The 123024-nt window shown below is 40.5% G+C and overlaps 1 protein-coding gene and 1 pseudogene across 1 annotated transcript; one reads left to right on the top strand and one right to left on the bottom strand.

Annotated features, from left to right (window-relative positions):
• Positions 1–9997: 9997 nt before the first annotated feature.
• On the top strand, positions 9998–76178 carry BEND2 (BEN domain containing 2). Its single transcript, XM_074392129.1, is given in 14 exon segments — positions 9998–10022; positions 18633–18824; positions 21980–22068; positions 22071–22115; positions 22387–22444; positions 23216–23343; positions 30608–30736; positions 32787–33177; positions 42614–42721; positions 66216–66356; positions 69079–69279; positions 71045–71166; positions 72900–73128; positions 75949–76178. Coding segments are annotated over 14 exon segments (2088 nt in total).
• Positions 76179–117959: 41781 nt separating this feature from the next.
• Positions 117960–118960, bottom strand: LOC101029107 (cysteine and histidine-rich domain-containing protein 1-like; annotated as a pseudogene).
• Positions 118961–123024: the final 4064 nt, after the last annotated feature.

The raw sequence follows: 123024 nt of genomic DNA, 5'->3' as shown, positions 1-123024 counted from the left end.
TCACTACCTGGGTGACAGGATCATTTGTACCCCAAACCTCAGTGTCACACAATATATATGCCCAGGTAACAAACCTGCATGTGTACTCCCTGAATCTAAAAGTTGAAACAAAATTTAGCAAAAGTCAAACCAATGTCAAATACTCATGCTATTGGTACGTGAATTTGGTGTAACATGTCCAGAAGGCAGTTAGGCATCACACAGAAAAAGCCTGAAAAAGACACATACCTATTGACTTAGTAATTTCTCTACTTCCAGTGTATCCTGCAGACGTAACCATGTGCTCAAAGAGTAAGGTATTAGCAAGCCTATTTATGACAACACTGTTAGAAATGATAGCTCATAGGCTGGGCGCGGTGGCTCACGCCTGTAATCTCAGCACTTTGGGAGGCTGAGGCGGGTGGATCATGAGGTCAAGAGATCGAGACCATCCTGGCCAACATGGTGGAACCCATCTCTACTAAAAATACTAAAATATTAGCTGGGCGTGGTGGCGTGTGCCTGTAGTCCCAGCTACTCGGGAGGCTGAGGCAGGAGAATTGCTTGAACCCGGAAGATGGAGGTTGCAGTGAGCCGAGGTCACGCCACTGCACTCCAGCCTGGTGCCTGGTGACTGAGTGAGACTGTGTCTCAAAAAAAAGAAATGACAGTTCATAAACCAGTCCACAACGGGGGAACTGTTGAAATTCTGTTGTACCCATGCAGTCATGAAAAAGTGACACAGGGGAAAGTTATTCACATGGAAAGATACACGATATGTTGATCAAAGCAGTTCACAGGCAGATTTGCAGCATTTCTTCTCTAGGGGATCTCACTGTGTGTTTATACCCAGATGTGTTTACACATTTAGAAGATGTTTGGAAGATACACATGAACCTGTTTATAGTGGGTGTGGAGGGGCAGCTGGGATTCTGGCCATGTTCTCTTCGTTTTGCTTACCTTCACTCTGATTTCTCTGCAGTATATTGCTGTTACAATAATTGTTCAATTTCAAGAACACAGGCTATATCATGTCCAAATCACTGTGGAAGACAAAAGGAAATAAAACATTGCCAGTTAGCAGGCATCAGAAACAGCCAAAACAAGGAAAAAACATATGTCAGAAGACCAACTTAATGTAATGACATTACATATGAACAGATTAAATGCCCATGTTAAAGATTCCAGGATTGATTTTTTTTTTTTTAACGATCATATGCTTTTACCTGCCTCATCATTTCCCTCAAACGTTAGAATAAAGGGGCGAGCTGGGCATGGTGGTGCCTGCTGTCGTCCCAGCTACTGGGCAGGCTGAGGTGGGAGGGTTGCTTGAGCTCAGGAGTTCAAGACCAGCCTGGGCAATATTGGGAGACCACCATCTCTTAAATAAATAAAGGACTGGACAGAAACTGATCAGCAAGGAAACAGGAAGTGCCACCGTAATAATACTGATCCAGGCGAGGGAGAATTAGAGGCAAAAAGCAGTCAATGCCTCAGGGCTGGCTACCTGGTAAGAGGTTCAAGTGCAGATCATGAACTTGTGTATGATCGATTACATGTAATCAAAAGTAGAAACCAGAACTGGATGGACCTTATGGATAATTTAATAGAAAGGCACAGGAATGAAAGACTTTGTTCTCAGTGTTTGATAGATGTATGCAAAATTAAATGGCAGATATTGATATCATTGTAAAGGTCTTATTAATAGACATCAAATTCAAACAGGGACATAGCCTTTTCAGGACTCCATAGAACGTTCACAAAATTGAGTACCTACTATGCTACCAAGAACCCTCTGGGTGACAGAAAGCGCAATACAGGCTATGGTCTGGGGAATAAAGTTGGAAGTTAGTGAGACCCTCTGAGGCACTAACAACAAAATCAATCACTGCCACCAACTTCCTAGGCAAAGCTTCTTTCTGGAACTTTCTTCTTTGTGTTCCTGGCCCGTATATCCAACCGTCAGCTAATGTCTTCACCTCCAAGCCACAGCCATCTCCTGCTCATTGTCCCTGAGTCTCTTCCTGTCCTCTTTTTGCCACTCTACTCCTCTCCAGTCCAACCTGTGTCAATAGCACCCTCAGGGAGGAGTCCTGAGTGTGGGTTTGCCATCTGCTGCTTCGCACATCCTTTTCACCTTACTTAAACCTTCAGTTTTGTCTTGTTACTCTTTTAGGTTTAGACAATCTTTAAAACCCTCTGAACTAGGCAAAATTACATTCCCTTTAACAAAAGCCATATTCCCACGCCACCTTCTAATCTTTTATCAAAGAAATATTATAGTTTGTTTACATACCTTATATGTAAAACTGTTTTTCCAGTAGTCTCAATTACATATTACAGTGTTAACTCTTAGTAACTTTTATTTTTTTTTTTATCTCAGCTCACTGCAACCTCCACCTCCTGTGTTCAAGCAGTCTTCCAGCCTCAGCCTCCTAAGTAGCTGAGATTACAGGGGTGCGCCACCACACCCAGCTAATTTTTTTCTATTTTTAGTAGAGATGAGGTTTTACCATATTGGTCAGGCTGGTCTTAAACTCCTGACCTCAAATGATCTGCCTGCCTCTGCCTCTCAAAGTGTTGAGATTACAGGCATGAGCCACCACACCTGGTTAACCAATAATTTTAAAAGCTGTCTTTATTTCCAAAAGATTGCTAAAGTCACGTGAACAAAAGGCATTGAAGTTTCTTTTTCTTTCAGTCAGAGTCTTGCTCTGTCACCCAGGCTGGAGTGCAGTGGTGGGATCTTGGCTCACTGCAACCTCTGCCTCCTGTGTTCAAGCAATTCTCCTGTCTCAGCCTCCTGAGTAGCTGGGACTACATGCGGGTGCCACCGCGCTCGGCTAATTTTTGTATTTTTAGCAGGGATGGGGTTTTGCCATGTTGCAGGCCGGTGTCAAACTCCTGACCTCAAGTGATCTGCCCTCCTCATCCTTCCGAAGTGCTGGGATTACAGGCATGAGCCACCGCACCCAGCCTATGCCTTAGTGTATTACTGATACTCACACCAACACAAGGTTTGTTCTGTTCATGTCTGTCTTCCTGACATTCATACCCACATATGATCTGCCTCTGCCCATAGCTTACTGTCTTTCTGTCATTCATACCCACATGTAATACGGCTCTGCCCATCTCTTCCTGTCTTCTTGCCATTGGTACCCACACAGGATCTGCCCTGGCTTGTCTCATCTTTCTGTGCTCCATCCTTACACCTCTTCTGCTCCTGCCTGTGTCTTTCTGTTTTACAAGGGTCCATATCTACCCATGATGTGTTTCCTTCACTTATCTCGTTGCCTTACTTGATTCTGACACTTACTGAATATTGGACCCATCCTTCTCCTCTCGGCCACTCTTGTGAATCTGCCCTGGCCATTTCTCGGAGCTTCTACATGTCCGGCTTCCTCCTGAATTCAGGTCCTGCCCTGGCAGTGCCTCTTCCTGGGTTTCTCTGTTCCCAGGGTTTGGGGCATCTTCTTCTTTGGACTTTTTGTGTCTCAGTTCCAATGTTGCCTCTCAGAGAAGTCTTCTGTGACCGTCCCTCTTGGCACATCCTCCTTCCTTGTCATCCCCTTTTACTTTTTTCACAGTGCTCTACACCTTCAGAAGGAATTTTGTTCATGTCTGTTTTCCTTCCCCTTGCTGATCCAGAAGGTTAAGGTCAAGGCCTGATGTGTGCAGTTGCCCTCTGTCCCCATCTCATGATTGTGCATGGTGCCCAGGAGGTGCTGGGTGAGGTCGTGCTCAATGAAGAAGTGAATTCTGAGAGAAGATCCAAGATGGCCAAATAGGAACAGCTCTGGAGTCCAGTTCCAGCAAGAACAAAGCAGAGAGTGAAAGATCCCAGCATTTCCAAACGAGTTTCACTGCCCACAGACCAGGAGATTCCCTGGGCCTAAAAGTGCCACGAGTTTCGAGCACAGCTGTTTCAGCTGGTGCAGTGGGTCTCCACACAAAAACTCAGACACAAATCTGGGCAGCCATTTCAACTGGTGCCTGGAACGCCTGGGAGACAGAGCCACCCATTCAACTGATAAAAAGAGGGCTGAAACTGGGAGCCAGGTGATCTGGCTCAGTGGGTTCCACCCCCACAAAGACCAGCAATCTGAAATGTTCAGGACTGAGAGTTTCGCAGCAAGCACTGCTGGACCCTGAACGGTCCAGCTCTGTGGGGGGAAGGGTGTCAGCCATTACCGAGGCAGTCCATGATTACCAAGGCAGTCTGCCATTACCAAGGCAATCTGCCGTTACGGAGGCAGTTCACCATTACCTAGGCAGTCCACCATTACCAAGGCAGTCCGCCATTACAGAGGCAGTCAGCCATTACTGAGGCAGACTGAGGCAGACTGCCATTACCAAGGCAGTTCTAAGTATACCTCTATAAACAAAACCACAAGGAAGTTCACACAGCAGCTGGGCAGAGCCCGCAGCAGCTCAGCAACGCCTCTGATGGTAGACGGTGACTAGACTACCTCCTTGCTGGGCAGGGCATCTCTGAAAAAAGGCAGCAGCACATCAGGAACTTATAAATAAAGCCCCACCTTCCCAGGATAGAGCACCTGGGGAAAAAAAGGCAGTTATGAGTTCTGCTGCAGCAGACTTAAACATACCTGCTCAGCAGTTCTGAATGGAACAACAGAGCTCTCAGCATAGCATTTGTGCTCCTATAAGGAACAGACTATCTCCTCAAGCAGCTCCCTGACTCCTGTATATCCAAAGAGACACCTCATAAAGGAGATATCACCACAGATTCCACAGAAATTCAAACCATCAACAGAGATTATTACAAACAACTCTATGCACATAAACTAGTAAACCTGGAAGAAATGGATAAATTCCTGCACACCTGCATCCTCCCAAGCCTAAACCAGGAAGAAGTCAAAACCCTGAATAGACTAATAACAAGGGCTGAAGTTGAGGCAGCAATTAATAGCCTACCAACCAAAAAAAGCCCAGGTCCAGATGAGTTCACAGCCGAATTCTACCAGATATACAAAGAGGAGCTGGTACCACTCCTTCTGAAACTATTCCAAACAATCCAAAAAGAAGGAATCCTTCCCAAATCATTTTATGAGACCAACATCATCCTGATACCAAAATCTGGCAGAGACTCAACAAAAAAAGAAAACTTCAGGCCAATATCCATGATGAACATAGATGCAAAAATGTTCAATAAAATACTGGCAAACCAATTGCAACAGCACATCAAAAAGCTTATCCATCATGATCAAGTAGGCTTCATCCTGGGGATGCAAGGCTGGTTCAACATTCACAAGTCTATAAACATAATCCACCACACAAACAGAACCAAAGACAAAAACCACATGATTATTTCAATCGATGCAGAGAAGGCCTTGGACAAAATTCAACAGTCTTTATGCTAAAAACCCTCAATAAACTAGGTATAGCTGGAATGTATCTCAAAATAATAAAAGCTATTTATGACAAACCCACAGCCAATATCATACTGAATGAGCAAAAACTGGAAGCATTCCCTTTGAAATTTAGTACTAGACAAGGATGTCCTCTCTCACCACTCCTATTCAATATAGTATTGGAAGTTCTAGCCAGAGCAATCAGGCAAGAAAAAGAAAGAAAGGGTATTCAATTAGGAAAGGAGGAAGTCAAATTGTCTCTATTTGCAGATGACATGATTGTATATTTAGAAGACTCCGTTGTCTCAGCCCAAAATCTCCTTAAACAGATAAGCAACTTCAGCAAAGTCTCAGGATACAAAATCAATGTGCAGAAATCACAAGCATTCCTATATACCAATAACAGACTAAAAGAGACCCAGATCAAGAACGAATTGCCATTCACAATTCGTTAGTTGAATTCACAATTAACAATTCAACTAACAAAGGATGTAAAGGACTTCTTCAAGGAGAACTACAAACCACTGCTCAAGGAAATGAGAGGACACAGATAGATGGAAAAACATTCCATGCTCATGGTTAGGAAGAATCAGTATTGTGAAAATGGTCATACTGCCCAAAGTAATTTATAGATTCATGCTATCCCCATCAAGCTACCTATGACACTCTTCAGAGAACTGGAAAAAACCACCTTACATTTCATATGGAACCAAAAGAGAGCCCACATAGCCAAGACAATCCTAAGCAAAAAGAACAAAGCTGGAGGCATCACACTACCTGACTTCAAACTATACTACAAGGCTACAGTAATCAAAACAGCATGGTACTGGTACCAAAACAGAGATACAGACCAATGGAACAGAACAGAGGCCTCGGAGGCAACACCACACATCTACAACCATCTGATCTTTGATAAACCTGACAAAAAGAAGCAATGAGGAAAGGATTCCCTGTTTAATAAATGGTGTTGGGAAAACTGGCTAGCCATGTGCAGAAAGCAGAAACTGGACCCCTTCTTGACACCCTATGCTAAAATTAACTCCAGCTGGATTAAAGACTTAAACATAAGACCTAACACCATAAAAACCCTAGAAGAAAGCCTAGGCAAAACCATTCAGGACATAGGCATAGGCAAGAACTTCATGACAAAAACACCAAAGGCACTGGGAACAAAAGCCAAAATCAACAAATGGAATCTAATTAAACTCCAGAGCTTCTGTACAGCAAAAGAAACAATCATTAGAGTTAACCTGCAACCAACAGAATGGGAAAAATTTTTCGTTTATTTTTTTAAGCATCTGACAAAGGGCTAATATCCAGAATCTACAAATAACTAAAACAGATTTACAAGAAAAAAACAAACAATCCCATTCAAAAGTGGGTGAAGGATATGAGTAGACACGTTTCAAAAGAAGACATTTATGAGGCCAAGAAATATATGAAAAATGCCATCACCACTGGTCATTAGAGAAATGCAAATCAAAACCACATTGAGATACTACCTCACGCCAGTTAGAATGGCAATCATTAAAAATTCTGGAGACAACAGATGCTGGAGAGGATGTGGAGAAATAGGAACACTTTTACACTGTTGATGGGAGTGTAAATTAGTTCAACCATTGTGGAAGACAGTGTGGTGATTCCTCAAGGACCTAGAAATAGAAATTCCATTTGACTCAGCAATCCCATTACTGGGTATATATCCAAAGGATTATAAATCGTTCTATTTTAAAGACACATGCATACATATGTTCACTGAAGCACTGTTTAAAATAGCAAATACCTGGAACCAACCCAGATGCCCATCGATGATAGGCTGAACAAGGAAAATGTGGCACACATACACCATGGAAGACTATGCAGCCTTAGAAAACGATGAGTTTGTGTCCTTTGTAGGGACATGGATGAAACTGGAAACCATTATTCTCAGCAAACTGACACAAGAATAGAAAATCAAACACCACATATTCTCACTCACAGGTGAGTGTTGAACAATAAGAACACATGGACACAGGGAGGGGAGCATCACACACTGGGGTCTGTTGTGGGGGAACAGGGGAGGGACAGCAGGGGACAGGGAGGCTGCGGAGGGACAACATGGGGAGAAATGCCAGATATAGGTGACGGGGGGATGGAGGCAGCAAACCACATTGCCATGTATGTACCTATGCAACAATCCTGCATGTTCTGCACATGTACCCCAGAACCTAAAGTGCAATAAAATATATATTTTTAAAAAATGGTAGAGGAAAGTACTTTCAAGCTTGCCTGAGGTCTGAGAAGCTGAGCTTTCTGCAGTGGTCTGGGGGGAAGCTTTGACTAGAGTGTTTGAAGGACGCCTTTCTTGTTTGCTTTCTCGGCATGGAAACGTCAAGATGCAGAATCCAGATAGGTCACTGTAGCTTGGGCCTCTGCGATCTGGATTTGAGGCTGCAGACTGTGTTGAACTGGGCGAGCGGGAGGGCAGAGTGCACTGGGGTCCAGCCTCCTGGGGTCCTGAAAGGGTGGGATGGTGTAGGCTGGTCCCCCACCCAGAATTAGGCACAGGAGGAAGCCACGTGGGATTTGCTTCCCCACCAGGATTGAGGTGAGTGAGAGGTGGGTCCCGGAGTAGTGCACCTGGTGGTGATCAGCATGGGCTGAAGTGTCAGAGGAGGTGACAGCCCAGGTCTCGTCTAATTAGTAGGTCTCCTCCAGCTGGAGATACTGCCATCTTCTACCCCCCCTGGGGCACACCTGAGACCCTGCTCCCCGGACCTCCCCCAGGAGGCTGAGTGCTAGACTCAGCCTGGGAGACAGGCTGAAGTTCTCAGGTAAATTTTACCCTACTAAGGCTGCGATTTTGTAGGTAACACAGAAATGGGGAGGTGCTAGCTTGTCACTCTGCCCCATGCTCAGTCTCTCTCCCCTTTTCATCACCATCTCAGTCCCATCCATCTTCCTCCCTCCCTTCCTCCTTCCCTCCCTCCTCTCTCTCTTTCTCTCTGACACATGCACACGTGCACACACACACACACACACACACAGATATGTGTCTGCCCATGAACACATGAGATCCAGTTTTCACAACTGATGGTGGGAGCTCAGTGCTGTTCTCCAGCTCCTCCGGGCCTTTCTCTGTGCTTACAAAGAAGATGCCCTGTGATGGTTAATATTGAGTGTCAACTTGATTGGACTGAAGGATGCAAAGTATTGTCCCTGTGTGTGTCTGTGAGGGTGTTGCCGAAGGAGATGAGCATTTGAGTCAGTGGATTTGGAGAGGCAGACCCACCCTTAATCTGGGTGGCCACCATCTGATCAGCTGCCAGTAAAAGCAGGAGGAAGAGCAAAAGCAGGTGGAAGAGCGTGGAAGGACTAACCTGGCTTAGTCTTCTGGCCTACATCTTTTTCCTGTGCTGGATGCTTCCTGTCCTCAAAGTGCTTCAGGTTTTGGACTCTTAGACCTTTAATCACAAACTGAAGGCTGCACTGCTGGCTTCTCTACTTTTGAGGTTTGGGACTCGGACTGGCTTCCTTGCTCCTCAGCTTGCAGATGGTCTATTGTGGGAATTTACCTTGTGAACCTGTGAGTCAATCGTCCTTAATAAACTCCCCTTTATATATACAACTATCCCATTAGTTCTGTTCCTCCGGAGAACCCTAACACACACTCCTTTGTCAAAACTGCACTTGGGGCCAAAAACCCACTGCAGACCCTGGGGTCGGCAAAACAGCAGGCTCTCAGGGCCTCCTGAAAGTGTGGCGTTGCACATCTCAGCCAGGCCACTGGAGCTGTGTGCAGGGCTCCAGGCCACAGGTGGTGAGCACTGTGCCTGGTGAGATGGACTGCCCCCCGCCGTGGCCATCAATGGTGGACTGAATAAAGAAAATGTGGTACAGATACACCATGGAATACTATGCAGCCATAACAAAGAACAAAACCATGTCCTTTGCAGCAGCATGTATACAGGCTGGAAGATTTTCTCCTAAGTGAATTAACACAGAAACAGAAAACCACATACCGAATATTTTCACTTGTAAGTAGGAGCTTAAATATCGGGTACATAGGGACACAAAGATGAGACTAGAGACTGCTGACTACTGGTGGGGGCAGGAAGGACGGGGCAGGGGTTGCTAGGTATTTATTAGGAACATATTTGCAAAGTTGGCTTGTTTTCGGTTTTGCTCCCAAAGCCGGCACCGGATGTGGGAAAACACTAGAAAGTCTGAACGCAATTCTGTGATGTTGGACTTTTTTTTAATGATACACATTTTGGGACGAGCAGAATGACAGTGTTGGCTACTAGTTCATATCTCTATATCTCTAGATTTGTATCTATATCTACATATATTCACACACACATATATAATGTACAACGATATAGACATACATATGTATACTTTTGTAAAAAGAACACTTTAAGAAAGTAGGTCGAAAGCGGGGGCGGGGGGGCGCGAGGCCCTTTGACGCCCCCCACCCCCGCGGAGTAACGCACGCATGCCCAGCGCTACTGCGCAGCCGCAGAGACGTTAGTCCAGCCTCCTTCCGCTCGCGCCTCAGTGTGCCAAGCGAGAGGGGAGACAGTTACCACGCAATTACCTCACAGCCGCGGCACAGACGTAGGCCTCCGGTCTCTGGCCTCAGAGCCAGACCCCGCCACCTCAGGATGTCCGACCAGATTGAGGAACAAGGTAAGGTGACCTCCTCTCAACTACCCCGCTAACTTGGGCCTCAAGTTCTGTCAGAGTCTGGGCCGCGCCCAGTTTGGTGACCATTCAGGGGGTGGCACGATTGGATGTTCATTGGCAGAGGCAAGTGAGGGGCGGCCTCTGGGTGTCGGCCATCTGTCAGGGCGCCCATGGGAAACTCGGCGTGGTGGACCAAGATGGCGCTTAGTTCACGGGGTCTCCGGGCTCAGTATGTCCTTGCGGCGTGAGGTGATCTTGAGGCTCGTGGCGTCCGTGTGGCGCTTGGTGGCTCGGGGTTGGGGTGACTCGGGCTTGTGCCCAGAGTGCGTCAAGATACTGGGCCTGGTTGCCCTACGGCGCGCGGTTCTTTCCCGAGCCTCGATTGGTTGTGAAACCATATTCTAGAGCAGGCGTCCCCAAACTACGGCCCGCGGGCCGCATGCGGCCCCCTGAGGCCGTTTATCCGGCCCCCCGGCGCACTTCAGGAAGCGGCCCCTCTTTCACTGGTGGTCAGTGAGAGGAGCACGGTGTGTGGCGGCCTCCAACGGTCTGAGGGACAGTGCACTGGCCGCCTGGCCTAGGCGCTCGAGCGGCGCGGCGCGCCCCCTCCGCAGTGTGCCGCAGAGCGCGCGGGCGGCGCGGCGGGGCCTAGCGCTACGGCCGGCCTATGCAGCCGCGCTTTTTCTTGAATTTGTTTTTGTTCCCGCCGGTGGGCAGCCGCGGGGCACAGCCCTGTTCGGTGTTTTGGCGTAGCGGCCCGGGTGCTCTGAGGGGGCGCTTTGGGGGGTGCCCGCCGCCTCTCCCCGGGCGCCTGAGCGGGAGACATTTTCTGATTTCGTACCTCATTCAATACTTGGTGCCGACTTTCTGGAACTAGCGGATCCTTTTCCAGCTGTTCTCTTTTTGGTGAGGGGCGGTACTGGGGGGCGAGGAATGCCTTTTTGTGCTTTTTGCTTTGGCTTTCAGATAGAGGCTGGAGGGCAGTGGCGCCATCTTGCCTCCGCCTCCTGGGTTCAAGCGCTTCTCCCTCCTCAGCCCCCTGAGGAGCTGACTACGGGCGCGCGCCACCACGCACGGCTAATGGTGGTATCTTTTGTTGAGACGGGATTGCGTCACGCTGCCCACGCTGGTCTGAACTCCTGGGCTCAGGCAGTCCTCCCGCCTGTCTCCCAAAGTGCTGGGATTACTGGCGTGAGCCACCACATCGGGTGAGAGCTTCGAGTTTAAAGAATCGACAAACGCCCGAGTTGATTTCCTGTCAGACTTTTCGCGGTGGAGGCAGAGAGTTGGGGTTTTGATGATAATCGCATTTCATTAGAGACAGACGGTGCAGCTTCGCTGTTTTACTGTAAATACGTTAATGAGGAGGAAGAGAAAGACAAGACGTAGGGTGTTGGGGGCAGAGGCGGGAGTCGGGACAGCCCGCGAAATCGGGGTCCCTGTGGAGCGGGGGAGCCGTCGAGGCCCTCCCGGGCCCTCTTGCGCCGCGTGGTCTTTGACGGGGAAGTCTGTGATTTGGTTGGTGGCGGACCGCGTCCCTCCCTCCTCCGGCTCTCCCCGAGTGCGGCAGGCTGGCTTCAGGTTGACTAAAAGACAGCGATTTTCCGAGCAGCTTTGCAGCGCGGCGTTTTCTAAAGCGCGGTGTGGGCTAGGTGCCCTTTTGAGCCTCGCTTCTCCCGCCTGCAGCAAGTGCCGGGCGATGGGATACGGTTTTGGCGACAGTGGAAGGGCTGCCTTTGAGAGTCCCGCCGAAGATTGAGAAAGTGATTGTTCTGAAAACAAACAGAGCGGTCTGGCTGTTGTAACCGCCCTGTTTTGCTGTGTGTTCCTCAAAGTGGTCCCCGCGTGAGTGGTCCCTTGTAGGGCTAAGGGCCCCACAGGGTCGTGTGCAGTAAGGGGTCCACCCCATTAGGTCACCGAGGCAGAGAGGTGGGCCGTGCGCAGTGAAGAGGGTGCAGTGTGCAATACCTCTATCTGTGGGCATGCTACTCCTCGGAGGATGCTTAATCACGCAGCAGTGACAGAGCTGTTAGGGTCTACCGCCACCTGCTGTCAGCTTCCAAGGAGTTCTATAGGAGGGTGCTTTTGACCTAGCACAGTAGCAAGAGCTGATAAAAGTTCACAGTCGCCAAGGTGCCATTATCCGGAGGGGTTTTGATGCTCGAGGGACTGCCAGTCTGAGGGCAGCCTTTCGCAAGAACTGGAGCAAGATCCTACAACTTCTTCAGGAGGAGTGGCTCTTGCCCCAAGCCTGCCACACAGCGGATATCTTTACGATACTGAACGCTGCCCTCTGGGCCATGGATTCTTGTCCTGGTATAACTGTTTTTCCCTTAAATCATGCTCTGCACTGTGTCTGCTCCAGACATTCCTCTGACTATAAGCTGCTTATTCCTTAATTCATGCTCTGTACCGTGTCTACTCTAGGCACTCCTCCCATTATGAACTAAGGTATAGTTACATATATATAGGGAAATAACTGAGTGGTAATATATTCTTTAGGCACTCATTCTATGAACTAATATATGATTATATAGAGAGAATTATATAAAGGGAAATAACTGAGTACTAACGCTATAAACTGAGATATTCTTCAGGCACTAATTGTGCCAGGATTCTGCTTAGCTCTCCTTCCTCGGTGCCTCTAGGGGGGTTACCCACAGTCCCTCATTGTGAGCTGTGCCTCATGTGATGAGTTGATGGCCTTGTACCTTGGGAGCATAATGTTCAAACAGTTTCTTGGTTTTTTGTTTTGTTTTGTTTTTTGAGAGGAGTCTCGCTCTGTCTCTCAGGCTGGAGTGCAGTGGCGTGATCTCGGCTCACTGCAACCTCTGCCTCCCAGGTTCAAGGGATTCTCCAGCCTCAGCCTCCAGAGTAGCTGGGACTACAGGTGTGTGCCACCATGCCCTGCTAATTTTTGTATTTTTTGATAGAGACAGGGTTTCACTGTGTTGGCCAGGTTAGTCTCGAACTCCTGACCTCAAGTGATCCGCCTGCCTTGGCCTTCCAAAGTGCGGGGATTACAGGTGAGAGCCACTGCGCCTGGCCATTTTAAAACAATTTCTAAAAGTTAAAATGTCTTTTGGCCGGGCATGGTGGCTCACACCTATAATCCCAGCATCCCAACACTTTGGGAGGTTGAGGTGGCTGGATCATGAGATCAGGAGATCTAGACCATCCTGGCCAACATGGTGAAATCCCGTCTCAGTGGTGGGTGCCTGTAGTCCCAGCTACTCGGGAGGCTGAGGCAGGAGAATCACTTGAATGTGGGAGACAGAAGTTACAGTGAGCTGAGATGGTGCCACTGCACTTCAGCCTGGCTACAGAGCAAGACTCCGTCTCAAAAAAAAAAAAAAAAGTCTTTTAAAACTGGGGGCCAGGCACAGTGGCTCACGCATGTAATCCCAGTATTTGGGAGGCTGAAGTGGGTGAATCATGAGGTCAGGAGATTGAGACCATCCTGGCCAACACGGTGAAACCTCATCTCTACTAAAAATACAAAAATTAGCCGAGCATGCTGGTGCATGCCTGTAACCCCAGCTACTCAGGAGGCTGAGGCAGGAGAATCGCTTGAACCCAAGAGGCAGAGGTTGCAGACAGCTGTGATCATGCCACTGCACTCCAGCCTGTGACAGAGCAAGACTCTGTCTCAAGCAAAACGAAACAAAAACAAAACAGAACCAGGAAAACCCCAAAATTTAATTGGGAAAGTTATGTGTACACTTAAAAGAACTGATCGGACTTTTACACATTTACTGAGAAACCTTAGTGACATTGTCAATAGCTTTACTAGCTCTAGTTTGAAATATCTGGTGATACAAAAAAGCTTTTCTTAAAAATATACTTTCAGGGGCCAGGCGTGGCGCCTCATGCCTGTAATCCCAGCACTTTGGGAGGCCAAGGCAGGCGGATCATGAGGTCAAGAGATGGAGACCATCCTGGCCAACATGGTGAAACCCTGTCTCTACTAAAAATACAAAAATTAGCTGGGCGTGCTGGTGCCTGCCTGTAGTCCCAGTCTCCTGCCTGCTATTCTCAGGCAGGAGAATTGCTTGAACCTGGGAGGCAGAGGTTGCAGTGAGTTGAGATCTCGCCATTGCACTCCAGTCTGGTGACAGAGCGAGACTCCATCTCAAAACAAACAAACAAACAAACAAAACAACAAAAAACAAATACACTTTCAATTGCCTTGGTTATTATCTTCTGGTGACACAACTGAAAGTTTATTGTAGAGAATTGACAGAGAAGTCTAATGATCATAATTTTGCTATTCAATGATAGCCACCTAGATAACAATTGGTATGTTCTTTTTTAGCTGTGTCTCTGCCAGGTTTTGGTGTCAGGATGATGTTGGCCTGATAAAATGAGTTAGGCAGAATTCCCTCTTTTTCTGTTTGGAATAGTTTCAGAAAGAATGGTACCAACTCTTCTTTGTACCTCTGATAGAATTCAGCTGGGAAACTGTCTGGTCTTGGACTTTTTTTGGTTGGTATGCTATTAATTGCTGCCTCAATTTCAAACCTTGTTATTGATCTATTCAGGGATTCAGCTTCTTCCTGGTTTAGTCTTGGGAGGGTGTAAGTGTCCAGGGTTAGGGTTAGGGTTAGAATTGGGGGTTAGGGTTAGGGTTTCTTCTAGATTTTCTGTTTTATTTGCGTAGAGATGTTTATAGTATTCTCTGATAGTAATTTGTATTTCTGTGGGCTCGGTGGTGATATTACCTTTATCATTTTTATTGCATCTATTTGATTATTGTCTCTTTTCTTCTTTATTAGTCTGGCTAGCAGTCTATCTATTTTGTTGATCTTTTAAAAAACCAGCTCCTGGATTCATTGATTTTTTTTGAAGGGTTTTTTATGTCTGTCTCTGTCTCCTTCAGTTCTGCTCTGATCTTAGTTGTTTCTTGTCTTTTGCTGGCTTTTGAATTTGTTTGTTCTTGCTTCTCTAGTTCTTTTAATTGTGACATTAGGGTATTGATTTTAGATCTTTCCTGCTTTCTCTGTTGGGCACCTAGTGCTATGAATTTCCCTCTATACACTGCTTTAAATGTGTCTCAGAGATTCTGGTACATTGTGTCTTCATTCCCATTGGTTTCAAAGAACACCTTTATTTCTTTCTGCATTTTGTTATTTATCCAGTAGTCATTTGGGAGCAAGTTGTTTAGTTTCCATGTAGTTGTGCGGTTTTGAGTGAATTTCTTAACCCTGAGTTCCAATTTGATTGCACTGTGGTCTGAGAGACTGTTATGATTTCCATTTTTTTTTTTTTTTTGCATTTGCTGAGGAGTGTTTTACTTCCAATTATGTGGTCAGTTTTAGAGTAAGTGTGATGCGGTGCTGAGAATAATGTATATTCTGTGGATTCGAGGTGGAGATTTCTGTAGATGTCTATTAGGTCCACTTGGTCCAGATCTGAGTTCAAGTCCTAGGTATCCTTGTTAATTTTCTGTTTTGTTGATCAGTCCAATATTGACAGTGGGGTGTTAAAATCTCCCACTATCATTGTGTGGGGGTCTAAGTCTCTTTGTAGGTCTCTATGAGCTTGCTTTATGAATCTGGGTGCTCCTGCATTGGGTCCGTATGTTTAGGATAGTTAGTTCTTCTTGTTGCATTGATCCTTTTACCATTATGTAATGCCCTTCTTTGTCTCTTTTGATCTTTGATGGTTTAAAGTCTGTTTTATCAGAGACTAGGATTGCACTTCTGCTTTTTTTTTTTTCTTTCCATTTGCTTGGTAAATAGTCCTCCATTCCTTTATTTTTTAGCCTATGTGTGTCTTTGCACTTGAGATGGGTCTCTTGAATACAGCACACCAATGGATCTTGACTCTTTAGCCAATTTGCCAGTCTGTCTTTTAATTGGGCATTTAACCCATTTACATTTAAGGTTAATATTGTTATGTATGAATTTGATCCTGTCATGATGCTAGCTGGTTATTTTTGCCCGTTAGTTGATGCAGTTTCTTCCTAGCATTGATGGTCTTTACGATTTGGTATGTTTTTGCAGTGGCTGGTACTGGTTGTTCCTTTCCATGTTTAGTGCTTCCTGCAGGAGCTCTTGTAGGGCAGGCCTGATGGTAACGAAATCTTTCAGCATTTGCTTGTCCGTAAAGGATTTTATTTCTCCTTTGCTTACGAAGCTTAGTTTGGCTGGATATGAAATTCTGGGTTGAAAAATCTTTTCTTTAAGAATGTTGAATATTGCCCCCCACTCTCCATGTCTCATTCTGGCTTGTAGGATTTCTGCTGAGAGATCTGCTGTTAGTCTGATGGACTTCCCTTTGTGGGTAACCCGAACTTTCTTTCTGGGTGCCCTTAGCATGTTTTCCTTCATTTCAACCTTGGTGAATCTAATAATTATGTGTCTTGGGGTTGCTCTTCTTGAGGAGTATCTTTGTGGTGTTCTCTGTATTTCCCGAATTTGAACGTTGGCCTGCCTTGCTAGATTGGGGAAGTTATCCTGGATAATATCCTGAAGAGTATTTTCCAACTTGGTTTCATTCTCCCCTTCACTTTCAGGTACACTGCTCAAATGTAGATTTGGTCTTTTCATGTAATCCCATGTTTCTTGGAGGCTTTGTTCATTTCTTTTCACTCTTGTTTCCCTAATCTTATCTTCTCACTTTATTTCATTGAGTTGATCTTCAATCTCTGATATCCTTTCTTCCACTTGATTGATTAGCTATTGAAACTTGTGTATGCTTCAGGAAGTTCTTGTGCTATGTTTTTCAGCTCTATCAGGTTGTTTATGTTCTTCTCTAAACTGGTTATTCTAGTTAGCATTTTGTCTAACATTTTTTCAAGGTTCCTAGCTTCTTTGCATTGGATTAGAACCTGCTTCTTTAGCTTGGAGGAGTTTGTTATTACCCACCTTCAGAAGCCTATTTCTGTCAATTCATCAAACTGATTCTCCATCCAGTTTCGTTCCCTTGCTGGCAAGGAGCTGTGATCCCTTGGAGAAGAGACGTTCTGGTTTTTTGGAGTTTCCAGCCTTTCTGCACTGGCTTCTTCCTATCTTTGTGGATTTATCTACCTTTGGTCTTTGAAGTTGGTGACCTTTAGATGAGGTCTCTGAGTGGATGTACTTTTTGTTGACATTGAAACTATTTATTTCTGTTTGTTAGTTTTCCTTCTAACAGTGAGGTTCCTCTGCTGCAGGTCTGCTGGAGTTTGCTGGAGGTCCAGACCCTGCTTGTCTGGGAGTTACCAGTGGAGGCCGCAGAACAGCAAAGATTGCTGCCTGTTGCTTCCTCTGGTAGCTTTGTCCCAGAGGGGTACTTGCCAGATGCCAGCCAGAGCTCTCCTGTATGAGGTGTCTGTCAACCCCTACTGGGAGGTGTCTCCCAGTCAGGATACATGAGGATCAGGGAGCCACTTGAGGAGGCAGTCTGTCCCTTATCAGAGTTCAAATGCTGTGTTGGGAAATCCGCTGCTCTCTTCAGAGCTGCCAGGCAGGGACATTTAGGTCTGCTGAAGCTGTACCCATTACCACCCCTTTTCCCAGGTGCTCTGTCTCAGGAAGGTGGGGACTTTATTTATAAATCCCTGATGCACTGCTGCCTTTTTTTCACAGATGCCCTTTCCAGTGAGGGCATCTAGTGAGACAGACTGCCTGCAGCTGCTGAGCTGTGTTGGGCTTGTCCCAGTTTGAACTTCCCCACAGCTTTGCTTACACTGTGGGGTTGAAACTGCCCACTTGAGCCTCAGCAATGGCAGACACCCCTTCCTTCACCAAGCTGTAACCTCCTAGATTGAGCTCAGACTGCTGTGTTGGCTGTGAGAATTTCAAGCCAGTGGATCTTAGCTTGCTGGTCTCTCTGGGGGTGGGAACTGCTGAGCCATACCACTTGGCTCCCTGGCTTCAGCCCTCTTTCCAGGGGAATGAACAGTTCTGCCCACTGGCATTCCAGGGGCCACTCAGTTGGAAATGTGACAATCACCCACCTTCTACGTGGATCTTGCTGGGAGCTGTGCACTGGAGCTGTTCTGTTCAGCCATCTTGCTTGGGGGAATCCAATAAAGCTCATTTTGATCTTAGACATTTTGCATAATGTGTTTTCATATTCTTTAGAATGGTTTACCTAGTTGATATTTCACATCTGGTTTATTTGTGGTTACTTATTTCACATTTTATGAGATTCAGTTTGAATTCATTTCATAATGACATTTACTTTTGTACTTTATTTCCACATTATCAGTCATCATAAACATTAATATTAGTTTTTAGAGAACAGTTTAGAACTTCATGGTCACCACAAGTGTGTCTACTTAACACCGATTGCATCATTTAAGTGAAAAGCATATAATTGAACACTGTGGCATGGGCCAGTTGGCCACATTTCTCAAATGAGAAGAAATTTATTGCTCTACAAAATTGGAAGTACTAGAGATAGTAGTCTATGTGTGTGTATGTATACATACATATGTACATACTTCAAAAATTCCTACTATTGGTTCATTAGCTAACTTGTAATGATTACAGATATAAAATATATAATACAAATTTTCAGCTAAAATATGTTTTTTAAACAATCTATAACTTTATAAGGTGGCTTCTTCAAGAAACTTTATTTAATGTGGTATTAAATCTAATCTTTCTGTTTGCTTATTCTTAGATTTTATTATTGTGACTGTTGACGATAGTGATGATAACAATGAAGATCGCAGTACTGAGACAGTGGAAGATTCTGAAAGAGCAGATAATTCCACCAATGGCACAGCAGATTATTCCACTGATGTCACAGCCATACAACCAAATTTTCCAGGCGCCAGTGGTGACCATCACCATCCACTCCAAATGTCATATGGTAATTTTGTTAAATTTCCTTTCTGGCAAAATTTTGCATTCTGGTCCCTGTTTCCAGTAAATTGCTTAAATATTCCCGTAACCTTTACAGTAATTAGTTATTACCAGAGGGCTTAGCTTCGTGCTAATACCACAAGGTTTACTTTTGCTTGCATTTTCCCTTTGCTTAAGCTTTGCCATGTCTCCTTTGTTCTGTGGGAGACAGAATGTTAAGAAGTGTTCTTTTATCTGATTTGTTGGAAGAGTTTGAGAAGGACTGGTGTTAAGTCTTATTTTTTGGAGGGGTGTCAGGGTGACAGGGTCTCGCTTTGTTGCCCAGGCTAGAGTGCAGTTGTGGCATCTCTGCTTATTGCAACCTCTACTTCCCAAGTTCAAGAGATTCTTTTGCCTCAGCCTCCCAAGTATCTGGGACTACAGGCGCATACCACCATGCCCAGCTAATTTTTGTATTTTTAGTAGAGACAGGGTTTTGCCATGTTGCCCATCCTGGTCTCGAACTCCTGAGTTCAAGCAGCCTGTCTGCCTCAGCCTCCCACAGTGCTAGGATTACAGGCATGAGCCACCGCACCCAGCCAGTGTTAATTCTTTAAATGTTTGGTAGAAATCAGTGGGGAAGCCATCTGGTCCTGGGCTTTTCTTTACTGCAGTTTGTGATTACTGCTTCAACCTCTCATTATAGGTCCATTAAGATTTTCTATTTCTTCTTGAGTTGGTTTAGTTAATTAGTTTTATTAAATTATAAGAACAAATAGTTTTTTGATATAGTAACATTAAGTAGTTAGAAAACATATAGGAAAAAGACCCAGTTGATAATGGCTATGAAATATATTTAAACACTCTGAGGAGTAAATAAATAAAAATATCAGAACCTTTATGAAAGGACCGCAAATACTGAGGATCATAAAATAAGGCCTGAGGAAGTGGAGAGACACAGATTATTCTTGGGTGTGAAAAAACACTCTAGTATAGGTGTGAAAAAAATCTTAGGAAAAAACTGTTTAAGGGACAGGTGGTGATTTACCATATCAAACACTAAAACATTTTAAAGATATAGTTATTAAAATATTATGTTATTAAAATACAGTTATAAAATAGGGAGCCAGACTTGACGTGATAGAAACTCACAAACAAAACAAAGGATTTAGAGTTAACATACTAGAGTACATTAATACGGGAATGATGGAAAGGAAATAACATACTGGGGAAAATGCTTAACTGTTGGGGGGAAAGCCCATTTCATTTCATCTCACATCATACACTTAAATAATTTTGAGATGGATTAAAGAGTTGAAGACCCAATAAGTGGAAGTATGGAAAAAACTAGAAGAAAATATAGTTGATTGTTTTCTCTAATCCTAGTGAAAGACTAAGTGTAAAAGCAGCTGAAGAAGTCACAAAAATGTTAATGAATTTGGCGTAATAAACAAATAAAGAAACCCCTCCCTAGCTCAAAAAAAGTCACTCTTCTAAATCACACCTCCACCTGAGAAGGGTGTTTGTTGCAATTATACACTTTCAAGGGTATTATCCTTAAGAGAGCAAGACCTCATACAAATCAGATAGGAAACAATGAGACCCTAATTGGGCAGTGAGCAGAACAATTCACAGAACAAGAAATACTAGTGGATAGAAAATGCAAACTTAAATGAGATACAAGCTTTAAACTTTTGTCTATCAAATTAACAGTTGGTAAAAGATAATTTACTCTAGTGATAATGGAGAAAAGCCATTGCATTGCAGTTATCTTGAAATGTAAATTAGTACAACCTTTTTGGATTTTTTGGCAGTACCTCACCTATCAAGAGTCCCCCAAATATTCATAGACTTTGCCCTAGTGATTCTTCTAGATATCCATTATAAGGAATTGTTCAGAGGTGTACAGAAATGTTTGCCTTTGAATGTATACACATCATTATACCAAAATAGTGAAAAATTAGAAGCCATATAAATGTCCCACAGTGGAAAACAGGTAGCAAAACCTCTGGACATCCGTAAAATGGAATATTATGCAGGCATTTAAAAATATTTTTAAAATTATAAATGACACACAAAATTGCTCAGAATATATATACACACACAATATGATTCAAAGTATATAAAATATATGAGAAAAATAAATATATTTAAAGGTTACAATATTTATTGCTGTGCATTGCTTTCTCTTTTTATTTAGATTCTGGATTGTTTATAATGAGCTGAATTTTTTAGGTGATATATTTTTTTTTTTTTTTTTTTTTTTTTTTGAGACAGAGTCTTGCTCTGTTACCCAGGCTGGGGTGCAGTGGTGTGATCTTGGCTCACTGCAACCTGTGCCTCCCAGGCTCAAGCGACTCTCCTGCCTCAGCCTCCCGAGTAGCTGGGATTACAGACGTACACTACCCCACCCAACTCATTTTTGTATTTTTAGGAGAGGGGATTTCATTTGGTTGGGCAGGCTGGTCTCAAACTCCTGGTCTCCAGTGATCCACCTGCCTCAGACTCCCAAAGTGCTGGGATTACAGGCATGAGCCACCACACCTGGCTATAGGTGAACTTTTTATGGAAATCTATGACATACAAAATATACACACATCGTAAATATACAGCTTAAATAATTTTCAAATTAATTCATGCATATAACCAGCACTCATAACCAAGAAATACAAGGTTATGAGCTCCCTAGAATCCTGTCCACCCCCTTTCAATCACTACTCTTCTTTGTAAGGTAACTACTATCCTGACTTCTACCATAGATTACTTTTGCCTGTTTCTGAGTTTTATACCAGTTGAACCATATGCTATACTGTCTTTTATATCTGGCATTTTTTCAGAGACAGGGTCCTGTTGTGTTGCTGAGGCTGGACTTGAACTCATGGGCTCAACCGATTCTCCTGCCTCAGCTTCTGTGTAGCTGGAACCATAGGCACGTGCCACCACATTTGGCTTGTGTTTGGCTTTTTTAAAAAAAATTCTTGCTGTGTGCTGCAATAGCTGGTTTATTCTCCTTGCTGTGTAGTTCCTTTGTTTGAATACATCAGAATTTAATTACTTATAGCTTGTATTATAGTCAGAAAAAATTCAGTTTAAAAGGTAAATTTTGGTTGAAGTTACAGCTCAATTTGGAGGTATCTTATTGTATCTTTCATTTTATTATTATTATTATTATTTTTGAGACAGGGTCTTACTTTGTCACTCAGGCTGGAGTGCAATGGCACAATCACAGCTCACTGTAGCCTCAACTTCCCGGGCTCAAGCAATTCTCCCACCCCATATCAGTCTTCCCAGTAGCTGGGATAACAGGCGCATGCCACCATGCCCAGCTAATTTTTAAAAATTTTTTAGTAGAGTTGATATCTTGCTATGTTACCCAGGCTAGTCTCCAACTCCTGAGCTCAAGTAATCCTCCTGCCTCAGCCTCCTAAAATGTTGGGATTACAGGTGTGAGCCACTGGGTCCAGCCTGGAGGTATTTTATAACTTGATATTTCTATATAGCATTTGTCTGCATTTATCTAACTTGAGAGTTAGTTCTCCCATTTTCTTTATCCCCTTTTGATTTCTCTCTTTTGGGCCCTTGGTCATTAGGATCTCCACTATAGAATGAAAGGAAACAGGAAAGAGATGAAACCTGCTTCCCTTAATTGTGCCTCTCATTACTGCCCTGGCTCAGGAAGGTTTAAGTGAAGTAGCTCTTTCATTAAAGTGTCCCTTGCAGTAACTGTGAGGCAGGCTTTCAGAGTGAATCTCTAGTACAAGATATAATCCAATACTATTGCAGCCTGTGTCTTCTTCCAGTTCCATAGTTAAGTGACTCAGAGCCATAACTGAACCTTCCTAATTCTAGATTTTTGGTTTACGTTTTGCATCCATTTATTTAGGCTTAATATAACATTTAATAAGGTAATCCTAACTTGAAAGCTGAAATGGACCTTAGAGATAATCTCAACTGGTGTTAACCTGGTAACCTGGCAGGTGAGGAGGTGATGTCTCTAGTGGTCTGCCCAGCCGACATAGCGGTGGGGGCCCAATCCAGAATAGATTCCTGGCTTATATTTTGGACACAATGCTGTCTTCTTTGTCAGGGGCCATTTGGAGCTCCTTTACAAAAGCAGTTAGCCCTTGTGTTCTCTTTTTTATTTGTTTCCAGCATTTACTTTGTAGGCTTTAAGTTACTAAGCAGTCACTTCACAGTTTATAATTACATTTGATTTGATTCTTATTCCTAGTCATGGGTAATGTAGCCCTTCAGTTTTAAGAGTTACTCTAAATTGGTCATGGAAGAATTCTTGTTTTGTCACTCTAAAATTCAACCCAAAGTCCAATTTAATTTGAGTTAGCATTCTGAGAGCATATCTGTATTAAGGTTATTAAGATGATAGTGTATGAAATAACATTTTTATGCATTGCTTCACAGTTGCCCATGGTGGCCAAACAGTTTCACAAATGCAACACCTAGTTGATTTAAGAAGACACAGCTACAACTTAGAGGAAGTGAATTTGCCCCAAAGAGGAAGATTGTCTACTCCAGAGGTAGATATTATGGTTTGTTTATTAAAGTGAAAATCTTTCTTTGTTCTTTTCATTCTGCTGTATTTCTTTTTAAAAAATGGAGTTGAATTTCATGCAGTAAAATGCACAAATTAGTGAGTTTTGATAAGTATGTGTATTTACATTCCATGAAGATAACGAACATTTTGGCCAGGTGTGATGGCTCATGCCTGCAATCCTAGCAATTTGGGAGGCCAAGGTGGGTGGATCACCTGAGGTCCGGAGTTTGAGACCAGCCTGGCCAACGTGGTGAAACCCCGTCTCTACTAAAAATACAAGAAAATGAGCTGGGCATGGTGGTGCATGCCTGTAATTCCAGCTACTCGGGAGGCTGAGGCAGGAGAATCACTTGAACCTAGGAGGTGGAGGTTGCAGTGAACTGATATCGAGCCCTGCACTCCAGCCTGGGTGACAGAGTGAGACTCTGTCTCAAAAAAAAAAAAAAAAAAAAAAAAAAGGACAATAATGAACATTTTCATCACCCCAGAAAGTGACCTCCGACCTCTTCCTGGTAAGTCCCCATCTTCCTTAACTTTGGGGGAAATACCATTTTGATGTTTTTTTCCATCCTAGATGAGTTTTTCCTGTTCTAGAACTTCACATAAATAGAATTGTACGGTATGTGCTGTTTTGGGTCATAGTCTTTTTTTTCCTTAGAAGAATGTTTTAGAGATTTGTTTCATAGTATTAATATTTTATTCCTCTTCATTGCTGAGTGGTATTCTGTCATTCTGTCATATGAATATTCATAATTTTCTTATCCATTTTTTTTTTGAGATGTAGTCTTGCTTTCTGTTGCCCAGGCTGGAGTGCAGTGGCGCTATCTCAGCTAACTGCAACCTCCACCTCCTGGGTTCAAGTGATTCTCCTACCTTAGCCTCCCGAGCAGTTGAGATTACAGGTGCCCACCACCAGATCAGCTAATTTTTGTATTTTTGGTAGAGACGATGTTTCACTATGTTGGCCAGGCTGGCCTCACACTCCTGACCTCAGGTTATCCGCCTGCCTTGGCCTCCCAAAGTTCTGGGATTACAGGCATGAGCCACTGCACCCGGCCTAACTATTCTTTTGATAGACATTTGGGCTCTTAGGAGTAAAGTGGCTATGAACATGCTCATGGCAGTCTCTTTGTGAACCTATGTTTACATTTAATTTGGGTAAATATCTGGGAGTGGAAATATTGGGTAATGGGCAGATGAAAGTTTATGAGAAATTGCCAGTTTTTCTAAGTGTTCGTACTGTTTTACAGTACCACTATATTCTCCTGTGCTTTTTGATCTCTGAAGTTGAATAAAATAGATTATTAAATTATATATAATTTGGCTTAACAGAAAATGGGTTTATTTACTTACATAAGGATGTGGATATCAGTGCCACATAAGTAGTATAGGCAATTCTTGACTTCTATCACCCTGAATATTTTAATTTTTTGGGATAATGCTAATTATCTGCCGAGTGTCATGGTTTTGCACATAATTATGTGAAAGCATTTTGGAAAGCATGAAGCACTATATAAGGGTAAGATGGTAATACTGTGTTTACAATTATTAATATCTATTATAATTCCGTACAATTTTGGCTGTCTAATAAGTTTGTAATGCTGGGCTAATTTGGTTAATTCTTTTTTAATTGTACTTTAGGTTCTGGGGTACATGTGCAGATCATGCAGGATTGTTGCATAGGTACATACATGGCAAGGTGGTTTGCTGCCTCTATCCCCCTGTCACCTACATCTGGCATTTCTCCCCATGTTATTCCTCCCCAACTTCCCCACCCCCTGCTGTTCCTCCTCTAGCCTCCTCCCAACAGACTCCAGTGTGTGATGCTCCCTTCCCTGTGCCCATGTGTTCTCATTGTTCAACACCCACCTATGAGTGAGAACATGTGGTGTTTGATTTTCTGTTCTTGTGTCAGTTTGCTGAGAATGATGGTTTCCAGATTCATCCATGTCCCTACAAAGGACATGAACTCATCATTTTTTATGCCTTCATAGTATTCCATGGTGTATATGTGCCACATTTTTCTTGTCCAGTCTATCATTGATGGGCATTTGGGTTGGTTCCAGGTCTTTGCTGTTGTAAACAGTGCTGCAATGAACATACGTGTGTATGTGTCTTTGTAATAGAACGATTTATAATCCTCTGGGTATATACCCACCCAGTAATGGGATTGCTGGGTCAAATGGAATTTCTATTTCTAGATTCTTGGGGAATCGCCATTATTATTACACGATAATTTTTTATCATGTATTTTGAAATAAAGAAGTAGATAACTACTTGGTATGTTTCTATTAAAATTATTCTTATGGCCCACAATTCATCCTTAGAATAATTATACAGAAATATAATGGTTATTTACTGTCTGTTTACTTATTTATACCCTGTCTTACTCCAAAAAGTATTTTAAGATGATTTACAGATTAATTTGTGAAGAAAAATAGGTGCTTAAATGTTTCCTGTCTTGTCCACTGAGTGTCACTGTTGGATTATTTGAAAATCAAAAACCATTTAACATTTGGTTCTTTGTTCATGGTTAGAAATATTTGCTTTTAAAGCAGTTCTGGTGCTAGAAGACTCGTGTATCTGCCATGAAGTATATAAATGGTTAAACTTGATGAAAATGGTGTCTTGAGTGTAGCTGGGTTAATGAGAACACAATTCAGCAAATATATCTTTTCCTGTAGTTGTACGATTTGCAATGGGCAAAGGTCCTTTGATATCACAAATAGGCCTTAGGTGCTTCTTGAAAATGAAATAGAAATCCTGAACTTTTCTTTCTTTCATATTTTCTTTTGGTTCATTAATACATTTTCCTTAGACAATAACATGAATACTTGATTGTGAAGAAGATGGAAGTATCATTAATGAATGTATACCAGACTTTGAATCTTTATATAATATTAAACACTAATTGCCAAATATATTCCAAGAAAGAAATTTGGATTCTTTTTCAGTCTTCATATATACTGTAGAATTACTCTGAACTCAGGCTTAAGGAAATATTTCTGTCTCTTGAATCTGTATGTTTCTTTTCATTAGACAATGAACTCTGAAGCGTTTTGTTTCCTTCTTTTCTTTAGTAGGAATTTCACAGCAGTTTTGTACCCAGTTTCATTAGCTTTTCTAATTTTTAAAATAATTAATAGATTTATAGAAGAGTTGCAAAAATATTACAGAGAATTCTCATACATATGCTTCACAAAGCTTCCCTTAATGTTAACTTACCTGTATAACTTAAAATTATGGTAATTGTAATAATCACAGCACAGTTATCAGAACCCGAAATGAACATTAGTGTAGTATTATTAGCTGAACCATGGTCCTTGTTTGAATTTTGCCATTTCTCCCAATTCCATGTCCTTTTTCTGTTCCAGAATAAAATTCAGTATCCCACATTGAATTTGGTTTTGTCTCCTTAGGCTCTTCTAGTCTGTGACAGCTCCTCATTCTTTCCTTGTCTTTCATGACTTTGACACTCTTGATGACTACTGGTCAATTATTTCATAAAATGTCTTGATCTTGTTGTGTCTGATTCTTTCTCTTGAATGGATTGAGATTATGCATTTTTGGCAAGAGTCCCACACGAGTGATGTTACTTCCTTATTGAATCATATTGGGGGGTACATGGTGTTGACATGTTTTTTTATTGGTGATATTAACATTGATCACTTGGTTAACGTGATGTTTTCCGTATTTTTTCCACCGTAAAGTTATTACTTTTCCCCATTGTCCATGATAAAGATTTTGGGTTGCAGGGAATTTTGAGACTGTGCTAATATCCTGTTTCTCTTCAATTCACTGAGATGAGTTAGCATCCATCCATGGATTTTACCTGCAGCAGCCATTATTGTGGCATGTGCCTTATATTGATTCTCTGTTTCCCTCATTCCTTCTGGATTTATTAATTGGAATGCATTTGCAAGGATGAGCTGCCCTTTATCTCCCACTTATCTATTTATTCAATTATATATATTCATATAAATATGGACTCATGGACTTTTATTGTATTATATGAGTATAATCCAGTATTATTATTTATTCATTAATCAAATTTTTCAGCTTTGGTTACTGGGAGCTCCTTCAGTTGACTCCTATGGCCTTTTGACTTGCCCCTACCTTTTTTTCTGCCACTTGTTTTCTGCCACCGCAAGATATTCTAGGCTCATCTGTACTTTCCCTGTTAGCCCTGGAATTCAACTTTTTTCTAAGGAGCCCTGGTTCCTTTAGTTGGAGACTGGTGTTTAGAAACCAAGATCTGGACACTAGGTGTGTTCATTGCTCCTCTTGTGTCATTGATCCTAGGCCTTCTCAGTGGACAGAGCTAGGAAATAAATGTAGGTATCCTAATCCATGCATACACATAAACTTATATTTCTATCTCTGTCTTTATATATATTAGAACTATATGTTCATACTGATATTCAGTAGCTTTTCTTAAACCTAGGTTTTTATATAATAACTTCTTTGCCTACCTCCTTTATTAATCAACTCTTTTATTCTCATATGAATGTGGGTTTTGGTTTTACTTTTTCTTGGCTTTATAAGACTCTGAAATCCTCTGGTACGTAGGGGAGAAACAAAAAGAATTAAAAATATAAATATTTAAAGTTTTTTTTTATAGTGCTTGCTTTAGCTTCTAGTGATATTAAACATTGACTACTTATTTTTATAATATTAGTAGAACAATGAAGTTTCCTGTGATGAAAATGATTGAAATCATCTTTCTGGATTGCAACACTGTTGTAAGGCATGAAGTTCTGTCTCTCAAATGTATTTTTCTGTAATACTGAGCTGAAATTTTCTTTATTGCATTTAATGCCATTGTAATATATATATATATATATATATTTTTTTTTTTTTTTTTTTTTTTTCCCCTGAGGTGGAATTTTGCTCTTGTTGCCCAGGCTGGAGTGCAATGGCACAATCTCGGCTCACTGCAAACTCTGCCTCCTGGGTTCAAGTGATTCTTTTGCTTCAGCCTCCCAGTAGCTGGGATTACAGGCATGTGCCACCATGCCTGGCTAATTTTTGTATTTTTAGTAGAGACAGGGTTTCACCATGTTGGCCAGGCTGGCCTCAAACTCCTGACTTCAGATGACATCCCCCCTCCCCGGCCTACCAAAATACTGGGATTACAGGCTTGAGCCACTGTGTTCTGCCGCATTGTACCATTAATAGAAATTTTTCTATGTCAAGTTCTTTATGATTATCATCTCATTGTGATACATTTTTCAAAAGATTTCTAGTTAGAACAGTATTCCAAAGTGAAAAAATTGAAGTAAAAATAATTTCTATAGCTCCTTCTTTTTTTTTTTTAAACAAAAAAAAGCCCATAACTGATCAAATGTAGTTAGGCCTCTTTCATCTAGATTGTTTCACATTTCATTTCTCCAAAATAAACCTTAAAGGAAATTGGCTGATTTGGATGAAATTTAGTATGTGCCTGAATGTGTATCAGGATATCTCAATGGAAATAAAATGGCAGCCCATCAAGGTTTTTTTTTTTGCAGAGTTTCGCTCTGTCTCTAGGCTGGTGTGCAGTGTCCCAATCTCAGCTCACTGCAACCTCCACTTCCTGGGTTCAAGGGATTCCCCTGCCTCAGCCTCTCGAGTAGCTGGGACTGCAGGTGCACACCACCATGCCTGGCTAATTTTTTATATTTTTTAGTAGAAACCATGTTGACTAGGATGGTCTCGATCTCCCAACCTTGTGATCCGCCCACCTCAGCCTCCTAAAGTGCTGGGATTACAGGTGTGAGCCACTGCACCTGGCCCCCATCAAGGTTTTGTAAAGAAATATACCTTAGGTGGTTTTAAGGGGGTGTTGTAAGAATCACCATGTTTGTAGAAATGTGATTACCAGGAATTTTGTGAGTTAGAAGCCAGAGGTAATGAAGGTTATAAAAAGATAATGTTTCTTGCTATATATAAGGTTTCCTGAATGGAATGAGCTGAAATACTTTGGAAAGTAAAATTGTTTGGGTGTTTATCATGATCATGGGTGAGAACAGAAGTGGAGTGCTTCCAAGAGACACATGCATGTGGTCTTGTGGGGAAGTGGGTGCAGAGGTGAGCTGGGGAGAGGGAGTGGGTTCTCCCCAGCCTGCCTCCCCATGCACCGCTAGGCCAGGGTACCCCTCAGCAAGCCTACACGCCGGGGTGGGAGGCAGCATCTGTGGGGGTAGGTGCCCAGGGCCACGGTCAGTCTGAAATGGCCCCAATGGTTCTTCTCCCAAGGAGCCATCTTTCCTCCCCTGCCCATTCTAGATCACAGGGGTGGTGCTGCAGCCTGCCTTGTTCTTTCATCCCAGTTCCCTCTTAAGTCCACCTCTGTCCTGCTTAGGCTGGGAGCACAGGAGGATGCCCTCTGCTGGCCGTCCCCTGCCTACCTCTGGCCCCTAGTCCTGCCTCTTCATTCCTGAAAACAGTGGAGCGCCTGGGGCAGTCCTCCCCTCCAAGTCCTCATATCTATACCCACAGCCAACCAACTGCCTCATCCTTGCTCTTCTTCTAACCCCTCCCTGACTATCCTAGTGGCCAGGGCTGACACCTTTGCTCTTTTCTGTGTCTGGTTCCCTTCCTGGAACTCAGAGCTGCCCCCTCATTGGTGTCCCTCTGGCTCCTCTGTCTTCAGCCCCTGTTTCTGTCCCCCTTTCCCCTCTATGAGTTCTCTCACAGCTTGGAGAAGCCACTTCTCTTGCCTCCCATCCCTCCTTTCCTGTCATCCTCACTCTCTGCTTCCCATGACAGCCCTGTTCCTGGAATGTCATTGATACTTACTGTCTCCACACCTGGCTTCCTGTTTTTCTCTGTGGGTATTTTTGAACCTGCTGTTCCTTCTGCCCTCTGTAAGCCCTTACATGCATCCTCACCTGGTGAGCACCTTCTCATGTTTTAATTCTCACCTCAGACCTCACCTCCTCTGAAAAGCTCTCCATGACTGCCAGCCTGGGTTAGGCCCACCCTTCTGTGCACGCTTAGCCTCCTGTTCCTGCCTGTGTCACAGTGCTGGTAATAACACTAGTAACATGAAGAGACCACTGAGCACTGTTGAACTGGGCATAGTGTAGTGTTGTTGCTGTTAGCGTTAACCTAATACTTTAGCAATGTTCTCATCCTCAAGAGAACCTTGAGAGATTTTCATCCTGATTCCCTACATGAGGACATTGAAGCACAGAGAGGTTAAGTAACTTGCCCAGGGTCACACAGTTGGTAAGTGGCAGGACTCTAGTATTTGACCCCAACCATGTTCCCCCTAGATCCTGCACTGTTTACCTCAGTGCCGCAGCCCAGTGGTTCTCACTGGTGGCATCAGAATCACCTGGGGGTCTTGTGAAAACAAAGACCACTGCCCCCACTCTCAGAGTTTCTGGCTTCATAGGTCTGGGGTACAGCCTGGAATTTGGCATTTCTAATAAGCTTGCAGGTGATGTTGATGCTGCTGGTCCGTGGACCACTTTGCGAAACACTGTTCCAGCCTGCTAATAACTTTGTCTATTGGAATCCTCTCTTTACTTGTCTCTCTCCCAGCTGAGATGGCAGTTCCTCTGGGACAGGAGCTTTTATTTTTTATTTTTGCAGGGCCTCACTCTGTTGTGCAGGCTGGAGTGTAGTGGTGTGGTGCAATCACGGCTCACTGCAGCCTCAACTTCCCGGGCTCAGGTGATTCTCCCACCTCAGGCTCCCAGGTAGCTGGGACTACAGGTGCATGCCATCAGGCCTGGCTACTTTTTTGTATTTTTTTTTTCTAGAGATGTAGTTTTTTTATTTTTATTTTTATTTTTTGTTGTTAGAGATGGAGTTCTGCCATGTTGGCCAGGCTGGTCTCGAACCTCTAAGTTCAAGTGATCCATCTGCCTTGGCCTCCCAAAATGCTGGGATTACAGGCTTGAGCCTCTGCACCTGGCCAGATTATTTTCAGTCCATGTTCCCAACACCTAGCAAAATAGTTCTGCCAGGTGGTGGGCCCTCAATAAACGTTTAGTTGATTGAATGAGAAAATGTTTCTGGCCCTTTGTTTAAGTGTATTCCCCCCCCCCAAATTTCTGTGTATTTCAAGAAGAATTCTCAGATTTTTATCAGTCATATGCTTGATTGGCACATAGGGGATATGTACTCAATGGTTTTGTAAGGTTAGTTGTTGACTGCATGATTTTAAAACATTTGAAGCCAAAAGTCACATCTGTTATATTTGGCTCGATATTCTTTCTAGAATGGCACACTCACTGTCTATGTATAATACAGACTTCATATTTTTACATATATGAACTTATATGATACGTATGAACATTATAAAGCAGGCATCTCCAAACTTTTTACACAGGGGGCCAGTTCACTGTCCCTCAGACCGTTGGAGGGCCGCCACATACTGTGCTCCTCTCACTGACCACCAATGAAAGAGGTGCCCCTTCCTGAAGTGTGGCGGGGGCCCGGATAAATGGCCTCAGGGGGCCGCAGTTTGGGGATGCCTGTTATAAACTGAGCCTTTGGCCTTTTAGAAGATTTGAGTGCTTCTTTCCAAAATAGCACCTTCCTTGATGTGCAGTGTCTTCATTGTCAATGTGCTGGTGTAGAGGCATTGTGGCACATTCATTTGTCAGCGTTAGAGCTTCCTCAGTGCCTATATGGGGTAGAGCAGCAGAGGTGATGTTGGGGCTCCTGATCTCGGCCTGTTGGCTCTGTGTCACCTACAGCCAGGACTCTAATAGGAGCAAGACATTTCTGATGGCTTAAGAACTTTTGTTGTGTCTAGCAGTTAACATTTGACTTAATGACATTTTCACATACGTTATTTTTCTTTTGAAATATGAACTACTATTTTAAAAATATAATAGAATTTAGAAGATCTTACTGAAAATGCAACTATGCAGGTTGACCATCTTTGTGGAGCTGTTTCAGAAATGCAACGTTCTTGGGAGAAACCACCTTTGATAAAATGTGTGTTACAAAAACATTTTTACAACTTTGATAAACCTCTAGCTCCTAAAGATACCAATCAGTTAGAACTGATAGAGAACTTGTAACTCTGCCATTATCAAGGCTTTTCTCTACTTACTTTAATAGCAGACAGGGGACTAAAATTCTCTTGGAAGAATGCTGAAGTTTAGATCTGACAGATTACAACACTGACTATTTTTATTTTAGTAATTATGATGTATAAAATGTGGAGTTGAAGAGCAAAAATCATATAATCAAAGTACAGCATTTATCCTTAACAGTGGAAAATGATGTTGCAAGGAAAATACATAGGAATGTTTTCTTTTTAACCAACTTTTTAAGCCTCATTTTTAGTTACAGTTGATTTATACTGGGTTGGTGCCATTTTTGAGGTTGTCTAGATTTACACAAAAAAGTTTTGATTGTATGTCTCATGGAGAAATTGAAGTCTAGGAACCGAAGAAAAGAGCTTTACTCATTCTGTTCTTTTACCCTGGATAGGTACGTTCTCAGGAAACCTATGCCTGGGCCAGCCCTGCAGGAACATCTTTTGGGTCAGCAGCATGTTTTGGACTGCGGGAGGAAGACTGCAGGGAGAGTTCGTCATATCCCAGAATTATCTTCACACATTCATTACAGCACTATGTTGCACAAGGTGGCTCATTTCCTTGTTGCTGTATGCCACTTAACTTTATCAGTGGAGGTGCTGAAAGTACCCATGTTGTCATCTCACATGCCCACTTTGCTACAGCAGTACCTATGGCAGGTCTGCCACCAGGAGAACCCAGTCTGGCAAATAACCCTGATGTAGTGAATTATTCTGCTCTACTGGTAAATGAAAATGTGGGCCTAGGTGGAGCCTCACCATCTTTCTGCATCAATCCTAATTTGGGTGAGTTTGAAATGACACATATTACCGATAGCATTGTTTAATCTAGACTTTAAAACACCCTTCATGCAAACTAGTGTTAGTTATTTTTTAAATTAAAAGTTTTATCTTGAAACCATTATAGATGCACATGTAGTTGTAAGAAATAATCCGGAGAGATACCCTTTCCCCAATTTTCCCAAGTGGTAACATCTCATAAGACTGTAATTGTATTTGTTTGTTTGTCTGTGACTTTAGGCATTTTTTAAAAACAATTTTATCACATGAAAAGGTTTGTATGTTCCTGTCATAGCCAAGATACAGAACGGTTCCATCATCAGAAGGTTTGCTTGTATTGCCCTTCTATAACCAAACCCATCTTCCTTTTCCTTCCCCCACTTACCTATTTCTAACCCTTGGCAAGTGTGATCTCTTCTCCATTTCTATAATTTTGTCACTTCAATATTGTTCTGTAATTGGATGCATATAGTATGTAACCATTCGGTACTTGCTTTTCTTTACTCGACATGATCGCCTGGAGGTTCAACCAAGTTATGTGTTTCAGTAGTTCCTTTATTGCCAAGTACTATTCCATGGTATAGGGCTACCATGGTTTAACCATTCACCTACTGAAGGAAATTATTTTCCCAGTTTTTGACTATTAGGAGTAAGCTGCTATGAAAATTCATATATAAGTTTTTGTGTAAATGGAAGTTTTCATTTCTCTGACATGATTACCCAATAGTACAACTGCTGGTTATATATTAATTGCATGTTTAGTTTTTTTTTTTAAACAAATCTTTATTGAGATATTAATGTCTTGGTCTGTTTGTGTTGCTGTAACAAAATACCATAGATTGGGTGATTGAAAAAGAACAGAAATTTATTTTCTCACAGTTCTGGAGGCTGGGAAGTTCAAGGGCAAGGTGCCAGCAGGTTTGCCTGTCTGGTGAGGTCTGCATCTTCTACAAGAGAGGAACACTGTGTCCTCACATGGCAGAAGGTAGAAGCGCAAGATTTCAAAATGCTGTGTGAAGCCTCTCTTATAAGAGCCTTCATCCCATTCATGGGTGAGGAGCCCTCATAGTTTAATAATCTCTTAAAGGCCCCATTTGTTAATACGATCACATTGAATTTTGTGATCAACACTTGAATTTTGGAGAGGATACATTCAAACCTAGCAATTGATAAGTTAAAAACTGCACATATTTAATATACCCAGTGTGATGAGTTTGGATATATGCATGTTTAGTTTTATGAGAAGCTGCCTAACTATTTTCCAGGGGGAGCTGTACCGTCTGATGTTCCTGCCAGCTATATATGAGTGATCTAGTTTATCTGAATGCATATTTCTGCTCTTTCTTTTGTTCTTTCTTCCTGATGCTCCAGGATTCCTTCTTTCATCATTTTCTTTTTTTGATTGAAGATTGTTCTTTAACCTTTCCTTAAGGGTAAGTCTACTGGGGACAAATTCCTTTTGTTTTCCTTTGTGTGTGAATGTCTGTTTCTTTTTCTTGAAGGATGATTTTGCTTGGTATAGAATTCGTGGGTAAAGTTCTTGTGTTACAGCTCTTAAAAACTTTTTATTATAGAAATGCCAGGAAGACCAGCAACCAGCAATAAAAACAGCACTGAGACAGTGTATTACCCAACTTTAATGGGAAATTACGGTGGCCAAAATACTGTCTCTTCATCTTTCTTCATTCCTCCCTATACTGCTGCGTGTGGTGGCTCACGCCTGTAATCCCAGCACTTTGGGAGGCTGAGCTGCATGGATCACCTGACGTCAGGAGTTTGAGACCAGCCTGACCAACATGGTGAAACCTCATCTCTACCAAAAATACAAAAAATTGGCCAGGCAGGGTGGCAGGCGTCTATAATCCCAGCTACTTGGGAAGCTGAGGCAGGAGAATAGCTTGAGCCTGGGAGGATGCAGTGAGCTGAGATTGCACCACTTAACTCCAGCCTGGGCAACAAGAGTGAAACTCTGTCTTAAAAAAAAAAAAAGGAAAGAAGTGATAAATATTACAAATAGTGCTGTTTAATCTTCTTGATTCACCAGTATTTTTAATGTTAGCTAGTGTGACTCTTTCCAAATTAAACTTTTTAGTTTGAGATAATTTTAGATTCACGCACAGTTGTAAGAAATAATGCAGAGAGATCCTGTTTATGCTTTAGCCATTTTCCCCAAATGATAACATCTTTAAAACTATAGTAAATGATCACATCCAAGATATTGACATTGGTATACTCCACAGATCTTACTGAGATGTCCCCAGGTTTACTTGTAATTAATTTGTGTGTGTGTATTTAGTTCTTTGCAGTTTTATCACAGGTAGTTTTAATGTCTACCACCAGTGAAGACACAGAATGTTTCTATCACTGCAAGGATGCCTCATCTTGCCCTTTGATAATCACATTCACTTTCCTCATGTCACCTTTTCCTTCCAACCTGCCCCCTCCCTAACACCTGGTAACTACTGATCTGTTCTCTGTTTATAATTCTGTCACTTCAAGAATGTTATATTAAGAGAGTGTTACCGTATGTAATTGGATGACAACTGAGGTATTTTCTATTTTTGGCCAATACAGGTAAAGCTCTATGAACATTTATGTACTGTTTTTTTTGTAAACATACGTTTTCATGCAATTTTGGGTCATATGGTACTCCATGTTTAGTTTCATAAGAAAATGCTAATTTTTTTCCAGAGGGGCTGTATCATTTTATCTCCTCACCAGTAACATCTGAGTTGTCCAGTTTCTCTGCATGCATTCTATTCTTTCTGTTCTTTCTTTCTTCATGATGCCCAAAAATCCATTTTTTAAAATCACATCCTTTCTGCATATTTTCCTTTATCCTTTCTTTAAGGGCAAGTCGATGAGGGACAAGTAATCCTAATTTTCCTTCATATGAGAATGTCCTTATTGCCTGTTCACTATTTGTATTAGTTCGTTTTCATGCTGCTGATAAAGACATACCCAAAACTGAGAACAAAAAAGGGTTTGATTGGACTTACAGTTACACATGGTTGGGGAGGCCTCAGAATCATGGCAGGAGGTGAAAGGCCCTTCTTACATGGTGGGAGCAAGAGAAAATGAGGAAGAAGCAAAAGTGGAGACCCCTGATAAACTCATCAGATCTCATGAGACTTACTCACTATCATGAGAATAGCATGGGAAAAACTGGCCCCCATGATTCAATTACCTCTCCCTGGGTCACTTCCACAACATGTGGGAATTCTGGGAGATAAAATTCAAGTTGAGATTTGAGTGGGGACACAGCCAAACCATATCATTACTCAAAGAGAATTTGACTATGTGTAAATTCATGGTTGAGAGTTCTTAAGCACTTGAAAAATGTTCTTTCTGTAGGTATACCAATAATTGCAGAAACCAGGCTGGAAAACAACCCTGAGACAACGAATTGCCCAACATCTTTGGGAAATGGTAGTGGCTCATGTTCTTCCTCTTCAATTGCCTGCCTCCCACCTAATTTTGGTGAGTTTCAGATGCTGCATTGCAAGTGAAACCATTGAATCTGGATAGATCAACATCCTTAATGCAAGCTAGTTGTAGCTCATTATAAAAATTAAACTTTTAAAAATAAATTATTTTTTTGAGATTGAGTCTCACTCTGTCACCCAGGCTGGAGTGGACTTGGTTCATTGCAATCTCCGCTTCCTGGTTCAAGAGATTCTCCTGCCTCAGCCTCCTGAGTAGCTGGGACTATAGGACATGCCACCATGCCCAGCTAATTTTTGTATTTTTAGTAGAGAAGGTTTCACCATGTTGGCCAGGCTGGTCTCAAACTCCTGACCTTAAGTGGTCCTCCTGCCTTGGCCTCCCAAAGTGCTGGGATCACAGACATGAGCCACTGTGCCTAGCCATTTTTATTTTGAAATAATTTTAGATTCATATGTATTTGTAAGAAATAATAGAAATGATCCTCTGTGTGTTTTATCCTTTTCTCCCAACAATACCATCTTATAAAACTATAGTAAATTAACACAACCAAGATATTGACATTGATACACAGATGCAATTGAGATATCCCAGTTTTACTTATAATCTGTGTATGTATCTCTATTTCTTTTTGTGCAAATTTGTTTCATGAACAAGTTTGATTCTTACTACCACAGTCAAGGCGTAGAACATTTTCATCACCACCAGTCTGCCTCATCTTTGATAATCACCCCCACCTCTCTCAGGTCACCCTTTCCTTCCCCACTGAGTGTTCCCTAACCCCTGGCAAACCCTAGCCTCTATAATTTTGTCACTTTAAGAGTGTTATATAAAGGGAATCTTATGGCATGTAATTTTTTTCAGTCAGTATGATTCCCTAAAGCCTTATACAGGGTGTTGTGTGTATCAGTTGTTCCTCTTTTTTTCTGATAGTCTTCCATGGTTTGGACATACAATAGTTGTTTTTAACCATTTACCAGTTGAAGGACATTATTTCCTCCTAGTCCACTCTTTGGTATTAGGAGTACACTGCTCTGAACATTCCTGTACTGGTTTTTGGATACATATAAGTTTTCATTTCTCTGTCAAGTATGTCAAGAGCACAGTTGCTGGGTCTTATAGTACTAGCATGTTTAATTTTACAAGAAACTGCCAAACATTTTTCCAGAAAGGCTTTATGTATATGGGTGATCAAGTTTTTCCATATTTATATTTTTGATCTTTCTTTTCTTTTCTTTTCTCTTTTAAATTGAGACGGAGTCTTACTCTGTCATCCAGGCTGGAGCGCAGTGGTGTGATCTCGGCTCACTGCAACCTCCACCTCCCAGGTTCAAGCAATTCTTCTGCCTCAGCCTCCCAAGTAGCTGGGATTACAGGCATCCACCACCACACCTGGTGAATTTTTGAATTTTTAGTAGAAACAGGGTTTCGCCACGTTGGCTAGGCTGGTCTTGAAATCCTGACCTCATTTGATCCACCCACCTTGGCCTCCCAAAGTGCTGGGATTACAGGCTTGAGCCACTGTTCCTGGCCTATATTTCTGATCTTTCTATCAAGTCTTTCTTCCTTCCTGATCTTCCTAATGCTCCACGATTCCTTCTTTTATCATATTGTTTCTGTTTAAAGACTTCCTTCCTTCTTTCCTTCCTTCCTTCCTTCCTTCCTTCCTTCCTTCCTTCCTTCCTTCCTTCCTTCCTTCCTTCCTTCCTTCCTTCCTTCCTTCCCCTCCTTCCCCTCCTTCCTTTCCTTCCTTTCCTTCCCTTCCTTTCTTTCTTCTCACTCTGTCATCCAGGCTGGAGTGCAGTTGTGCGATCATGGCTCACTGCAGCCTCCACCTCGTGGGCTTAGGTGACCCCCCCTCAGCCTCCCAACTCAGCTGGGGCTACAGGTACTTGCTACCACTCCTGGCTAATTTTTTAAATTTTTTTTGTAGAGGTGGGGTCTCATGCTGTCCATGCTGGTCTCGAACTTCTGGGCTCAGGGAATCCACCTGCCTCTGCCTCCCTAAGTACTGGGATTGTAGGCATGAGCCACTGCACCAGGCCTGAAGATTTTCCTTTAACCTTTTATATGGATAAGTCGGCTAGGGACAGATTCTTTTAGTTTTCTTTTGTTTGAGAAATGTCTTATCTTTACCTTTTTTTCCAGAAGGGTAGTTTTACCTCATGTAGAATTTATGACTGAACATTCTTTTCTTTCAATAGTTGAGAAAATTATACTTATTGACATGCTGGGAACAATAGGAACCAGTGTGGAAAATAACTCTCAGACAGTGTATTATCCAGCTTTATTGGGAAATATGAGAGCCCCAAATCTGGCCTCTTCAAATCTTCCTGTCACTCCTAATTTTGGTGATTTTGAAATGATATATGTCACAAGCAGCCCTTTCATCGAGAGTCATCAACATTCTTAATATTAATTCTTAGATTTTTTTCTATTAATAGTTTATTCCTATTGCTGAATAGTATTGCATGGGATAGATATACTGTGTTTTGTTCAACCATTCACCTGCTGAGGGACGTCTGGTGGGTCTTTTGTGTTTTTATTTTATTTTTATTTTTTGTCCATTGGGTGTAAAGCTGCTATGAATCCTCATGTATGCATTTTTGTATAAATGTAAGTTTTCATTTCTCAGTAGTTTCTTCTTTTCTATTGATGAATAGTTCCTTCCTTTCCATGGTACAGATAGGAATTTTTTTTTTTTAACCATTCACCTTATTGAAGGACATCTGGTTTTTTCTTTCAATTTTTGGATATTACAAGTAAAGCCACTTTGAACATTCATGTACTGTGTACTGGTTTTTGGGTAAATATAAGTTTTCATTTCTCTGTCATGAATGCCAAGAGAACAGTTGCTGAGTCTTATGGTAATAGCATGTTTAGTTTTATAAGAAACTGCCAAACAGTTTCCCAGAGAGGCTATGCTATTGTATATTTCCAACAGCAATGTATAAGTGATCCAGTTTCTCCACATCTGTATTTCTGATCTTTCCATTATTCTTTCTTCCTTCCTGAGGCACCAAGATTTTCTTCTCTTGTAGTATCTTTTCTGTTTGAGGATTTTCCTATAGCCATTTTTTAAGGGTAAATCTGTGAGGGACAAATTCCTTTAATTTTCCATTTTGTGAGGATGTCTTTATTTTTCATTCTTTCCTGAAGGACAATTTTACTCAGTATAAAATTTATAGTTGAGAGTTCTTATCTTTCAGTATTTGAAAAAGTTATACTTACAGAAACACCAGAAACAGCAGGAACCAATGTGAAAAACAATACTCAGACAGTAAATTACCCAACTTCATCAGGAAGGAGCCATAGCCAAGGTAATACCTCTTTATCGCTTTCCATTCCTTTCAAGTTTGGTGAGTTTGAAATGATACATGTTACTAGTAGCACTGTTTAATCTACATCCATCAACATTCTAAATGTAAAACTAGTGGTAGCTTTTTTTCAAACTAAACTTTTAATTTTGTGGTAATTTAAGATATGCAGGTAGTTGTAAGAAATAATGCAGAGAAATACTCCTTCCACGTTACCTATTCCTCCCAACAATAACATCTTGCAAAACTGCAATAGAACATCACAACCAGAATATTGACATTGATATTATCCACACATCTTATTGAGATCTCCCACTTAATTGTATTGATTTTTTGTGTGTATTTAGTTCTACCCAGTTTTGTCACATGAGTCAGTTTGATTGTCACTGTCATGATCAAGATGCACATTTCCATGATTACCAAGATGCTTCATTTTACTCTTTTTCTTTTCTTTCTTTCTTTTTTCTTTTTTCTTTTTTTTTTTTTTTTTTTTGAGACAGTCTCCGTCTGTTGCCCAGGCTGAAGTCCAGTGGTGTGATCTTGGCTGACTGCAACCTCTGCCTCCTGGGTTCAAGTGATTCTTGTGCCTTAGCCTCCTCAGTAGCTGGGATTACAGGCACATGCCACATGCCAAGCTAATTTTTGTATTTTTTGGTAGAGACAGGGTTTCACTGTGTTAGCCAGGCTGGTCTTGAAACTCCTGGCCTCCGGTGATCTGCCCACTTTGGCCTCCTAAATTGCTAAGATTACAGGCATGAGCCACTGTGCCCGGATCTGGCTGATTTTTTTTTTTTTTTTTTTTTTTGTAGTTTTTGTAGAGATGGGGTTTCACCATGTTGTCCAGGCTGGTCTCCAACTCCTGGCCTCAAGTGATCCACCTGCCTTGGCTTCCTAAAGTGCTGGGATTATAGGCGTGAGCCACCATGCCCAGTGTTATCTTGCTCTTTTATAACCACACCTGCCTCAGCACATAATTCCGTGGACATTCATCTGACTGGCTGGATGTATGAGTGGTCCTTATTTTTTATTGTGGGCACTATTCCATCGTATGGATGTTTCACAATTGGCTTATTCATTCACTCATTGGAAGATAGCTTGGCTGTTTCTGGTTTTTGACTATTATAAGTAAAGTTGTGATGACCGTTGATGTACAGGTTTTTGTATAAATATAAGTTTTGATTTCTCTTGGATAAATGTCCAAGAGGGCAAAGGCTTGGTTGTATAGTAATTGCACTTTTAGTTTTATAAGAGACTGCCAAATGGTGTTCCAGAGAGACTATATCATTTTACATTCTCACCAATTTTGTATTAATGATCCAGTTTCTCCACATGCATATTTCTTCTGCTTCCATTGTTTTTTCTTCCTTTTTGATGCTCCAAGATTTGCTTTTTCATCATTCTTTTCTGTTTGATGATTTTCCTTTAGCCATTCTTTAAGTGTATGTGAGCTAGTGACAAATACTTTAGTTTTCCCTCATGCGAGAATGTCTTTATCTTCTCTATATTTGAAGGATACTTTTGCCTGATGTAGAATTCATGGTTGAGATTTCTTGTCTTTCAGTATTTGAAATATTTTATTTATAGAAACATTGGGAAAAGCACAATCCAGCTCAGGAAAGAGGTCTGCAAAAACAAATTACCAACCTTTATTACAAAACGACAGTCACCAGAATGTTTCCTCATTATTTCACCGTGTCCCTTGCAATTTTGGTGAGTTTGCAATAATACTTGTTATATGTAGCACTACTTCATCTAGATTCATTAGCATCCACAGTGCAAGATATTGGTAGCTTTTTCGAATTAAAGTTTTTATTTTCAGAAAAATTTAGCTACACATGCAGTTATAATAAATAATACAGAGAAATCTGTGTTTCCATTATCACTTTTTCTCAATGGTAACATCTTGCAAAACAATAGGAAATTATCACAAACAGGATATTGACACGATACCTTCTACAGATATTATTGAGATGTTCCCAATTTTACTTGTATTTATTTGTGTGCATGTGTATTTGTGTGCTTTAGTTTGTTTTTTATCGTATGTTTAGGTTCATGTATTCTCTACCACAGGGAAGCCCCCAAATGGTTCCTTCTTTTTTATTGCTGAGTACTATTCCATGGTATAGATGTACCATGGTTTGTTTATCTTTTCAAGCATTGAAAGACATCTGGGTTGTTGCCTGGTTTTGGCTATTAGAAGTAAAGCTGCTGTGAACACTCATATACCATACAGCTTTTATGTGAACACAGTTTTCATTTCTCTGACATACTGCCCAAGAGTGCAGCTGCTGGGTCCTATAGTAATTGTATGTTTAGTTTTATAAAATGCTGCCAAGTTGTTTTCCATAGTGACTGTACCATTTTCTACCCTCACCAGCAATGTGAGTGACCTAGTTTCTCCACGTCCATATTTCCGCTCTTTCTCTTGTTCTTTTTTCCTTTCTGATGCTGCAAGATTCCTCCCTTCATCATATCCTTTCAGTTTGAAAGATCTTTCTTTAGTCATTCTTTAAGGGTAAGTCAGCCAGTGACCACTTTTTAAAGTTTTTTTTGTCTGAGAATGTCTTTATTTTTCATTTATTCCTCAAGGATAGTTTTGCCTGATATAAAAAACATGGTTGAGATTTCTTGTCTTTCAGCACTGCAAAATGTTTTACATATTGAAATGTTGTTCAAAACAGAATCTGGCTCACAAATGAGTCCTGGGACAATGAGTTACTCAACTGTTATGAAAAATAACCGTGACCAAGATGATGCTTCAGCATCTGCCTGCCTCACTCCCAAATTTGGTGAGTTTGAAATGATAACATGTTACAAGTAGCACTCTTTAATCTAGATTGAAAGAATACAGAGATATCTTGTGTACCCTTACCCAGTTTTCCCCAATAGTACTATTTTACACAAATATAATAAAATAGCACAACTAGGATTTTGACATTGATGGAATAACCAGGTCTATTCAGATGTCCTCAGCTTTTCATGTATTCATTTGTGTGTGTGTGAGTGTGTGTGTGTGTGTGTGTGTGTGTGTGTGTGTGAGTGTATTTAGCTGTCTGGAATTTTATGACATCTATATTGAGTCATAAATAAACCTAACTGTATCTAGTCATGATGCAGAACTGTCCCATGACTTCCAGGAACTCTCTTACTGCCTTTTTATAACCATATCCACTCCTTCATGTCATTCTCTCCCTGGCCTATCTTTTCATCTTTAACCCATACAACTACTAGTATGTTCTCCCTTTTTATAATTTTGTCATTGTAAGAAAATCAAACACCGCATATTCTCACTCATAGGTGGGTGTTGAACAATGAGAACACAGGGACATAGGGAGGGGAGCATCACACACTGGGGTCTGTTGTGGGGGGCCAAGGGAAGGACAGTTGGGGGGTGGGGAGGTTGGGGAGGGATAACATGGGGAGAAATGCCAGATGTAGGTGACGGGGGATGGAGGCTGCAAACCACATTGCCATGTGTGTACCTATGCAACAATCCTGCATGATCTGCAGATGTACCCCAGAACCTAAAGTACAATTAAAAAAAGAGAAAAGAATGGACTGATACACCATTGGACTGATATACCATTTAACCTTTTGGGATTGCCTTTTTTCCACATAGCATAACTTCCTGGAGATCCATACACGTTTTTGTATATATCAGAAGTTCCTTCCTTTTTATTGTTGAGTATTATTTCATGGTATGGATGTATCATGGTTTGTCACCCACTGAAGGACATTTAGATTGTTGTTTTTGGCTATTGCAAGTAAAGCTGCTAGGAGCACCAGAGTACAGGGTTTTGTGTGAACATAACATTTTCATTTTTCTGTGATAAATGCCCAAGAGTACAATTAACTGCTGGGTGGTATAGTAACCACATGTATAGTTTTATAAGAAACTGTCAGCTATTTCCAAAGTGGTTGTGCCATTTTACATTCCCATCAGCAGTGTATGAGTGATTCAGTTTCTCTGCATTCTTACCAGCATTTGGTATGTTCACCTTTTTTTTTTTAACTTAACCATTCTGATAGGTATATGGTAATAATTCATTGAGGGTTTAATATGCATTTGACTTTTGATATGATGTATGACTCTTCATGTGTTAATTTTCTATCTGAGTATCCTCTTTGAAATACCTGTTCTTGTCTTACAGTAATGTTTGTTTTTTTATGCTTATGTTTTGAGAGTTACTTAATTGAAATGATGGCATGATATTTGTCCTTATTCTGTTCATATGATGTATCACATTGACTGATTTGTAAATGTTGAACCATTCTTGAATCCCTGGGATAAATCTCACTTGGTCATAATGAATTATCTTTTTGAGACAGTCTCACTCTCTCACCCAGACTGGAGTGCAGTGGCATGATCATGGCTCACTGCAGCCTCAACCTCCCAAGCTCAAATGATCCTCCCACCTTAGCCTCCCAAGTAGCTGGTACTACAGGCATGCACAATCTTCCTGGCTAATTAAAAATTTTTTTTTTTTGTAGAGACAAAATTTTTATATTGCCCAGGCTGGTCTCAATCTCCTGGGCTCAAACAGTCTTCCCACCTTGGCATCCCAAAGTACTAGGATTACAGGCATGAGATCCCATGGTTATCTATGAATGATCTTTTATTTATTTATTTATTTTTTGAGACAGAGCCTCATTCTGTCACCTAGGTTGGAGTGCAGTGGCGCAATCTCGGCTCACTGCAACCTCCCTCTCCCGCGTTCAAGCAGTTCTCCTGCCTCAACCTCCTGAGTAGCTAGGACTGCAGGCATGTGCTGCCATGCCCTGCTAATTTTCTGTATTTTTAGTAGAGATGGGCTTTCACCTTTCTGGCCAAGCTGGTCTTGAACTCCTGACCTCATGATATGCCTGCCTTGGTCCTCCAAAGTGCTGGGTTTACAGGCCTGAGTCACTGCATCTGGCTGATCTTTTTAATGTATTGTTGAATTCTGTTTCCTAGTATTTTGCTAAGGGTTTTTGCATCAGTATTTATCAGAGTTATTGGCCTGTAGTTTTCTTTTTTTGATGTGTCTTTGTGTAGTTTTGGTATCAGGGTAATACTGGCCTCATACAAGAGTTTGGAAGTATTCTTTCCTCCTCTATTTTTTGGAATAGTTTGAGGAGGATTGGTATTAATTCTTTAAGTGTTTGGTAGAATTCAGCAGTGAAGCCATTGGTCTTGAGCTTTTCTTTACTAGAAGAATTCTATTTTGACTTCAGTCTCATTATTTGTTATTTGTCTGTTCAGGTTTTAGATTTCTTTGTGATTCAAACTTGGTAGGTGTATGTGTATAGGAATTTATACATTTCCTCTAGATTTTCCAGTTTGTTGGCATGCAGTTGCTCATGGTAGCCACTAATGATCCCTTTGAATTTCTGTGGTATCACTTGTAATGTCTCCTTTTTAATCTCTGGTTTTATTTATTTGGGTCTTGTCTCTTTTTCTTAGTTAGCGTGGCTTAAAGATTTGCCAATTTTATCTGTCTTCAGAAAAGCAACTTTTTCTTTCATTTGGTCTTTTGTATTGTTTTCTTTATTTTAAATTCTTTTACTTCTGCTCTGATCTTCATTATTATTTTCTTCTACTAATTCTGGGTTTGGTTTGCTCTTCCTTTTCTAATTCTTTAAGCTATATCATTAGGTTATTTATTTGAAGTTTTTCTTCTTTTTTGATGTAGGCACTTAGTACTGCTTTTGCTCTGTCCCATAGGTTCTGTTATGTTGTGTTTTTATTATCATTTGTTTCAAGATTTTTTTTAATTTCCCTCTTAATTTATTCATTGACCATTCATTTACTATTTACCACTGGCCATTTAGAACATATTGTTTAATTTTCATGTATTTGCATATTTTCCAAAATTCCTCATTACTGATTTCTGGCTTTATTCCATTGTAGTCAGAGAAGATGCTTGAAATTGAATAATTTTCAATTATTTTGAATATTTTCAGACTTATTTTATGACTTAACATATGATCAGTCCTTCAGAATGATTTATGTGTTGAGGAGAAATGTTAATACATATTTACAGAACAGCTGCAGAATATACATTCAATATATCTGTAAAATGTTCATATCTATTAGATTCATTTGGTCTATAGTACAGATTAAATCTGATGTTTCTTTGTTGATATTCTGTCTGAATGATCTGTCCAATGCTGAAAGTGAAGTGTTGAAGTCTACAGCTTCAATTATTGTATTGTGGCCTGTGTCTCTCTTTAGTTCTAATAATATTTGCTTTATATATGTGGCTGCACCAGTGTTGGGTGCATAGAGATTTACAATTGTTATATCCTTCTGTTAAATTGACCCCTTTATCATTGTGTAATGGTCTCCTTTGTCTCTTCTTGTAGTTTTTGTCTTGAAATCTATTTTGTTTGATGTAAATACAGCTATTCCTAGTCTTTTTTGGTTTCCATTGGCGTGGAATATCTTTTTCCATCTCTCTATTTTCAGTGTATGTTTACAGATGGAGTATGCTTCTTGTACACCGCAGATCATTGTTTCTTGCTTTTTTATCCATTCAGCCACTCTATCTTTTGATTGGAGAGTTTAGTCCATTTACATTCAGTTATTTTATTGATAAGTTGGGACTTATTCCTGCCATTTTGTTATTTGTTTTCTGGTTCTTTTTTGGTCTTCTCTTCCTTCTTTCCTTCCTTCCTGTCTTCCTTTTAGTGAAGGTAATTTTTTCTGGTGGCATGATTTAATTTCTTTCTTTTTATTTGTTGTGTATCCATTGTATCTTTTTTCTTTCTTTCTTTTTTTTTAGACAGGGTCTTGCTCTGTTGCCCAGGCTGCAGTGCAGTGGCACGATCTTGGGTCACCGCACCCTTGACTTCCCAGGCTCGAGTGATCTTCCCACCCCAGCCTCCCAGATAGCTTGGACCACAGGCACATGCCACCACACCCAGATAGTTTTTTGTAGAGGTGGGGTTTTGCCATGTTTCCAAGGCTGAACTTTTCTTGAATTTCTGGGCTCAAGTGATCCTCCCAGCTTGGCCTCCCAAAGTGCTGGAATTACAGGCATGAGCCACCATGCCCAGCCCCCATCGTATGTTTTTTGCTTTGAGGTTACCATGAGGCTTGCAAATACTGTCTTATAACCCATTATTTTAAACTAATGACAACTTATGTCTTATTGTACTATGTTTTTTCTTTTTTTTGACAGAGTTTCACTCTTTTCATCCAGGCTGGAGTGCAATGGTGTGATCTCGGCTTATTATAACCTCTGCCTCCTGGGTTCAAGCAATTCTCCAGCCCCAGCCTCCTAAGTAGCTGGGATTATCAGTGCCCACCACCACGCCCGATGAATTTTTGTATTTTTAGTAGAGTCGGGGTTTCACCATGTTGGCCAGGCTGGTCTCAAACTCCTGACCTCAGGTGATCTGCCCATCTCAGCCTCCCAAAGTGCTGGGATTACAGGTGTCAACCACCACTCCCAGCCTGTACTGTCTATGTCTTGAAAAGTTGTTGTAGTTATTATTTTTTATTGGTTCATCATTTAGTCTTTCTAAATGTATTTTACACACCACAATTACAGGGTTTTAATACTGTGTATTATTATTACCAATGAATTTTATACCTTCAGATGATTTATTATTGGTAATTAAAATGTCTTCTTTCAGATTGAAAAACTCCCTTTAGCATTTTTTATAGGATAGGTCTGGTGTTGATTAAATCTGTCAGCTTTTGTTTGTCTGGGAAGTCTTTATTTCTTAATGTTTGAAGGATATTTTTACCAGATATACTATTCTAGGATAAACATTTTTTCCTTCAGCACTTTAAATATGTCATGGCACACTCTCCTGGCCTATAAGATTTCCACTGAAAAGTCTGTTGCTAGTCATATTGGAGGTCTTTGTATGTTGTTTGTTTCTTTTCTCTTGCTGCTTTTAGGATCCTTTTGTAATCCTTGACCTTTGAGAGTATGATTCTTAAATGTCTTGAAGTAGTCTTCTTTGTGAAATCTGCTTGGTGTTCTATAACCTTGTACTTGGATATCGGTATCTTTCTCTAGGTTTGGATAGTTCTCTGTTATTATCTTTTTTTAAATTGCATTTTAGGTTTTGGGGTACATGTGATGAACATGCAAGATTGTTGCATAGGTACACATATGGCAGCATGATTTGCTGCGTTCCTCCCCTTCACCTATATCTGGCATTTCTCTCCATGCTATCTCTCCTGAACTCCCCACCCCCTGCTGTCTCTTCCCTATTTCCCCCCAACAGACCCCAGTGTGTGATGCTCCCCTCCCTCTGTCCATGTGTTCTCATTGTTCAACACCCACCTGTGAGTAAGAACATGTGGTGTCTGATTATCTGTTCTTGTGTGAGCTGCCTGAGAATGATGGTTTCCAGGTTCATCCATGTCCCTACAAAGGACACGAACTCATCGTTTTTGATGGCTGCATAATATTCCATAGTGCACATGTGCCACATTTTCCCTGTCCACAGTCTATCATCGATGGGCATTTGGGTTGGTTTCAGGTCTTTGCTGTTGTAAACAGTGCTGCAATGAACATTCGTGTGCATGTGTCCTTATACTAGAACGATGTAAATCCTTTGGATATATACCCAATAATGGGATTGCTGGGTCAAATGGAATTTCTATTTCTAGGTCCTTGAGGAATCACCACACTGTCTTCCATAATGGTTAAACTAATTCACACTCCCACCAACAGTGTAAAAGTGTTTCTATTTCTCCACATCCTCTCCAGCATCTGTTGTCTCCAGATTTTTTAATGATCGCCATTCTAACTGGCGTGAGATGGTATCTCAATATAGTTTCGATTTGCATTTCTCTAATAACCAATAATGATGAGCATTTTTTCATATGTTTGTTGGCCTCATATATGTCTTCTTTTGAAAAGTGTCTGTTCATATCCTTCGCCCACTTTTGAATGGGCTTGTTTGTTTTTTTCTTGTAAATCTGTTTTAGTTCTTTGTAAATTCTGGATATCAGCCCTTTGTCAGATGGCTAGACTGCAAAACTTTTTTCCCATTCTGTTGGTTGCCAATTCACTCTAATGACCATTTCTTTTGCTGTGCAGAAGCTTGTGGAATTTGATTAGGTCATATTTGTCTATTTTGGCTTTTGTTGCCAGTGCTTTTGGTGTTTTGATCATGAAGTCCTTGCCTACGCCTATGTCCTGAATGGTTTTGCCTAGATTTTCTTCTAGGGTTTTTATGGTTTTAGGTCTTATGTTTTAGTCTTTTATCCATCTGGAGTTAATTTTAGTGTAAGGTGTCAGGAAGGGGCCCAGTTTCTGCTTTCTGTACATTGCTAGCCAGTTTTCTCAACACCATTTATTAAACAGGGAATCATTTCCCCATTGCTTGTTTTTGTCAGGTTTGTCAAAGATCAGATGGTTGTGGATATGTTGTGTTGCCTCCAAGGCCTCTGTTCTGTTCCATTGGTCTATATCTCTGTTTTGGTACCAGTACCATGCTGTTTTGATTACTGTAGCCTTGTAGTATAGTTTGAAGTCAGGTAGTGTGATGCCTCCAGCTTTGTTCTTTTTGCTTAGAATTGACTTTGCTATGTGGGCTCTCTTGGTTCCATATGAAGTTTAAGGCGGTTTTTTTCTAGTTCTGTGAAGAAGGTCATTGGTAGCTTGATGGGGATAGCATTGAATCTATAAATTACTTTTGGCAGTATGGCCATTTTCATGATATTGATTCTTCCTGTTCATGAGCATGGAACGTTTTTCCATTTGTTCGTGTCCTCTCTTATTTCATTGACCAGTGGTTTGTAGCTCTCCTTGAAGAGGTTCTTTTACATTCTTTGTTAGTTGTATTCCTAGGTATTTTATTCTCTTTGTAGCAACTGTGAATGACAATTTGTTCTTGATTTGGCTCTCTTTAAGTCTGCTATTGGTGTATATGAATGCTTGTAATTTTTGCACTTTGATTTTGTATCCTGAGACTTTACTGAAGTTGCTTATCAGTTTAAGGAGATTTTGGGCTGAGACGATGGTGTCTTCTAGATATACAATCATGTCATCTGCAAATAGAGACAATTTGACTTCCTCCTTTCCCATTTGAATACCTTTTATTTCTTTTTCTTGCCTGATTGCTCTGGCTATAACTTCCAGTACTATATTGAATAGGTGTGGTGAGAGAGGGCATCCTTGTCTAGTGCCAGATTTCAAAGGGAATGCTTCCAGTTATTGCCCATTCAGTATGATATTGGCTGTTGGTTTGTCGTAATAGCTTTTATTATTTTGAGATAATGTTCTGTCAATACCTAGTTTATTGAGGGTTTTTAGAATAAAGGGCTGTTGAATTTTGTCAAAGGCTTTCTCTGCATCTATTGAGACAATCATGTGGTTTTTGCCTTTGGTTCTGTTTATGTGGTGAGTTACGTTTATAGATTTGTGTATGTTGAACCAGCCTTGCATCCCCAAGATGAAGCCTACTTGATCATGGTGGATAAGCTTTTTGATGTGCTGTTGCAATTGGCTTGCCAGTATTTTATTGAAGATTTTTGCATCTATGTTCATCATGGATATTGGCCTGAAGTTTTCTTTTCTTGCTGAGTCTCTGCCGGGTTTTGGTATCAGGATGATGTTGGTCTCATAAAATGATTTGGGAAGGATTCCCTCTTTTTGGATTGTTTGGAATAGTTTCAGAAGGAATGGTACCAGCTGCTCCTTGTATGTCTGGTAGGATTTGGCTGTGAACCCATCTGGACCTGGGCTTTTTTTTGGGTGGTAGGCTCTTAATTGCTGCCTCAACTTCGGACCTTCTTATTGGTCTATTCAGGGTTTTGACTTCTTCCTGGTTTAGGCTTGGGAGGATGCAAGTGTCCAGGAATTTATCCATTTCTTCTAGGTTTACTAGTTTATGTGCGTAGAGTTGTTTGTAATAATCTCTGTTGATGGTTTGAATTTCTGTGGAATCTGTGGTGATATCTCCTTTATCATTTTTTATTGCATCTATTTGATTATTCTCTCTTTTCTTTTTTATTAGTCTGGCTAGTGGTCTGTCTATTTTGTTCATCTTTTCAAAAAACCAGCTCGTGGGTTTATTGATTTTTTGAAAGGTTTTCTGTGTTTTTATCTCCTTCAGTTCTGCTCTGATCTTAGTTATTTTTTGTCTTCTGCTAGGTTTTGAGTTTTTTTGATCTTGCTCCTCTAGCTCTTTCAATTTTGATGATAGGGTGTCGATTTTAGATCTCTTCTTGCTTCTCATGTGGGCATTTATTGCTGTATATTTTCCTCTACACACTGCTTTAAATGTGTCCCAGAGATTCTGGTATGTTGTGTCTTCATTCTCGTTGGTTTTGAAGAACATCTTTATTTCTGCCTTCATTTCATTGTTGATCCAGTCCACATTCAAGAGCCAGTTGTTGTTTCCATGAAGCTGTGCCGTTCTGAGTTAGTTTCTGAATTCTGAGTTCTAACTTGATTGCACTGTGGTCTGAGAGACTGTTATGATTTTCTTTCTTTTGCATTTGCTGAGGAGTGATTTACTTCCAATTTTGTGGTCAATTTTAGAGTAGGTGTGATGTGGTGCTGAGAAGAATGTATATTCTGTGGATTTGGGGTGGAGAGTTCTGTAAATGTCTATTAGGTTTGCTTGGTCCAAGTTTGAGTTCAAGTCCTGGATATCCTTGTTAATTTTCTGTCTGGTTGATCCATCTAATATTGACAATGGGGTGTTAAAGTCTCCCACTATTATTATGTGGGAGTCTAAGTCTCTTTGTAAGTGATTAAGAAATTCCTTTATGTATCTGGGTGCTCCTGTATTAAGTGCGTATATATTTAGGATCGTTAGCTCTTCTTTTTGTGTTGATCCTTTTACCATTATGTAATATCCTTCTTGTCTCTTTTGATCTTTCTTGGTTTAAAGTCTATTTTATCAGAGACGAGAATTGCAACTCCTGTTTTTTTTTTTTTTTCTCTCCATTTGCTTGGTAAATCTTCCTCCATCCCTTTATTTTGAGCCTTTGTGTATCCTTGCATGTGAGATGGGTTTCCTGGATACAGCACACCGATGGGTTTTGGCTTTTTATCCAATTTGCCAGTCTGTGTCTTTTGATTGGGGCATTTACCCCATTTACATTTAGGGTTAATATTGTTATGTGTGAATTTGATACTGCCATTTCGATGCTTGCTGGCTGTTTTGTCCATTAGTTAATGCAGTTTCTTCATTGTGTTGATGCTCTTTATCATTTGTTATGTTTTTGGAGTGGCTGCTACGGGTTGTTCCTTTCTATGTTTAGTGCCTCTTTCAGGAGCTCTTGTAAAGCAGGCCTGGTGGTGATGAAATCTCTGAGTACTTGCTTGTTTGCAAATGATTTTATTTTTCCTTCACTTATGAAGCTTAGTTTGGCTGGATATGAAATTCTGGGTTGAAAGTTCTTTTCTTTAGCCGACTTTCAAGATGGCCGCCTAAGAACAGCTCAGGACTTCAGCTCCCAGTGAAAGTGCAGAGGGTGAGTGGACGCCGCATTTCCAGACGAACTCTTATTGCCCACAGACCAGGAGATACCCAGGCAGAGGGGTCGCCAGCGTCGCAGTCCCAGCCGGTGCGGCTGTTTTGGCCCCCGCGGGGCTGATTCCGCCCGCGTGGCTGCTGTGACCACTCCCTGTTGCTGCGGTTCTCCGTACAAAAGCCACTGGTCTGGGAGCCCTCTTAGCTGGCGAGCAGAGCCTTGAGACGGCAGAATAGCCCATTCATCTGAAATAGCGAGCCAGGCCAGGAGATTCCTAGGCAAAAAATCCGCCAGGAGCCGGCGCCGCGGTTCGAGCCGACTCCGTGAGTCGCAGCACGGGAGATCCCGGCGTCTTTTCAACAAGCGACCGGAACGCGGGGTCGTTCAACTTAAAAGAAAAGACTCTGAGTCAGGGAGCCAGGTGATCAGGCTCGGTTGGTCCCACCCCTCCACCCCCAACAACAACGAAAACAAAAACAGTAATTGGAAACCCTCTGGGTTGAGCCCTTCAAACCAAGCACAGCCGAACCGGGACGGTCGGGCTCCGTGGGGGAGGGGCTTCCGCCATTACTGAGACTCTCCACCGCTACGGAGGCAGGCTGCCGTTGCCGAGGCAACCCGCCGTTGCCGAGGCAACCTGCCACAACAGAGAGAGTCCGCCATAACAGAGGCGGGGCCACCATTGCTCAGACAGTTCTAACTACGCCCATATAAAAAGGACTACAGGGAAGAGCTCAGGACAGCTGGGCGGAGCCCACAGCAGCTCAGCAAAGCCCCTGCGGGCAGGCAGAGGCTAGGCGTGCTGCTAGCTGGGCGGGTCCGACCTGAAAAAAAAAAAAAAATCAAAAAAGGCAGTAGTGCAACGGAAACTCATAAAGCTCCAACTCCCTGGGACAGAGACAGACAACAGGTGGATAAACCCACAAAAATGGGTAGAAACCAGCGTAAAAAGGATGAAAACTCCCGAAACCAGAACACCTCTCCTCCTAAAAGTGATCACAACTCCTCACCAGCAAGGGAACCAGACCGGATGGAGAAGGAGGGTGATGAAATGACAGAATCAGACTTCAGAAGATGGGTAGTAAGAAACTACAATGAGCTAAAAGAACATGTTCTAACCCATCGCAAAGAAAATAGGAACCTTGAAAAAAGATTGGACGAACTGCTGACGAGAATGGACAGCATAGAGAGGAGAATAAGTGAATTGATGGAGCTGAAAAACGCAACACGAGAACTTCGTGAAGCATGCACAAGCTTCAACAGCCGAATTGACCAAGCAGAAGAAAGGATATCAGAGGTCGAAGATCAACTCAATGAAATAAAAAGAGAAGGCAAGAACAGAGAAAAAAGCGCAAAAAGGAATGAACAAAATCTTCAAGAAATGTGGGACTATGTGAAAAGACCTAATCTACGTCTGATAGGTGTACCTGAATGTGATGAAGAGAATGAATCCAAGCTGGAAAATACTCTTCAGGATATTATCCAGGAAAACTTCCCCAACCTAGCAAGGCAGACCAATATTCAAATACAGGAAATACAGAGAACACCACAGAGATATTCCTCAAGAAGAGCAACCCCAAGGCACATAATCGTCAGATTCACCAGGGTTGAAATGAAAGAGAAAATGCTAAGGGCAGCCAGAGAGAAAGGTCGGGTTACCCACAAAGGGAAGCCCATTAGACTCACAGCAGATCTCTCAGCAGAAACCCTACAAGCCAGAAGAGACTGGGGGTCAATATTCAACATCCTTAAAGAAAAGAACTTTCAACCCAGAATCTCCTATCCAGCCAAACTCAGCTTCATAAGTGAAGGAAAAATAAAATCCTTTGTGAACAAGCAAGCACTCAGAGATTTCATCACCACCAAACCTGCTCTACAAGAACTCCTGAAAGAGGCTCTACACATATAAAGGAACAACCAGTACCAGCCACTCCAAAAACACACCAAATGGTAAAAAAGCAGCAACACAATCAAGAATCTGCATCAACTAACCAACAAAACAGCTAGGTAGCATCAAAATGACAGCATCAAATTCACACATAACAATACTATCCCTAAATGTCAATGGACTAAATGCCCCAATCAAAAGACACAGACTGGCAAATTGGATAAAAAGCCAAAACCCATCAGTGTGCTGTATCCAGGAAACCCATCTTACATGCAAGGATACACAAAGGCTCAAAATAAAGGGATGGAGGAAGATCTACCAAGCAAATGGAGAGCAAAAAAAGGCAGGAGTTGCAATTCTCATCTCTGATAAAATAGACTTTAAAGCAACAAAGATCAAAAGAGACAAAGAAGGACATTACATAATGGTAAAAGGATCACTGCAACAAGAAGAGCTAACGATCCTAAATATATATGCACCCAATACAGGAGCACCCAGATACATAAGGCAAGTTCTTAATGACTTACAAAGAGACTTAGACTCCCACACAATAATAGTGGGAGACTTTAACACCCCATTGTCAATATTAGACAGATCAACCAGACAGAAAATCAACAAGGATATCCAGGACCTGAACACAGACCTGGAACGAGCAAACCTAATAGACATTTACAGAACTCTCCACCCCAAATCCACAGAATATACATTCTTCTCAGCACCACATCACACCTACTCTAAAATTGACCACATAATTGGCAATAAATCACTCCTCAGCAAATGCAAAAGAACAGAAATCATAACAAACAGTCTCTCAGACCACAGTGCAATCGAGTTAGAACTCAGAATGCAGAAACTAACTCAGAACCGCACAGCTTCATGGAAACTGAACAACTTGCTCTTGAATGTTGACTGGATAAACAATGAAATGAAGGCAGAAATAAAGATGTTCTTCGAAACCAATGAGAACGAAGACACAACATACCAGAATCTCTGGGACACATTTAAAGCAGTCTCTAGAGGAAAATATATAGCAATGAGTGCCCACATGAGAAGAAAGGAGAGATCTAAAATTGACACCCTATCATCAAAATTGAAAGAGCTAGAGGAGCAAGATCAAAAAAACTCAAAACCTAGCAGAAGACAGGAAATAACTAGGATCAGAGCGGAACTGAGGGAAATAGAGACACAAAAAACTCTTCAAAAAATCAATAAATCCAGGAGCTGGTTTTTTGAAAAGATCAACAAAATAGACAGACCACTAGCCAGATTAATAAAAAAGAAAAGAGAGAATAACCAAATTGATGCAATAAAAAACGATAAAGGGGATATCACCACAGATTCCACAGAAATCCAAACCATCATCAGAGATTATTACAAACAACTCTATGCACATAAACTAGTAAACCTGGAAGAAATGGATAAATTCCTGGACACCTGCAACCTCCCAAGCCTAAACCTGGAAGAAGCCGAAACCCTGAATAGACCAATAACATGGTCTGAAGTCGAGGCAGCAATAAAGAGCCTACCACCCAAAAAAAGCCCAGGTCCAGATGGGTTCACAGCTGAATTCTACCAGACATACAAGGAGGAGCTGATACCATTCCTTCTGAAACTATTCCAGACAATCCAAAAAGAGGGAATCCTTCCCAAATCATTTTACGAGACAAACATCATCCTGATACCAAAACCCGGCAGAGACTCAACAAGAAAAGAAAATTTCAGGCCAATATCCATGATGAACATAGATGCAAAAATCTTCAATAAAATACTGGCAAACCGATTGCAACAGCATATCAAAAAGCTCATCCACCATGATCAAGTAGGATTCATCCCGGGGATGCAAGGCTGGTTCAACATACGCAAGTCCATAAACGTAATTCACCACATAAACAGAACCAAAGACAAAAACCACATGATTATCTCGATTGATGCAGAGAAGGCTTTTGACAAAATTCAACAACCCTTTATGCTAAAAACCCTCAATAAACTAGGTATTGACGGAACGTATCTCAAAACAATAAAAGCTATTTACGACAAACCAACAGCCAATATCATACTGAATGGGCAAAAACTGGAAGCATTCCCTTTGAAATCTGGCACTAGACAAGGATGCCCTCTCTCACCACTCCTATTCAATATAGTACTGGAAGTTCTAGCCAGAGCAATCAGGCAAGAAAAAGAAATAAAGGGTATCCAAATTGGAAAGGAGGAAATCAAATTGTCTCTATTTGCAGATGACATGATTGTATATGTGGAAGACCCCATCATCTCAGCCCAAAATCTCCTGAAACTGATAAACAACTTCAGCAAAGTCTCAGGATACAAAATCAACGTGCAAAAATCACAAGCATTCCTTTACACCAGTAATAGACTTCAAGAGAGCCAAATCAAGAACGAACTGCCATTCACAATTGCTACAAAGAGAATAAAGTACCTAGGAATACAACTAACAAGGAACGTAAAGGACCTCTTCAAGGAGAACTACAAGCCATTGCTCAACGAAATAAGAGAGGATACAAACAGATGGAGAAACATTCCATGTTCATGGTTAGGAAGAATCAACATCGTGAAAATGGCCATACTGCCCAAAGTAATTTACAGATTCAATGCTATTCCCATCAAGCTACCAATGACCTTCTTCACAGAACTGGAAAAAAACACCTTAAACTTCATATGGAACCAAAAGAGAGCCCGCATAGCCAAGTCAATTCTAAGCAAAAAGAACAAAGCGGGAGGCATCACACTACCGGACTTCAAACTATACTACAAGGCTACAGTAATCAAAACAGCATGGTACTGGTACCAAAACAGAGATATAGACCAATGGAACAGAACAGAGGCCTCACAGGAAATACAACATACCCACAACCATCTGATCTTCGACAAACCTGACAAAAACAAGCAATGGGGAAAGGACTCCCTGTTTAATAAATTGTGTTGGGAAAACTGGCTAGCCATGTGCAGAAAGCAGAAACAGGACCCCTTCCTGACACCTTACACCAAAATTAACTCCAGATGGATTAAAGACTTAAACATCAGACCTAATACCATAAAAACCTTAGAAGAAAATCTAGGCAAAACCATTCAGGACATAGGTGTAGGCAAGGACTTCATGACCAAAACGCCAAAAGCAATGGCAACAAAAGCCAAAATAGACAAATGGGACCTAATCAAACTTCACAGCTTCTGCACGGCAAAAGAAACAGTCAGTAGAGTGAATCGGCAACCAACAGAATGGGAAAAAATTTTTGCAGTCTACCCATCTGACAAGGGGCTGATATCCAGAATTTACAAAGAACTAAAACAGATCTACAAGAAAAAAACAAACAAGCCCATTCAAAAATGGGCAAAGGATATGAACAGATACTTTACAAAAGAAGACATACAGGAGGCCAACAAACATATGAAAAAATGCTCATCATCACTGGTCATCAGAGAAATGCAAATCAAAACCACATTGAGATACCATCTCACACCAGTTAGAATGGCGATCATTAAAAAATCGGGAAACAACAGATGCTGGAGAGGATGTGGAGAAATAGGAACACTTTTACACTGTTGGTGGGAATGTAAATTAATTCAACCATTGTGGAAGACAGTGTGGCGATTCCTCAAGGACCTAAAAATAGAAATCCCATTTGACCCAGCAATCCCATTACTGGGTATATATCCAAAGGATTATAAATCATTCTACTACAAGGACACGTGCACACGAATGTTCATTGCAGCACTGTTTACAATAGCAAAGACCTGGAACCAACCCAAATGCCCAACGATGATAGACTGGATAGGGAAAATGTGGTACATATACACCATGGAATATTATGCAGCCATCAAAAACGATGAGTTCACGTCCTTTATAGGGACATGGATGAACCTGGAAACCATCATTCTCAGCAAACTGACACAAGAGCAGAAAATCAAACACCGTATATTCTCGCTCATAGGCGGGTGTTGAACAATGAGAACACATGGACACAGGGAGGGGAGCACTACACACTGGGGTCTGTTGGGGGGAAATGGGGGAGGGGTGGGGGGTGGGGAGGCGGGAAGAGATAGCATGGAGAGAAATGACAGATACAGGTGAGGGGACGGAAGGCAGCAAAGCACACTGCCATGTGTGTACCTATGCAACAATCTTGCATGTTCATCACATGTACCCCAAAACCTAAAATGCAATAAAAAAAAAAAAAAAAAAAAAAAAAAAAAGAAAGTTCTTTTCTTTAAGGATGTTGAATATTGGCCCCCACTCTCTTCTGCCTTGTAGGGTTTCTTCTGAGAGATCTGCTGTGAGTCTGATGGGCTTCCCTTTGTGGGTAATCCAACCTCTCTCTCTGGCTTCCCTTAGATTTTCTCCTTCATTTCAACCCTAGTGAATCTGATTATGTGCCTTGGGGTTGCTCTTCTTGAGGAATATCTTTGTGGTGTTCTCTGTATTTCCTGGACTTGAATATTGGCCTGCCTTGCTAGGTTGGGGAAGATTTCCTGGATGATATCGTGAAGAGTATTTTCCAGCTTGGATTCATTCTCTCCATCACATTCAGGTACACCTATCAAACGTAGATTAGATCTTTTCACATAGTCCCATACTTCTTGGAGACTTTGTTCATTCCTTTTTATCCTTTTTTCTCTAATCTTCCCTTCTCATTTTATTTCATCGAGTTGATCTTCAACCTCTGATATCCTTCTTCTGCTTGGTCAATTCAGCTGTTGAAACTTGTGCGTGCTTCACGAAGTTCTCATGTTGTGTTTTTCAGCTCTATCAGTTCACTTATATTCTTCTCTAAGTTGTCTATTCTCGTTAGCATTTCATCAAATCTTTTTTCAAGGTTCTCAGTTTCTTTGCATTGGGTTAGAACATGTTCTTTTAGCTCACAGAAGTTTCTTATTACCCACCTTCTGAAGCCTGATTCTGTCAATTCATCACACTTATTCTCCATCCAGCCTTGTCCCTTGCTGATGAGGAGTTGTGATTCCTTGTAGGAGGAGAGGCGTTCTGGTTTCGGGTGTTTTCATCCTTTTTGCACTGGTTTCTTCCCATCTTTGTGGATTTATCCACCTGTTGTCTTTGTAGTTGTTGACTTTCAGATGGGGTCTCTGAGTGGACATCCAGTTTGTTGATGATGAAGTTATTTCCTTCTGTTTCTTAGTTTTCCTTCTAACAGGCTGGCCCCTCTGCTGTAGGACTGCTGAGGTCCATTCCAGGCCCTGCTTGCCTGGGGATCACCTGTGATGGCTGCAGAACAGTAAGGGTTGCTGCCAGTTTCTTCTTCTGCTATCTTTGTCCCAGAAGGATACCACCAAATGTCAGCCTGAGCTCTCCTTTATGAGTTGACTCTTTGGATATACAGGGATCAGGGAGCTGCTTGAGGAGACAGTCTGTCCTTTATAGGAGCTCAAGTGCTGAGCTGTGAGCTCCATTGTTCATTTAGAGCTGCTGCGCAGGTACGTTTAAGTCTGCTGCAGCAGAACTCATAAACCCCCTTTTAAAAAATTCCCTAGGTGCTCTGTCCTGGGGAGTTAGGGCTTTATTTATGAGTTTCCGTTGTGCTGCTGCCTTTTTATCAGGGCTGCCCTGCCTAGCGAGGAGGCAGCCTAGTTACTGTCTGCCTGCAGGAGCTTTGCTGAACTGCTGTTGGCTCTGCCCAGCTGCTGTGTGAACTTCCCTGCAGTCCTGTTTATATGGGTGTAGTTAGAACTGCCTTGGCAAAGCCAGCCCACCTTTGTAATCTGGACTCTCTCTGTAATGGTGGGTTGCCTTGGCAATGGCGGTCTGCCTCAGCAATGGGGGACTACCTTCATATTGGTGGAGTGCCTCGGTAGTGGCGGACACCCCTCCCACAGAGCTGGACCTTCCCGGGTTCAGCTGTGCTTGCTGTGAAACTCTCAACTCAGAGTGTTTCCAATTGCCATTTTTTTATGGGGGTGGGACCAGCCAAGCCTGATCACCTGGCTCCCTGCCTCAGAGCCTTTTTTTTAAGTTGAATGGTCAACTCTCTCCCAGGTGTTCCAGTCGCCTGTTGAAAAGGCACCGGGATCCGTGTGATTTCCCGTGCGGTGACCCGCTTTGCTGGCTGAAACAGCGGTGCTGAGATTCGCGCATTTTTTTGCCTGGGAATCTCCTGGCCTGGCTCCCTGTTTCAGTCCCCTTTTTAATCAGATGAGTGCGCACCTATGCCTTCCTGGAACTCCAATTGCCAGCTAAAATGGTGCCTGGACCTGTGTATTATGTACGGAGAACTGCCACCCTGGGGCGCTGGCCAAGCAGCCGAGCTGTGCTGGCGACCCGTGGGGCTCCTCTGCCTGGGAATCTCCTGGTCTGTGGGCAATAAAAATCCGTCTGGAAATGCAGCATCCACTCACCCTCTGCGCTTTCACTGGGAGCTGCAATCCTGAGCTGCTCCTAATTGGCCATCTTGGATTGAACCCCCAATTTCTATTATCTTTTTTTAAAAAAATTTTTTGAGAGTCTTGCCCTGTTGCCTAGGTTGGAGTACAGTGGTATGATCTCAGCTCACTGCAACCTCTGCCTCCTGGGTTCACGTGATTCTCATGCCTCAGCCTCCCAAGTAGCTGGGATTACAGGCACACGCCACCACGCTTGGCTAATTTTTTGTATTTTTAGTAGAAACAGGGTTTTGCCATGTTGCCCAGGCTGGTCTTGAACTCCTGAGCTCAGGTAATCTGCCCACCTCGGCCTTCTGAAGTGCTAGGATTATAGGCATGAGCCACTGCCTCCCATCCAATGTTTTTTTTTTTTTTTTTTTGAGACAGAGTCTCACTCTGTTGCCTAGGCTGGAGTGCAGTGGCACAATCTTGGCTCACTGCAACATCTGCTCCTGGGTTCAAGTGATTCTCCTGCCTCAGCCTCCTGAGTAGCTGGGACTATAGGCACCTGCCACCACGCCTGGCTAATTTCTGTATTTTTAGTAGAGATGGGGTTTCACTATGTTGGCCAGAGTGGTCTCGAACTCCTGACCTCAGATGATCTGCCCACCTCAGCCTCCCAAAGTGTTGGGATTACAGGCATGAGCCACCATGCCTGGTCCAGCCTATCCTTTTGACTAAATATTCTACCCCATCTTTCTCTCTATGTCCTCTTTAAGGCCAGTAACTCTTATATTTGCCTTTTTGAGACTGTTTTCTAGACCTTGTAGACATGCTTCATTCTTTTTTCTTTTGTCTCCTTTGTGTTTTCAAATAGCTTGTCTTCGAGCTCACTAATTCTTTCTTCTGCTTGACCAGTTCTGCTAGTACAAGCATCCCCAAACTACGGCCTGCGGGCCGCATGCGGCCCCCTGAGGCCATTTATCCAGCCCCCCGCTGCACTTCAGGAAGGGGCCCCTCTTTCATTGGTGGTCAGTGAGAGGAGCACAGTATGTGGCGGCCCTCCAACGGTCTGAGGGACAGTGAACTGGCCCCCTGTGTAAAAACTCTGGGGACTCCTGTGCTAGTAAGAGACCCTGATGCGTTCTTCAGGATGTCAACCACATTTTTCAACTTCAGAATTTCTGCTTGATACTTTTTATTTTAGTCTGTTTGTTAAAATCTGATAGAATTCTGAATTCCTTCTCTGTGTTGTCTTGAATTTCTTTGAGTTTCCTCAAAACAGCTATTTTGAATTCTGTGTTGAAAAGGTCAGATATCTCTGTTTCTCTGGGATTGGTCCCTGGTGCCTTATTTCATTTGTTTGGTGAGGTCATGTGTTCCTGGATGGAGTTGATGCTTGTGGATATTCATCTGTCCGGGCATTGAAGAGTTAGATATTTATTGTTGTCTTTGCAGTCTGGGCTTACTTGTGCCATCCTTCTTGGAAAGGCTTTCCAGGTATTCAAAGGGACTTGGGTGTTGTTATCTAAGTTTTTGGTCACTGAAGCTGTATCTGCATCAGGGGGCACCCCAAGCACAGTAACCCAATGGCTCTTGAAGACTTGTAGAGGTGCCACCTTGGTGATCTTGGTTAAGATCCAGAAGAATTCTCTGGATTACCAGGCAGAGACTCTTGTTCTTTTTTTGAGAGAGTCTCACTCTGTTGCCCAGGCTGGAGTGCAGTAGTGCGATCTCAGCTCACTGCAATCTTCACTTCCTGGGTTCAAGCAATTTTCTTGCCTCAGCCTCCCAGGTAGCTGGGATTACAGGTGTGTATCACCATTCCCAGCTAATTTTGGTAATTTTAGTAGAGACGGGGCTTCACCATGTTGGCCAGGTTGGTCTGGAACTTCTCACTTCAGGTAATCTGCCCACCTCAGCCTCCCAAAGTGCTGGGAGTGAGCCACTGTGCCCAGCCTCTTCCTTTACGTTCTCCCAAACAAAGGAGTCTCTCTCTATGCTGAGCTGCCTAGAGCCGGGGGAAGGATGACGCAAATACCCCTGTGGCCACCACCGCTGGAACAGTTCTGGGTCAGACCTGAAACCAGTAGAGCCCTGAGTCTGAGTCTTGCCTGAAGCTTACTGTAACTACTACCTGGTTATAGCATATGTTTGCTCAAGGCCCTCAGTCTCTACAATCAGTAGGTGGTAAAGCCAGTCAGGCTTGTGTCCTTCCCTTTAGGACAGTGAGTTTCCCCTATCCCTGGGTGGGTCCAGAGGGGCCAATCAGAAACCAAGGCCTGGAGCTGCAGACCTTAGGAATCTACCTGGTACTCTGTTCTACTGTGGCTGAGCTGCCACCCAAGCCACAAGACAAAGTCCTTCCTACTCTTCCCTCCCCTATCTACAAGCAGAGAAATCTCTCCTTGTGACCACCACTGCCACAGGCCCATGATGGGTACTGCCAGGACACAACTGCTGTTCGCTCAGCTTGTGGTGAATGCTGCCAGGCCTGGGACTCACCCTTCAGGGCAGTGGGTTCCCCTGTGGCTCAGGGCAGGGCCAGAAATGCCATCTAAGAGCCAAGGCCTGGAATCAGGGACCCCCAAGAGTCCACTTGGTGCCTTATCCCACTGTGGCTGAGCAGAGACATACGATGATTTTGGTTCTTATTAAGGTGCTTTTTTTGGTAGATAGTTGTTAAATTTAGTGCTCTTGTGTGGAGAACAACCAGTGGAGGCTTCTATTAGGCCATCTTGCTCCTGAGCCGTGCCCTGTGTATGTTTAAATTTCCTTGGAGACTTCTCTTTGACACATGGATTATTTAGGAGTTTGCTGTTTAATTTCCAAGTGTTTATAGATTTTTCTCTTGTCTGTTACTGATTTCTAGTTTGGTTCCACTGTGGTCAGAAAATATACTCTATATGATTTCAATTCTTTTAGATTTATTGAGGTTTTTTCCTCTGGCTCAGGATGTAGTCTGTCTTGGTGAATGTTCCATAGGCATTTGAAAAAAAATGTGTATTATGCTTTTATTAGGTGAAATGCTCTATAATGAAAATCCTGTTGGTTGGTTGTATGTTATTCAGGTCTTCTTTGTCCTTGCTGGTTTTCTGTCTGGTTTTTTTTTTTTTTTTTTTTTTTTTTTTTTGAGACAGAGTTTCGCTCTGTCACCCAGGCTGGAGTGCATTGGCATGATCTTGGCTCACCTCTGCCTCCTAGATTCAAGTGATTCTGGGGCCTCAGCCTCCTGAGTAGCTGGGACTACAGGCATGCACCACCACGCCTGGCTAATTTTTGTATTTTTGGTAGAGATGGGGTTTCACCGTGTTGGCCAGGCTGGTCTCCAACTCGTGACCTCAGGTGATCTGCCCATCTCAGCCTCCCAAAGTGCTGGGATTATAGGTATGAACCCCTTGTGCCTGGCCTCTGTCTGGTTGTTCTGTCAGTTGCTGAGAGGTAGGTGTTGAGGTCTTCAATATAATTGTGGATTTGTCTATTTTTCCTTTCTACTCTTTCAAGTTTTTGCTTTATATATTTTGAGACACTTTTGATTGGTGTGAGCATATTGAGGATCATTATATTTTTCTGGGGGTTAACCCTTTTATTGTTATGTAGTGTCTTTATTTGTCTCAGTAACTTTCTTTGCTCTGAAGTCTGCTTATTTTATCTGATACCAATATAGCCACTCTGCTTTCTTTTTTTTTTGGATTAATTTTGCATGGTGCACTAGTCCATTTTCACACTGCTGTAAAGAAGTACCTGAGACTGGGTAATTTATGAAGAAAAGATGTTTAATTGACTCACAGTTCCATAGCCTTAACAGGAAGCATGACTGAGAGACCTCAGGAAATTTACTGTCATGGCAGAAGGTGAAGGGGAAGCAAGCACCTTCTTCACATGGTAGCAGGAGAGAGAGAGGGAGGGAGAGAGAGAGAGAGAGAGAGAGAGCGAGCGAGAGCGAGAGCAAGAGCGAACACAAATAGGGAAGTGCCACACACTTTTAAACCATCAGATCTCGAGAGAACTCACGTAGTCTCATGAGAACAGCAAGGGGGAAATCTGCCCATATTATCCAATTACCTCCAACCAGGCCCCTCCTCCAATTTAACATGAGGTTTGGGCAGGGATACAAATCCAAACCATATCACATGGTATATATTTTTCATTCTTTTACTTTTAACCTACTTAGGTTATTGAATTTGTAGAGTTTCTTATAAAAAGCATATAGTTGGGTCTTGTTTTTTTGTTTTGTTTTGTTTTCATTAACACTACCTGGCAATCGAGGGTCTTGTTTTTTATCTACTTTGCCAATTGCTGCTACTTAATTGTTGTATTTAGATCATTTGCATTTAAGGTAATTATTGATACTGGGTTTAAGCCTTCTATTTTATTATTTTTCTATTTCTTTTCTCTGTTTCTCATTCTCCTTTTCTTTTTCTTGCTTTCCTGTGAGTTATTTGAACAATTTAAGTATTCCATCTTGATTTGTTTGTTTTTGAGTATATTGCTTTGTGCAGTTTTCCTAGTAGGTGCTCTGACTGTTACTGTATACATATGTGACTTATCACTGCCTTTTGGAATTAACATTCAACCACCTAGAATGAAGTGTTTAAACTTTAATTCCACTTAGGTTCCTTTGCTCTCCCCACCTTTAAATATCATTGTCATAGGTATCAGATGGTGTTTTCATTTTTGTTTCAGTCATTCGATATGATTTAGAGAACTCATGATAGTTTTGTATTGCCCATCTTTCTGCTCTTTCTATTCTTCATATTTATTGCTGAATAGTATTCTGTGGTATGGATTTACCAGTTTCTTTAACCATTCACCTATTGAAGGACACTTGGGCTGTTTTCAGGTTTTTGGCTATCACAAATAAAGCTGCCGAGGATACTCATGTACATGTTTTTGTGTCAACATGAGCTCTTATTTCTCTGGGTTAAATGCCTAAGAGTGAAATTTCCATCAATTTCACTCTTAGGTGCTTAACTCAGAGAAATAAGATGGACAGTTTAGCAGTTTCTTTAAAAAAAAACTATAATTAATTACCATATTTTAAATTATAAAAATAATTACAGTAATAGTAATTATAATTACAAATGTAGTAATTGTTTTGCAGTGTGGCTGTTCCATTTCTCCGCATGCTTATTTCTCCACCTGCATTTTTCTATTTTTTCTTCCTTTCTGATTGCCACTATGCCTTCTATCATCATAACCTTTTTGTTTGGAGGTCTTCCTTTAGCCATTCTTTAAGAGTAGATCTCCAGCACTTTGGGAGGCTGAGGCAGGTGGATCACTTGAGGTCAGAAGTTCAAGACCAGCCTGGCCAACATGTCGAAACCCCATGTCTACTAAAATTACAAAAATTAGTTAGGTGGTGGGCACCTGTAGTTCTGGTGACTCAGAAGACTGAGGCACGAGAATTGGGTGGAGGTTGCAGTGAACTGAGATCATGCTGTTGCACTCCAGCCTGAGCAACAGAGTCTAAAAAAAATAAAGAGTAGGTCTGCTGGCGACAAATATTTTTAGATTTTTTTTTTTTTTTTTTTTTTTTTTTTTTTTTTTTGTCTGAGAGTGTATTTCCCCTCTGTACCTGAAAAACAGTTTTGCTGGATGTAGAGTTCTCAGTTGAGAGTTCTTTTTCTTTCAGTACAATTACCTCTAGACACGTTGGTAAAAGTAGACACTGGCGTGGAAAACAGCCTCAACACAGTGGATTGCTCAACTTTATTGGACATTGACAGTGGCCAGGATTCTTCTTCATCATCTGTCTGTATCCTTCCCAAGTATGGTGAGTTTGAAGTGACACACATTATAAGTGCCACTATTTGAGCTACATTCTTTCACTTCCTTGATGCAAGACAGTAGAAGTTGTGTGTTTCCTATTTTGAGGACAGGTTTGAGGTGATACTCAGAATGATGACTAATGTTTATTAAATGTGTATTACATGCAAGGCACTGTGCTGAACAATTGGCATGCCTCTTCTCCACTTATACCCATAATGACTCTATGGTGTTGACACCTTTATTACTCCCATCCCCAAGGTCACAGAGCTGGTGAGTAGGACTTCTGGAGCTCTGTCTTAGCTTTCTCTGACTTTAAAACTCATGTTTCTTTTTCCTTTCTTTTCTTTTTTTTTTTTTTTTTTTTGAGGTGGAGTCTTGTTCTGTTGCCTAGCCTGGAGTGCAGTGGCATGATCTTGGCTCACTGCAACCTCTGCCTCCCAGGTTCAAGCAATTCTCCTGCCTTAGCCTCCCAAGTAGCTGGAATTACAAGCATCCACCACCATGCCCAGCTAATTTTTGGATTTTCAGTAGAGATGGGGTTTTGCCATTTTGGCCAGGCTGGTCTCGAATGCCTAGCCTCAACTGATCTGCTGCCTCGGCCTCCCAAGGTGCTAGGATTATAGGCATGAGCCACCGTGCCTGGCCTAAAGCTCATGTTTCTTACCAGTCCACTATACTGCCTGCCAAGCCACAGTGGCAGAGATGAGGGGCCCCCAAGCTCTGTGGCTTCTAAGGGTAACCGTTGCAAATATTTTATAGTCAGTTCACTTTTGTCTCAACTTCTAAGCAGCTTATTTCTTGTTAATGTCCTAGAACAGGGGTCAGGAGACCTTTTATGTGAAGGGCTAGATAGTATTGTCTGTCACAAATACCCACCTCTGCTGTTGTAACATAAAAGCAGTCTCAGCCCATAGGCGAATGAATAGGAGTGGCCATGGGCCAGCATACCTTTCACATGGATCGGTGCGGGGATGGGCCAGTGGACTGTAGTTTGTTGACTCCCTTCCTAGAGGAGAGCTTATTCCTTTAAATTATTTTGCTACTCAAAGTAGAAGACATTTCAAAAAATTGTGGTCTCAGCCAGGCATGGTGGCTCAGGCTTGTTAATCCCAGCAATCTGGGAGGCTGAGGTGTGCAAATCGCAGGAGTTTGGGACCAGCATGGGCAACATAGCAAAACCCCATTTCTACAGAAAATACAAAAAATTAGCCAGGCATGGTGGCATGTGCCTTTAATCCCAGCTACTTGGGAGGCTGAGGTGGGAGGATCACTTGAACCCAGAAGGTTGAGGCTATAGTGAGCTATGATCATGCCACTGTACTCCAGCTAAAAAAACAAAACCAGAAATAAAAAGTTGCATCTCTGTATTAAAATGGGCACTCTGATACATTGCTAGAAGTATACATTGGTGCAAACTTTCTGAAAGATAGTTTTTAGAAAAAGGCATAAAAACATTTATGCCAGTTGACTCTGTAATCTCACTTCTATCTGAAAGTGTAATTTAAAAATTGCATGAAAATTTTGTTACAAGAATGTCTTTGACAGAATCATTGGGAAAAATTGGAAACAAAAAAATAAATGATGATAAGAGAATTAATCACTTGACCTCTGGTATATCCACAGCTTGTGAGACAGTAAAGCCTAATGGTTGAGGGCATGAGCTCTCACGTCTGCCTGCTTGACTTTAAATCCCAGCTCTGTGTCTTACTAACCTTATGACCCTCAGCCACTTTCCTAACCTAAATATTAGTTTCTTCAGCCGTGAAGTGACTAAAATAATAGTTTCTACTTCATAGAATTATGAGGACCAAGTGGGACAATGCATTTAAAACTCTTAATGCTTGGGATGTAAGTACAACATAAATGTCACTTGTGAGGAAAATCATGATGACAGGAATGCAGAGTTAAAAAAAGATGAAAACAGAAAAATGCTTAAAATATAGTATTAACTGAAAAAGCAGGATTTAAACTATACCTAATGTATGACTTCAATTTGTCTTTAAAAAAATAGGATAAAGAATGGAAGATGTTAGTAGAAGATTCATGGTTTAGAGCAGCTGACTCATAAACAGATTTTAAAACTGGTTCTGTAACTAGCAGTGTGACCTTTTCAAATAACTTATCTTTTCTGGGCCTCGGTCTCTTCATTTGGAAATAATGGGATGGGAATAATGCTAGAATTGTTAGAATGATGAAACTTAGCTAGTGCATAGATGTAAAATAATTAGCACATGCCTGATATATAGGAAGTACTTAAAAACGCTAGCTTTTTGAAAAATTTCTTAATGATTCCCACTCATGTTTTCAACGTTGTCTTCAGGGAACATCCACTCATCCAGTAGAATGGCTCTAGAGTGTACTTTTAGAGTGCGAAACGGAGCAATGGGAACTCAGGGCAACATGTTTACATATGTACCTGCAGCCTAACAATGATGTGTGTTCAAGCTAGCGAACAGAGTAGTTCAATACAGCAAGCTCAAGATCAGCAGAAGTGAAGAATGTTGACAGTTTGTCAGATGGTGTCAAAGAGCCATTTAAGGAAAAGGAAGAGAGATAAGTGTAGAAAAAAATTCATCCAAGTAGAAATTCATGAATTAGAAATCAGTTTATCGGCACTTGCCTTATTTGAAGGAAAAGAAGAAAGAAATCAGTTTAATTCTCTTGGGTACTTTCAGGGTACCCTTTGACAAAACTAAGGATGTTCCTTTTTCTCTGTATTTTTAAAGGCTATCTTGGTGATCCAAAAAGAGATGTCAAGGTACTTAACGTTCATTTGCTGGCCACACAAAATATGGCCAAACCTAAGCATGCAGCCTGCTACTTGGTTCAGGCTTTGTTCTCCAAGAAAATCATGATTAGCAGCTCAGAGGATATCCATTTGAAAGACTATCAATCCCTCAACCCAAACAAAATAGCTGCAATTAGAGGTATGTGTACATAAAGTGATGATGGAATCCTATTTTTAATAATCATTTGGTCATATAATGAATGTTATTGGTCATATAATGAATGTTATAATGAAGTCTGTGTAAATCTTAAAACTATTCATTTTTTTTCACCTGTCTGATCCTGATTTTACAACTTAATAGTATGTAACTGGGGCTGGGCGCAGTGACTCATGCCTGTAATCCCAGCACTTTGGTAGGCCAAGGTGAATGGATCATGAGGTCATGAGTTTGAGACCAGCCTAGCCAATATGGTGAAACTCTGTATCTAGTAAAAAAAAAATGCGAAAAAACTAGCTGGGCTTGGTGGCGTGTGCCTGTAGTCCCAGCTACTCGGGAGGCTGAGGCAGGAGAATCGCTTGAACCCATGAGGTGGAGGTTGCAGTGAGCAGAGATTGCACCCCTGCACTCCAGCCTGGGCAATAGAAGGAGACTCTGTGTTAATAATAATAGTAATAATAATAATAATTAACTGGTAACAATTTCTAAAGAATAAAACTTGTCCATTGACTTGAATAGTTGAATAAGACAAGCCTCATCTATTATAGTTATTTATAGTTAGTACTAAGTCAGTTCTTTAGTCCTGAAACTTGCTACTAAAAAAAAAAAAAAAAAAAAAGAAAAAGTTCCCCCCTGCCAAAAGGTGGGGGAATAAAAGACTTGTCAGTACTAGTGACTAGCAACACAGAAATAGAATTTTATGATGAGTTCTTTTTAGCCTCCTCCCTTCCAGACTTGTGTATTGAGATCCTAGAACTCATGGGTACTAAGGATACTGCAATGAATAAGTGTTTCTGTCTACAAGGAGCTCATAGTCTAGAAAGGGACATGTTGATAGAAACAGATGCATCCCAGTCCACTGCGGTAGTGTTGGGGAAGCTCAGAGCAGCTGCTTTGAGGAAGTTGGGGAAGGCTTAGCTAAGGACAGGACGTTTGAGCTGGATTCTGGACTCCTTCACTAGGTAGAGGGAACAGGAGGATGTTCTAGACAGAGGGAAGAGCTGGGGAAGATAGACACGATGAGTGAGCCCCTGGTGTAATCATGTTTGCAGTAACACTATTTTCTCTTGATATGTTTCCTTTTAGCTCTGATTTATCCACTGAGTTATTAAATGGTTGGAGCACCCTGAAAAAGTCAACATTTGGTTTCACACTTATAATTTGTTTTTAGACACGGGGTCTGGCTCTGTTGCCCAGGCTGGAGTGTAGTGGTGTGATCATAGCTCGGTGAAGCCTCGAACTCTTGGGCTCAAGCAATCTTTCCCAGCCTCCTGAGTAGCTAGGCCCACAGGTGCATGCCACCATACCCAGCTAAGTTTTGTATTTTTTTTTCTAGAGATGGGCTCTCACTTTGCTGCCCAAACTGTTCTCAAGCCCCTGGTCTCAAGTGATCCTTCTGCTTTGACCTCCCAAAACACTGGGGTTACAGACACGAGCCACTGCACCTGACCTGCACACTTCTTTTTTGAGCACCAACAGCTCAATATTAGCTCCCTATGTCAGTATTTTAGGGGATCTCATGGTAGGGGAAATAATTCAGCAAAGCATCTTTATTGGGTGGAATTTCTAAACTCTCAGAAAGAATAAGAGAAAAGGATGAGAAGTAGAAAAAGTCAGTATTTAAGAGTCCAGAGTGCTCACCATTACACAATGGAACCATCTAAAAGTCAGTATTTAAATAAACCATTTTTTTCATTAGTTTGTAAATTTTTTTCTAATTTTCTTGAATACTTTCTGCTGTTTGCAGAATATCTGGCAACGATTTTTCCTACCTGTGATTTGTGTGAACATGGAAAAGACTGGCAAGACTGTATTTCTGGTATCAATGCTGTGATCTACTGTTTATGTTCTGAAGCCAAGATGACTCCAGTAAGTTATTTTTCATCTAAATATGGTAACTGTTGCCTGAGTTTGTACTGTGTACAGCTCCAGAACTGATAGTGATGTACAGGCTCTTCAGGCCATGTGCTAAAAATCTCATTAACTTAATTTAGGGGGCATGGGATGTTCTTTCAAAAGCATACTTCATGTTTATTTTACTTTTTTGATATTTATGCTCTATAAAAATATCCTAAAGATAAATCAAAGTGCTGTAATTAGTATATTTGAAGCCAAGGATAATACTGGAAAAAAGTTTCAGCTACAAAGATATTCAGCAAATCTTTTTCAGTATCTCACTGAGAAACACAAAAAGGAGCTAGGTGTGTGCTCCTTGGCTGTTTCAATGGTAGCTGAGTGGATGCAGAAGAAAATGCAGGCACTTCATTACTTGTTCACTTTCAGTGATGATGGAACTTGGTGAAAACTAATGCATGTCATGAGTTAAACGATTACAGATATTGTACACTTTATATAGTTACGTGGTAACAGAAATCTAGTTTCTCTCTCCTCCAGTCTATCTTCAAAATACTTTAGAGATTTTTGTTTGTTTTACCACAACTGGGCCATTAGGGAAGAATGTCATATCTGTTGTCTTCTGATGAAGCATGTATCTTAATGACAATTCCTAATTTCCACCAACCCCTTTTTCTTCTAGCCATGTCTAGTCACTCCTGTGTCTCCAGAGTAAGTTTATGGAAACAATTTGCCAAGAATATTTGTAGCTGAGCGTATGTTTTCCTGGTGAACGGGTTGATTTCAGTGATAGCTCAAGCACCATCTGCCTGAAACCAAATCTGCTTATTTTTAACATTCCGTTTTATAGCCTTCAAAAATTGCACCCTAAACAATTTGAATGTAAAATTAAGACACTGCCTGGAAAATGGTAATTTGCATATTTGCTTAGGTGTCAGAAGAGAAGAGAAGCAGTGTCTGCCAAGGGCCTGCTGTGTGCTTGACTGGAAACGGAACAGGTCCTTGCCACTCAGAGTGGGTCTACAGCCCAGCAGCAGTGGACCCCTGGCAAGCTTGTGAAAAGTGCAGGGTCTTGATTCAGAGGCAAAATTTGCATTTTAGCAAGACCCTCCCCAACTTCCGTCCCCTGCCCCTGGCTCCCCAGCATTCTCCCAGGGTGCTGTGTGCACACTAAAGTTCAAGAAGGTCTAACCCAGAGCAGTGGTTGTCAACCCTGGATGCATATTAGAGTCAAACGAGACACTTTTAAAAAAAGTTGCTACTGCCTGAGCTCCCCGCTCCCACCGCCAGAGATTCTGGCTGAATTTGCCTAGGGTGGGGTCCAGCACAGCCATTTGTTTTTACAGATCCCGAAGATCATTCAAATATGCAGCCAGACTTGAGAGCCACTAGGGAAAAAGAAAACAAAACATGAGAAACAAAAAGTGGTCATCCCCAAGAAACTCACTGCTTCGTTTATTCGAGAAATGTTTATTATGCACTTAATGTGTACTGGCAGTTCTCATTCAGTTCCGTAGACAGAGCTACTAAGTTCTCCAAGGAGCAGAGGTCATGACAGCTTGAGGAAGAAGCCACCCCTTTCTTTCTTCCCAGATAGTATTGTGACACACAGTATTCCTACAGCTTCAGCCTGCCTTTTTAAGAGGCAGTTGCTTCCCTAGCAACCTGAGGGGCCTGGTAGGTGGTAGAACAGACATATTTTCTTGGTGTGGAACTTTGTTTATAGATATAGTTTTGTGTTTCAACAGAAAACTATTGGCAAAAATAAAAACTCTACCAACCCTGTTGCACTGGCATCTGCCAGTAGAAATGACCAAAGGGACAGAGGTGGTGGTGAAGGCAGTTCTTGGATGTTTCCACCAATGAATGACTCTGAAATGAGAGAAAATGAGAACTTGCAGCCAAATAGTAATGCTGTCCCTGGAGAAATGCAAGAACCTTCCACTGTTAACCCAGAGGAAGCCAATGAAGCATTTGGTGAGTTTTTAAAAAACGTATTTTTAAATAAGTTCTCTTGCTGATAAATGTTGTACCAGAGTGATGCGTTTATGGGGCTCATTGTACTATTCTCTCTACTTTTATGTGTGTTTGAAAAATTTCATCAGAGAGTGAAACAATTTAATGTCTTTTATTAATGAGTTAATGAAATATATAGACACATGGTTCTGAGACTGATTGTTATTTTTCCTATGGAAAGCAGCTCTTTGCCGACTCACTGGGTCATGTGAGCTCTGATAAGGCACTGTCCTCCATGGTGAAGGGGAGGGGCTGCAGCTGAGATGCACTTCTTGTTCTCTGCATGCCTGGCACATTGCAGGTGTGCAGTAGGATTTTTGGCACGAATTTGTGAATCTCATCTCTCAGAACATTGTGCTCCCACTGCTAAACTGTCTGCTAACGGCACCTCATGCTTTGATGGGTGTCAAGTGGTAGTGGTTCAGTAGTGACTGTGCCACCTGCCACTTGTGCTTCCCAATGCATCCTCCCAGGGTGCTGGGCTTTAGCATCACCCATACCGATGAGCGACACCTGAAGTAGCAAAACTTTATTCTGTCTGTACCCTGCCCCCATGTTAACCCTAAGTAGAATACTACCTGGGATCCTGTTCAAACGAAATTATTGACATGTTATATCTTTAATTTTTTCCATTATAAAAGTAATCTAACTACTGTATTTGTTAAGATTGTACACTAGAGACACAGACTGGATAAATTAAACAACAACACAAGCCACTGGTTGAATAGCTCCTGTATTCAAAGAAGCAAAGAACTGAGCGAGCCTCAGGCAGGCAGGCAGGATCTAGAGCAGCCCCAAGACTGTGGGAACTTGGGCCACATGTCTCTAACCCTGACTCAGCTATAACAAGGGGACAGGACGACTAAGCCTGCTGTGAGCCAAGCAGTCACTGCAGTGTGTGTGGAGTCTGTTATGCCATTTTATTTAAAAATTGGAAAATATTTTTAAGAGGAGGGAAAAAACTCCCACAATCAAAATACCTTAAAAAAACCATTGTAGGTATTTTCATTTCCCTTCAGTTTTTTTTCTATGAACATTTTGAAACATTATGATTCCCATATAATTACTCTCCTTCTCTAACGTTGTAATATGTATCTGTTTTTCCTCAAATATCTGCAGTCTTCATAATCATTGCTCCTAATAGGATTATAGCATTCCATTAATTAAGTATACCCCAATTTATTTAATTGCCTCCTTCTTTGTTTCTGTTTGTTGTTGTTGTTTTCGTTTGAGGTTTTTTTTGGAAGGGGATTATAAATCAGTCTGCAAAAAAACAATCTTCATTCAGATAGATTTTTTTTTTTTTTTGAGATGGGGTCTCGCTCTGTCACCCAGGGTGGAGTGCAGTTGCATGATCTTGGCTCACTGCAACCTCCACCTCCTGGTTCAAATGATTCTTCTGCCTCAGCCTCCTGAGTAGCTGAGACTATAGATGTGTACCACCACAACCAGCTAATTTTTTTGTATTTTTAGTAGAGACAGGGTTCACCATGTTGGTCAGGCTGATCTCAAACTTCTGATCCACCTGCCTCAGCCTCCAAAAGTATGGGATTACAGATGTGAGCCACCACACTTGGCCCATTCAGAGAGGTTTTCCCATACTTTGGATTATTATGTTAGGTTGGGTTCTTAGAAATTGAATTACCAGGTTAAAGAGTATTAACATTTTTTCCTGACCCTTGATAAATATTACTAGGTAAATCTCCCAGAGTTAAGTCTTTGGACCCATTAAATGTGTTTCTAACTAATCTCTCCTGCTAAATGTTGAATCTGGATGATTCAACAATTTTTATTGCCACCCATTAAATGATGGATGTTCTAAGATGAAGAATATACTTAGTGATTTATAAGAATTATATTTTTCTAATATATTTTCTTTAACAATTCTTTGTTACGTGTAAAATATAATATTTTTCAAATACAGTTAATTTGAATCACTGTGGACTGGAGAGATGATTAATCTGTAGAGTTGAGTAATGAAGTCTTAAAACTTATTTTTCACTTCAAATAAGGTATCTAAGATACAATATATAAAGTGAACTAGCAGTTTGTTGATTTTAAAATGAATTTAAGACTAAATAGAAAACCTACATTTTAAAAATTATAACTATTTCAGGAAGAATCATGAAGCTTATTTTTGAAAAAGTATTTCTTGTAAGTAGGGAAACAATGTATTAAATTACTTAGAATTTGTTACTAAATGTAATTTTAAAACTTACTGTATCCTAAAAGATAACAGCATATTAAATCTTCCTGTTGAACCGTGGTAGCATGTGTAATCACAGTGCTTTCTACCTCATTTCTCATGCTGTCTCATAATCCACTAAAAACGTAAAGCTTTAGGCTGGGCACGATGGCTTATAATTGTAATCCTAGCACTTTGGGAGGCCAAGGCAGGAAGATCGTTCGAGCCTGGAAGTTCGAGACCAGCCTAGGCAACAAAATGAGACCCTGTCTCTACAAAAGATACAAAAATTAGCTGGTTGTGGTGGAATGGGCCTGTAGTCCCAGCTACTTGAGTGGCTGAGCTAGGAGAATTACTTGAGCCCTGGGAGGTTGGGGCTGCAGTGAGCCATGATTGTGCTACTGCATTCCAGCCTGGGCAACAGAGCAAGACTCAGTCTTTAAAATAAATAAAAATGTAAGGCCTTAAATCTTTTAACCTCTCAAATTCCTGAGCCTAACGATTCAGAAAAAAACAACCTTTCTGTTTCAGACTTTAAAAAATAATGTAACCTAATATCTACTATGAAAATTGACATCTTTCTCTTTTGCTTCTAGGCTATTTTGGAAATTCACGCAGAAATATACTGATGCCACGTTCAGTAATGACTTTGGCAAAAGCTAGGCCTCGCGCAAACCTGTCAGCTAGATACCTTATTCACAAACTCTTCACAGAAGATGTCCTGATCCAAAGTAATGTCTATGGCAGTCGGGGGCGTGGCCTGTATCCCCTTGATCCCAATAAGATTCATGCTCTCCGAGGTTTGTTACATGTAGAGTATGTCTGAATAAATGAAAGCCAATTGTGTTTAAGAAAAGGGCAGAAAGAAGAATCCATTCAGGTTGTGTTTGTTCTGAGGAGAATGGAACTTTTACTGAGTCCCTCATTAGAGTACAGCAAGGAGCAAGATCATGAATTGTATTTCTTGCTGCATTGGTTCTTAGGGCTAATTGCTCTGTCTTGAATGGCTTTACTAGAACAGGAAAGGGGTTATTGACTGGCTCCCAGCTATGGACTGCCAGGGGTATGGAAATTCAAAACACCTTCATTGACTGAGGAGCAAGGTCGAAGCTAAAGGGCTTCATCCATTTGCAGAAGTGTCAACAATAGCACAGAAGGTTAATTTGCTGAGTTTTTCTTATGCACATTAGCTTAGTATAGTCTCTGTGACATATGCAAATGAAGTAATAAAGCTTCTAAAAACTTCCTGTGGAATCTTAAATTTGGACAAAGCAGGAAGCAAAATATTTCTTACTTGTGTCACTGGTACCCAGCAAAGATGTAGTGCTGATCTCAGGTGGTTCCTACCTTCATACATTTTCATAGCCAGCAAATTTGAACAGCACTGGTGTTTCAGACTAAAGAAACCTGGTTTTCAGCTAATGGCTTTTATAAGCATTTGTTATCATCTAACCCAGTTGTTTTCAAATCTTTTTTTTTTTTTACTGCAACCCATAGTAAGAAATATATTTTACATTGTGACACAGTACATGCATCTGTGTGAGTGTGACTTTTAAAAACCGAAGCAAAAGTTTCATAAACAGTACTTACTCTGAGTGTCACATTCCAATATTTTCTTTTTCATTACATTTATTTCAAGTACTGCTATCACTGGTTTCACAACCTAGTAATTGGTCACAATATGCAATTTGAACATCACTGAGCTCACCTACTAGGCAAAGAAACTAAACTCATTTTTCCTTACCTTATGGTAAAAAAAAAAAAGGTTCGTAGGCAATTCTGAAATGAATGTGTTTGTAGAAGAAATAGTGTCTGATTATATATTTTTTTAATGTAGGGGAAAATAGATGACTTTTATAGTTCTTTAATATCTGGAAAAGGTCACTTCTTTAAAAGTTGATGGAAAATATTTTCCTAAGTCTTTTATCATTTTATCTCTCACTGAATGATATTAAAATCTTGAAGATGTCTTTTGCAGTAAACAAATATTCACCATGAGTTTGACATATTATCCACATAGGGAAGATTTTAACAACTTTCTCCTAAGACTCAAAGTTCTGTTGCTTTGTAGAAGGGCAGTCACTTGGGTTATTTCAGCAGAGAGAAGACAGTAGAGTCATTGTTGTCCCAAGGGGCAGAGCCAGCCCCAAAGAGTAAAAGCTGACAAGAAAGTCTATTTTGCTTTAATATAAAGATAAAATGAACTTGGAGGAGGAAGAGTCAGAGCAAAGGCTAGGTGACCTAGCAAAGGCTAGGGAGGACGCATGGGAGGACTGGGCTTATGACCCCTCATATGGTTTCTGTAAAAGTATTGCTTCATTCAAAATGAGTTCAAACATACAGAAATGTATGGAAAATAATATAATGCCTATCTACCCCCATCACTGATAATAGACATTTCCTGTTTTGTGCTCCAGGTTTTTTTTTTTAAACAATAAATCATTACTGATATAATTTAGACTCCAACTCATCATCCCTTTCCTCCTCTCTCCTGCTCACCAGGAGTAATCACAGTCCTGGAATAGGATATATCATTCCCATGTGTGTTTTATACTTTTACTACCTATGTCAGTAGATCCACAAATAATATATAATATTGTTCTGTAGTTGTTCTTTTCTTTTCTTTCTTTCTTTCTTTCTTTTTTTTTTTTTGAGATGAGGTCTCGCTCTGTTGTCCAGACTGGAATACAGTAGTATGATTGTGGCTTGCTGCAACCCTGTACTCCAGCCTCAAAATCCTGGGCTCAAGCGATCCTCTCACCTTGGCCTCCCAAAGTGCTGGGATTATAGGTGTGAGCACTGCACTCGGCATCTAGTTGTTTTAATGTACATAAATGGGGATGTGCTGTAATCTTTTTACACATTTTAAAATCACTCACCATTGTTTTTGAGATCTGTTAATACATTTGAACTGCTGATTCATATCCCATTGAATGAATAAACCAATTTATTCTTCTATTCTAATATAGTTTCTTACCCTAATATTTTGTTATTTGGGGGAAATGCTTCTGAAAATTAGTAGTCAAAGGTAACTCTGTCCAGGAGCCAAAGGTGTTGATTTCATATAAAGAACTATAATCTGATGCTCTCTGATTAGAGTTCAGTATCATTTAAGGGCTCTTAATTGATAGGGAGGAAGTTAGTAGGCAGATTTGCAATTAGTGAACAACCCTTACTCCTTAAACCCCATCCATGTCTTTATATTGCTGAACTGTCGAGTCTTAGCAATAGGAAATACTTTACAGGTCCTCTAATACACCCAGAGCAGGAACTCCCATCTCAGCTTTGACAGAATCACCTCCCCTGGCCTTGAACACTTCCATTGATGAGGTGCCAGCTGTCTCAGCTCCAATGCATGGGAAAGTTCTTCTTTCTAGTGACTCAAAATGTACCCTCCCTTTTAAATGATAAACATTTCTCGTGGTTATCCCTTTTCTACCTAAATAGAGTCAATCTAATTACTTTTCACAGGCTGGGCCTTCAAGTAGTTAATGACAGCTATCACTTCCTGCTGGAGTATTAGGAGATCATAAAGACACTCCCTTTTAAGTTCAGAACCCAGTGAAAGACGGCCATGCCATTCAGGCAGGTGTAAATAAAAATAGCAGCTTTATTCTTCAATCATACATGTCCCATTCATCTCAACTTTCTAACATAGAGGTCTCTCCACATGGAAGCATGAGGGTTGGGGAGGAAATGTTCTACCCAACCTTTTCCCTCTTAAGCCTTACACTTTTTCAGTTAAATATTAACATTTCCCTCCAGAATTCCTCACATATGTGTTGCCCTGATCCTTCATGATTTGATTCAATGACTGCCTTTAGATGTGCTTAAGTCCACCCAGGTTACAATGGTATGACCTATTAGGCTGTTAACACAGCCTCAAATGGCATATGCCATTTAAAAATTTACAGTCAGGTCGGGCGCAGTGGCTCATGCCTGTAATCCCAGCCCTTTTGAGAGCCTGAGGTGAGAGGATGCCTTGAGTTCAGGAGTTCGAGACCAGCCTGGACAACATGGTGAAACTCTGTCTCTACAAAAAATACAAAAATTAACTGGGCACACACTAGCTGCTAGCTACTCCGTAGCTACTTGGGAAGCTGAGGCGGGAGGATTGCTTCATCCTGGGAGGTTGAGGCTGTAGTGAGCCGTGATTGTGCCACTGCACTCAAGCCTGGGTGATAAGAGTGAGACCCTGTCTCAATAAAATAAAATAGAATAAAATAAATAAAGTTATGGTCACCTTAAGACCCCTAGATCTTTCTTGCTATAACTGACATTTATCTAATACTTATATTGTTAGTATTCAGGCTGTTACCATTTATACTGCTAAGTACTTTTCAATGTTAATGTAGGAAAAATATAAATATATTTATTGCTGCATCATATCTTGTCAGTGTAGGTCAGCATTCCCTAAACTGTTTCTCAAATTCAGCTAGATGTTAATAGGTGTTTCATGAAGTCCTTTCCTTTCCTTTCGTTTGCTTTTTCTTTTCCTTTCCTCCCTTTCCCTTTCCTTTTCCCTTTCCCTTTCCCTTTCCCTTTCCCTTTCCCTTTCCCTTTCCCTTTCCCTTCCTCTCACTCCATTGCCCAGGCTATAATGCAGTGGTGTGATCACAGCTTAATGTAACCTTGACCTCCCAGGCTCAAATGATGCTCCCACCTCACCCTCTTGAGTAGCTAGGACTACGGGCATGCGCCACCACACCTGGCTAATTTTTGTATTTTTTTTTTTTTTTGTAGAGATTTGGTTTCACTATGCTGACCAGGCTGGTCTTGAACTCTTGGGCTCAAGCAATCCACCTGCCTCAGCCTCCCAAAGTGCTGGGATTACAAGCATAAGCCACTGTGCCTGGCCTCGTAAAATACTTTTAAATTCAAATGGCTAGGAAAGACCTTAAGCAAGCACCCCAAGGGCCTCAGTCAATAGATGGGTTTCACTTGACTGGCAGTTTCTTTTATTTTGGAGACAGGTCTCATTCCTGTTGCCCAGGCTGGAATGCAGTGGATAGATCATGGCCCACTGCAGCCTTGACTTTCGTGCTCAGATGAGTAGCTAGGACTGCAGGCATGTGCCACCATGCCTGGCTAATTTTTTTGTATTTTTAGTAGAGATGGGATTTCACCATTGTTGCCCAGGCTGGTCTCGAACTCTTGAGCTCAAGTAATCCGCTCATCTTGGCCACTGTGCCTGGCCAACTGTCAGTTTCAAAACATGTTTTGAATGCCTTTAGCCATCAAGCCCGCCTAGATCTCTCAGTCCTGACCCCGACCCACTGTTGTCCTATACGCTGCCACCTCCCTCGTTTATGCATCCCAACAATGCGGCTGCCTCTGTAACATTTCAGTCAGCAAAAGGAGGCTCCGCTTATCTTTACTGTGGGATTTTTCAGAGCCCTGAATATGCTTGTGTGCAATCTAAATCCTCAAGTGGTGACTAGCTGCGGAGGATAGCATTTCCCATTTGCGCAACTGGAACCTTTTTCCCCAAGAAACTTCTTTTATGACTAGTGTTCCAGAGAACACATTTTGGGAAACACCAGCCAATTTAGGCTTCTTGTTGCTACCTGTTGAAAGCTTTGCAAACACTGCATTTGTCTTCCAGTGTGATAATCATTCCTCCCAACTTTGCTGTTGTGGGCAGATGGGACAAACATTTTTCCCAGAACTTATTTTTGGTTAATAAAATGTTAGCAGGATAGAGTGGGATACTGAATCCAGTGACGTACCATAAAAGCCTTCTTCCAGCCTATTGCTGATCCATTAATTAATTAGTCCTCTGGGTACCAAAGCCTTTTAGCTTTGACACATGCTTTGCTAAAAAGTTTGGATATGTGTGATGTTTATGGCATTGTCTTCATTTATTAGCCTACTAACCCTATTTAAAAACAAATGAGATTAATGTAGCTAACTAATGCTGACCTGTAGGAATCACCAGATCCTTTTCTAAGGGCAGAAAGGCACTTAGGTGATTACCTAATGATGTGTCTGAGGGCAGCCCTGCTCTTCTAATAAGCGCCTCTCTTCCCTACCTTTCTCCTTGTCTGCACTTTCTCTAAGAGTGCTCCTTGAATTATGTTACTCTGTCACCTTCCCTTATAGAAGTCTTCCTCTAACTGCAAGATCTAAAGACCCTTATTCCTTGTATCAGAGGTAAACCCAGCAGTACCAAAACCGTTAGCAGGACGGTGACACTGCAGTCTCTTGTTCATTGCAGAGGCTTAGCATGTCTCTATTTGAGCTGATGGGTGACATGTTAGATGCTTGTTTGATACTTTTGACAGTAACAAAAGTTGATCTTGGGTACTCAAGGCAGCAGAAGATTTCTATTCTGGTATGTGGCAAGGTCAAGGGAGATTGTTGCTTTATTGTGATTTAAGCATGGTGCTGTTTCATATAGTTCTCTTTTTAGATTAAAAGATTTGTTCAGCTAATTTAATAATGATTATAGCTCATGTGTTTTAATTAGTTAAAATCTTAAGAGAAAAAAAATCTTAAGGCTCCTTTCACAGACACAGCAGTAGAATTAAAGTTGAATAAATTGGTTTCTCTAAGAAGTGATTTGCAAGTAACTGTTATATTTTGGGCCTTTACCACCAGAGTTCCTCCAAGAGAACTACCCAGATAGTGATCTCTCGGAAAATGGAAGTGACTGGAAGTTGTGCGTGGCCTCCATCAACAGCAGTATCCGTAGCCTCAGACATAACATCAGAAGTGCTGTAGCCAGAATGCAGTCAGTGACCCTTCCAGAGTTGGAGCAGGAGTCACAGCCAAGAGATCCCGACACCACTGACGGAAGCATCTGAACAGCAGCTACCGAACTTTTTTTTTTTGTTTTTAAACTGTTAAGATTATTTTGTAAGTTTCTCAAGTTCTAATTCCAAAATCAGCCTGCTGCAGTGGCAAATTAGTTTGCATTTACACCTGTAATAATTGCCAAACCTCTTTTTCTGCTTGTAAGGGAGGTCGAAACACATTAGGAAGATATGTAGTGTTTCATCCGTGGATTTGATGATAACCTCTGATTGAGGGAATGGTAGTAAACTCCTCATGGGCTTGTGACCCATGGCTTTGTATAGGTAACTGACATTAATACACTTTGTTTTTTTGATAAGGTAGAGAAAGAAATTCAATAGAAAGTAAGGAGTCGGTCAGCCAAATAATATAAAATGGTAGTTTTCATTGCTGTTGAATGTAGGATGAGAAGAGCAGTACACTTAGCACGTAATGACAGATGACATCTGAGTGTCAGTGCACAAAGATAGGTAGGGAGCTGTGGGAGAGGCACTGGGAAATACTTGCCAAACATAGAAATTTGCAGGCAGTAGACACTCAGTATCTGCCAGGTACATCGTAACCACAGGGCTTAGGTCTAAATGCCACTAACTCAGAAGTGAGATATGATTTACATATAACCAAAGCACCCACAGAATTATAGGATTGATATCACATTGTTTGAGCTAAGCTTTCCAATGAGACCTGTGTTCTTTTGATTACTCCTGATGAGAACAGGATTTCTTTAGCACTTCCGATAATGTCTTTTGATAATTATCTTCTGATAATATCTTAGCACTGAAGTTTGCTTAGGGTTAACATAGAAAATCATATTAGAAAACTGTTGTTCCATTTAAGTAGGTTAGATGTAAGAATATGCTACTATGACTGCTAAGGATTTGATCAAATTCAGATACTATTTTTGATTTCTGAAATGTCTGAATGAAGGTTTTAATATGTTTGCCGTGTTTTGCTGATAGATTCTACTAGTTGAAATGCATACAGATTTAAATCTTGCAATGTTTTAAGTGGAAAAATGGATTCAAAATTCAGTTAAAAAAGTGATTTTAAAGGATATTGACAGGATTCTGAGGGAATTAAAAAATAATCCCATTTTATGAATGCATAGGATTTTATTTTTAATGTAGGCACTTGATTTTAAAGAAAGTTCTTGAATGTTTCAGCCATGGGAAGTACTCTATAATTTCATCATTCAACCATTGGTATTTAAGAACCATTTTGCCAGGTTTAATGCCATCTTTTAGCTTTTAGCCTATCAAATGGTCCTCAGTCACATCTGTTTCATAGCATTCTCAGGTATTATTCAAAAACCAATTTTTTCCCTTGCAAGAGGTCAGCGTTTAGTTTTGGTTACTGGCTTGTGACCCATGGCTTTGTATTAGATAATTGACATTAAATAATTTTTTTTTTTTTTGGTAAGGTAGAGAAAGAAATTCAATGGAAAGTAAGGAGTCGGTCAGTCAAATAATATAATTCGTATAAAAATTGACAAGTCTTTATTTTTGTGACTTGCGAAATAGTTTAAGACATTTTTATGTGACCGATTTGTAGAATTAATACATATTTTCAAATATATCTTTTCAGAATTCAACTTTTAGAGTATTTTAGCAAAATGTAAGTATAGTTTATAAGTATAGCTTTATAAAGATAAGATTAAGGATTTACTTTTAAAAATAATTCTCTGAATAATTTGCTGTAGTAGTTGCCTTCTGCTTAATAAAGCTATAGTACTTCTACATACATCTTTATAAGTTAGGCTATGCTTACAAAGGGCTTAAAAAGTAGATAATTTGCCGGGCGAGGTGGCTCACGCCTGTAATCCCAGCACTTTGGGAGGCTGAGGTGCGCGGGTCACCTGAGGTTAGGAGTTTTAGAACAGCATGGCCAACATGGTGAAACCCCTTCTCTACTAAAAATACGAAAGTATTAGCTGGGCGTGATGGTGTGTGCCTGTAGTCCCTGCTGCTCAGGAGGCTAAGGCAGGAGAATTGCTTGAACCCAGGAAGCAGAGGTTGCAGTGAGCTGAGATCGTGCCATGGCACTCCAACCTGGACGACAGAGTGAGACTTCATATTGTGGAAGGGGGAAAAGTAGATAATTTAAAAAATTTGCATAAAAAGTCTTCCATAAAGGGCGAAAGGGCTTAAACTTCTTTTATTCAGATTTAATTCAACTAAGATAGACTTTGGCTTCACTGTTCAGTTTCACAAGTTATTTTACAAACTACTAATAATAGAGCTAATACAGAAAAGTAATCCACGTTATAAACATAGATCAAAATACCACATAATACCCCATAAATACATGCAGTTATTATTTGTCAGTTAAAAATTTTTAAAACAGAAAAGTAAAATTTGACTTTAGGCAAGAAGAAATTTCAAATTGTATATGCAGATTTTGAGTTTCGTTTATATTTTGTGGAATCTGAAATATTCCCTGGACTAGGAGCAAAACCAGAGAGACAAAACTTTACATTTAGAAAAACATTTCAAGACTTATATTGCTAACTTTTTATTAGTGGGTTTTTTGAAGTTATTTGGAGCAGTATTGTCCAACAGAACTTTCCACCATGATAGAAATGTAAATAAACATACCACATTAAAAAAATAAATTTGGAATATCTAATAGGCTCGTATGGCTATTGAGCACTTAAGATGTAACTAATTAGAGGAAGTAAATTTAAAATTTTCTCTTATGTTAGCTAATTAGAATTTAAAATGAAATAACCAAAAGTGGATAGTGGCTACTGTGTTGGACGGCACAGTTCAAAATGCCCCTTATTTTTTAAAAAGTGGTTCCCATGGCTTGAAGAGGAATAACATATACATAACTTTTTTAAAATCACTTTTTGTTTGAGATGGAGATCTTGCTATATTGCCCCCTGGGCTCAAGAGGGAGAATGACATTTGATTGGACAAAATAAATTTTATGAAGATGTTTTGTATTTTATTTTAAAGTGAACCTCTTCTGTCTTCAAAATTTCACAAGTTAATTCTATTACTGTATTAGTTCAATGTTAAACATTTTAAATGCCTGTTCATAAGACTTATTGATAAATAAATGTATCTTTACTGTTTTGTTTTCCAAGTAAATACAATAGATAAACATTTAAAATGCTCTTAATACAGATACTCAAGTTGTTCTTTTAATGAACTCATCTTACAAAACTTTTCCTGATGTTACTTACAGTGTTTTATATTAATGTAACATATTTTTCAGCCAGTTTATTGAATGTGACACAGCTAGAATGTTTACTTTCTTGATAAGCAAAACAGAATAGTTTAACCCAGTAACAGTAAGTTACCATGGTAGGTATAATTATAAGGCTATTGAAAACTTTGGCAGTACTTTGTCCTTCCTGGGTAAAATCTAAGTGTTATTAACAGGTGCCATTTTTATGCTTTAATACTTATTTAATTATATGGTAATATTTTTATTTTGGCCAGCAAAGCTAAGATTTTCGGCCCTGGCTTTCAGTTTTCCTTATAGCTCATATCCATATCTAGTGGAGTAAGTTCTCCATGGAGATCTGACAATATTAACTCTTCTGTAAGAGTGAAGGACTTGTCACCCCTTCCTTTCATCCTATTTTAACTCTCAATGCATCAAATTTGCAATGACCTTTCTCACTATGCTAAAAACAAAATACCCTCATCTACTTCAACGTAGAATAATTTATAATCACAAATAACTATTAAAATCAATTTGGAAGACTGATGGGTGAGACATGTACAAATCTCCACAAACACAGGCGGGCAGGAAATCTAACTTTATTTTTCTATAACAACTTAATTTCTATTATGAGCCTCCATGCATTGGAAGTAGAAACTGAATCTTAGTCATTCAAGGCTTTTGACTTTCCTTGGAAGACAAGAAAACAACCCGGGGCATGAACGGAGGTGGTTTGGGAGAATACCAATGAGTGGCATTTCTGTCCTTTTCTCCAAACTTGCTTCTAAGTCCTAGGGGTCATCTACACTGCCAAGCTGGGGAGAGGGTATCAGTATCAGATTCTTGCCGTTTTCTGTAGCCATCATCAGTTGAGGTGTGTGTCCCTTGTCCCAGCTGGTCTTCAATCAGTGGTCCACAGCCATTTTTAAAACAATTTCTTAAATATTATTAATATATAAAGCTGTTTTTGTTTTTTTGAGACAGGGTCTCACTCTGTCACCCAGGCTGGAGTGCAGTGGAGTGATCTCTGCTCACTGCAACCTCCGCCTCCCAGGCTCAAGTGATGCTCCCACCTCAGCCTCCTAAATAGCTGGGACTACAGGTGTGCACCCCCAACACCTGGCTAATTTTTGTAGAGACAGGGGACTTGCTGTGTTGCCCAGGCTGGTCTCAAACTCCTAAGTTCAAGTGGTCTGCCCACCTTGGCCTCCCAGAGTGCTGGGATAACAGGCGTGAGCCACTGCGATCAGCCCCACAGCCATTCTTATTCCTGTCCCCAAGTCCCATTCAGATTGAGCAGCTCCTGTCTCTATCCCTCCCAGGACCCCCCAAGCTCTGGGCAGTCATTTTGCTGCTTCATCATTACTTTGCACCCTAGGAAATGTTTCATCCAGTTCTCTATATACTTCCATACCACACCAGTTACATCATTTGCAGGCCCAGTGCAAAGTGATGAATTCACTCTTGATGCTACTTAGCCGTCTTTTATATTTAAACTTTTTATTTGGGGATAATTTTGTGCTTACAGAAGAGTTGCAAAAATAGCACAGAGTGTTCCCGTATAGCCTCCCCTGAGCATGGTTAACAGCTCACATAACCATGCTACAATGATTAAAACTCAGAAAGGAACATTGGTACAATACTGCTAACTCCAGTCTGTCTTCGTATTTCACTAGGTTTTCCACTGAAGTTCCTTTTTACTTCCAGGATTCAATACAAAGTCCTACCTGGCATTTAGTTGTCACATCTTACTTTCCTTCAATCTATGACAGCTCCTAAGTCTTTCCTTGTTTTTTCCTGACCTTGACACTTCTGAAGAGTACTGGTCAGTTGTTTTGTAGAATATCCCTCCCTTTGGGTTTGTCTGATGTTTTCTCCTGGTTAGATTGAGGGTATGCATTGTGGGGGAGAAATCCCAGAGCTGATGTGCTTTTCTCAGTATTGCAGCCTTCTAGATTTTTCCATAAAATAGTTACAAAAACAGGTCAGCCCCCAATCATAGAGCTGCTAGCAACAAAGCCAGGACTAGACCTAAAGTCTCACTTTTATGTGAGGGGTGTTATCCCTAACCTATAAATCCCTTTATGTATTTTCAATATCACTGAATTATCCAGCAGTTGCCTTCCAGGATTGTGATGGGCAATTCTTTGTTTGCCTGTAGGGGCAATGGAATGGGGCTTGGGGGGGCTGTGTGGTGGACAGATATCCTGGAAGAAAAAGAACAATTTCAAACTGTGAAGTTAAGTGCTGGCCCAGTGTCCCTGCTGCTTCATGAATGGTGATGATGATGACGGTCACCGCTTATTAAGCGTTGGCTGAGTGCCAGGCACTGTGCTTTCTGTGTGGGCAGGACTGTCCTGCCTCAACTCAGTGTCACCCTTGTCCCCCTTCTAGAATCTGTGCTTTCCAGAAGAGACACTGAGAAGCATATTCCCCAGAACTCTTGCCTCAGTACAGTTCCAGTTGAGTTTGTCAATGAGAGAAACTTGTATGAAATTTGAAGGCAGAAGAGAGGGAGAAGCCATTATTGTTCATGACCAGACATGTGGGCAGACGTGAGATTTACAGAATCTTCCTTAAGGAACTCATGAGAGTCACATACTTTACAGCAGGCAGGGGCGGGGCTAGAGGAGGGGATTTCCACTGCTTCTTGCGAACCTCAGCAGCTCCCTAATAATCTTTTTGAAAATCTTCCACCTTGGTGCTTTAGGCTGAGGTCTCCAGTGTCTGCTCCCTTTATCTTTGATGACACCTTTGACTGTGTCTTTCCTACCTCTTTTAATAGTCCTGTAAACCACTAATTCCTATGCTAAAACCCTTTATGCCTGACATACACAGCATGGCTTCTGATTCTCCAACTAACTCCTGATGTAGTATAACATGTTAATGCATTTGATCCTCTCACCATCCCAGGAGCCAGTACTATTAGAAATGGGGACTCACAATCGATTGTGCCCATACCCACCAGTGAGCAGTTTAATGAATATTTCAGATATTTCTTAGCAGTAAAACTAATATCTTTGTTATTAGGATGTGTGCTCTTATTTGAACAGAATGAAGATCAAAATTTAATTTCTTTTATCTTTCAAATATAAAAGGCTGTTTCCATATGAAAGCATTTCCAGGCACTCTGGAAACATTCAGAAACCTGAGGACCAGAGATGGATAAATTTCCTTTCTTCTACTTTGCAGCATTAGAATGCAGAGTCAGCATTAACATCACTCACTTGCTTAACTATTTGTCTTGGCCACTACCCTGAGCTTCTGGAAGGCAGAGACTGTGTCTTTGGTGCTTAACACCGAATAGTAGATACCCAATAAACAAAGGCATTCCTCAGTCACCCTGCCTTAGCATGCCTGAGAGTCCATGATTAGTTTTATTTCTTTGGTTTGAGACTAATTTGATCTTTTCCCCTATGAAAATGTAAGTTCTGTCTGTACTCATCCCTTATGTCTTCATTGTTATGTCTTATGTCTTCATTGTTAAATCTATTCCTCAAAGTTGGTTGCATTTTGAGTGTGAAGATGGCATAAGGACTTCTGAGTCTTGAGTGAGATGAATGTACACTAAGATAAATATGTAATTAGGGCTGCAATATCCTTTGTAAAAGAAAAAAAATCGGGAACCATGTGTGTTTTTTTTTTTTTTTTTTAAAGTAAAATCATGGCTCTCATACAGATATAAAATGAACATATGCTGGAGATTTTATTGAATCTAGTATAATGAGGGAACTGGTAAGATGTTACAACCATTTCAAAGGACAATCCAAAGAACAGACACATATAGACATCAGGAATATGAAAGTGAATGTGCACATGAAGGCTCTTCCACAGCGAGGGCAGGCAGTCAATTGAATCTCCATCTATACATGCCTTGCTATCAGTTATACACAATTTACAGAATCCAAAAGTAGTTCAAAGACAATGAAAGATTCAGAAGCAGAATCTGAGAACCAGAAGGGTATGCTCTATACAATGCTCCTTTCCACCAAAGCATAATTTTTTCCCCTAGGAATGTAAATGTCCATTAATAGAGAACTTGTGGTGTAGATGAAGAAACTCCCACTCCAATGGGAAAACAGGCATCCATTAAAAAGAATGTGGCCTTATTAACATGAAAGGCAAGCCATAGATTAAAAATATTCACAATATATATGTCTGATAGAGAACTTAGATCCATTATACATTTTAAAATCCTATACATCAATGATAAAAAGATGAACAATGCAATTAAAAAATGGACAAAATTCTTGAATGGGCATGTCATTAAAGAAGATACAGAAAAGGCCAATAAGCACATGAGAAAGTGCTCAACATAATTGGTCATCAGATTAATGCAAGTTAAAATTGTAATGAGATGTCAGTATCCCTTCATCAGAATGGCTTACATTGTGAATTCTGACAATACAAAGTGCTGTCATGGGACAACTGGAATGCCATACACTGTTGGTAGGAGTGTAAGGTGTCATAGCCACTGTATTAGTCATTCTCATACTGCTATAAAGAAATACCTGAGACTAATTTATAAAGAAAAGGCGGGGGGAATGCTGGGAAGATGGCCGCCTAAGAACAGCTCAGGACTTCAGCTCCCAGTGAAAGTGCAGAGGGTGAGTGGACGCCGCATTTCCAGACGAACTCTTATTGCCCACAGACCAGGAGATACCCAGGCAGAGGGGTCACCAGCGTCGCAGTCCCAGCCGGTGCGGCTGTTTTGGCCCCCGCGGGGCTGATTCCGCCCGCGCGGCTGCTGTGACCACGCCCGGTTGCTGCGGTTCTCCGTACAAAAGCCACTGGTCTGGGAGCCCTCTTACCTGGCGAGCAGAGCCCTGAGACGGCAGAGTTGCCCATTCATCTGAAATAGCGAGTCAGGCCAGGAGATTCCTAGGCAAAAAATCCGCCAGGAGCCGGCGCCGCAGTTCGAACCGACTCCGTGAGTCGCAGCACGGGAGATCCTGGCGCCTTTTCAACAAGCGACCGGAATGCGGGGTCGTTCAACTTAAAAGAAAAGACTCTGAGTCAGGGAGCCAGGTGATCAGGCTCGGTTGGTCCCACCCCTCCACCCCCAACAACAACGAAAACAAAAACAGTAATTGGAAACCCTCTGGGTTGAGCCCTTCAAACCAAGCACAGCTGAACCCCGACGGTCCGGCTCGGTGGGGGAGGGGCTTCCGCCATTACTGAGACTCTCCACTGCTATGGAGGCAGGCTGCCGTTGCCTAGGCAACCCGCCGTTGCCGAGGCAACCTGCCACAACAGAGAGAGTCCACCATAACAGAGGCGGGGCCACCATTGCCCAGACAGTTCTAACTACGCCCATATAAAAAGGACTATAGGGAAGAGCTCAGGGCAGCTGGGCGGAACCCACAGCAGCTCAGCAAAGCCCCTGCGGGCAGGCAGTGGCTAGGCGTGCTGCTAGCTGGGCGGTTCAGACCTGAAAGAAAAATCAAAAGAGGCAGTAGTGCAACGGAAACTCATAAAGCTCCAACTCCCTGGGACAGAGACAGACAACAGGTGGATAAACCCACAAAAATGGGAAGAAACCAGCGCAAAAAGGACGAAAACTCCCGAAACCAGAACACCTCTCCTCCTAAAAGGGATCACAACTCCTCACCAGCAAGGGAACCAGACTGGATGGAGAAGGAGGGTGATGAAATGACAGAATCAGACTTCAGAAGGTGGGTAGTAAGAAACTACAGTGAGCTAAAAGAACATGTTCTAACCGAACGCAAAGAAAATAGGAACCTTGAAAAAAGATTGGACGAACTGCTGACGAGAATGGACAGCATGGAGAGGAGTATAAGTGAATCGATGGAGCTGAAAAACACAACACGAGAACTTCGTGAAGCATGCACAAGCTTCAATAGCCGAATTGACCAAGCAGAAGAAAGGATATCAGAGGTCGAAGATCAACTCAATGAAATAAAAAGAGAAGGCAAGAACAGAGAAAAAAGCGCAAAAAGGAATGAACAAAATCTTCAAGAAATGTGGGACTATGTGAAAAGACCCAATCTACGTCTGATAGGTGTACCTGAATGTGATGAAGAGAATGAATCCAAGCTGGAAAATACTCTTTAGGATATTATCCAGGAAAACTTCCCCAACCTAGCAAGGCAGACCAATATTCAAATCCAGGAAATACAGAGAACACCACAAAGATATTCCTCAAGAAGAGCAACCCCAAGGCACATAATCGTCAGATTCACCAGGGTTGAAATGAAAGAGAAAATGCTAAGGGCAGCCAGAGAGAAAGGTCGGGTTACCCACAAAGGGAAGCCCATTAGACTCACAGCAGATCTCTCAGCAGAAACCCTACAAGCCAGAAGAGATTGGGGGCCAATATTCAACATCCTTAAAGAAAAGAACTTTCAACCCAGAATCTCCTATCCAGCCAAACTAAGCTTCATAAGTGAAGGAAAAATAAAATCCTTTGTGAACAAGCAAGCACTCAGAGATTTCATCACCACCAAACCTGCTCTACAAGAACTCCTGGAAGAGGCTCTACACATATAAAGGAACAACCAGTACCAGCCACTCCAAAAATACACCAAATGGTAAAAGAGCATCAACACAATCAAGAATCTGCATCAACTAACCAACAAAACAGCCAGGTAGCATCAAAATGACAGTATCAAATTCACACATAACAATACTATCCCTAAATGTCAATGGACTAAATGCCCCAATCAAAAGACACAGACTGGCAAATTGGATAAAAAGCCAAAACCCATCAGTGTGCTGTATCCAGGAAACCCATCTTACATGCAAGGATACACAAAGGCTCAAAATAAAGGGATGGAGGAAGATCTACCAAGCAAATGGAGAGCAAAAAAAAGGCAGGAGTTGCAATTCTCATCTCTGATAAAATAGATTTTAAAGCAACAAAGATCAAAAGAGACAAAGAAGGACATTACATAATGGTAAAAGGATCACTGCAACAAGAAGAGCTAATGATCCTAAATATATACGCACCCAATACAGGAGCACCCAGATACATAAGACAAGTTCTTAATGACTTACAAAGAGATTTAGACTCCCACACAATAATAGTGGGAGACTTTAACACCCCATTGTCAATATTAGACAGATCATCCAGACAGAAAATCAACAAGGATATCCAGGACCTGAATACAGACCTGGAACAAGCAAACCTAATAGACATTTACAGAACTCTCCACCCCAAATCCACAGAATATACATTCTTCTCAGCACCACATCACACCTACTCTAAAATTGACCACATAATTGGCAATAAATCACTCCTCAGCAAATGCAAAAGAACAGTCTCTCAGACCACAGTGCAATCGAGTTAGAACTCAGAATGCAGAAACTAACTCAGAACCGCACAGCTTCATGGAAACTGAACAACTTGCTCTTGAATGTTGACTGGATAAACAATGAAATGAAGGCAGAAATAAAGATATTCTTCGAAACCAATGAGAACGAAGACACAACATACCAGAATCTCTGGGACACATTTAAAGCAGTCTCTAGAGGAAAATATATAGCAGTGAGTGCCCACATGAGAAGAAAGGAGAGATCGAAAATTGACACCCTATCATCAAAATGGAAAGAGCTAGAGGAGCAAGATAAAAAAAAAACTCAAAACCTAGCAGAAGACAGGAAATAACTAAGATCAGAGCAGAACTGAAGGAAATAGAGACACAAAAAACTCTTCAAAAAATCAATAAATCCAGGAGCTGGTTTTTTGAAAAGATCAACAAAATAGACAGACCACTAGCCAGATTAATAAAAAAGAAAAGAGAGAATAACCAAATTGATGCAATAAAAAACGATAAAGGGGATATCACCACAGATTCCACAGAAATCCAAACCATCATCAGAGATTATTACAAACAACTCTATGCACATAAACTAGTAAACCTGGAAGAAATGGATAAATTCCTGGACACCTGCATCCTCCCAAGTCTAAACCTGGAAGAAGCCGAAACCCTGAATAGACCAATAACATGGTCTGAAGTCGAGGCAGCAATAAAGAGCCTACTACCCAAAAAAAGCCCAGGTCCAGATGGGTTCACAGCTGAATTCTACCAGACATACAAAGAGGAGCTGATACCATTCCTTCTGAAACTATTTCAGACAATCCAAAAAGAGGGAATCCTTCCCTAATCATTTTACGAGACAAACATCATCCTGATACCAAAACCCGGCAGAGACTCAACAAGAAAAGAAAATTTCAGGCCAATATCCATGATGAACATAGATGCAAAAATCTTCAATAAAATACTGGCAAACCGATTGCAACAGCATATCAAAAAGCTCATCCACCATGATCAAGTAGGATTCATCCCGGGGATGCAAGGCTGGTTGAACAATACGCAAGTCCATAAACGTAATTCACCACATAAACAGAACCAAAGACAAAAACCACATGATTATCTCAATTGATGCAGAGAAGGCTTTTGACAAAATTCAACAACCCTTTATGCTAAAAACCCTCAATAAACTAGGTATTGACGGAACGTATCTCAAAACAATAAAAGCTATTTACGACAAATCAACAGCCAATATCATACTGAATGGGCAAAAACTGGAAGCATTCCCTTTGAAATCTGGCACTAGACAAGGATGCCCTCTCTCACCACTCCTATTCAATATAGTACTGGAAGTTCTAGCCAGAGCAATCAGGCAAGAAAAAGAAATAATCGGTATCCAAATTGGAAAGGAGGAAATAAAATTGTCTCTATTTGCAGATGACATGATTGTATATCTGGAAGACCCCATCATCTCAGCCCAAAATCTCCTGAAACTGATAAACAACTTCAGCAAAGTCTCAGGATACAAAATCAACGTGCAAAAATCACAAGCATTCCTATACACCAGTAATAGACTTCAAGAGAGCCAAATCAAGAACGAACTGCCATTCACAATTGCTACAAAGAGAATAAAGTACCTAGGAATACAACTAACAAGGAACGTAAAGGACCTCTTCAAGGAGAACTACAAGCCATTGCTCAATGAAATAAGAGAGGATACAAACAGATGGAGAAGCATTCCATGTTCATGGTTAGGAAGAATCAACATAGTGAAAATGGCCATACTGCCCAAAGTAATTTACAGATTCAATGCTATTCCCATCAAGCTACCAATGACCTTCTTTACAGAACTGGAAAAAAACACCTTAAACTTCATATGGAACCAAAAGAGAGCCCGCATAGCCAAGTCAATTCTAAGCAAAAAGAACAAAGCAGGAGGCATCACACTACCGGACTTCAAACTATACTACAGGGCTACAGTAATCAAAACAGCATGGTACTGTTACCAAAACAGAGATATAGACCAATGGAACAGAACAGAGGCCTCAGAGGAAATACAACATACCCACAACCATCTGATCTTCAACAAACCTGACAAAAACAAGCAATGGGGAAAGGACTCCCTGTTTAATAAATGGTGTTGGGAAAACTGGCTAGCCATGTGCAGAAAGCAGAAACATGACCCCTTCCTGACACCTTACACCAAAATTAACTCCAGATGGATTAAAGACTTAAACATCAGACCTAATACCATAAAAACCTTAGAAGAAAATCTAGGCAAAACCATTCAGGACATAGGTGTAGGCAAGGACTTCATGACCAAAACGCCAAAAGCAATGGCAACAAAAGCCAAAATAGACAAATGGGACCTAATCAAACTCCACAGCTTCTGCACGGCAAAAGAAACAGTCAGTAGAGTGAATCAGCAACCAGCAGAATGGGAAAAAATTTTTGCAGCCTACCCATCTGACAAGGGGCTGATATCCAGAATTTACAAAGAACTAAAACAGATCTACAAGAAAAAAACAAACAAGCCCATTCAAAAATGGGCGAAGGATATGAACAGATACTTTACAAAAGAAGACATACAGGAGGCCAACAAACACATGAAAAAATGCTCATCATCACTGGTCATCAGAGAAATGCAAATCAAAACCACATTGAGATACCATCTCACACCAGTAAGAATGGCGATCATTAAAAAATCGGGAAACAACAGATGCTAGAGAGGATGTGGAGAAATAGGAACACTTTTACACTGTTGGTGGGAATGTAAATTAATTCAACCATTGTGGAAGACAGTGTGGCGATTCCTCAAGGACCTAAAAATAGAAATCCCATTTGACCCAGCAATCCCATTACTGGGTATATATCCAAAGGATTGTAAATCATTCTACTACAAGGACACGTGCACACGAATGTTCATTGCAGCACTGTTTACAATAGCAAAGACCTGGAACCAACCCAAATGCCCAACGATGATAGACTGGATAGGGAAAATGTGGTACATATACACCATGGAATATTATGCAGCCATCAAAAACGATGAGTTCACGTCCTTTGTAGGGACATGGATGAACCTGGAAACCATCATTCTCAGCAAACTGACACAAGAGCAGAAAATCAAACACCGTATATTCTCACTCATAGGCGGGTGTTGAACAATGAGAACACATGGACACAGGGAGGGGAGCACTACACACTGGGGTCCGTTGGGGGGAAATGGGGGAGGGGTGGGGGGATGGGGAGGTGGGAAGAGATAGCATGGGGAGAAATGACAGATACAGGTGAGGGGACGGAAGGCAGCAAACCACACTGCCATGTGTGTACCTATGCAACAATCTTGCATGTTCATGACATGTACCCCAAAACCTAAAATGCAATAAATAAATTTAAAAAAAAAAGAAAAAAGAAAAGGGGTTTAATTAGCTCATCATTTGGGAAGCTGTACAGGAAACATGATTGCTTCTGGGGAGGCCTCAGAACATTTTCAATCATGGCAGAAGTCAAAGGGGAAGCAGGCACATCTTACATGGCCTGAGCAGGAGGAAGAGGGAGAGAAGGGGGAGAGGCCACACACTTTTAAACAGCCAGATCTTGTAGGAACTCTAGCTCACAAAAACACTATGGGGATGGTGCTAAACCCTCAGAAACCACCCTCATGATCCTGTTACCTCCCACCTGGCCCCACCTCCAGCAGTGGGTATTACAATCGAACATGAGATTTTGGTGGAGACCCAGATTCAAACCATATCAGCCACTGTGGGAAAATGTTTGGTAGTTTGTAATAAAATTAAATGAACAGTACCAATGACTCAACAATTGTCAATATATTCCCAAGATAAGTAAGCGCATATATCCACAAAATGACTTCTATGAGAATATTCACAATAACCTTACTCACAAGAGCCCCAAAGTGAAAACAAACTGAATTTTGGTGGGAATACCACTCAGCAGCCACAATGACAAAATTGCAAACTACCCATGCATGCAAAAACATGGATGATGCTCCAGAATATTGTATTGCACAGAAGAATCCAGACACAGAAGAATACCTGCCATGTGAGTCCATGAATGTGATGTTTAACAGGAAAAAACTACTGCATGGTGTTGGAAGCCAGTGTAGTCACCATCTCAACATCTGTGGGGTGATATTGACTGAAAGGGGAATGGGAGAGCCTTTCTCGGATAATAGAAATGTTTTACATCTTGATCTGGGTGGTGGTCACACAGGAATACAGATGGTCCTGACTTATGTGGTTTGTTGAATGATTTTCCAACTTTATGATGGTGTGAACGTCATATGCAATCACAAGGGTTTCGACTTTCAGCACTGGAGACTCTTTGACCAAGACTCTCGGGCTGCATTTTCAACTTATCTTTTCAATTTATGACTGGTTTATCGGGACATAATCTCATCGTAAATCAAAGAGCATCTGTAAGTACATGCAAAAAGTCCTCATAGTCAGTTATATGAAGTGGACTGTAAATAAATTATACCTGAACAAAATATTGATTAAAAAAATGCAATCAGTCTAGATAAAATGATTTGAAAATCATGTCCTAACTTGCTGAGACATTTCTTTAGTTCAAACAGCAAGTCACAGAACAGTAAATGAAATACAGTTCTATTTGCATTATTAAAGGCCACATGGGTATACCTGTTTAATTTGTAAATGCATCACGCAAGTTAGAAGACAGTTGCTGGATGCTTAGTTGGGGTTACTTCTGGGGAGTGGAAAGGAATAAATAGGTGTGGGAGGCATTATTGTTTGTATTTGTCCATTTTTACACTGCTATAAAGAAATAACCTAGACTGGGTAATTTATAAAAGAAAGAGGTTTAATTGACTCACAGTTCCATATGGTTGGGGAAGCCTCAGAAAACTTACCATCGTGGTGGAAAGCAAAGGGGAAACAAGGACCTTCTTCACATGGCAGCAGGAGAGAGAAGTGTGCACAAACACAGGAAAAACTACCATTTATAAAACCATCAGATCTCGTGAGAATTAACTCACTATCACAAGAACAGCTTGGGGGGAAGCCATCTCCATAATCCAATCACTTCCTTCCTTCAACATGTGGGGATTACAGGTCCCTTCCTCCACACATGGGGATTATAATTTGAGATGATATTTGAGTGGGGAGAGCCAAACCATATCATTGTTTGTATCGTTTATAATGCAAATGCATGTGTAATTTAAAATAGGCCAATTCTAATTCAAGTAACAGTAACAGAAAATGGAACACTGGGTCTAGAAGAAGGGTGCTGCAACGACAGTTACACAGTTGAGATGGGGCTGGCCCTGAGATTTCAACTGGACATCTTATGAGAAAAAGTTCCTTTGGTTAAACAATGGGATTTTAGCTCTAAATAAAGCCTTAGGCAAAGGTCTTCTGTGAATCCAGTTGCTTCAGTCCACTTGAGCTGCTGTAACAAAGTACCTTAGACCAGAAATCTAAGGTGAAGGTGCTGGCAGATTCAGTGTCTGGTGAGAACCTGACCATAAACGGCCGTCTTGTTTTGTCCTTATGGTGGAAAGGGCAAGGGACGCCTCTGGGGCCTTTCTTACAAGGGCACTACTCCCATTAGCAGGGCAAGGTGGCTCATGCCTGTAATCCCAGCACTTTGGGAGGCTGAGGCAGAAGGATCACTTGAGCCCAGATGTTCGAGACCCTAGCCTGGGAAACATTATGAAACATTGTCTTTACAAAAAATACAAAAATTAGCCGGGTGTGGTTGTACATGCCTGTAGTCCCAGTTACTCAAGAGGCTGAGGTAGCAGGATCTCTTAGGCATGGTGGGGGTCGAGGCTTCAGCGAGCCATGATTGCACCACTGCATTGCAGGTTGGATGGCAGAGTGAGACCCTGTCTCAAAAAAAAAAAAATTCTAAAGCTCAAGGTGATGTTATTGGAATGAGTAGGGGGGCCCTTGAGAGGTGATTAGGAGAGCCAGTGTGCAGAGTTCACATGTCGGAAAAAGAAGGAAGAGAGAGAGGGGAGGTGCCAGGCTCTTTTCAATAATCAACCCTTGTGTGAACTATTTAGAACAAGAATTCATTCCCCTGGGAGAGCATTAATCTATTCATGAGGGATCCATGCCCTCTTTCATGGGCCCCAAACACCTTCAATTAGGCCCTATGCAGACACATTCGTTAGGCTCCACCTCCAGTATCAGGGATCAATTTTCAACATGAGATTTGGAACATCCAAAGCTATAGCAGGTGTTTCTTATCTGACTTATAATTTATACAATAAATTCAGACAAATAAAATACCACTTTTAAATCTGCTTTATATATTGGAAAGTCAAATAAGATTTGTTTGGCATCAAAAGGAATTTGCTCCTTGAAAATCAATGGTCTACAATTCCTTTCCCATCTTTAGCCAAGGTGACTTCCAAATATGGAATGCAAAAATTGAAAACAATAAAAAAGAAAAAGCAAAGGTTGGTGACACTAAGCATAAGTGGCATCTGACCCTGCTGAACCTCTGCATCCTCACCGTAACAGTGAGGACACTTGTCCTTTTTGCCTGCACTAGTCGCTTTCTGGAAAAAGGACAAGAATCAACAAGGGTAGTTATCTTCCAGTTATTTTAAGTGCTTGTTTTCATCTGTTTTTTTTTTTCTTCCCTCCTTGCCATAGTTTTTAGTATGTGCTGATTTATTCATACAAGGGGACAATATTATTTCACCAGGGATAAAAAACAATGGTTCCAGAAGCAGAGCCCATGCATTGCAAATAACTCAAGAGTCACGTTTCCTGGGGGATAAAACCTTGTTTATCATAGAATGGATCTGGCAGTTTAAAACATGTATACAAAGCAAGAGGAACATAAATATAACTCCAAAGTCTCCATAAAGCTATTTAAACTACAGAGTGGTAAAGCAAGATTTAAATTTTTTTTTAATGAAATATCCTTTTGAACTACTTTGTATTGGCCTACCTGTCACTTCAAAGGAAGATTTGGCATAATCTTTAGATACTTTCTTCTGTCCAAGGAAGGGTGTGAGGATACTGGAAGTGTAATTTGAACTGTCACCCACCTATAATCTCCTGGATTTTCCCTGCATTTCCTCATTGGGCCTTTGTAAGGAATGAGCAATAAATGGTTACAAATCATCTTGAAAAGAATAAAGGGCAGAAGAAATGCTACTAATAATTTCCTCCAAAAGTAGTGTAAGTGACAGAGTTGGGCAGTCTGGAGCTAGACCTCAGTCCAATGCTAAAGAGAGTGGGTGGGTTTGCCTAGAGAAAGTCACCATTCTCACAGAAGGTCTCCAGGAAAGACCAGCCCTCCCTAAAAGTGACACTGATGTTGGATGTCTCAATTCCCACCTGGAATTGGGGCCATGCAAAACCCCACTGTAGTCTCCAGAAGGCTTCGAAGCATTGAGCTGTGCAGGTTTTTAGAGCACACACAGGCAAGTCATTTGTGACACCCACAACATGAAGGATTGTCAACCCATTCCTAGCTCCATGTCCTCACTCAATTCCAGTTGTGAATACCCATCTTAAAACATTGTACACTTCTTTCCTCTCTCCTTCTGTAGTAAATAAGACCATCAGTATCAGCTATGCATGCTGGGTGCTTACGCAATGATACGTTCATTGATTAAAAAGTACCATAAAGTTTTCTACATTTCAGGAAATAAAAAACAAGTGTTAATGACTCAGTTATTTCTGACATTAAGCAATAAGTAGAAATTGTACAAGACATGCAAATTTTTTTTCTGAGTGAAATATGCCATAGTTTGTGTTCCCACAGAAGCCAATACCAGGACAAAGATTCGAGTGCAACTCATTTAATTGAGAGATGAAGGAAATATTGATAGGGAGTGGGGAAAGAAGACAGGCAAGGGAAAAGCCAACACAGAGTGATACTGGAACTTAAGCCTGCTGGGAACTCTAGGAAGCAGTGTAAAAAACATGCCTCTTGGGCTGGGCACAGTGGCTCATGCCTGTAATCCGATCACTTTGGGAGGCTGAGATGGGAAGATTGCCCGAGCCCAGCAGTTTGAGACCATCCTGGGCAACATGGTGAGACACCCATCATTACAAAAAATACAGAAATTAGCTGGTGGTGGTGGCACATGCCTCTAGTCCTTGCTACTGGGGAGGCTGAGGTGGGAGGATTGCTTGGGCCTGGGGAGTTGAGGCTGCAGTGAACCGTGATCATGCCACCGCACTCCAGCCTGAGTGACAGAGGGATACCTTGTTTAAAAAAAATGCCTCAACGTGAATCGAACTAGGGGATGTTATGTTAAGTGAAATAAGCCAGGCATGTTCTTATTCATATGTGGGAGTTAGAAAAATTGCTCTCATGGAGGTACAGAGTAGAGTAGTGATTACCAGAGGCGGGAAAGGATGTCTGTTGGGGGAAGAGAGGAAGAGAGGTTGGTTAATGGATACAAATATGCAGTTAGATAGAAGGAATGTTATAATGTTTGACAGCAGAGGAGGGTCGTGTTGCCTATTTCAAAATAGCTAGAAGAGAGGACTTCAAATGTTCCCAACACAAAGCAATAATAAATGTTCAAGGTGATGATACCCCAAATACCCTGACTAGATCATTACACGTTCTGTGCATGTAACAAAATGTCACATGTACCACTTAAGTATGTTCAAATATATATCAATTTAAAAAAATGCCTTAGTGTTATCCTACCTCTGAGCAAGGGAGGCAAAGCTTTTATATCCCAAAGATGATCAGTTTCTGGGTTGAAAACCGTTAGGGGACTGATAATTTCGAAGAACTTTCATACTGCTGCTCTGCTGACAAAATGAACTTTCTGCTGATAGGTTAGTGAGGGGGTAAAGGTTACAAAGATGCTATTGGCTATCCAGAATAATGTGCAGATATTTTTCAACACAATCTGAATTTTCTATCATTAAAGAATTTTTTTTCTGGTAATGGACAAGAAGCAGGTTTCATATACTTTATCTTAATGAATACATGTAATATTACTTTCTTTACTTCACAGGCTTATTCTGAGGATCAAATGAATTAATATGTGTAAAAGTACAACAGAAATGGAAGGTGGCAGTTGAAATGATTTTGCAGTTTGCCATTGGATAGAAAAATAAACCCAGGAAAAGCAGTGAACTAGAAAAAAATGCAATCACACTCATTTCGTATTTTAATCTCTTTTTGCTTCTGAACCCCAAATGTAGAGCTTCCAATGATTTAGTTTGAGTCATTTTTTCTGATTCATCAGAAAACTTTCTTGGAATCTGACATGATCTTAGTTTGGACCAGTTGGCCAGCTGCTCCTGACTTGGCTACATAGGGGCTGGGACTTCCCCAGTCTCTGAACTAAAGAAAATCAACAGTATTAGTAGATTTCTCTCTGCCATGAATGGAAGTTCAGCAACTGGCCCATTGGTCCCCAACTTTGGATTTGGAGGGATTCTCTTTATAGCCTACTTAATATGTAGTCAATTTTTATAAATGTTCCATATGATCTCAAAATGAATGTGCCTTCCTTTTTTGTTGAGTACAATGTTCTGTATATAAATATTAGATCAAGCTGTGTTTTCAGTGAAGATTAAATCTTTGCTATTCATATATATATATATTTATTTTTTGCTACCTTCTCAATAACTTTTGAGAAAAGTTAAGTAAAATTTCCTTCTATGATGGTATATCTGTTATAAAAATATTTTGCTTTATATATTTTGAAACTACATTATTATTATAATTATTTTTTGAGACAGGGTCTTGCTGTGTCACCCAGGCTGGAGTGCATGATTACAGCTCACTGCAGCCTCAACCTTCTGGGATCAGTTGTTTCTCCCATCTCAGCCTCCTGAGTAGCTGGAACTACAGGTGGGGACTACCATCATTCCTGACTAATTTTTTGTAGAGATGGGATTTTGCCATGTTGCCCAGGCTGGTGCTGAACTCCTGAACTCAAGTGATCCTTATGCCTTAGCCTCCCAAAGTACTGGGATTACAGGCATGAACCACCATGCCCAGTTTGAAACCACATTATTAAGTGCCTACAGTTCCAAAATTATTATTATTTTTGGTGTATTGTTCTTTTTGTAATCAAGTGAGGTCTTTCTTTATTCCTACTAAGTTCTTCCTCAAAATTCCATTCTGCCTTCTCTTAATTTTGCTAAGTAGATTTTTGCTATTATTTGTCCAGTACATTTTTTATTTTAGCTAATATATGTCATGATGTTTTAGGTGTGCCTTTTTATAGCTTGTGCTTGGCTTTTGTTTTTCATCTATCCAATATAAGGAGATTTTATTTATCTTTTTTTTTTTTTTTTTTTTTTTTTGGAGACAGAGTTTTGCTCTTGTTACCCAGACTGGAGTGCAATGGCGCGATCTTGGCTCACCGCAACCTCCGCCTCCTGGGTTCAGGCAATTCTCCTGCCTCAGCCTCCTGAGTAGCTGGGATTACAGGCACGTGCCACCATGCCAAGCTAATTTTTTGTATTTTTAGTAGAGACGGGGTTTCACCATGTTGACCAGGATGGTCTCGATCTCTTGACCTCGTGATCCACCCTCCTCGGCCTCCCAAAGTGCTGGGATTACAGGCGTGAGCCACCGCGCCCGGCTATCTTTTAAAGATAGTGACTAAAATATACGTTATTGATATATTTGGGTTTAATTTTTGCTTTGTTGTTGTTGTTGTTGTGGTTGTTGTTCCTGTTTGTGTATTTCATTTTTGTTTTCTTATTCTGGTTTTGAAGTTATCCATTTTATTTCTTTATCACCCATCTCATGCTCTCATTTTCTTTTGCCTTTTGACTGTTTGTATTGCTGTTAAGGTGTTTTCTGCAAGGCGAATTGTCTTTCCTTTGGAATATAGTAAATGCATGATAAATATTTATCTTGTGGAATAACATTCACTACATATTTGAGAGTTGTATTAGTCTGTTCTCACCCTGCTGATAAAGACATACCCGAGACTGGGTAATTTACAAAGAAAAAGAGGTTAAATGGACTCACAGTTCCCCACAGCTGGGGAGGCCTCACAATCATGGCAGAACGTGAAAGGCATGTCTTACATGGTGGAAGACAAGAGAAAATGGAGAACCAAGTGAAAGGGGTTTCCCCTTATAAAACCATCAGATCTCATGAGACTTACTCACCACCATGAGAACAGTATGGGGAAACTGCCCCCATGGTTCAATTATCTCCCACCAGCTCCCTCCTACAATACATGGGAATTATGGGAGCTACAATTCAAGATGAGATTTGGGTGGGGACACAGACAAACCATATCAAGGGTTGTGTCTGTGCACCTAATGACGGATTGTGTATGTGTTGTCTTAATCCCTGCTCATAGAGAGTACAGGTAAGCTGGTGAAATCTTCCCAAACTTTAATGTTTCTATCCACAAAACTCAGCTGACCTTCTTCATTTCCCCCTTTCTGTTTGCTCATGATCCGTCACCACTAACCTTTGAAAAGGAGCCTAAAAAAGTGTTGACAGGAGTTGCAAGAAAGAGCATGAAGGAAGGTTCAGTATATCAAGTCATAAAACCCAAGCTATCCAGTTCTGTGAAGTTAATAGCTTTTAAAGGGAACCTCTTTTTTCCTCTACCCATTTGTGTGACTGCTTTGTCCTGTGGCACGTGCACCTTCAGCTGACTTTTGAAAGCCTGCTATTTTAAAGGTCATAATTTTGACTGATGGGCCTATAATTAGTAAGTGCTCATTAGGTACTCTGTCCTGAGTGTTTCTGTGGGGTGGGAGAGAATGTTCTTAAGCAGCTGCAAGGGTTGATAACAGTCCTACAAATTGGAATGACTCCAAAAGTAACCAAAGAACTTTACAAAGATTAAAAACAAGCAAGCAAAAAAACAACAAAACAAAACCCAAAAAACCAAACCAACAAACAAAAACAACAACAACAAAACAAACGCTGGCAGTAGCTGTAGTAACAGCTGCAGCAAGGGAGAAGATAGTGTAATGGCTTCCTGGTTACCAAATCTAAGCACCTTCTTACCCTTGTTTCCTTCATAATATAGGAAGCTTAATACTCTCTCCGTCTTTTTCCCACCCTGTCTCTAGTGTCTCTCTGTCTTCCTATCTCTTAGCTATAGGTGTTTTCCAGGTGTTAATCTGGAGTCTTCTTCTCTCTTCCCTGATCCTCCCCAACAAAGAACATTCCATTCTGATGGCTTCAGATATAAGCTTTATGTTGATGACTCTCAAGTCCATGTTTCTGGCTTCTACACAAACTGTAGGACCACATTTTAAATAGCCTGCTGAATATTCTTTCTAGACGTCCTCCTGAAGTCTTGACTCAATACATCTGAAGCTAAACTCACACTCCTTTCTTGAAAACCAACTTCCACACCCCACGACCTAGTAATTTGACTCCTATATATAATAGCCAAAAGAAACGTGCACACAGCATAACCGAAAGACATGTATAGAAAAGTTCACAGAACATGATACATTGTGACCGAATTAAGTTTGACTCAGGAATGCAAAGGTGACTTAAAATTAGAAAATTAAACAGTGTAATTCATCACATGAGAGTAAGAAAAAAATTACGGGATGGTCCTGGCTCAGTGGCTCACGCCTGTAATCCCAGAACTTTGGGAGGCCAAGGCGGGTGGATCACTTGAGGTCAGGAGTTTGAGACCAGCTTGGCCGACATGGTGAAACCCCATCCCTACTATCCCTACTGAAAATACAAAAATTAGATGGGCGTAGTGATGCACGCCTGTAATCCCAGCTACTCGGGAGGCTGAGGCAGAGGTTGCAATGAGCTGAGATTGTGCCACTGCACTCCAGTCTGGGTGACAGAGTGAGACTCTGTCTCAAAAAAAAAAAAAAAAAAAACACCAAAAAAACACATGATTGCTTTAATAGATGTAGAGAATTTATTTGATAGTATTAAACAACCATTTATGATTTAAAAAACCTCTTAGTGATGTACGAGTAGAAAAGAACATCTTTAATCTCCAAAAGACCTGCTGAAAACATTATATTCAATTACAAAATATTTAAAAATTTATCTTGGATATCAGGAATAAAATAAGGATGCCCCTGATAACCACTGTTATTCAATGTTGTGGACAATGTTCTAACCAGTACATAAAACAAGGAAAAGGAAATAAAGCCATAAGAACTGGAAAGAAAGAAACAGCAAATGTTCTGCATTATTTGCAGATGATATGATTGTATTCATAGACAAACAAATGATTTGGTTGATAAACTACTGAAATTGCTAAGAAAATTTAGCACAGTATCTGGATATAAAACCTCAATATCCCCAAATCCAATATATTTACCCATACCAAGAGCAAACAGAAAATGAAATTAATATAAAATATATAGGAATAAATCTAATAAAGAATGTGCAAGATTGCTACAGAAAAAAAATGATGAAATCTTATTTTGAGACATTAGAGAAATGCCATAAAGGAGAGATATGCCATAGTACTCTGAGCAAAAAAAGAAGCCAATTTTCCCTAAATTTATTTCTAAATTCAATGCAATTTCAATTAATGTTTTTGGTGGAACTTGAATAATTGATTTTAAAATTTATATGCAAATACAAAAGGGCAAGGATAGCCATTACCCCTTTGAAGAAGAAAAGGAAACCCACAAGGCAGGAAGACTTGATCCGCTGGATAACAAAACTATTATAAATCTGTAGTAATCAAGGCAGTATATTATTTTTCAAGGATAGAAAATATACACCAATGGAATTTAATGGAGAACCCAGAAACTTATCTACACATAAGGTTGATATTTAACATACCTTGCACTATGGAACAGAGGAGAAATGTCGGTCATTAGAATAAATAGTACTAAGACAATGGGATGACTCAGCCTAGCAAAGAGAGGCATCATCAGACATAGTGAGAAGCTTAGGTCATGCTCACCAGAAGCATAGCTGGAGATAGGGATTGCCTGGATGCTGTTTATTGGATGAATACTTTCAGAAGAAAGGGAGTGAGGTAAAAGGAATAGAGCAGGGGAAGGTGCTATGTAAGGATGTGTTCTTAGTTTTAGCTTGATTCCACAGGAGTTCTGTAGCATAAATTGCACCACAGAGTTGGTTCCCCTTGAAGCAAGGACACAAGAATTATATCCCCGTGGCATTTAGTCATTGGCTATGAGTTGCACCCCAAAGGCAGAGGTAGGTATAGCTTCCTGGGCAACAGTGGCTCTCATTCAGCTGGGGGAAGTTCTGTAAAGAAGGGTAACCTCTTAGCAACCAACGTGCAACAACTTGAGGAATGGGTGAATGATTGGTAAAGGGGATCACTGTGGAGCACCAACAGTGTCCTCTGCAAGTGGGGGCCTGGTTAGCACTCTTGAGTCAACTTTAGTTCTTGTGCGATGTGGACTATATGTTGGAGTCAGGAAGCCGGCCACGAGGCTGCCTGTGTCAGGGTGCAGTGATCTGGAGCAGAAGGTGAGGGTAAACTCTGCTCCCAGGGGTTGAGAAGGAGGTTGTTAAAGAGACTCAGAGGGATTTCTAGAGATTAGACTGAAGTTCCCAGAGGAAGAGGGTCAAAACTCTTCTAGTACATTGAGCCAATAAACAAAAGCAAATCACAAGTTCACCAGATGCAGTCTCAAGACCAGCATGGGACACAGCACCAGAAAATTCAAGACCACCATTTTATATGAATCCCACTTTCCTAAGATCCAGGCTGTAGCCTAGAGAAGATCAATGGGCTTAGAAATAAATATTATTGGGATTTGTGAAGAATAATATATCAGGTTATGAAGTAGAGAAACTATATTTTTGCTGCATATCTTAATTGTGTAAGTGACATTTTGACATCTACTTTAGAACATTTTAAGGCCACTAGATTGCTATATTCAAACAGATAAATGATGCAGTCAAAACTTTGACCTTTGACAACAAGATTATAAACCTTTTGAGAACAGAATGGTGCAAACCACAGAGGAAAGTGTTAGATAATTCCATCTTATCTCATATTACTTCTTTTCATGATATTTGAAACTCATTCCCTTTTGTTTTAATCCACATATGTTACCAAGAGCCAGGTAAAAGTCAAAAAACACTGGGGAAAAGATTAGATTATAAATTGTACTGAGATATCTGTTACTAATTTAGAGAAACATCTATTTAGACCCACATCTCACAGCACAATACAGAATGAATAAATTGTATATGAGAAATTAATTCAAAAGGAAAAACAGTGACTTTTATGAGGTCTCTGGAGTTTCTCTAAGTTTCATAAGCTTTAAAGTGATAGAACATCACAATTAATATGACTGAAAAATCTGATTACATAAAAATTAAAATTGTCTACATAAGAAATTAAACAACACAGGGAAAATATTTTCAACAAATATAAAAAACTGAGGCTTAATGTCTTAACCAGATTCAAAAGAAAAACAGTACTACCCTGATAATAAAGAAGAAAAAGACAGACGATTCCAAATGAGGAACTGTGCTAAGTAGACACATATTTTGTGAGAAAGTGTTAAACCTTCAATTTCAACTTTAAACAAATATTCACTGAGTATCTATTTTGGGCCAGACATAGTCCTAGGTACTTTATAGAAGTAGGGCTAGTACTACTACTATCTAATTTTCTAGGTACTAGTCATCAAAGAATGTAATTCAAGTTACTAATCAAGTACAAGTAAAATTAAAATTGATATTTTCATACACTACTGGTGGAAGTGAAATTTTACAAGCCCAGTTAGATTTGGCCATACCTGTATAGTGACATAGCATTGTTCTAGCCCTTTAACTCAGTAATACTACTTGGAGGAACATATCTACAAAGGAAACAAGATCCTAAGAGGAAAATAAACTTATATGTCTGAAACTGATCATCGCATTGTACTTTGTAGAGAAGAAAAAATATATAAAAGCACTGTAAATATTTAACATTTTAATTCAAATCTTCCCAAAACTAATTTTACTATAGAATCCATTTTTATGGAGTATCTGTTACCTTGCTTGAGAACACATTTTCAGAAAGAAAAGGTCTATAATTTTGGCAATCCTCCTGTTAGGGTCAAAGGGATAATGATGTGGTTCATATAGTAATAAGGTTTCCCTTGGTAACATGTTTGGAACCAGACTCACCTAAGCACCAGTCTCTAACCTAGAAAGGAGAAGCCTTCTAGAACATAATCAAAGAGAATGATGACCTTTGGCTATGTACTTTTCTAGATTTTCTGAGGTGTGACCCTCAGTAAGGCTAGATAAGACAGCCTCCACCTATCTACTAGACATAGACATTGAACTCCTCAGAAAGCATGAGAATGAATTTCCTGTTTCATAGAAACCAAGACATTCATAGAGAGGAGAAGCCCCTTTTATGAACTAGGGAGTTTAGAAAAAAAGGGCAAACTACCTGATGGGATTCTCAGAATAAACATCCTTAGCAATGGTGCGCTAAGAGCTCTCCAGGGTCCTGAATAACTGCTGCTGTCTCTGGCCTGGTGGAATCTTGCTCTCATTAGTGTCCTCAACTAGCAGATTCACTGCCCCTGCTTGCCTTGGCTCTTATCCTCTGGCCTCTGGCTTTTTGACAGCATCTGTCTGTGACTCATATATAATGAGACTTCAGTCACTGCCTGTTCTGTGCATGTATTGGCAGCTTCATTGATCAGGTTCCTTCTAAAAGATGTCGATTTGAGCCCATCTGAGTAGAAGAGAATATATATTTTATTAACTCTTGATTGTACTATCAGGAAGGAGAGGAACTCATGGGAGATAATTTTCAAATGTAAGTCCTCTTCTTGGATCAGTAAGGCGTGGTATCTGTTATTGTATTTGCTTGTTGCTGGGATACTTGAGGAAGTAACTACTAGAAGAACACATGGAGAAAGCCGAAGGAGGAGATCATCAGAGTTGAGAGATACAAAGACTTTTCTATCATCCTTCTAAATCTTTCAGTTACTGGACTAGCAATAGTGTATAGCACAGTTCATTACACATGGTTGGTGCTGGTAAACAAATGAATATTAAACTATGCACTAGTAAAACAGAGTTCTAATCCTGGCTTTTTAAAAAACTAAGTAGCTGTATAACATTGGGTAAATAGTTTAGCTTCTCTTTAGTAGTATTTGATAACCAGTGCAATAAACAACCCCAATATTCCAATCACTTAAAACAACATAAGCTTATTTCCCACTCATGCAACAGTCCAGTACATATATATTCCTGGCAGGCTGGCTTTCCCGGGCAACTCTCCTTTTAGTCATGACTCAGCCTTCTTTTATCTTGTAGCTTTGCTATCCTTGTAGTCCTTAGAATCATTTTCATTCAGGTAGTCACTGAGAAAAGGTAATGGAAAGCTTATATACTAGAGAGTTTTATAGGTCAGGCCATGAAGTGGTATACATCACTTCTACCCATATTCCAGTGGACAGGACCCATCACATGTTCAAATCTAACTGCAAGGGACCCTGGGAAATGTAGTCTTGTTGTGTGCCCAAAAGGAAAAGGGACACTGTTTGGTGAACAACTGGCCAGCTTCCACCATACTGTCTGGGTTCTGGTCTTCTCAACTGTAAAGTGATGCAAATAGTATCTTCCCTTCCTTCTCCACAGAGTTATTGTGAAGCTTAAAGGAGATCATCAACTTGAAACTGCCTTGAAAAATGTAGAACAACATATACAGACAGGGAATCATTATTGCATGGCTTACCCATCTTTAAATGTTAATTTTAGAACTGAATAAAGGTGTTCTTTCTTTGGTAGGACTCCTTATAGTTGGCCCTAGTATATACCAAGTATAAATATATTTAATGAGATAATATAAATATTTTCATATGGAGTGAAAATAGATTATAAATGAACTTTTGACATTTTATAATTTGAATGCGTTGATAAAAATATACCGGGATAAAATTTAAAAAGAAAGTACTATTTTACCTTTAAGCTTAATTTCTTTCCAAGTTCTTTAAGATGCTTATAGCCTCCCAGACAGTAAAACCTACCATAGGTTTGATAATAGGTGGCAAGTTCTATTACCTTTGACATTCTTCCCTGATATGGTTTTTGGAAATGGGAGATTTACTATGATAGTTGTGCATGACATCTAATTATTCACACACACGCACACACACACACACACACCCTACCACTTTTTACTTTCCTGAGACCCTTTAACCCTTAGCAGCCAGAAGCCACTGTTTCCTCTGGCTCCCAAAGCAAGCAAACAAAAAAATTTGCCTCTTTCCACTTCTCCTTCTCAGATTTGCCATTAATCAGAAGATCTGATAGAATTGCATTATGCTTACACACCCAGCAACACTCCAGTGATTTCTGAACACTGATCACTGTTTAGTTTCATTATGTTTTGACCTGAAGCTACCATCTGCCATCTGGGAAGGGCTGTTATTTAAGCAAACATCACTCAGCCAATTGTGACTGAGGCACTGGATCATGCTGAACTGAGAGATTTCTTCTAGGGATGAAAGGAAATAATAAGAAATCACAATAGCAAGGGACATACTTTGAGATCCAGCTTAGTTTTCTGAAAGGAGAAAAAGAAAGACATTTGTTTGAAACTCCAGGGCCTTAGAGTAGTTCGCTAGAGCACACTAAGCCTTAGGAATAATGTCTAATTTATCTTAGAGCATACTGAACTCTCAGCTTAAAAATTCAAAGGAAAGATTATACATACTGAGTTACTCTCAATATGCATAAAATAACTGAATGTGAACATGACCTAAAGGAAATTAGACTGCACATGATCGTGCATTCTGGTGCACTGTGGCATTAACTGGAAGATATAGAGCCTTGGGTTTTGTGGAAGGAAATAGAAGTTGGGATGTAAAATAAAGCAAAGAAGGAGATGCCCTTGGAAATACAAATTGCTATGAAATGAAAGCAGTGTCTAATCAAATAAGAGCCTTCTACAGAGACAGTATCCCTCATATCTGGGTGTCTTGGCTATCTGTCTCTTATTAGGAAAAAAAGTGGGTCAGGGAATTATACCAGAGCAGATCCCTTTCAGCTGGGCAAGCTTTGAAAGAATTAAAAAATCTCTTCTATTGCCTCTCAGTGGATATCTTTTCTTTTCTTTCTTCTTCTTCTTTTTTAAAAATCTCCTTCTATCAGCCACTTGTCAGCTACATTTCTACATGGGTTTCATTTTGGTCTATGTTCTACTCACCCTCTGTGCCTTACAAATGAGTGCACCTTGGTGCCAAAGACAAACATGCTGAAAATGCCGGAGTCCTGCAGCGAATTGAGCCCACCTCGTATTGGCTGACAGCTTGCATTAGTTAATATCCTCTTCTCATTTTGACAATTAAACTGGGTTGAAAGTGAAGAGGTGACAGTTTTACTTCCAGAAGGATCTGAGTATTGAAATGTTGTACTTGGAACAAAATTCACCCCTTGGTAAGATAATATATTTAGATCTTCCCAGATTCTGTGAGGAGGAAGAATGAGGGAGTGTAGAGGCGAGATGAGAGTCGAGGAAGAACTGGGAGTCAGTGCTTCTGAAAATGGGATCTCATACTATCTTTCACTGAATCTGGGACCTTGGCAAGTGGCTGATCTCTCCGAGCCTCAGTGTTCCCATTTGCAAAATAATAGTAATATTGGTAATGAACAACTGAGAGGCGGGGTGGCGTAGTGCACAGTGCACACACTCCAGAGGTAGACTGCCAGGGTTCGAGTGCTGGTTGTGCTGTTATTACCTGCAACATTTCTGTGCCTCAGTTTCTTTCTTATTTTTTCTTCTGATTTTATAACTTGCTGAATAAAGCTTGAACTACATTGCTGGTTGCAGAATATTTCATTGTACCTTTAAAAAATTAATAAACTTTATTTTTTAAAGAGCAGTTTCAGGTTCACAGCAACATTGGGTGGGAAAATACAGGGATTTTCCATATACCCCTGGTTCCACACATACATAGCCTCCCGCACTATCAATATCCCTCACCAAGGTGCTACATTTGTTACAATCGATAAGCCCATACTGATGCATTATCACCCCAAAACCATAGGTGGTGGTGGTGTTTTTTGAGATGGAGTCTTGCTCTGTTGCCCAGGCTGTAGTGCAGTGGTGCGATCTTGGCTCACTGCAACCTCCGCCTCCTGGGTTAAAGTGATTCTCCTCTTCAGCCTCCTGAGTAGCTGGGATTACAGGTGCCTGCCACCATGGGCGGCTAATTTTTTTTGTATTTTTAGTAGACACAGGGTTTCACCATGTTGGCCAGGATGGTCTTGATCTCCTGACCTCGTGATCCACCCACCTAGGCCTCCCAAAGTCCTGGGATTACAGGTGTGTGAGCCAGCGCACCTGGCCAACCATAGTTTACATTAGGGTTCACTTTTGGTGTTGTATGTTCTATGGGTTTGGACAAATGTATGACATGGATCTACTATTGCAGTGTTGTACAGAGTACAGGCTTGCCTCAGAGATATTGCAGGCTTCATTCCAGACCACCATGATAATGTGAATATTGCAATAAAGTGAGTCACATGCATTTTTTTGTGTTCTAGTGCATATAAAGTTATGTTTACACTATATAGTAGTCAATTAGGCATGCAATAGCATTGTGTCTAAAGAGAAATGTGTGTACCTTAATTAAAAAATATTTTATTGCGAACCATCATTTGAGCCTTTGGCGAGTCATCATCTTTCTGCTGGTAGAGGGTCTTGCTTCCATGTTGAGGGCCTTGTTCTGGATTAGCTTTTGCTTAAGGGAATGTGGTGGTTGGTTTGATCTATCCAGACCACTCCAGCGTTCTCCATTTCAGAGATGAGGCTGTTTTGCTTTCCGGTCATTCATGTGTTCACTGGAGTAGACTAATGTCCTTTAAGAACTTTTCTTTTACATTCACAGCTTGGCCAGCTGTTTGGTGCAAGAGACTTAACTTTTAGCCTGTCTTGTCTTTTGATATATCTTCTTTGCTAAGCTTAATCATTTATAGCTTTCGATTTAAAGTGAGAGACATGCAACTCTTCATTTCACTTGAACACTCAGAGGCCATCGTAAGGTTATTAACTGGTCTAATTTCAATATTGTGGTGTCTAAGGGAATAGGGAGGCCTGAGGAGAAGGAGAGAGACAGGGGAATGGCTGGCTAGCAGTCAGAACATATGATATTTATCAATTAAGTTTGCTGTCTTTTTTAAAATAAAGTATTTTTTTATTAACTTTTTAGACAAATTGATAGTAAAACATAGGCTACCTAACAATAACTACCTAACAATAACTGAATCCTTTTATGTATGAGCCTAAGATAAATACTATTCAAATTTTGATCTGGACAGCGGCTCCTTAAGAAATAAGAAAAGAAATACCATGGTCACTAATGTAACCAGACTAAATACAAAAGCTATATATATATATATGTGTGTGTGTGTGTGTGTGTGTGTGTGTAAAAAATCAATGTTTTGATCAATGCAACTAATCTGAAGTTACAATAACTCACTGCTTTAAATAATATTTCAATCACATATAACAGATTAAGATACTGTTTAGGGGAAAACAGCCTCAGAAGGAAGTATTTAAAAAGAGTATATTAATTATTACCTTTTATCAAACTATGTATCAACCTTTTCCCCAACCCATAAAGACTTCATGTCTCTAAATGGTTCCTAAATTATGAAAGATAACTTGTAAAATTTTAAATACATCTCAAGGTATTAGATGCTTATGCACTCTATGTGGGTTAAAATTTTACCACCCAGAGTTTCTTGTCATGGTGGTGTAACGTCATGAAAGTATGGTTGCCAGATCTTTTTGTTTTTATTTGTAACAGAGGTAAGCCTTTTAACAGTTATGTTGACTACATTGAAGTTATTTGCTAACGGTAGTAGTATGATATAGTATGATATATACATACTTTATTAATGAAAATAGTACTTTTGCAAATTTTTCTTGTTAAGAATCCCATAAATACCAAGGAAAAGAAAAGACTCAAGGGGCTTGGGAAATAAACCCTTTTATTTTCATTTTAAATCTATGTAAGTTTAATTTATTCCCACTTTCTAAGTTCTTCCATTCTGGCCTTCATAATATTTCCTAATTTTTCTTCCTTAGCTCTGCACTGCCTCAAAACCTATCCAATCTAATTCTGTGTTAACTATACTTAATAGAAATAAAGTACAATATATAATCAACATTATATCACTAAAATTGTGAAGGTCTTCATGAATTACTTAAAAAAAACTCAAAAGAATTAAGCTATTTTATTTAACATGTAATAGTCATAAAGCAAGTCCATACATTTAGTTTTCTGATATCCTAATGTATTTCCACAAACAATGTAAGTCTATAGTTCTATGTAGTTTTCCATCAGGGAGGCAAGATATATACATAATTTCTTTCCAAGTTCAATTAATTAAAGGTTTTAAGAGGATTTAGTCTCTAAATCAGTAACAATTTTGTCATAACACCATACAAACACATTTAACTATTCAGGAAAGAGGTTTTTAGGATTATTGCTTAGTATTATAAAATGGTGAATTTTAACAAGATTGATACCTCTGTATTCTTATTTAAGTTTCCTGTACTCTTACATCATACTGCTTGGCAAGTAATGTACATTTTGACATAATTTTAAAATTTAAGTAATTGTAAACAAATTCTAATTTGTTAAACTATTCATATATTCCCCTCTACTTACTGAACAACCTCAGAATTAATCCTCCTTAAAAAAGTTATCAGCCCACATAGAAAAAACTGCAGAGCTTCATCTTTTCCTTAAATATTTTCAAGTACTGTAAGGACACAAATCCATGAAAAAAACAGATTAAAATTTGACATTTCATCTTGCTTTACTAATTATGGAATAATAGAAACATGTAAAAACATGTTCCTTAATATTTCTATGCTTAACAGAGAAATACTGTAATTACGGTTATGGGCTATTTTCCAGCCTCTTCAAGTACAGGACACAACTATGGTTCCTACCAGTAAGAAGAAATGAACAATCAATCTTACATAGCACAAAAGAAAGATGAGAGACACAAAAAGACAAATTGACTTTGGCTTTTAAGAACCTAATGTTTCTCAGCGCCAAAATCTGAGAATCCCACTGCGCCGACCAAATCAGCGGCGTTAAGATTGATGGTGCTTTTCTGACTCTGCACCAAGAACCGATGCTCCGAGGCGCCGGCAAAACCGCCTCGCCGGTCACAAGAGTCGCACTGGCGACCCGTGGGGCTCCTCCCCTGGAATCTCCCGGTGCGTGAGCAACAAGAATTCATGTGAAGGTGTGGCGTCCTCTCGTTCTTTGCGTTTTCACTGGGAGCTACAATCCCGAGCTGCTAGTGATCAGCCATCTTGGATCTCTCTCGAATTCTCAGATTTTGGCGCTGAGAATCAATAAGTTGGACGTCCACTCAGAAACCCAATTACAAAGACAGTAATTATAAAGACCACAGATGGATAAATCTACAACGAAGGGAAGAAAACAGCCAAAAAAGGCTGAGAATACCCACGATCAGAACGCCTCTCCCTCAGCAGCGGATCCCAGTTCCTCATCAGCCACGAAACAAGGCTTGATGGAGAACGAGTGTGTTCCAATTACAGAAGCAGGTTTCAAAACGTGGATGATAAGAAACTCCTGTGAATTAAAAGAACTTGTGCTAACACAATCTAAAGAAACTAAGAACTTTGAAAAAAGGTTTGACGAAATGTCAACAAGAATACAAAATTTAGAGAGGAAAATAAGTGAATTGATGGAGCTGAAAAACACAGTACGAGAACTACGTGAAGTATGCACAAGTTTTAACAGCTGAATTGATCAAGCAGAAGAAAGGATATCAGAGGTCGAAGACCAACTAAATGAAGTAAAACAAGAAGACAAGATTAGAGAAAAAAGGATAAAAAGGAATGAGCAAAGTCTCCAAGAAATATGGGACTATGTGAAAAGACCTAATCTGCGCTTGATAGGTGTACCTGAATGTGACGAAGAGAATGAATCCAAGCTGGAAAATATGCTTCAGGATATTATTCAGGAAAATTTTCCCAACTTAGTAAAGCAGGATAATATTCAGCTCCAGGTAATACAGAGAACACCACAAAGATATTCCACAAGAAGAGCAACTCCAAGGCACATAATCGTCAGATTCACCAGGGTTGAACTGAAGGAGAAAATACTAAGGGCAGCCAGAGAGAAAGGTCAGGTTACCCACAAAGGGAAGCCTATCAGACTCACAGCAGATCTCTCAGCAGAAACCCTACAAGCCAGAAGAGAGTGGGGACCAATATACAACATCCTTAAAGAAAAGAATTTTCAACCAAGAATTTTACATCCAGCCAAACTAAGTTTCATAAGTGAAGGAAAAATAAAGTTTTTTGTGAACAGGCGGGCACTCAGGGAGTTCATCACCACCAGGCCTGCTTTGCGGGAGCTTCTGGAAGAACCACTACACATAGAGGGGAACAGGCGGTGTCGGCCTTTCTAGAAAATACCAAGAAGTAAAAAACATCGGTATGGTGAGGAATTTGCATCGGCTAGTGGGCAAAATAGCCAGTTGGTATTGAATGACAGTATTGAACTCACATATATCGTTATTGATTCTGGATTTGAATTGACTAGATTCCTCAATTCAAGGACAGGCAATTTGGACAAAAAACTGAAACTGTATGCTGCATCCAGACCCATCTCACATTCAGGGATGCACAGAGACTCGGAACAGGGGATGGAGAGAGACTTGCCAACCAACCGGAGAGCAAGGGTAAATGGATGGAAAGCAGAAGTTACAATTTTTGTCTCTGATAAAATAGTATTTAAAGCAACAGGGATCAAGGGAAGCAAGGAGGGACATTGTATGGTGATGGGGGAATTGATGCAATAACAAGAAGAGTTGAGGGTCCTAAATATGTGTGCGCCCAGTGCAGGAATGCCCAGACATGCAAGACTTATAGGGAGACTTAGACTCCCACACAATAGTGGTGGGAGACTTCGGCATTGATATTGGACAGATCAGTGAGACAGAGGATTGGCAGCGATGCCCAGGACTTGAACTCGGATCTGGAACAGGTGGATGTGGTTGACGTTTGTAGAACTCTCCACTTTACACGGGATATACACTCTTATCAGTGCCACATCGTGTCAGCTTGGAAGTTTGAACGAGATGTTGGTTGGCTCCTTGTTTGTTGCTCTCTTCCCTTATTTTCTTTCGTGTCTCCATTGTTGGGGACAATTATGGGCATGCCCATGTTTGGACTGCATTCTAGCCCGGGCGGCAAAGCAGTACCCCCATTCTCTCTCCTTCTTCCTCTTTCTCTTTCTTCCTCTTCTTTATTCTTTTTCTTATTATAAAAAAAAAAAAAAAAGAACCTAATGTTAACCCTGAAATGCCATATATGCCATATTCAGTAATACAACAACAAAAGATTACAGCAGCAAGCTGCCACTTCACACAGTATTAAGAATTCCGAAATATGTTATAGCCTTCTTCTCATCTCCCAGTCAATCTGTTGTGTCGTCTTTTTGTTTTTCCTGCCTTTTTGCCGCAGGCAGTTCAAGGCTTGCCCACTGCATTGGTTCAGCTTTTCTCACAGTGTTCTCAATCTTTGTTGCAGTCATAGTTACATAACTTTGCTTTACATCAATCACACCCCATAATTTCACATTCTGATCAAATTCCTTCTCTCCCAAATCTCAAATACACTGTGTACATTTAACAGTGTGCTATTTGCTTCTACTCAACTAAGTTCTGGAAGTGAATTTTTAGCATCTACTGAAATGATAACTTCACCTTTAGTCTGATGCCAGTCATGTCTACATGGAATAACTTTTTCCCCAGCATCCTTTTTAGTCCACATGGGTTTCCATGTTGTACAGCCCTCTTGGGCTATGAATGTATTCAAATTAGAAGTTTTTTTTCCTACAACAGCTCCAGTATTTCATCCTCCCATGGAAAATAGGTACTCCAGAATGATATACACAGACTTCTTCTAGAATCTCTAGACCCTGATACGTCTTTGAACACCCTCCATTCTTACATGAGGTCCCAATCTTAATTTCATCATTGTCTTCTTCTTTCTTATCTTCTTCATTCCCTGATGACAGTTTAAGTTTATCAAGTGCTTGTTTTAGGGAGGCAGATATTTTTAATTCCAAATTTGTCATTGCTTCATCTGGGCTTGGCCTTTTCATTGCTTCTACTGGCTAGGGGCTTGAATGATGTGTTCCTGAAATTTGGGTTTCAATTCAGATAGTTCCTTCTTCTTAGTAGTCTTGACTTTAGGTTTGACTGGCTCAGGTGGCTTCTCACTATTATGTCTACCTTTTTGACAGGCAACAATACTTAAGAAATCAGAAAAATCCGTTGTTCTCTTACAGCAAGACCAACCCTTTAATGCATGGTGAAAGACTAGAACACCTGGGTGGCATGTGTAAGCATCATTGGAATTGGTCTCAGGATCAAAGCACTGACCACAGGCCTGGTTGTAGCACAGCAAGGCCATTTTCTTTTCTCACCATCACAAGCAAGGCCCAAACACTGGGAATGGCAAGAGGATGCATTAGTCACTCCTGTGTCGCTAGTGCCAGTCTGATGCAAGTTTGCTGTCTTATATGGGTGTGGTTTGGTGCTCCAAAAATCATTACAACAGTAATAAAAAAGGTCACTGATCACAGATCACCAAAGCAGATATAATCATAATGGAAAAGTTTGAAATATTGTAAGAATTCCCAAAATGTGACACAGAGACACGAAGTGAGCACGTTGTTGGAAAAACCTTCAATTTGTAAAAAATGCAATATCTGCGAATCACATAAAGTGAACTGCAACAAAATGAGGTATGCCTGCAGTTCCACTGCCTTAAAAACTCTCTGTGCTTAATCTATTCATCCCTCACTTCTCACAACCCCTGGAAATCACTGATTTTTTTTACTGTCTCCATAAAAAAAGTGTGACCTTTTTAAGAGTGTCATAGTTTGACCTTTTTAAGAATGTCATACAGTTGGAACCATACAGTATGTAGGTTTTTTTTGTATTGGCTTCTTTCACTTAGTAACATGCATTTAAGTTTCCTCCATATCTTTTCATGGCTTGATAGCTCCTTTGTTTTCAGTACTGAATGAAAGTCCAATATCTGGATGCACCATAGTTTATCTACTCATTCACCTGCTGAAGGACATCTTGGCTGTTTTCAACTTTTGGCAATTGTAAGTAAATCTACTATAATTTACTTATGGTAAAATTATAGTAAATTGCTATAATACTATAGAAAATACTATAGTATTCCGATGTGCAGGGTTTTATGTGGATATGTTTTCAGTTCATTTGGCTAAATACCAAGTAGTGTGATTGCTGGATTGCATGGTAAGAATATGTTTAATTTTGTAAGACACTACCAAACTGCCTTCCAAAGTGCCTGTACCATTTTGCATTCCTGCCAGCAATGAATGAGAATTCCTGTGGCTCCACATTCTTGCCAACGTTTAGAGTTGTGAGTGTTTTGGATTAGGGCCATTCTGCTAAGCTTGTAGTGAGATGTCATTGTTTTAATGACATATGACCTTGAACATCTTTTCAAATCTTTACTTGCCATATGTATATCTTCTTTGAGGAGATGTCTTTTCAAGTCTTTTGCCCATTTTCTAATTGGGTTTTTAATTTTCTTATTGTTGAGTTTTAAAAGCTTTTTTATATATTTTGCATAATAGTCTGTGATGGTTAATTTTCTTTTTAAATTATACTTTAAGTTCTGGGATATGTGTGCAGAACGTGCAGGTTTGTTACATAGGTATACATGTGCCATGGCTGTTTGCTGCACCCATGTGATGGTTAGTTTTATGTGTCAACTTGACTCTTCTACGGGATGCCCAGATAGCTGGGAAAACATTAATTCTGGGTGTGTCTGTGAGGGTGTTTCTGGAAGAGACAGCATATGAATCAATAGTCTAGCAAAGAAGACCCACCCTCACCAATGTAGGTGAGCATTGTGCAATCTGTTGAGGACTCAAATAGAACAAAAATGCAGAGAAAGGGTGAAGTTGCTCTTGCTTCTTGAGTTGGGCTATCCAGCTTCTTCTACCTTTATACACTGGAGATCCTGGTTCTTAGGCCTTTGGGCTCCAGACTCTGGGACTTATGCCAGTGGCACCTCGGTTTTCAGGCCCTTATACTAAGACTGGTGGTTACATCATTGGTTCCCCTGGTTCTCAGGCCTTCAGACTGGGACTGGATTCCTCAGCCTCCATAATTGCATGAGCCAATTCCAATAATAATAATAATGAAAAAGAACCACTTATATATATGATCCACTATTGGTTCTGTTTCTCTGGAGAACCCTGGCTAGTACACAGTCCTTTATCAGATGTGTCTTTCACAAATATTTCTCTCAGTGTGTGGCTTGTCTTCTCATTCTCTTGACACTGCCTTTCACAGAGACAAAATTTTTAATTTTAATGAAGTTCAGCTTATCAATTCTTTCATGGATTATGCCTTTTTTGTTTTATCTAAAAAGTCATTGCCATACCCAAGGTCATCGAGTTTTCTCCTATGTTGTCTTCTAGGAGTTTCATAGTTTCGTATTTAACACTTAAGTCTGTGATCCATTTTGAGTTAATTTTTGTGAAGAGCATAGGTGCATATATCCAGCTTCTATTTTTCCTTTTAGATATAGATCTTTAGTTGTTCCAGCACCATTTGTTTAAAAGACAACCTTGGTTCCATTGTTTTGCCTTTGCTCCTTTGTCAACGATCAGATGACTATATTTATGTGAGTCTGGTTCTTGGTTTTTTATTTTATTTTGTTCCATTGATCTATTTGTCTAATATGCAATGCCACACTATCTTGATTACTGTAGCCTTATAGTAAGTTTTAAAGTCTGGTAGTGTCAATGTGACTTTGTTCTTGTCTTTCCATTTTGAGTTGGCAGTGCTGGGTCTCTACTCTACATATAAACTTTAGAATCTGTTTGTCAATATCCACACAATAATATACTAGGATTTTGATTGGGATTGCATTGACTCTTTAGATCAAGTTGGAAAGGACTGACAATATTAATATCTTGACAATATTAAGTCTTCCTGTTCATAAATATAGAATATATCTCCATTTATTTAGTTTTTTGATTTCTTTCATCAGAATTTTATAGTTTTCTTTATGTAGGACACATATATTTTGTTGGATTTATACCTAAGTATTTCATTTTGGCGAGTGATAATTTTAATAATAATGTGTTTTTTTAAATGACAAGTTCCTCTTGTTCAGTGCTGGTATATAGAAACATGATTGGCTTTTTTGGTGTGTGTGTGAATGACTACGTATTTTGTTGAGTGTACACATATTTAAATCATTGTTACATGTCAGTTATCATTTGGATCAGCTATTTGTCTTGTAGCAGGCAAGAAATCTTCAATCTATTGCTTCAGGCATGCAAATGAACTGTAACTTTATCTTTCTACAACTTAACTTAGTCTTTATCTTGAGCTTTCATTCTACCTAATGACACAATCTTATTATGATATATTTTTTTCCCAGCCATTATAAGAAGATTAAGCTCTGTCAATTCAGGATATTTTCTCTCTCTCTTTCCATATTCGTTCAGGTCATTTAAACTCCTGGATGTTTACATTAGCTCACTGGATTGGAGGTGGGGAATGGAATTGGACATTTGTTCAATTGAGAGGTAACAAAGGCCTTCACTGATGCACTGGCTGTAGAGTGCTTTTTAAAAGTTTTATTTTATTTATTTTGCCAGCTTTATTGAGGAATAGTTAACAATCAAAGACTGCATATATTTAAGGTATACAATTTGGTGATTTGATATACATACACATTGTGAAATATCCACCACAGCCAAGTTAATTAACATTCATCACCACATATACCTACTAGTTTCTTTGTGTGTGTGTGTGTTTGTGTGTGTAGTGAGGACACTTAAGATCTACTCTTTTAGCAAATTTCAAGTATACAATATAATATTGTTAACTAGAGTCACATTATTTTACATTAGATCTCCAGAACTTACTCATCTTGCATAACTGAAACTTTGTACCCTTTGACTAACATGCCCCCATTTCCCCTTCACCCCAGCCCCTGGAAACCACTATTTCACTCTCTACTTCTATGAGTTCCACTATTTTAGATTCTCTATATGCATAAGATAGTGAAGTATTTGTCTGTGTCTGGCTTATTTCACTTAGCATAATGTCCTCTGGGTTCATCCATGTTGTCATACAATTTTTAATTTTTTTGAGGACCCTCCACATTATTTTCCACAATTTCGCTATCAATTTCCATTCCCACTGCTGGCGGTAACAGTGTACAAGAGTTTCCTTTTTCTTTGTATCCTTCACAACATTTGTTATCTTTCTTCCTTTTATAATAGCTATCTTAACAGGTGTGAGGTGATAGCTCATTGTGATTTTGATTTGCATTTCCCTGATGATTAATGATGTTGAGCACCTTTTTCATGTGCCTATTGGCCATTTGTGTGTCTTCTTTTGAGAAATTTCTATTCAAACCCTTTCCCTATTTTAAAATTTGTTTGTTTATTTATATATTTATATATCTGT

Source organism: Saimiri boliviensis, chromosome X (genome assembly GCF_048565385.1).
Source record: "Saimiri boliviensis isolate mSaiBol1 chromosome X, mSaiBol1.pri, whole genome shotgun sequence".
Taxonomy (NCBI): domain Eukaryota; kingdom Metazoa; phylum Chordata; class Mammalia; order Primates; family Cebidae; genus Saimiri; species Saimiri boliviensis.
Note: the sequence above shows the minus strand (reverse complement) of the source record. Positions and strands in the feature narration are given on the sequence as shown.